The sequence below is a fragment of the Ammodytes marinus genome, assembly GCF_949987685.1.
Source record: "Ammodytes marinus genome assembly, chromosome: 18".
Taxonomy (NCBI): Eukaryota; Metazoa; Chordata; class Actinopteri; order Uranoscopiformes; family Ammodytidae; genus Ammodytes; species Ammodytes marinus.
The window spans coordinates 7,806,337-7,923,271 of record NC_137222.1 but is presented as its reverse complement, the minus strand read 5'-3'; the positions used below and the strand labels follow the sequence as shown (position 1 = coordinate 7,923,271).

The window sequence follows — 116,935 nt, the reverse complement described above, 5'->3', positions numbered from 1 at the left end:
GCAGTAATGACTTTGAACACAAAACATCCAACAGGCATGATGTCATTGCGATGATTCAGCACTGGGCCGGCCTTTCTGTAATATTAAATGCCAAGGGACTTCAAAGAATCGCCCTGTAACACCCTGGAGGTTTCCGTTGGGTAATACGATCCTTCACTTCTCAGAGCCCTTTGCTGAGAGAAGGGCCTCCCAACATCCATCACACAACTCCTCCAAGTAAAGGATATTATAACGTTTTGAAATGAAACAAAAATGCAACAAACCTACTGACATGATTTAATGTCACATTTAGCAGAATACTAATTAAATTGATAGTTTGAATCATTATTTCTCTGGGACACTTTTTGTGGAAAGCTGCAGTTCCACAGTCAACCATGTGAGGTCACTGTTTAGTCATGTATGAGAATATGGTGTTAAAATTTTACCATGATGATAGGAGACCCAAATAATTATTCAAAGTAGAGTGTTTTTAAATGTTTATATTTTTTTTGGAGGGGATATTTAATGCTCAGGTCTAGTGCTCCACCTATTTGTATGAGTCTGAAACTATCCATGCCGTGAAAAAATTCCTCATATCATGTGACGGTCTGACTTATCTTATTATGGGTCTGAATGGAAATCACATTATCCTATTTGGTGTCATGGTGTGAGGTAAAAGGTCAACATTACTAGCAATAGACGGATTTTGCCCATATTTCCAAGTTTTATATGAAGAAACTTATAACTTCAGTCATTTACTAATAGGTCAGTTAGGGGGAATTTCAGTTACCTGCAAGTAGCCTAATTACAATCAACCCTAGCCTTTGCCCAGCTCCATCTTTAAAGTAATGTAGCCTACACAAGAATGTTTCAATAATAATAATCATCCAAAAATATAATGATATAGCCTACATTATTCTGCAAATGGCATTTTTAGAAACTTTACTTTTATTAAAGTAGGCTATATTTTGATGACAAACTTACATGTATGTAGCCTATATGGGACTGATTGATGGGGGGGAACCTCACCTCGGGTCTCTAATGTTTTTATATTTGCTTCCTTTTCCTGCTGCCTGATTGGGAGCCCAGCCGTGAGAGAGAACCCCACTCAGTTTAGATTTAAGATAGATCTTTATGTCGCCCCCTCACATTTATTGGAGTCACTCGGACTTTCTTGTTGGCTTTGGAAATGAAAGGCGGTAGTGTTTTTCCTTGCTGCTCCAACGGCGGTGTCTTGATTGTAGTAACAAGGCTGTCTTTATGTGAGAGCATGGATGGAGGGAGGGAGGGGCCGGCGGTTAGCGCGCTACTGTCAAGTTCACGGTGTTATTGTAACGGTCTTCCGCTCAAAACCTTCAAAATAAGACACGTATTTGGTATTAAATTAATGTGACTATTTTACACATAATACTTTACTTTAAACTGTCTGCTGTATATCTCTGACACGTTCTAGCCTATGTTAGAATATAACCAGCAGAAAGTGAAATGTTAAGGTCTCAGCTTCAAATAAATTAGGGTTAGGGTTAGGCTATATACAATTGAATTGGTTGATTCCTGCTTACATTTAGGCCTATGCCATTCATTTGTAGCCTACCAATGTCAAAATGCTATACTAAAAATTAAGCAGCTAATAGACAGTTAGTTATTTAAATCAAACAAGAACCATACAAAGAGAACATTGAATGGAATATCTGCCATTTTTAAAACTAGAACATTTTTAATTAATTCATTATGCCAAATTAGAACATTACTAAAAATTGATTGTTTATAACCTTTCAAAGTAGTTTTTAATCTAAGATTATTCACAAATTGATATTTTGTTTGCTAAATATATGCCTATATATAGCAAAATGTATAAGCAACTTATTGTCATCACATATTTTCACATCCCATATCAGAACATAGCTGATCCCTGTGTCTATTAAAATAAAGTAACACACTTATCCATCTTGTGCGATTTTATAATAGGCTACGTTTAGTCCATGAACTTAACAGTTGTTTTAACATAATAGAAGATTGCAGATAAAGAAAGCAAACATTTTGATGTTACATTGTTGGCACAATATTACAATGCTGCAGTTCCAAAAAGAAGCAATATTTTTCGGGGGCTTTTCATAATTCCCTTCAGCATTATTTTGAAGGCAGCTGCCGCTCATGTTCCGGTGTGATTCTATAGTCTCACCGCTAGCTTGCACGCTGTTCGGCGATACAAACGCTCACAACTCGCCCCTTCACTCCGCCAAGTGCCGGCTGTGGACCAGTGTGAAGGCTGCAGGACGGGACCACGGCACAAAAGCTCCTGTCAGGATGGACTGAAGCAGACACCGCAGGAACTAGAGGTAAGTTTACCGTTTGAGAGAGTAGATGTAACCTGCCGATATGTAAAATAATAGAATCACACAATCTTTAAGCTATTGGTGCGCCTGTGGTGAGTTTATGGTGATCAATATTACCCTGCTCAGTGTTAACTTTTGAGATTGAAGTATTTTTTGCCTTTTAGGCTACTTTCAAAGGACAATTGTATGGGCTATATGTTTCTTTAAAAACATGTTGTTAACTGTAATCAAATGAGTTCATTTATTTTATTCATACAGTGTGTGGATAAACACTTTTATTCATACATTCAGTAGCCTAAATACAAATGAAGCGGTCCTTTTTGAGCCTATGATTAAATACTAGCCAGGTTATCAATCTGTTAGTCATGTTTTCGGTCACTTGGAAGCCAAATCACATGGATGAATAGAAAGAAGAAAAAAATTCTATAATCATTTCTGGTGGGTAGACCAAGTTAATGAAATTACATGCACTCAGTGAAAGTGCATGGTTCTTTTCCACAGTGTTCCTCTGCATCTTACTCACACACACACTCTCTCTCTCTCTCTCTCCCTCTCTCACTCTCTCACACAAACACACACAAACAAACACACACACACACACACACACACACACACACACACACACACACACACACACACAAATGCATACAATACTGAGCAAGCTGGAGGTTTTATCAGGAAAAATGGTTCTAATCCTACTTAGTGCAATCACTAACAGGCACCTAGCACCCGGACACATTTGGTTTGCAAGCTGGTAGGAGTTGTTTTTCTCACATTTGAAGAATGAAACCGGAGATTATGTGGGAGTGGAGGTTGTTTAGCAAACACAGAAGAGAAAGACTTTTGCAGAGTGTGCATAATATGTATACTTTACGCTCAAGGTAAATAACTGTATCCGCCTGTACTCTTTGTGTGAGTGATTAACTGCCAACATTGATGTGATACTTGATGACACATATGCGCTTCCTGTGCCTGGAAGATAGAGTTGCCCCCTTTTAGATGGCCAATACGTATTAGTATTTGTGTGTGTGTGTGTGTGTGTGTGTGTGTGTGTGTGTGTGTGTGTGTGTGTGTGTGTGTGTGTGTGTGTGTGTGTTGGTATTCTCATGTTTCACAGATCAGATGGCATGGCAGGACCTAGCAGGACTATTTCGCCAGCAACATTTTAACAGCGCTGATGTAACTTCCCTGCAGCGTATTGACAACCTCCCATGATATTACAGTTGCCTCGGCTCGTCTAGATGATGCCGGTTCATTGACACCCATTCAATTAAAGGGAGGGCACTTTTGCTTTTCCATCATGGCACTGAAGGGTAATTCTGCCTCCAGTCCAGTGTGACTGGCAGTTCAACTCACTTAAAGCTGGTTGCAATGCATTGTCAACAGCAGAGGGTGGAGCTGGACAAGTCACATTTATTGCTGTAGTGTAAACAATATGAAGACCTGTTTTGTCATTAGCTAACAGCAACAACAAGAAACGCAAAAAAAGAAAAACACAGGCAGCTTGTACACCGTTGCGTGTGGAGAGGGTACAGTTGAGAAATGCTCTGGTGTAGTAATGTCTGTGTGTGGTGGTTTATTGTCCAAGGAGAAGAGGGAAGTATTCAGCTCCCTCTCTGACTGATTTTTGCACTTGTTAAACACCTCGCCGAACTTCTGTGCCAATAATTTCCGTAGGTGAGGTTCAGTGGCTCTGTTGACACACTTGCAAAAGTGGTGGTGTGCAATGACGATGGTGTGCTGCAGCAGGTGAAAGGCTGTGATTACCAGAATGGACTAATTTGATTTATGTCTTTTGTGTCTCTTTTTCCATCTGCATTGTTAGGCATTCCTTTTTTCCCACTTGTAAGAATCACTATTAGCAACTGTGGTGCATGTGACAGACAGGGGAAGATTAATTTATATTGCCCCATAATTACGCGGAGATGAGCTGTGCACGATCAGAATTGGTTTTATGGTTTTTCATTGTGTTTTTTACTGAATGAGGGAGCGCCCCTAGCCTGGAAATCCTGACCCTGATATCTTGAACGATAGAGGGTCTGGCGACGATCAATAGTAATTTCCAACTCTAGGGGCGGCTCCTACTCGTGCATTTCAAATGCCACTGCACGCAGTTGGATAGCACTACAACCAATCAGAGCGATGCACAAGTGACGTAAGCCCCGAAACGTTTGCCGTTGTCGGTCGGCAAAACAGAACATTCCACTTACTTGCTAGTGAAAGCTATGAGTCCCGTCTTCCAATTCGTTAAGGGTCGAGGCCAAAGCAGTCTCAAACTCACACAACATATCCGCAGCCATCTTTGATGTTTACTATCACAGCTTCGACGTCGCATGCACGTCACTGTCGTCATCCGGTTACGTCCTCCCCAGAGCACCATATAAAGGGCTCTGGCGCGCCCATATTAGATAGAACCAATTGAAACGTTATACCAGATTTCTGGTAGTCTTGATAAGCTTCAACGGAGCGTCTCCAGACCAACACGCGCAGCAAATTTAATTTGCCAGCGCCTAGTGGCAGGTCTGGGAATGCCAGGCTAGGAGCGCCCCACTTATTTCCACTGGTTCAGCGCAGACATACTGTGCATAGCATATTGTAGAATTGGGTGGTGGCTGTTATTGTATCACCGGTCTACGGAAGAGATCTTTTTAATTAGTTTTTTTTCAGGCACTAAAATCAATGTTTGCGTTCCCCGCTGTTCATTTTGGATATAAATCAGAGACACTTGTTTATGATGGGCGGCCTGGCATATATTCTTTTGTCTTTAAATATCATCAATTATTTAATAGGGATCGCTTTAATGTTGGTTATAATGAACCAAGGTATATGGACCAGGCTAAACATTAGTGAGTCATGAGTTCAAATCAATCAATCAATCAATCAGTCAATCAATCAATTAATCAATCAATCAACCAGTCAGTCAGTCAGTCAGTCAGTCAGTCAGTCAGTCAGTCAGTCAGTCAGTCAGTCAGTCAGTCAGTCAGTCAGTCAGTGTGTCTGTGTGTCTATCTATCTATCCATCTTTCATTTATCTACATTCTCTGATGGTGCATTGACCCATTTTCCCCATGGGGCCCATTAAAATTTCATCTGATACAGTCTAACCTAACCGTGAAGAAATGGGACACTTTGAGGACCAGCGGAGAGAAAGTGAGGGAGGGCGAAGGAGGAGGAGGGTGGTGTGGTTGGTGGTGGTGGTGGTGTGTGTGTGTGTGTAGGTGTGTGTGTGTGTGTGTGTGCGCGCGTGTGTGTGTGTGTGTGTGGAGGGGGTGGATGTTAACACGGGCCGCTTGTAGTGAAGTAGAGGGGACGGTAATGTGGGTTGTTTCTTAAAGGGCCTTCCAGATGGCACGTCGACAGGAAGGTTCCGGGGGAAAACCGGCCCCTAATGAATGGGAGGCAGAATCACCTGAGGGGACGAGAGACATCAAAGAAACCTTTCTCCGCTCCGCTCTGCTCGCCTTCCCTTCTCTCTCCCTCCCACATGCTCACTACTGACTTCTTCTTCATTTTATCTCCTCACACCGTGCACTATCTGATCTATACATCTTAATAGTTCCCTCAAGTCATCCGTGGGCATGTTAGTTGGCACTCAGTTTTTAAATGTATCTTAATTAATCTCCTCATCTTGCGCTTCCTTTTCCTGTCGTCTTGTCTCCTCATTTCCCTCCCACCCACCCACCCCCTGGAAGACATTCCTCATTTTAACAGTGAGATAGCTGGAGGGCAGGTTGAGGCAGAGCCGTCTGAGCAGAAGCCCTGACATTCGCTGAGGCCAACATGCTCATGAACGCATTAACATCCTTGACCTGTAGCAATCACACAGCCCCCCAGAGGCTATTGGAGGACAGGATATAGACGATATAGACATAGACACACACACACACACACACGCACAGACACACACACACACACACACACACACACACACACACACACACACACACACACACACACACACACACACACACACAAATACTCTCACACGTACCCTAACCTGCACCTCAAAACCAAGTCTTAACCCTCAAACAGGCATTTGAAGAAGTGAGGACCAGGCGAAATGTCCTCACTTTTCCAAAAAATCTCCTGATTTGGATGGTTACACAGGCAGACAGACAGACAGCATGGAGCAGAGTTGAAAGATGCCTGCACAAGTACATGCACATACGCAGACATACACACAGACAGACAGACAGACAGACAGGAGAAGAGTTCAAATATGCTGTGGTTTTATCGGGTTGTTTAATGATCGCATGGGAGTGGATGCGAGAGGGTATAGGGAGGAGGGGCCGCTGTTTAAAAGATTAATGCAGCCATGCTCGCTCATGTGAACATGTGTGCGTGTAATGTGTGCTCTCTGGATGAGTATTGGATGAGAAAGGAGGAGTTTTTAAGAGCATATTTCAACAGGGGATTTGCATGTGCCAGCCCAATAAAGTATACTTTACATAACGGCTAATTATTTTTTGAAGACCACAGCGGTTAAGAATAAATGGCCGTACAATATGAAAACCTATTGCTCTCTTATTCATTTTGAGTGTGCATACACTTTTGTCAGCGTTACCCTATTGTGAAGTATTGTGCAAGCTGTTCAACTATTATCATTTTACACAAGACCAGCTCACTCATCGCCGTTGAGAGCCTCTCAGCCAGTGGAAACACTAATGTCTCCCAGTGGCTCTTGAGGAGCTTTGTTAAGTCTATGATGATGTCACCAAGTGTTATCTTAGCTTGGGTGTTAAAACAACATGAAAAGCTTGTGTTGCAGTCAGTCAGAGATGGTCTAACTAAGAAACGCTATTGGTTGAGTGTTTTTCTTTTAGAATTAGCCCCATTCATACAGTAGTAGGTGATGCAAAGGGTTAACGAGATCGCTGCCATAAATACTAACTGTGTTAATATTGATTTATAGTCCAGCATCAAGTTTCCCCCACTGGCAGGCAGCACCACAGCAACACCAGACAGACGTAGGCTACATAACATTAGGCCGTATCATGCTTTATTTGATCATATTCCCAAAAGCAATTCGATCGACATTGAGAAGTTCACCTCAGTTCATCACTGAATATACACACCACACTGTAGTTGCTTTGTTTGCCATGAACGCAAGTTAAAGATGGTTTTCAACTGAGATGAATGGCACTGAAAAAGAAAAAATAACTGAGCCTTTTTTTAAGAACTTGTATCATGTTGTATATATGGACTATTTTCTTATACTCGTTGTAGGCCAGATGTGTATAGTTTATTTTTTTTAAGAAAGCACCGGTGTAGCGATATACCCTGAATGCACAACTATAAATCCTGATTTAGCTCCAGTTGTGCGGATTTGAAGAAGATTCCTATTTTAATATATATCTCTCTCAAGTGCAACTCTCAATCAATTGGAGTACCCCCTTTTAAACTGATTAACTTTGCATTGATGATGTAGTGCTGAAACGTAATGCAGATTGGATGTTATGATGGATTACAGCACTCAGGCAAGTTTTTCAAAAGGCTGCTAATAGATTCTCACTCTGTGCAGAAACGGAAAACCATAGAGAGAAACATTTATCGAAGATCAAAAACTCAAGTGCATGAATTTTAAAATAGTCGGCAAAAAAAAACGCAAAGTGCAGAATTTGCGGGTAGGAAGCTGAAACATGCAAACAGGCCGATCCTTTGGAATAGATAAACAGTATCTTCTCTTTGATATTTGGTCTTGTGGTCAGTTTTTTTCTCTCGCTCACTATCTGCCACTGTAAGAGCCAATCAGGGGTCTGGTATAAGTAGGAACCAATCTGTGGTTCCGCAGTTTGCTACCCGGAAGACAAACGGTTTTTGACCATACACACAGTCACGTAGCACGCCATACAACTTGGCTGCAGCAAGGGAAATGTTTTGTAATCACTGCTAAGTAGAATAAACCGAACGGATGGTTTTAATTGCAAATACGACTCTGACTCTCATTCAAAACAACCGAGGAAATATGCGTCCAGAAGGTATTCTGTGGTACAGCATCTGGGGGCTTAAAGCTTAGGCTTGGCCTCTACAGCCACCCTCTCGATATATGCATGTGCAAAGAGTATCTGCCTTTGAAAAGTGCTCGTGCCGTACGGCCTCAGGGCATGCATTATTCTTTAAGAGTGGCTGCTTGGGCTCAAATGGTTTAAATATACCAGCAATAGGCCAAAGACAATCGTCTCTTTTCAATCCTACGGCGTCGGCGAGGGCAGAGATGCTACATTTGTCATGATGAGTGGGTCAGGAGGTGGCTTCACAAATGCATCCGACATTTAAAGGTTAACCTGCGTGGGCTGTAGTACAGAGAGGAGTACACACACACACACACGCACACACACACACACACACACACACACACACACACACACACACACACACGCACACACACACACACACACACAAACACACACACGCGCACACACACACACACACACACACAGATAACCTGTCACCTTTGTGTGATTTCTGCTGTACCAGTGTGACCGAACAAAATCATTCTTTTAAGTTTTTTAAAAAACTCTTTCTGACACCCTTTTTTTCTTTCTTCCGCAAAGATCAACATGGCAATTTTAGCATGTGTCAAGAGGGTGACTTTAATATTTTCGCTCCACGTATCCATATATTATCAGGCACAAATTGAAGACGCACAAACAAACCCACACACGCACACACACACACACACACACAAATGTTCCGTGGGCAGGAAGCAGCAGCAGGAGGAGAGGAAGTGATTTTGGAGGTTGAACCAGATGCTGAGCTCCACTTTTGAAACATCTCCGGCCGCCAAATACTAAATCAACCTCTTTCTTTCTGCTCTCTTTTTCTCATGACAGCCTTATCATTTATATAATCTCTCTATATCTCTCTCCCTCTCTCTCTCTCTCTCCATCTGACCCTCCCCAACTATCGGCCAAATGTATCCGTTTTTTTTTTCCAGCAGAGAAAATGAAATATGGGGTAAAACGCATTTATCAGTTTTGTCATTCTCAGCAAGTGGAGGGAAATGTATATCCTCCTCTGCCGTGTTTCTCTGTTGGTAAACAAGTCTGACAGTCTTTATGTTGCGTGGAGATTTATTAGGTCCCTTATGTAAAGAGGATTTCGGGGGAAAATGCAGCTCCATTAAATCTTTAGGTGTAGGGGCTTTGCAACTGTGGCATGAACTGTTATCACAGCTCCACACAGACACAACACAGGAACTTTTGGATTGTATGCCAGGTTCACTCTGAGGTTTTGTTTGTGTTGAAATGGTGTACTACTGAGAATTTCAACCGTAACATAGTGATAATATAAAAAGAAAAAAAATTATAAAAAGAGGAAGATGAGCGTGATATTTCATAACACTTCCTTGGTTTTTTGGTTGACTCATGAAAACAAAGTTTTTTGAAGAATTTTTGGGATAATCTTCACAAGACAGAAAAAAACAACGTGATGCCAAAGTTTCCATGCATGGCTAAGAAAAACACTCAACACTAATGAAACAATATTACAATCAAAACTGTTTTGTTTAGTAGAAATACATAATATGTATACATCAATTTCTGAATAATTTCTAATACAATGACATTTTGTTTTGTTTGAGTTTTACACATAGTGTAAAGGAAATGTAGGCCTATAGGGGAGAGTGGCCTAAGTTGTGCAACTTTTCACTCAAAGTGACTTTAAAGTAAGGCCTTGACAATAAAGTCTCCAACTCAAATATGTACATATATTTCAGGGTGTTGTGCATCCCTGGCAATAAAAACTTTGGATCTGGAATAAACTGTTGAAGAAATATAGCTTTCGGAAAAAAAGTTGTCTTGATGCACAACTTGCCCCCGGTGTGGTGTAAGTTGTGCGGTTGGAGAGAATACCATGGGGTGAATTGTGCCATTGCTATATATCTCATAAACTGTAATGCAAGACAAATCCATTAGACAATTACTTATTTAAGGTTTATTTAAAGTAAATAGTTGACAAAGATTGAAGGACAATTTTCTTAAACAAGGCCTAGCAGATCTAATGGTTTTACCTGCAAAGCTCACAATGACAAAGTCACCATCATCATCTTTCTGGCCATCTGAACTCTCATCAGTGGTGTCGTTAAGTGGAATTGAGATGTCACTCTCTTCTGAGCTACTGTAGACAATCACTTTCTTTTGGTGACCAGCGTATACAGCCATGCCACTGGCACAACTCAATGTACTTTGCACTAGTTGATCCGTGCTTGTGGAACCAACTGCCACCTGACAAATGTGATTCCCCTACATTTCTGCCTTTAAATCAAGGCTCAAAACCCATATGTACACCCTGGTGTTTCCTCCCCATTAACTATCTTACCTCTGCACTACTATCTGTGTTTATGTGGATGTATGGGGTTTACGTCTTTTATTTTGGTTATTGTTATTTTACCTTCATTGTTTACCTACTGAATGCACTATGTACAGCACTTTGGACAGTGCAAACTGTCATAAATGTGCTTTTATAAATACATTTTACTTACTTACTTACTTATAACTCACCCAGGCCCTTTGGCACAAATCACCCCATCCCCAGAATTTTGGATAATAAGCATGATGCAGCAGTTTAGGGCTGACATCGTGCTAACTGTATAGACTCAAAATGTAGCATACCAAAGCACTAAAACATGTGTCAAATATTTTCAAACTTGTCTATAATTGTTCAGACAAAATAATCAAAAAACCTTGATCATGGAAATTTTACTTTGAAAGGCAAAACACAGTTTTTTGATCTTAAATGTGCTTATATCTTATTCCTTGTGTCTCCCTTCTTTACAGGAGTCAAATGGATGGCTCTTCTTAAATATGTGGTCACATTTCCAATTTCTTCCACGGTTTTCTAGAAACAAGGGGTGGAACAACTTCCAAAATGCACAACTTAGGCCACTCTCCCCTATGTATCATGTGTTCTTTCACTATACTTTAAACATAAGCCTAATATGGGCATAAGTGCTGTAACACAAAGCAGGAAATCGCAGAAGCCTGTTTAGACATCCCAGCAGCAATGAAATCAAACGTGATCATTTAGCTGCCAGTGTTCCTGTGTTGCAGCCTTGCCCATCCCCATGGGGAGTCAAATAACCATGACTGAATCAACCCATTCATTCCCGGTCAGACTCAGGGGTTTGACTGTGAGTTGGCTCATAAATCTCAGCCACAACCGGCCTCCCTTCTTCTGATGAATCTTTCTCTTGTATCATGTCTACAGGGACTGAATGCTTTGTCACAGAGCATCTGTATTTCTGCTGTGTTTGTGAGACATTTGAAGATTGTTTCTAAAAGAGAGACAGACGTGTCAATGGGAAAATACAGTACTGGCTCTTATAGATATGCAGTGTTGTATTTTCAATAATATCCTGTATAATGTAAGCATAGGCCTACTATATTTTGTATTAGAGCTAAAACTATTTGAAAAATGTGTCGATACATACTAAAATAATCGAAAGCAACAATTAATTCAAATAGTTAATTAGTTTAATATTCTTATTCGCTTTCCATACCCCTAATATGAAGCTACAACTAGCAGTCAGTTAAATTAGCATAAGGCTAGAAACAAGGGGAAAACAACTAGCTTTTTTATTTTTCTACTTTCAAAATGATCAACAGATTAATTGATACAATAAATAAATTATTATTAATTGATTTTCCTATTTTATATCATTTTACTTGAGTAGTCCTATATATTCAGACAGAAATGCTTTGGGGTAAAAATGTGTTAAAATACTCAGGCCTAGTTGTTTTAATAGTGATATTGTGTGAAGACAAGACATGTTGCTCTGCTCCTCCTAACTGAGGCATGCTGTAGCTTAAGTTCCAAAGTGGGGAATTTGTTTACCCTTCATAATGTCAAGAACTTAGTGTGAATGGTTTGTGGTCACTTTTACACAGGCATTATAGCCAAACCAGAAAGTCTAAGTCATCAAGGGAAAAGTGATGTTGTAATTATTGTTACGGGTTCCCAGCTTGTGGTCACATGGATACCAGAATAATAAGAGGAAATGAGAGCCACTGCCACGACCACACCATTAATGTCTTGCCATATTGTCAGGATTTATGAAGTCGTATAATGATGACATCATGAGGATTTGACTGTAATTGAAAAGATGATACTCCCATCAAAGCAGCCATGTCTCCCTCTCCAGCTCTCACTCACCCACTTTTCCCAGAGCCCCCTCTCCAGAAAAAAGAAAAAAAAAAACGTTTTTCACAGTCAGCAGTGGAGGTCCTGCTGGAGAGACGCCCATGTCTCTCCCGGATCGGCCTGTAAAAGCACAGTCCAGTATTCACTCCAGCCATATACTAATCCTTTCATTAGGCTCGGCTTCAGGCTGCCCAGTCAAAGAGCTGACTGTGTGGTTGAGTCTGGAGAGACCGAGACTGATACACAGAGATACATTTACAGATACATACTGTAACTCAAACACTGAAACACCTTCCCACAAAATCATATATAAATAAATACATTCACACATCTAAATAGACTTCGATCTTACTCACTTTCTCCTGGCGTTGAATGTTAGACAGCATGTACTGATAGCAATTCAACCACAGACTGAGTTTTTCCATCTTGGATTGTTTCATTTGAAGGGTTTTTAAACGCCTGAAGAAATAAATGTAATTCACAAAAAAATCAACAACACGAAAACATAAATCCGTTTGTTACAAATAGTCTTTCCTTGAAGATGATCGACCATTTATGAATGTATGTTTATTTTCATTCTTGCAGAGAAATGACCGCTGTAGATTAATTAAGAGCTCATTCGTCTTTACACGAAATGTAGAGCAAGAGACATGAGGCGGATAGCTTAGTTTAGCACCAGGGCTTAGCAGCTATTATGGCGCTTTCCAAAGGCAAAAAAAACCAAGTTAAACTTTAAATATTTTATTTGATAATTAGAACGCTTTAAGGGTGTTTGTGGGGGGGTTCTTAAGACAGCCTTGCTAGCTGTTGATTGACATCTGTTAACAGTATTTATGCTAAGCTATGCTAACACGCAAGGCTGTAGGCTTTTATTTAAAGCAATAATTTGACATTTTAAGAAAAATACACTGATCCATTAAGAAACTTGAAACTAACATCAGGCACTTAGTTGAGCATAAGACATGGAAATATTGGGGAAACTAGCCTGGCCCTTTTCGAATGTAACAAAATCCACTTACCAGCACGTCTAAATGTTTCGTGTGCATGACGGTTTCTTGGTCAGGCATGGTGACAAGAGTCTACACCAGTTGCCAGGCAACTTGAAAGCGGCATCAAGTCTTCCAGGAAGTGTCTGCGTCCAGGCATGGAATTCTCCGACACATCACCCCTCGTTAAAAAACACAACTTGTTGTTTTTTTAACACTTCGGTTTCGGTACAGTTTAGGGCGTCTAGCTGTTTCCGCTTTGCTTCACGTCTTTATGCCAAGCTAATCGAATCATGAATAGTGACCCTGCTTTTTCTTGGCACATTTTTGAAGGGTCCCAACCCAGGGATGGGAGACACTGATCTAGCCTATATGGCTAATTATTACGTCTAATTGCCTTTTCATATTACAATTCAATTAATCCTTTTTCTATGCCCAGGTATCTGTGCAGGGTTGTTGGTGGGGCTAGATTGTATAAAAACCTGAAGTGGGTGACAGGCGAGCTGCAACAAGACAGTTCTCCAGCTTTTTACTGGCCCATTCACTTTCACAATAACACCTGCATTCACATTTCGAGTTGCCAAATTAATCTAACTTGCATAACTTTAGACTGTGGGAAGAAACTGGAGCACCCAGAGGTTTGAACCCTGGTCTTAAAATAGAAAACTTTATTAGGAAATGCTCCCTTTGTATCAGTTATTTAAATACAACATTAGAAAAATAACTCCATGATGAATGTAATGGTTTTAAATAGGCACGGATAGAATCCGGTTCGCTGGAAAAAGATACTGTATCTCAAGAATCTCAGTGGTTAAATAAAGCCTGAATAAATAAATAAACGGGGAGCAGTTTTGGGGTATGACACTACAGTTACCCTGTGTATACATAATGCAGGTATAGAAAGATAGATAGAGGCTATATGTCCAAGTTTCTTCCCTCTGTATCCACCAAACACGTACTCACAAAGACACACATACATCATAGTTTTTTACACTTTTAAGCACACACCCGTTGCCTGCCCGTCTGCCTCATATTCTCACACATCAGTGACAACATTGTTTTCCAGGAGCTGCAGTCCTGAAGGAATGCTTAGTTTGGCGAAGGCAGTTAAAACCACTTCACCCTCCTAAGCTAACATGTCCAAGTGGCCCTGGCATGTTTCTGACACAAGTAATGTTGATGTGATACAGTCTGTGGACGTCAAGATGTAAAAGATGTCTGTCCCTCTTAATGACAAACCTCTCTGTCCCTCTCATTTCTGTTTTTCTCTATCCAGGAAAAATCAAAATGAAGAAACCGCCGCTGACCAGTGAGGGTTTTTCTTTCACATGACAAGTAGCATTTTTGCCCTGTGCATCACCTTGCTACATCCGGGCTGATGTGGCCGAATATTCACCCATTCCAAGACAATCCTCCAGAGACACTTTTCCCATGCTTGGTGACAGCCAGACAGACAGGAAGAGGACATTAAAGACTGACTGAGAGAGTTGGAGCGCATGCGAACAGATGAGTCACATATGAGTGATGGATGATGTAACAAAGTCTGGGTCAGCAGAGTCTTTCAGGCAGTAGACTATGGAGCTCATTCGACACACGGAAAGGGAGAAAGTGTTTTTGACCCCTCATTCACTTTGCCAATGACAAAACATGTTACAATCTCAGGCAGCGGGGAGGCAATGACCTAATTCAGTTTCAGTGACCTCACACTGATAACAAGCCGGCCCTCCTCTCACTGCACTGGGTGATGGAACACAATCACAAATGGACTCTTATCATCGTGGCTGGAGTGTGTGAGGTTACATGATCATTTTCTGTGTGTGTGTGTTTGTGGATTGTGTGGATGGGAATCTAGCCCCAGAGGAGCAAGTTTTTTTTAATGCTACATGCGGTGATGCTGCGGCGTGGCCTGCTAGCTCGGGTCTCCCGCGTCGGAGGCGTGCTGGTGCTCATCTGCTGCTCCCTGTCGCTCCTCTATGTGATGACCTGCAGTCCGCCGCACATCGATGACCCCCCGCTGAGCCACGCCCTGCCCCGCGCCTCACCCAACCACCCCAGCCTGGGGGGCACGGGGCCGGGCATGATGGGAGCTGGAGCAGGAGGAGGAGGAGCCAGAGCTGGGGCTCCACAAAGGGACGGGCTCCCTGGTGGTGGTGGTGGTGGTGGTCAGTCTTACCAGGCGCTGCTCCAAGAGCGCGAGGAGCAGCACCGCCTCCACATCTCCTCCTTGAAGCAGCAGATAGCCCAGCTGAAGGAGGCTTTGCAGGAGCGAAGCCAGCAGCTGAAAGGAGTGCAGGAGAGCCTGAAGAGAGCCGTAGCAGGGGGCCCAGCGGAGGCACAGGAGCCCGGGGCTGGAACCAAGGGAGGTGGTGGTGGTGGACTCGGGGAGGCCCAGGGAGCCAGGAGCCAGCAGGCAGACCTCCAGGAGTTTCTGAGGAGCCAGCTGTCCAAGGCGGAGGTGGCGGCAGGGATCAGGTTGGCCAGCGAGTATGCCCTGGTGCCCTTCGAGAGCTTTACGCTGCAGAGGGTCTACCAGCTGGAGATGGGGCTGACGCGTCACCCCGAGGAGAAGCCTGTGAGGAAGGACAAGAGAGACGAGCTGGGGGAAGTGCTGGAGATGGCCCTGCACAGCCTCAACTCACCCCAGTCCTCCCAGCAAGATGGCAGGGGTGTAGTGGTCAAGAGTCAAACCAGCAAAGTGTACTCGCCGTCCGATTTCATTGAAGGTGAGAGCGCGTCAATTGTCGAACCCCTTTCTCCTAGAAATGAGTTTGGTTGCAAGATTGATGATATTTTCAGGAAGTATCTTATGTAAGTAGTGGTCTGGTTTTACTTCAGACAAAAATGACCAGTACCCTTGAGAATGAAGCACAACATGTTTACCAGGATTTACAATTCACCAGGATCTTTCCCTAGCCTTAAAGTGCTTGGTTGAACCATCACAAGATGCTTTAGCCAATCAGAGTACATGTTTGGAAAAACACAGCTGTTTATATAGGCCTATATACAGTTTGCAGTAGCTCTGAAATGTGAAAATGTTTTGTTTTTTATACATGTGTATCCTTGAAACAGGGCTGCACTTTTTTCTTCAACCCTTTGTTACTTGTTGTTATCTTTTTCTTCTTTTATTTTAGTCCCTTGAAGGTCAGAAACATGTGAGTGAGTGTGTTTGTTTACACATTCAGTGCAGCCAGGATATCCTTTTAGTTCTGCTCAGCCTTGATCAAAACCTCAGGAAAAGAACACAGCTGCTCTTTTTCACAGTGGAGCATCTTTTCAAACACTGTGTGTGTGTGTGTGTGTGTGTGTGTGTGTGTGTGTGTGTGTGTGTGTGTGTGTGTGTGTGTGTGTGTGTGTGTGTGTGTGTGTGTGTGTGTGTGTGTGTGTGTGTGTGTGTCTGTGTGTGTGTGTGTGTGTGTGTGTGTGTGTGTGTCTTTGTGTTTGTATATCAGCTGTGCGCTATCTGCTCTTTGAAGGTCACCACCTTCAGGGTGTGAGTGAGTGGGTTGGAGGTTTTTTTAAAGTGAGTAATGGGGGCACCTGGCCTGGAGGAAATAAGCCATAGGTCACTATTTGGAGCCTCTTGCATGTTTATGAGCTTCTGTGTGGTCCAGTTTAGTCCATGCGCCAGTTTGTGCAACTTGTGATTTATTTTTATTTATTTTTTTAAGATATTTTTTGGGCATTTTTATGCTTTATTGAAAGTGAGTAGAGACAGAGGTGAAATGGGGCAGAGAGGGGAGTGACATGCAGAGAACGACCGCGGGCGGGTATTGAATCCGGTTCTGCTGCTGGGCCCGGCCCGGGAGGGGGGGACGCCCTACCAACTGAGCTAAGGGCGCCCCCCAAGTCATTTTTAATAGATGTGCATACATCTGTGTGTGTGTTATCACATAAGCAGCCCCTACAAATCCTCAACAAGACAGCAGGACAGTGCAGCTTGCTTTTAATGAAACAGCGACTCTCTACTGCTCATATTTGTTGCACTTAATGCTCCCTAATGGACATCGATTTTAAGCAAATCATGAACAAGCAATGGATTTTATGCAGCTAGCCAGACGAGGGAAAGGCAGTCAGGAAGCATCTTCTGGGAGCTTTCAGGGCTTCATTTGCAAGCTAGTGGGCTGAAACTGCACACAAACAGTGGAGGTATGCAAAATGAACTTGCCAACCGCGGAGGTCTGTCTTTAGTAAACGGACAGAAAAGTGCACTTAGACAGAGAAGGACTGAGACAGGAAGTGGAGGCATTTAGTCTAAACTTCTCTGCATATTATTTACAAAATGAAAGCTTATCATTTTCCTCTGGGAAACGAGGCCTCCCATCACAGGAAGTTGGCCGACTTGACGGGAAGACCTTAATTTGTAGCTGCTATTAGACTGCAAATGTAATTCTGCAGACATCTCTCTCTCTCTCTCTCTGTTCCTCATTTCCAGACTTGGTTTTGACTTTGTCCTTTGTTTCACTCCTTCTGTCTGTCTGCTCTTCTACTTGGAGAATCTCTTTGAAGACCAGGCATCTCTCTCCAGACATGATGTGTTCTTCTCTTCCTCTTTCACCCCGCTCTCACTTCTCACAGTGTCTGTTTTCAATTTCTCCTCCTGCCCCCGTCGAACCGAAGTAGGCCTGTTTGCAAGTAATAATCCCCGTAATAGCCGATTAATTGGCAAACAACTTCTCTCTGGAGGAAAACGATGACGTAAGGCGGGCATCAAGAAAATTGGTATGAATGACAAGTACAGCCCCTCCTTCAACTTGTGTGTGTGTGTGTGTGTGTGTGTGTGTGTGTGTGTGTGTGTTTGTGTTTGTGCGTGTGTGCGTGCATGTGTTAGATGCTTTGTGCAGTTGTGAGTCCTGCTGAGTGCATGGACAGTGTCTCTCTTAGCCTCATCTGCCCTCTGTCTTTCGCCGCAGATAAACAAAGAAATAAAGACGAAGCTGATGCCAAAAATGATATTCCCTTAAGAAAATGTTTGTTTTATTTAAAGATAATTTGTTGTTTATAACCAAGAGGGAAACACATGATCCTTGGCATACAAAGACATATCAAGGGATTTGAACTAAACGCTGAGAAAACAAGAAAACAAAATCACTGCAACAAAGAAAGGCACAGAGGAACTACAAGTATAGACATTAAATCTTCCATTAAAATTCACACTCGAAATGTGTTACTGTGTTCATTCTGTATTCACATATCTGATATAAGTCAATGTTAAATGCATTGTATTATTTCCCACAAAGTTCACTTCAGAGTAGTTGCTTATTTACAGCTACAAGATAGTTTGGCATTTTGGGGAATACACTTTGCTGTTAGATGTGAATTTTTAACGAGTGAAATTTATGACATCTTTATTTCTTTTGAATAGCATCATAAATGTTACTTTAGACCAATTTCATGTCCATACTAGAAAATCAATGTGTAAGGATAAGTTACATCAAGACCCCCCCCCCCCCAAAAAAAAACAAAAATCGCTTAGCTAAGCATAAAAAAAACTTGGAAACGTCTCAACCTCTGCTGTATGGATTGCGATAGGCTGTTTGGCATGGACATTCAAGTTTGTTTTGTCTCATCCATCAGGTATCACCCGCACAGAGAAGGACAAAGGGACGCTGTACGAGCTGACCTTCAGAGGGGAATCCACCAATGAATTCAGCCGTCTGGTCCTGTTCCGTCCCTTTGGTCCGCTCATGAAGGTGAAAAACGAGAGGGTGGACACAGCCAACGTCCCCATCAACATCATCGTCCCGCTGTCCAGGCGCACAGACAAGTTCAAACACTTCATGCACAACTTCAGGTGACACTCAGCAATCCAACCGCTGCACCATTTCTCAAATGTTTGATCTGTTTCCAGGCAGTTTAGAGGGGGATTAGAGAGGACACAATTAACATCAAAAAAAATTTTTTTTTGGCAAGAGTGGCAAGAACTGAAAAGCATATAATTAGCATTTTGAAAACAGAAAAATGCTGTGTTATCAGTTAATTAATGTAGTTGCTGGTCGGCATAGTCAGCATGTAAACAAATCTGAGGCAAATTCAAATGATTCGCTCAAGAATTTTAATGAAGACGGATCTCAGCTCAGTATTCATCAGTCACCACGCAACCAAAGGAAATGGGATTTTAATACATATTTCCTAAGCATATATCTAATAAGAATATTAGATGTACCACATTATACCCCCATATTTCTCAAGGCCAGTTTGTGTATGTGATGAAACCGTGGCAAATGTTGTGATGAAAACAAACTATGAAGGGCTGCCTAGCAGTCAAACCTCATCAGCTCACGGCAAAATGTGCTTGTTTCAGCTCCACAGTCCGTCGCGGTCAGTTGACGAAACATCCTCTTTAATGCCTGTGATTTATTGTGCTGTCGCGGCTGCTTATCACAGCTCTTTTTACATGGTAAATCCTGCTTAGTAGCAGTGTTGCAGCCCATTAAAATGCCCCCCGGGGCAGGCCAGCAGTAGTTGATATACAGCGTGGCAAGAAACTTACTTGAAAGATTTGGTGAGTTGCTGAGCAAACAGTTTACCCTCATCCATATTAAAGGTGCACTGGGATGTGTTTGTTTGTGTGTGTGTGTGTGTGTGTGTGTGTGTGTGTGTGTGTGTGTGTGTGTGTGTGTGTGTGTGTGTGTGTGTGTGTGTGTGTGTGTGTGTGTGTGTGTTTGGGTTGATACTGTTGAATAAATGGTGTTTATCAAATATTCGTTATTCACATTTAGACAGGAAAACGACTGCATTCATGTCGCACTGTGATTTCCAAGGTGCTGAATGTGGAGATAAAATGTGAATTTATACACAAGCAGGACAGTCAAAAAGAAAATAGCTATTTGCTCTTATTGCGTGATGAACAGTTTTTTTCTGATCTACTATGTTCCAATGGCAAAAAAAGTCTCAACAGATCACCGCAAGAAGAAAAAAAACATCTATTTAATTCCATTAATTTCGCCATTTAAAGGGAGCCTTCAACATAACAGCATCTGCAATGACAAAAAAATATATTATTCATGGCTACTCAGTATCTTCTACACGTATTTAATCATTTTTAAGCATGTCATGTTCATTTATTTGTGTTGTATGTCCAATCTTTTACCTGTGTGCTACTGGGGAAAAGGCATATGACAAAGTTGTGTGTGTCAGAGAGAGAGTGTGTGTGTGTGTGTTTGTGTGTGTTTGTGTGTGTGTGTGTGTGTGTGTCTTTGTGTCTCTGTGTGTGTCTGTGTCTGTGTGTGTGTTTGTGTGTGTCTCGTGGGAGAGGAATTGAATTATCTTCAGCATGTGTCTGATACATTTGACACGTCTCCATCAAAGTGCCTGCAGGCATCTCCCACCTGGTCTCTCTTTTCTCCCCCCCAGCTTTATCGTATCGTCACAATGAAGAGTGCCAGGATTAAAGCTCAAAATAAGATTTTTTAATTTTTTTTTAATGAAATTCAGAGTTTCCTTTTTTTAAATTCATTAATTGATCCTTCGGTATAAATGTCAGGAAGCAAAAAAAAAAGTACATTATATTCTGCCAGAACACAGGGAACATCTTTTTGTGCAACTTACAGCCCATAACTTTTACACTTACAACTTGCAAATTTATGGTCACATAAAACTAAAAGCATTTGAGAAGCTAACACCAGCAATTGCTTACCTTTTTTACGTCATTATTTATTTATTTATTTAAAACGTATCAATCAATTATCTGAGTTGTTGCTGGACTAATCATTTCAGCACTTTTCAAAGCAACTTTTCAAAACAAATCCTTCTTTCTTCTAAGCCAGCATTTGCTCACAGGACTCCTTTCTCGTGTGCCCCCCTATAATGTCCCCTTCCTCTTTGTGTTTGTGCGTACGTACAGGGAAGTGTGTGTGCGCCAGGACGGCCGGGTCCATCTGACAGTGGTGTATTTTGGGGCCGAGCAGATAACCGAAGTCCGCAGCATTCTGGAGAACACGTCAAGGTGAGTTGGAACTTAGATCAGATCTTTCGAATCTTAGACCAAACTGTTTATGTGATAAAATGAAGTCTGCCGCAGTCTGTCAGGTCCCTGTTGAAATACATTTTTCAACACATACTACACAAAAACCTCTCTTCTTCACATTTTTTGCAATCTGTCACAACGACACAAACTAAACAAACGCACACCACCTCCCGGTCTCGGCGTCCTGCCACAGCTAGTCGCCTGTCTGATGAATAATGTAGCAGTGCGCCACCCACGCTGTGAGGAGCCCAGAGCCATCAAAGCCAAACACAGATGAATTACAGCAGGCCGTGTGATCATCTCTGACTCATGCTAACCCTCTCAAATGGACCTCCACACACCCACACACACACCTCTGGAGATGATCGCTGATGGTGAGGCATATCCACTGTGGATTGGGCCACGGATTCCTTTTGGGGGGGTTGTCATGGTGACACTTGTCGATTTCCAAAGCCCCGAAGGTTTTTTTGTGTGGCCTTGAATCAGAAGCAGGACTATCACAGCATTTCTTTGTCTCCGCGTGCTGCTGCTGCTGTCGCTGAAGTGGAACGGTGAGGATAAGATAGAAGGCAGCGTTTAATATACTTGAAGTGAAGTGTTAAAAAAAAAAGAATAAGCAAAATCACAACCCGTGAACACAAAAACCCACAATACCCCTGTGATATTATTGATTTTCTTTTGTGTGTGTGTGGATTGGAAGGATTCTTGCAGTATTGTGAAGGTTTGTATGAGAGAAACACACTGAATGGAAAACAGTTGGAGCAGAAGTAAGAGGAAGGTACAGTCAGTGCCAGCAGAGTGTCGTTGGATGGAGCACACTCTTAACATCTTTTTTTTTTCAGCGGTTCCGCCTTGAACTCTTTTAAAGCTTTCTATATTCTTCTCACAGCACAGGCGAACAATGCGACCTTCAGTTATGTAGCCGCTTATCTGGATGTGTATCAGCCTATAATCAACCCTATACTCCACTTACCTCTTTTCTTTCTTTTGTCTGGCTTTCAGACTGTAGTTGAAATGAATGGGACTCAACTAACCATTATATAGGACCCGCACAGACACACACACACAGTGTGTACGCACAGATACAATCTCAGACTGCATATTGGCTCCCAGAGGAAGTTGCATGCAATTGGGCTGCAACTGAGGGTTATTTTTTTCTCTACTGCCTAGAAATTGTTTCAGGAAAATTCATAATTTCTTTAGTTTGTTAGGTGGCAAAAATAATGGAAGCTGTGATTGACAGGGTGTCTGATTTTCCCCATTCTGTGTACCACTACTTTTTTCTCTTTGAATTCAAATTATCAATACTTTGCAGGAGAAACAGTTGAACATGTGCGCCAGTATTTTCATTGATAGACGTTATTACTAGTTAAGGCAAATGCAAGGGCACAGACATACCCTTGCATTTGTGAAGGACTGAACCAATTTTGGGTAATTTTAATGGATAAATGACTTGAAAGTAATCCACTTTTACAGTTTTCCTTTATCAACTGTCACAATAATTGACAGATTGTCAATTGTCCTCCTAACCTATCCTAATGCCAACTTTTACAAGTTTAAAAGAAGAGCTGAGGATGGTATAAAACCTCCTCACTACCAAGGTCAACAATTCCAATTTAATTACATAAAGAAACAGTTCAAGTGCAAGGGCACACACACACACATACACACACACACACACACACACACACACGCGCGCGCGCGCACACACACACACACACACACACACAAACACACACACCCCCCCCCTTCACTTACAAGCAATTCGATATCTCTTCCCAGGAATGATGGCATCATTAGTGGCAGATCTGTTTCTACACCGCCCTTCCAACAAATTAAATCTACGTCCAGAAAGTGGTTAGATTTGTGTCTTATCACAAATAACCTCCAGCCATTTGTGCTTTTTTTTAAACATCACATGCATTCACACTCCCAGCCTCTTGTGAGCACGTGTCCTTGCTAAAATTCTTCAAAAAAAGGCATTTAAATTGAGGCGTATTACCCATGAGTCCACCAGTTTCCAACCCTTATCAACTTCTCTTTGGGGATTTGATGAGGGTAAAAAAAAGTGTGTATTATTTGTGTGTTTATTAAAAGCCAAAGCAGTTATACTGAACCCAAACCCAAAAGAAGTCGGATATACGTAGTGTCGGAGATGGAAAGCAACGCTCCAGAAAATCCAAGCCTCAGTCTTCAAGCATTCCGCCAGACACCAGATATGTTGTTTAAAATAGATAGGTTTTGCTGCTAGGCTTCCAAGTATATCGCTCACACTTGAGTACTTCAAAGCTTGAACTTGGGCTCAAACCATCGGGGTGGGGGGGGGCAACGTCAAAAACGATGTAAGACAAAGAAGAAGAGATACAAGAGGGGGAGGGGGAGAGGGAGGGAGAGGGAGAGGGAAAGGGAGGGAGATTGTGTTTTCAGTATGGGGTAAGAATGAGTGATCTGTTTTAAAGAGATAGGAATAGCTATACTTTGCTTCAGGCTCAAACGGCGAGAAAGGAAGTTAGTGCGGAGAAGTGTGAAGATAAGGTGGGAGAGCCAAGCTAAGTTGGGGCAGATTTTTCCAAGGGTGGAAGACAAGGGGTTTCAAAGGAAGGAGTGGGTTGAGATGAAAGTGAAGGATCCGAAAGAAGGGCCGACAACAACCATTACCTCATGTTCCTGATGCACCATCTTATAGACAGCCTCTCCGACAATTTACTTTCATGTTATTGTGATCTTCTATGCAGTTCACTGACGGGTCAACAGCTCTCTGGTGAAGAGCCTCCGACAGCTTCCGAGGACAAGAGAGGATAATGACGACCAGTAGTTGACTGAGAGAAGATTACGAGTGTATGAAATGACAAACAAATCATATAGGGGGAGTTTTGTAAAAAAAAGACGTCCATTATTCGTTCTGAAGAGAGTGTGTCTTTACAGACCGCCCGTCAACCCGTTCTGCTAAATTACTGACAACTTGTCCTGTTGCTTCTTGCTTGAAGACGGAGCCTGAGCGAGATCATAACAAGCCTACTTTTTTATAGCTCGCACTACATGCGCATACTGCTGATTCTACCAGCTCGCTCTATAGCAGAAGCTTCTTTTTTTCTTCTTGTTATCCTCCTTCTGCACAATAGCCCAGAGAGATTACACCAGCTCTGTACACAGCAGGCAGGTTGACAGGCAAGCGGGAAAAAGGAGATTTTTAAGATTGATCGCTGGCACAAAAAAAGAGAAAAAGAATCGCAGGTAGAGGAGATCCAACAACTGGCTTTGCTGCATCAGAAAACAGAAAGATGTTGAGGAAATGTAAGCAGCTTATGGGAAAACTACCTGAATACAATGTGTGGATTTTGCCCCATTCATTGTCAATAGGACATTAGCAAATTCACTTTGCAAATTGTAAGGCATTGTGGGATTTCAGGAGAAAATAAATGCATTGGTGGGTTAGGAAGTTAGTCTTGAGCTAAATGCTATCATCTGAATGCTAACAACCTCTTCATAGCGATGCTAACATCTGAGCTAATGCTTCATGATCTTAGTTTAGTATATTAGCATGCCAACGTCTGTTGGCTAGCTTAAAATTCAATGACCAATGGGAATTAGGGCTGCTTTTGATTAGGCAATATATTAGGCCATATATTGTGATATTTATTTCCATGATATCTGTATAATTTTCCAGCCCAAAAAAAACAATTGTTTCGTATTAAATGGGTTGTGAACTGGAAGCAGCATGGCCAACATAGATGAAAAAAATTGGAGTGACCCCTTCCAAATACAAACGTAAATATTGCAATATATCGCAATACACATTGTATCGCAATGTATCGTGGCCCATTGTTTAGTGATACGTATCGTATAGTGAAGTCCTTGCCAATACCCAGACCTAATGGGAATGTTCTTAGTTTACCAGTTACAGTATTGGAACAATAGAACATGGTGCTCGAGGATAGGTTAAAGGTTAATGAAGTGAGTAAAATTCATCATGATTGGGGCATGAAAATGTTGTACAGACATTTCCCTCATAACCACAGGCCAACTCTGTGGTAAAGATGTCAGAAAAGACAGCTTCATCAGATTCATCCTCTGGGGGTGCATGAATGTTTTTACAAAATGTCTTGGCAATGCATTTAATAGCTGTTGTGATACAGAGTGGTGGGTCAACAAACCGTGCAACATTCAAACCCTTAGAGCATTGCCAGTAGCATGGCTCAAAATGCAATATTCATCATTGCATGACTGGTATATCTCAGAACCGTTTTCAAACTGGAAAGAAGCCTGGATATGGCCACATATTGGAGCTTACGGTCCAGACTTTTGCACCATATCTGCAGTCAGTCCTCGAGCTATAACAACACCCGAGCAAATAGGCAGAAATGTGTCCGCAGAGGCACAGAATCACAGAGAAAAGAAATGAGACACTGAGAAAATCTGCTCTCCCCTCCCTGTCCTGAGCAGAACTAACAGGATCAAGCCTGCTGCTGGGACGCAACATGACAGCTCTTTACGGCCTTCTAACTCTGACACAATTTCAACAGTTTAGCCCCGTAATAGGTACCAAACATCGGCACACACACAGAGTAAACAAATTGGTTATTTTGAGACCATAATAATGGGGTGATGACGTCTGTGGGTAAGAAGGAAGGAAAAGAGCAGAATACAAAAAAAAAAGTGATTTAGAAAAACAAGGGCAACGCCGGATTTAAGAAGACTTTTCCACTCTACACACAACAGAAGAGCCTGTGTTCGTATTTTGGGGCTTTTAAGGACTTAGAAAATGGGTAAACAGCTAATGTGCTCAGGCCAGCACACACACACAAAGGGTGGATTAATATTTAATCGACTTGGAAATAGAGAATCCCTGGAAACGGACTAGAGACAATTACATTTCGCTATACATAACATAGGCCTATGTAATCAGGAAAATATCACCACCATAAAACTACTAATTAATTATTTATAACTCAAAATGTGAATAGACACAGCTGAAAATTTAAAAATCCTTGCAGGGAACTCAAATGGCCAACTTATTAGAATGGAGACCGGAAACAGGCAGGGAAAACCTGAGGCGGTCCAAAGGTAACACACAATCCTCCTCCAGTAAGCAGTGCACCTTTAGTGCTGACAGATTAACACGTTATATAGTATCTTGTTGGTTTAATCTGTTTCAAAAACCAAAATGTAAAAGCAAATATAGCCGGTAGGTGGATTTATTTGCCTGTGGAAACACCCAGGCTAGCTGCTTCCCTTTAGCTTCCCGTCTATTTAAACAGCAGCAGCATCATATCAGCATATCTCATAGCCCCATATCCTCTCTATGTGTATATTAGGTGAGGAATACTGGCTCACAAAAACAGATTTCCCTCCGTTTGTATTTCCCTCCCAAGTGAAATACATTAAAATCTTCGGCGGAATCCAAACTGTTTAATGCCCAGACGTACAATATGGCTATATGAGAATGCCCCTACTGAAAGGCTTGTGATATTGGTTTTAAAGGAATAACTCTTGTTTGTTTACTTGCTAAGTCGATACCACTCTCATGATTGTAGCTAAATATGAAGCTACAGCCAGTTGCTTGTTACATTAGCTTAGCTTATAGGATAAAAGGCTAAAAATTGTGAGGAAAAGTTATCACAAATAAATGTTATATATATATATTTTTTTTGATTTTTGTGATTTGAATTTTTACATTTTGATTTTTGTAGCGATTAAACACACAAGTATTAGCCTTATGTGTTAAAAAATCTTTATTTCATCACCTTTATTTATGTTAATTTGCAAGATATAAAGGTTTATATTTGCTTTTACAGTCACTTAAACTGCCCTTAGTTTTCTCTCTGTGTCTGACAGATGAGCTTCCCGGCCCTTTAGAGCGGAGACTGAATTGACGGCTTCTGTTTTGAGACAATCAAAGCTATTGTGCTCTGCCTCATCTGCCATCTGTAGACAGTTTAGTGCCAGCGGCCGGCTGGGTCAGTCTGTTTAAACTGTGAAACAGGTCGACTCTGTTTGGATTCATGAAGTGTAGACTTAACGTGGAGCCTGGATTTCTGTCGTCAGATACGTATATCGACTGACAGTGTGCGGACAGGTGCACAAGGACATCTTAAGGAATAAGCACATAAGTTGTGTCTAGTGTTTATGCTGCTCAGACCATGGATTAAATGGTTTGATTTGGTCTTATTTATGGGATAGGCTGAAAGGATGGGGGCGAGACAGAGGCTTTTACAAAGTTATACACATGAATAAATACGCTGGAATACTCTAGTCACAGAGATCACACACATTCTCTCTCTCTCACTCTCACTCACTCACTCTCCCTCCCTCTCACACACACACACACAAACACACACAAACACACACACACACACACACACACAGTTAACAGTTTAATGGAAATGTGGGAAGCATGATGATTCAAGCTGCCTCTGGCAATAACAAACTGACCGTGTTTCCTCTGGTGATGTGGTTTCCTCTAACAAAGCTGTGTATGTATGTGTCTACCTGCTCTCTCTCTCTCTGTGTCATGTCTCTCCTTCTCTCTCTCTCTCCCTCTCCCTCCCTCTCTCTCTCTCTCTCTCTGTACTGTTTCATATGTCAGCCAGCATCACATTGATAAAGGAAGAGGTCATATAATCCTAGAGACAGTTTTTCCCTTTGTGTCTTCCATGTGAGGCCGATGTGAGCATGTCTGCGTCTGTGCACGCATGAGTAATGGATTAGTCACTAATAGCGAGAATTATTACGGTTAAGGGAACCAAAGCCGTTTACAGCTGTCTACATGTGGATCCAGCTGTATACTTTTCCTGTCATCACCTCCTTGAGAAACTTCAGGCCAGTGATGGAGGAAGCTATGTCGTCCCGTGCAATTAATGTTTGGTGTCAATTAGAGAAAAGAGGGATTACCGTTTGGAAGAAGATTGAGAAGATGTTTTGATCAATGGGTGGAAAATAATTGAGGCATGAAAGGCAGAACATTTAGGTTTACAAGGGCGAGATAGACCCACGTGTAAAGCCAGGGGAAACTTAAACTGTGGCCCTATTTGACCCTCAGGCTCCCACCACTCTGCTGTGTTTCAGTGCCAATTAGATACAGCGCATATGGCAGCTTCTCCAAACGAACCAGGAGTCCTATTAAGAAAAACTTTACGGCCCCATGTGTGCCGTGCTTACGGTAATTTGATAAAACACAAATTTACTTGGGAATAGGGCACAATTTTTGAGCGCCATATCAACTGATAAAATATAGATATTTTAACAGGATTTTGACAGTATCTAAAGTGAAAAATATCTTTATAATCCTCCGTTAAATTGCGTCTGGCTCTCTGTCACTCTGTGCCTCTGCAGGGAAGCTAATTTTAAGAACTACACTCTAATGCAGCTGGACGAGGAGTTTTCTCGGGGCCGGGGTCTAGATGTCGGGGCCCGAGCCTGGAAGGGTGGAAACGTGCTGCTCTTCTTCTGCGACGTGGACATCTACTTCAACGCAGACTTCCTCAACACCTGCAGACTCAACACGCAGCCCGGTGAGACACACACACACACACACTACGGCCTGAGCCCCTTTAACATATGAAAAAACGGACAGGGATAACATTAGAGGTGTCTTTCTTACAAGACAGATTGCAGATATCTTGGATTAATAATACATTATGCATTTGTAGGTTTTAATCAGGTCAAATCAGTTCCCCCAAACAACCCAATACTCATTTGTAGATATTTTTAAGTGAATTGTGACTTAAAGTGTCATATCTTCAATTCAAAGTATTTCCGATGTAGTTTTGACTTGTCTCCGGTTTCAGATATCTACAATTGAATTTTGATTAATATTTTAGCTTTTCAATTAAGATATCTTTAAAAAAACTTTTTCTAAATTAAAGGTATCTCCAATTGAAATGATGACTGTTCAAAACTACACTGAAGATATCTACAATTTGAGGTTTTGACTCGTCGTAGTTTTAATGCTCCAAAACACTCACATTCACTTTGAAAAGTGAAAAAAATGTAATTACAGATATCTTGTCAAAAATGCTCTGTGGATATCTGTAATGGGAATCACATCATTCAAAAGATAATCAGACAGCATGATGATTTCTGTGAGATGTCTTGAACTATTATTGCAACTGCTCAATTTATTAGTCGCCCATGACAAGTCAAAATGCCTTAAATGTATAAGAGTAGGTCATTTAAGAGGTGAAACCTATTAAAAACACTAATTCCCATCAAATCACTGCCTAGTTGTCTGACGCCATTGTCTCGTTCTTTTCTCAGGTAAAAAGGTCTTCTACCCGGTGTTATTCAGCCAGTACAACCCCGCTCTGATCTACGGAAGCGCTGAACACATCCCGCCTGTGGAGCAACAGCTGGTAACACACACCAATCCATTACATTTTCTTCCCTTTTTCCCCTTTTTCATTCACTCTGAGAGCCACTTGTGGTATACATATCAGACTCGGGTCCGCGCTGCATTGCTGTGAGGTTTTAAGAAATATTTCCCCGTCTCCAGCTGGTCTGTGTACAACTCCACAGCAGCGTGCGCCTCTTAAAGCGGCTCCCAGCATGTGTTGAGCTGATGTGTTTCTCTGCTCGTTAAACTCTATCTGAGAACTTGTGGTTCTTTCCCTTTCCCGTAGGTGATCAAGAAAGACACAGGGTTCTGGAGGGATTTCGGTTTCGGCATGACCTGCCAATACAGGTCCGACTTCATCAACATAGGTAAATATTACTGCAGCCATTCCCGTCACAACATCTTAGCAATGCAGCAATTTATAAACAGCTCCGCATGGGGGTTGGTTGATTATCTGAGTAGTTGTGTTACCTAACCCAGGGTAAACACAAGCTTCCTGGGATGGCTCCCTGGTTTATGCACACTGCTATGGTAATGGTGCCTCAGCTTAATGGATATGAAAAACATCATAATGCAAATGGTTCAATACTACATTACTTTTCCCTAACTGGGGGGAGTTTTTACGATATTACTCTGCACAAAACAGCTCTGAGCAGCAGCAGCAGAAGCATCATATTAGCATATTTCATATCCCCACGTCCTTTCCATCAGTATATTAGATGAGGAATACTGGCTCCCAAGACGGATTCACGTCAATCTAGTTTCCCCTCCAAAGTGAAATAAATTAAATGCTACGAATTTGGTTTTATTGTTTAGGGCCCAGACACACACAAAGGTATGCAGCTGCTTTCAATGAAATGCCAAATTGTTAAGCAAAGTTCAGAGAAAGGAAAATGGATTTATATTTTGGTAGAAACACTTATTCACTTTTATGCAAATACGTGTATTTGTGTATGGAAATAGGTGATGTGTAAAATGACTTTGATTCAAGCGTCTCATTAAATCGTTTTATTAAACTAATTTCCATCGACCTTAGCAAGAGTAGCTGTTGCGTTGGTAACAGCTAAATGGTATCGACATGAATGAATGAATGAATAAAAAAATAAACAATAAAAGAGTTGATCGATACCACTCTAATGTCTGTACAGTAAATATGGAGCTGCAGCCTGGTGCAGCTTAGCTTACTGTAACACAAAGACTGGAAGCAGTGGGAAACAGCTAGCTTGACTCGGCCCAAAAAATTGATTAAAAAACAAACACATACCAACACCTCTACTGCTTGCTTATTAACACTTTGTGTGAAGAAAAACAGCATTCTAACCCAACAACATCTGTTCAATGTGAGGTGACAAAGCCCCAAAGAGCTATAACAAAATTTCAAACTGAAAGTCTTAGATATACAGTATCACCTCAACACATACAGGAGATTGCTGTCCATACGCCTACTCTGTTTCTTTTTGAACATGACAACGAAGATTCACTCACATTACAAAAGTATTTACTTCTTCCACCCTAAACCACTTTCCCTACCAAATGCTGGTGTCACGTCAGATCAGAAAACGCTCTTTAGGAATATAATTGAGAAGACTTGTTTATATATCGTTTGTTTATATATGTTAAATGTACACTTTTACCGGGGTTATGTGATAACTTTATACAGAGCCAGGTGAGCTGTTCCTCCCACCTTCAGTTGTTATGCTAAGCTAAGCCAACAGGTTTTCTGTCTGCAGCTTCATATTCACCACACAGACATATCCATTTTTTCTCATCCAATTTTCTCATCCAACTCTTCAGAAACATTACAAAACAATATGTTATTCAGGCCATGCACACACACACACACACACACACACACACACACACACACACACACACACACACACACACACAAACAAATCAGCGTTTCATCTGTTGGGTTTAAATTCCTGTCTTATCTCTGTTCTGTTTAGCCCTTGGGCAGGAGGGAGGCAGACACAGACAAACTAAATAATCCAAATAAAAATGCAGAGAGACTCAATGTGTAAACAAAAAGCATACATGACATGAGTAGTTTAGACGTTTAAAGAGGCAGGTTTAAACATGCCTGGTCTGGTCATCAACTGTTTGGAAGTAGTCGGTCCAAAATGAGCGCCCCTCTCAAGAAAACTGAATATGTTTACATACTGAAGACTCTAATCAGGATTCATAGTCAGCCTTCCTTTGAGAGGTAATTGCTTCGAAATGTTTGCATATCAAAAGGTTTTAAAACATTACATAACACCACATTCTATGAAGTTTTATATAACACTGAGTTTCCCGTCCGCTGTCTTGTTTTTTTATTTTATTTTTTATTATCAATTAAAATTCTATTATTTTTTAATTTAGTTTTTTTGTTGTCTGTTTTTTGTAATTACGTATGTTTGCTACTGGATGTCTGACTTTCCTTTGGGATCAATAAAGTATCTATCTATCTATCTATCTATCTATCTATCTATCTATCTATCTATCTATCTATCTATCTATCTATCTATCTATCTATCTATCTATCTATCTATCTATCTATCTATCTATCTATCTATCTATCTATCTATCTATCTATCTATCTATCTATCTATCTATCTATCTATCTATCTATCTATCTATCTATCTATCTATCTATCTATCTATCTATCTATCCATCTATCTAATCTATCTATTTATCTTCAGGGGGTTTTGACATCGACATCAAAGGCTGGGGTGGTGAAGATGTCCACCTGTACAGAAAGTATCTCCACAGCAACCTGCTAGTGGTGCGAGCGCCTTCCCGGGGCCTGTTCCACCTGTGGCATGAGAAACAGTGCGCTGACGAGCTCCCTCCGGACCAGTACCGCATGTGCATGCAGTCCAAGGCCATGAACGAGGCCTCGCACGGCCAGCTGGGCATGCTGTTCTTCAGGCACGAGATCGAGGCTCACCTGCGCAAACAGAAGCAGCAGCAGAACTCAAACCCTAAGAAGACTTGAAGACTGGTCGGATGCTGATCAAGACAGTGACTGTAAATCAGCTGATTGAAGCAAAGATTTTTAAAGGAATAGTTCAACATTTTGGGACATTTTGTGTTTTTGAAAATAGTTCCTATTAATGTCAAACTATTCTTTGAATGACAAATGTGAAGGCATTTTAATTTGCTCAAGGACTAAGAGCACTTTGTTGAGAAGAAAACATGATGATTTAAACATGATTGAACTGCTTGAGTATTTCCTCTCGGACAGGAGTGGACTTTTTGTTGGATATCAATCAACGGATCTCCCGTCTGAAATGCCCATTTGTACTTAAACGTCCATTTGTAACTTTACAGACAAAGACACAGAACTTAAGCGTGTGCTATGACCCGTGTGCCTTCTGTGAATGAAACCCAAACACTTTCTCCTCAGCATGGCAGGAGAAAAGTGAACCGGCCTACAGGTTTTTATATGTAGGGAAATAGGGCCACCTAGTGGACTAAGAGTGAACAACTTGTATAAACAATGAAGGACTTAAAGCCTGGAAAAGCCTTGTAAAACTTATTTTTTTCTTATAAATTATTGATAAGTAATTTTCATTCCTTTATTTAAGTTTGTTATTATTATTTTTGTAAATTCCACATTTTATAAGGATTATGATTCCTGATGCAGTTGTTGCCTGGACAGTATTATGATAAGGACGTGATAAAGATGCTTACCAGTCAAAGAACACTTTACAAAGTCAGAGTGCAGTTACAAGAAGAAAAAAGAGTTAAGTTTAAATGCTGGATGGACAACTGAAAGAATTGAACCCATACAACACATGCAACAAACACATATTTCAATTGATGTGCCCTTTGTACTTAAGCTGCATAGTTACTTATGTGTCTATAGCAAAGTACACAGCCAAAGTACAAAACACTGCAATTTAGATTGTTATAGGTCCTGAATTGCATGCAACTGCACTTTGCCTTTGTATTCCTCAGTTAAATTCGTTTTTAAAAGATAAAGTAGTGATGCCCAAAATGTAACAAAAGATAAGCTTCTTTTTTCAATGTTTAATTTAAGACAAAACATTATGTTGGTTAATTTGTGTTTTCTGTCTCATAACTCATTAAAAAAAATATTGATAAATAGAGGAATGAGTTATTGACTCACAGTAATATTGTAACTGACCCGACATTGACGATGACTTAACTGAAGTCAGAATTTATCTAAATGTTTTTGTGACTCTTGTGTTATAAATATACACAGAGAAAATGTGACATTATGTGTTACTGAGCTGTCACATAAACTGTAAATGTTATAGGGTTTTTTACATTTGTTTTAATATATTCTCCCTTCTATATTGATCTCAGCACTTCTTCATTCCTTGAGGCAAAACGAGCTGTTGTTTTTTGGTGGACGACCGAAGATGTGAAAAAAGGCACTTTCTAAATCGTGTTTTTATTGTTTGCCATTGAAACATTCCTTGTAATTATATACCCAATTAAAGTTATTTTTTCACTTCATGTAAATCAGTTGAATAAAACATATTTGTGCATTGTGTATTAGTTTATTGCGATGTGTTTGCTTATGTTGTCTGCTGTATTTAGCATGTCCAATCCAGCTTTAAGCTGTAATGAAAGACAGCTATTAAAGATAATATTAAAATTATTGCTTGTTTATTACAGTCAGTATTGAATAATAAAATCAAATATTTTGAACTAAATTCTTATTCAAATAAATACATATATACCATAAGGTGTAAAATGATCCCAAATATTTGTTAAAAATGTTGTCTTACTTAATGACACTTAGTTATTTGAGCAATTGTCTGAATACTTTGGGCGTCCAATCCATACAAAAAGCCTCTTTTTGTCAATAAAACAGAATCACATGAAGTGCATAGAAGATCATGTCAGACAAATAAACTAAACATTTTAATCAGCACTGTGTTGGATTGAGCTCACTCTCCTTAAGTGTGGCTGCACCTGTTAAAGGACATGTGTACATGAACATTCAATCAGGGTTTGCTCGCTGCAATCAATCCTCTTGTCAATGCAGGTCAGTGTTTTGGACAATTATATTTTGTTTTATTTCAAATTAAGAAACACATCTTCGGATAGATCAAAAAAGAATTGGAACAATGATTTAGCTCGTCATCATGCTATTATTTTTGTTTCCAGAATAATTTTAGTATTCTGTAATTGTAACTTAACCACCAGAGCACTAGATGGAAACAGTGAGCTAATAACAATGTCAATTGTGCAACAGACAGAAGTCTTCTGAGGTCACTAAATACCTTTAAAAAAAGTTTTAAATTGTTTGTTCACTTTTTGGCTTATTTGCTGTGAGTTAGTTAGCTCAGCTTAGCACAGTGATAGGAAACAGAGAGGAACCACTGTCCCACAAAATCACTGATTAGCACATATGCCACTATAGTCTATAGTTTACAGTTACAATTGTTGATATAACATATTTAAATACATCTGTTAATACCACAAGGCACGGCAAGTTTATTTCTATAGCACAATTCAGACTCAAGGCAATTCAAAGTGCTTTAAAGGGGCATGAAATACATCAAGATTAAGAATAAAGAAAGGCGAATGTAAAATATGATAAAACATTTGAAAGCGAAATGAATAAGAAAAAAAGTGTTACAGGTTAAAAGGGATCTTACCTAGGGCTACGTTTCAGTAACACTATTCTACTGTAGGCTACAGCAGGTATTCTTTATTCTTGGTTTAGATGTTTTGTCTCTTGTATGTTGTATAGGCTATTGTTGGATGGAGTTTTTTGTATTTTAAACAAACAAGATATAATATAATATAATATAATATAATATAATATAATATAATATAATATAATATAATATAATATAATATAATATAATATAATGTAATGTAATGTAATGTAATGTAATGTAATGTAATATAATATAATATAATATAATATAATATAATATAATATAATATAATATAATATCAGTAACTTCCTGGAGTTATCCAACAGACAGGACGGTAGCCTGTTTATCCTGTAACATTTGACTTTTCTTTCGAGGTTTTGTAAAGGCACGAATCCCTAACGGAGTAACGGAGTACTGTCCGATATTTCCGCTAGCACGTGAATGCACCAGTCATCCAGGCCCAGCCAGACGCTGGGGTCACTGCTGCTGCAGCTTTCCGGGTCCGACTGACGGCTCGTGCTGCACACTGCCTGTTACCGCACCGACTCCGGGCAGGTGTCCGTGCTAATGAACGTGAAAGGGAGCATCTGATTTATACAACCTCTTTAAACCCAACATGACACAGTCAGACCCGCGAGGCTATCGGCGCTGCTGCAGTCCACCTCCACCCAAAAACAACAACAACTACACCATCAGCTGTAGAAACGGGGAGACGCGGTATTTCTCCTCTTGATGTGCGCGTTTCTTTCCCCGGTCCTGTGCGCACCTTAGCAGGGCTCTTCGTTTTGTTGTCTTTATTTATTCATTCATTTTAGCCCGTTTGCTTTAATACTAGGCTATTTCCTGACCTCACGCGCTCAATCGGAAACAGACCGCAGTAGTAGTGTGCTACAGCAGCAGCGACGTCCTAAGGAGGAGCATCCCCCCGGTGTTTATAGCAGAGGACGCACCACAAAGCCAGGGACTCGAGACACAGACACACCAGAGGAAACATGTTCGAGGCGAGAGGAATCCCCTTTGTCCTGTTGGACATAGCCTGTCTCATCCTGGGTATGTAGGCTTATATTTCAATGACTTTTTAATGAGGGCTGTTTTGCTGGGGATGTGGATGTAGACAGACATATTTGTTGATCTGATACAATCCTTCTGTTTTCGGATATTCAACAGCATGCCATGCATCACGTGAAGCCAGGGAGTGGTGAATGGCCAGTAGATGTAGCCTACTGAGACACTATTATTTTAACTTCTAACGGTAGCCTACCACCAATCAAATGATATGTGTATATTATTGCGATATCTGGATTAATTTGGTTTTTCTAATACAATTAAAATGAAGAATGGCATGTTCCTTGAAAAATATGTAATACATCTTTAGATGAACTATAGCAAGTCTAATTCATATCACAAATTGTTATTGGCCTATGTTTCCTAAGTTTGAAGTTATTTGTGTTAATTTAGGCTGTCAAATAGCCTAGTTACATTTCATTTGCCTTAACATTTCTACTAATCTAATCAATTCAAGGTTTTGCTGGGTAACTTTGTCTCATGGCAATGCTACCCTACACGCTATGTTTTAGACCCACTTCCCAGCACTGACTCAGCTCACCTCACTTTGCTGGTTCATGTGTAACCTCATGTCTAAAGATCATTTATTTGGAGGTCGGTGGTATTCAACTCTTTCCTGAAACTGTGTTCAAATCAACATATCTGTGGACCGCAGCACGTCAGAGCGCTTCTCAAGTCTTAATGTCACATCTAAAAAACCCAGTTTCAGGTCTTAAACCAATGATTTGAACGTGTGGTGAATGATGTTTCTCTCCTAGTCTACAAGTCTTCTATATATTTGAATATACATTGTGAAAGTGCACACAGAGGGCCTGCACAGTTTTCTATTGTGTAGTGTAGGCACAGTGGTTGTCTCTGAGGCTTTAGTGCTTTTATAATCTGATTATAAATGATTGATTTGTTCAAGGACTTATTCAATTATAGCTTCCCTTGCACAGTCCCCCTTTGTCCCATACAATTAGATTGTAGATTTGTTTGTGGCATAAAATGGAGTCTTTTTGTTTTAAATATCAGATCCAGACTATATTTAAAAACATCGAAAACATCGTAATAGTGGGATAATAATGATTGTTTTACAGTTTATGGTTCTGCCTATTTCTAAAATCTTTAAAATGACATTTAGACGTTCTCATTAATAGAACAATCCAGAATAGGCCTATACTAATATGGTTTGTTTTCTTGAGTGGAGAGAGGGGTTTTAAAATATTACCAAACCTCCAAATCTACAGACTTATTTTATGTTGCATCACTGTGTAAGTGCCTTGAAGCAGCAGAACACGTGTGCAGTGAGCGGCAGCGGTTATGACTGTACACGCTCAGAGTACTGTTTGAAAGCAAACTTGATTATTCTGCTAATGAGACAACGCTGTTGGACCATAACCAAGCATCCAGACCCAGGCTGTCTCCATTAGCAACGCACGGCTTTTTGTGTCTTAACATGTACTATACATACACACACACACACATACTTAATAACAGTGAGCCTTTATAAGTGATCTAAAATCTATAATGGAGAGAGAATATTTGTCCTGGCTGTCTTACACAGCTGATTTATCAAAGTTTTTAAAAGCAAACTACTTAGCAGGCTGCCTCGAGTCTAGATAAAAGATGAATTGTAAAATAACCAGCAAGTATTCATGTCTAGATATCCACAATTATTTCTTTGTGTCCCTTGATTGCACAGTTATAGACACGAGACCTAAATTTAAAGTGTGTCTGGGCTGCTTGCTGCAGTTGGAAAGTGACTTGTGTGTCCTGCAGTTGGCATTTCCAGCTGTTGTGGCCCATCAGCTTACAGTACAGCTGACTGTTTCGACAACTGCCAGACAGAAACATCCAGACAGAATGCAAACACACTTTATAGGACTTTGAGGTTCTACGTTCATGTGATGTGGCTTTTTAATGTGCCCCACAGCTCAATAATAGACCCTCATTTTCTGCTTCAGTGGACCCCCAACTGCTTCTTCTCCCCCCACTAAACAATGGGCTAAACGGGCCAAACAGCCTGGAGAAATGACAGCAGCATTGCACTCACACTGTGGACTGTCAAAACCTGTTAGCATAACCTGTTATCTTCATGGTATTTCATCTATAGGGAGGTAGCTTAGCTGTGTCCACATCTCCCTTCAAACCAATGTGAGTCGGTGCTTCCAACAAGAAGAAAAAAAAGCTTAGCAATCCTCCCGTGCTGAAAATCTGCCCAAAGATAACATCATCTGTATATGTGTCATGATGATGTCACTGCTGTCAAATGTCTTCACTGTGTGTGTAATGCGTAACGTTGAACTCACATTTTCTGAGGCTTAGTGTCTAAGGATATGACTGGCAGTATTTTGTGTTTTTCTTACTGTGAACAAATGTCACACACATCATGTCCCAGCCCTCCATTGTTGTCCAGTTCTATTCAAAACACATCACAGATCCACACTGTTGCAATGGATATCATGTTCCTCCATTACAATGAACGTGGTGGAGTCGCTTCAATTCACTCCTTTTTGTTATGTGTTCCCAGCAGTTTAAGGAAATGATTTAGCCCTTTTTTATCATAGCTTATATTTTTGTCATGTGTTTTTGAATATTTACATCTTAGGGACGAATGGGCTTGGGGCTGAGGCAGACTAATATATTGTCAATGAATTTGATGAAGATAAGGAAAATATAGAATAAAGCCAGCCTCTTCCTTTAACCAATAGAAAGAGTTGGGGTCCCTCACTTCTGACACAAAGATTTAATGATGGAATTTGTAGCTCCCTCCTATCTCTTAATTCGATGTGAAAGATGACAGATTTGAAGACCTCAAAAGCACTTTTCCTGGGATCCTTCTCTTCCTCTGCTACTATCCCTCTTTCCCCATGTGACTTCTTCTTCCTCCTGATCTCTCCGTCCACAGGAGGTCTGCCTCTGGCGGCCTTTAACCTGGGTAAGATCCGCCCCTATCAGAGGGGCTTTTTCTGTAACGACGAAAGCATCAAGTACCCTTTCCACCACGGCACCATCTCCTCCACGGTGCTCTACACTGTGGGCTTCGCTCTGCCCATTAGCTGTGTAAGTAACAGGTAGAAGTTAAGTCCCTTGACCTGTCTCCTGGAAAATCTGTTAACTGCAGGTGTAACTTATAACTTCTGGGTTTTTTGCGAGGTGTGCCAAGGTGTTCCGCTCAGGTATGCGTGCAACCCGGTTCACTGGCACACCTTGATGGAAAACAGCCGTTATAATTGTTATCAGCTACACCTGTGTATTTCCTGCGACGACATGTCAAACGACATGAGAACTGTATGGGACTGACAGAGCTGGCAAAACCAAAGTATTTCCACAGCCTCATTTATGATGTGTCCAGAATGTCCTGTTTAATTATACAGATCATAATTCAAACGGTTGGGGAGCTGCTGCAATGGCACGGCTACCTGTTATTGAAACCAGATAAGCATGTAATGTTTTATTCAGTACACTGCTGCTGTTTCTCGTCTCAGTGTGAGGTTTGTTTTGGCCAACGTCAGCTCTCTCAGTCGCTGGAGGCCCAGGAGGATGTCCACTTAAAAACAGGCAATACAAAAGCAAAGCAGCCGGAGTAAACGTGTCATCCTGTTGGGTTTACAAAAAATACACTGCCCTTGAACGTATTTCTTTCAGCTTTCTGCTTAAAAAAATGAGACCCCATTAATCATACTGTAGACAATCTCAGTTTCATGCAAAAATTCCCAAACCACAAATTATCCAAGGAAGAATGTAGAGACTCAACATGCACTTGTATAACTTGCAAGAATACTAACCCTAACACTTCAGTGCTAGACGTTCATTAGGCAAAACTGATTCTCCCTTGCATTTTCTATCTGTAGCTGCTGTTAATTAGTGCAACAGACATGCAGCCTGCGTGCTGAGTCGCTGTGCTCCCTAAAATAGCTGGAATGCTCTTCTGGAACTGAGGGGATTGTTTTTTTGGAGATCGACGGAGGCAAGAAAGGGCTGCTGCTGCCGGTGTGTGTGTGTGTTATGTTACTGCTTTGTGGTTTTGGGGGTTTATCACTTCACTTGCATCTCTGCCTATTCTCCTTAACGTCATCAATCACATCATCATCATTCAGTCCCTGCTAAAGGAAATATGTGGCAATGAAGTCCGTTTTAGGAAGGTTTTTGTATGTGTGTTGGTTTGACTTAAAGATTCGATGAAGAAGAAAAAACAATCCTTGGGTATAGATGTTATTGTTGTGCTATTCAGACTGACGTTTCTCTGTTCACATCCACTCCTTTTATCAACACTAACCATTAACGTTTGCACACCCATGTTCCTGAAAGTTGGCGAGGATGCCATCGCCGCCCCCTTCAGAGGATATGAGATGTTCTCACAGGGCTGCTTCTCCTCCTTGCATGATGGGTAGACATGCTCTTGTAACCTGTATTTTTTTTCTCTCTCTCACTGCTTTTTCCGCCAGTTGGACTCCCATTTGCAATTCTCACTCTGCGACACAGTCCTTTCCGCCGAGGTTTTTTCTGTAATGACGATTCAATCAAGTACCCCCTTAAAGAAGACACCATAACCTATCAGTTGTTAGGAGGTGTAATGATACCCGTCACAATACTCACTGTAAGTGCACCTGTTTGGTCTTCTGTTAACAGCTCTCGTCTGTGCTTTTCTCACCGTCTCTGTGTCCTGCTCACCTTAATCCACCTTTACCCTTTTAACTTCTCTCTTTACGATGCATGTTTGCTGCTGGATGTCCTGCAATAATAATAATTTGGTGTTTGTTTTTGATTGCTTTAATGAGCCACTCCTTACACTAACTGAAAGTCAAGTTGCCAACCACATGTTCGTCGCTTAAAACTATAGTGCTTAATGTTTAAATAAGACACAAAGTTGATTAAGCCACCACAATTGACCAGCTCCAAAAAGCTTTCTCTGTATTTCTCAGTATGGCAGCGTTAACAAACTGGTGTCACCCCCTGACACTGGCCCAGGAGCGCAGTAAAATCCCAAGAAGCGCCCATGAAATTGTTCTGGACGTATAGCAAAAAGTATTAAATCCACGCTTGATCACCTAGGTCTTACCTCATGTAGATGCGCCGACAGTTGTGTTGGAATTTCTAATGGGGGCAACAGAAGTTACGCACTATAGCTTTAAAGTTAGAGTAAAAAGAAGGTGACCTGAGGCCGGCATTTATTTTGAAACTCAGCCCCTAAGTAAGTCTGCAGCTGCTGCATTAGTTTGCTGAAAGACACTAAATATGGCAGATGTGAAACTCTTCACAGGCAGCTCAGCGGTGACCTCGGTCAGTTGATGCTGACTGGAATTAGGAAAAATGGGATAACAACAAGGGAGACTCAGTCATTTCAGTACATAAACAGTGCAAATGTCTAAACGTGCAAAGTTTAACAAAAACCTTTTTATCTTCAAGAAGAATTTAAACAAAGCTGACAACCGGTCTAAGTTTACACACATACCTTCTTCAGCTGCAGCAGGAGAAGGTAAAGCAGTTCTTTCAACTGGAGCCAACAGCTTTTTTAGTTTAGAGCCTCTGGGCAGGTGGCAAGAATGAACACATGCACGTGCACCTGAACCACAGCATTCCCGAAGAATTTATGAGTCATGCCTCTGACGTATCACTTACATTATGAACACACACACACAAATACCATGAGATCCTTTCAATTAGACCTTTAGATCATCCGACACATTTATATACATGTGTATTCTTTTTTGAGTGGACATCATCCTGTGGTTGTGATACTTTCAAAAATATGTACAATTTCAAAACATCCTCTATAATGTTCTGGAAAGTGTAATTAAAGGGATAATTTGAAATTTTCGGGAAACAAACTCATTTGCTTTCATGCCGAACATTTGATGAGAAGATCAATACCACTCAAATATCTGTCTGTGAAATATGAAGCCAGGAGATGCTTAGCTTAGCTTAGCATAAAGACTGGGAACAGGTGGAAACAGCTAGCAGAATGTCTACAGGTAAAAACTCAAACATGTTATGTCTTGTTGAAATCCATAGCAACAGTGGTGCTGGTGGGCCTGTTTCCCTGGTTTTAAGTCTGCATGCTAAGCTAAGCTAACTGGCTGCTGGTGCTGCTTTGTTTAGTGTAAAGACATGAGAGCAGTGTTGACTTCTCGTCGCTCTTGGCAACAATGTGCATAATATATCCCAAAAAGGTCAAAATATTGTTTTAAACACTGTTGGAGTAAATTCATTATTTTACTTGACTTGTTATTTTAGACCCAGTGTTTCAGGGAATATTGCTGGTTCTGATGTTGTAGATTTCAATCAATCTCAACTTCATCTTGTGATTTCTGCACAAACCTCTCACCCTGTATCCTTCCCCTTTCTTCCCTACAGATGATCTTTGGCGAGTGCCTGTCAGTTTATCTAACCCGCCTCAAATCCAAGTCCTCTTTCGGAAGCTACCTTGCATGTGTTTACAAAGCCGTGGGCACCTTCCTTTTTGGTGCCGCGATGAGCCAGTCTCTGACCGACATAGCCAAGTACTCTATTGGCCGGCTCAGGCCGCACTTCCTGGATGTGTGCAAACCTGATTGGACGGCCATCAACTGTTCAGCGGGGGCTTATATCGAACACTTCACCTGCACTGGAGACACCAGAATGGTTAATGAGGGCAGGTAGGCATCTGTATAGCTTACAACTTCAGAAATTAATAGATTATTGTTGTTGCAATGATTAATTGATTGACAGTATTATAAACTATTTTGATTGCTGAAGTGCCTTACTAATCAAAAATGAATATTGAACAGCTGATTTGCATTGTCATATTTGATAGTAAAATGAATAGTTTGGTTGCAAGCTGTCAACAATGATCACTTTAGTCAAAGGGTCATTCTAACAGCCTTTGTCACTGTTTTCAAATATTCTATAGACAAAATGACCAACAATAAAATATTCAGCAGATTAATTCATGATGTAATGGTCAGTAATTGCAGCCCTAGGCGGACTAATGAATTAGTTGCTTAATGATTTCAAATGTTTGCACTCCAGGCTCTGGTTTTGTTTGCTCAGCAGATTAGGGAAATCTGACAGAAAAGCCTCAAACTTCTGTGTGCTCTCCATTGTTTTGTAACGTGCTGCTCACGGTACAAAGAGCAAAGGTTAAACATGTCATCGAAAAACCCCACCGACAATCCTGTTGTTGGTGGGGGCCGCTCTGCAAAGTTGCGCAACATTAAGTTCTGTTGTCAATACCTGCAGTGCACACTGATGACGTAAAGAAAGAAACGAGATGCAAGGATTGAGTAATATCCGGAATGTAAAGCTTATTTTGATGGACGCCTGCAGGCCTTATCAGCTCAGAGCAGAAGGAAGTATAGAGGGAGGAGAGGATATCCACCAGCACGACCAGCGAGTAATTATTGAAAGAAAAAAAATAGTGACGTCAGCTGTGCCGATTGTATTAGGCAGAGTTTATGATGGCTTGTGAGGAACTTTCTACTGTATTGTATGTTCACTTAAAGGTAAAGTGGGTTTTTCTGCTGATAAGTCAGAGTTAAGGTTTTACCTCAGCTGCTGTCTTTGGGTCTGGGGGCTGAGTGGAAAGTTGCCCAACCACCCACCCTTTAGCCCTCTGAGCTAGCTACTGCACATTTAGCCGGGCGTGGTGCACGTTCATTGATATTTCCTGGAGCCACATCCCTACTCCAAAGTATGTCATGATTGTTTTTAATGTAGCATAATAAGATAAAAATTTATTAGCAAGGCAGATATCCAAGATGAATGTACGGACAGCTTCTATGTGTGGCCTTCTAGTCGTAGTCGCTCTGATGGAGCCAATAGGTGCGGCATGATCATCTTACTGTAATATGATTCCTCCCTGGCTTAGTTTAACTTCCCCTGGAGAGAAGATGCCTACTGCCAGAGCTGTGTGTGGGCGCGCTGGTTTGCATTTCGAAGTCAAAGATGCACTCTAAAAAATATATATTGCTTCTCTCAGGAGCGGGGGAATAATAGACAAACATGTCTTTCATCCCAAGGGGTGCTATTAATTGAAAGTCATATGCTCTCACAGGGTGTGACCAACTGTTTAGTGTGATGCCACAGTGGATTACAGCATTATTGTTGTATTTGCCAGTGGCGTGTTCTAACCAAGGTCTGTGGGTTATATAGGGTTATACCTTAATTTTTTTTTTAAATAGTGGCCATGCCTTTTCATCTCAGTCAGCCCAAGAGTGACCTCCACCAATGGGACTCAACAAATTAAAAAAGCAAAACAAGATATGTGGACACTACAGCGCTAGCACAGCGGAAAAAAACTCAAAACCAATGATAAAAACTTTGAATCTATGAAGTGGCTCATGGTAAAATCCATGGAACAGCTTTTTCGTCAGTCCATATTTGTGATTGAAGTCATAGTGTCAAGAGTGGAACGGCAACAAACCAAATTGAACAGGTGTACTGTCATATTAATCAGTGTGTATTCTTAGCTGTTGCTGCAGTTGTGGTCCAGACAACGATATTAAAAACACAGAACTGTTATTAGAAACGGGAAGTAACTAAGGCTGGAAGGAAAGGGGGGGGGCGGGTAGGCTGTCCACCACATCTATCAACATCCCTTTTCCAAAATGCAACAAAAGCCCCCTTTTCCACCTCAGGAAACTTCATAGGAACTAGGAACCTTTGGAGGAACCTTCGACCGCAGGAACCAGGGTCTACATTTAGTTCCTGGGTAATTGATTTACCCTCGAAAAAGACCCTACTAGTCCTAGCCTACTTTAAAAAGGTTCAGGAACTTTGGCGCTGGGACTGCCCTGCTGAAGATGTCTCATAGTCTCCTATGTTGTTTGTTTTGCTACAAATAAATTAGGGACATAGCAAACTGATGAGCTATGCTTTTGTCTTTCCTTTGCAGGCTGTCGTTCTACTCTGGTCACTCCTCTTTCTCCATGTACTGCATGCTATTCTTGGCTGTAAGTATCCGAACCAGTTACACATTGATCTGCAATCATATCATTCAGTATTTACCGTTAAGTCTGTGTTCAAAGGGAGGCTGTCCAAGGAATAGTTTGACATATGGGGAAATATGCTTCTTGGCTTGTGAATCTGTACACAAATGTAAAGATTGGGGTGTTACGGGGAGTGATGTTCTGGACTGCTTCTTGGCAGTGCAGTGACTTCCCCATAGCCTAATGCCAAGTTCATGGATGTCTGTCTGGTATAATGTATATAGTTACAGCCAGTTAAAATAAGCAGGAAGACTGGAAACAGGCCAACTTTATAGAAGATAGGCCTTGAGCATCTTTATGAGTGAAGTTTGCAGAGAAGTAGATGTTGCAAGTGTTGGGCAGAACCAGGCTAGCTCTTTACCCATGTTTCCAGACTTTGTTCTAAGCTAAGCTAAGCTAACATTCTCTTGGCTGTAGCCTTTCATTTAAAAGGCAGATATCAGAGTGGGATCGATCTTCTCATCTTGTCACTCTCAAAAAGCACATTTAACTATAGGCTATATTGGAAAATGTCAAACTTTTGCTCCAAATGGAATAACCTTGTAGGCCTATTTGATAGACATATCAGGCTACACAAATTTGGTATCAATCTTTTCGTCTAACTTTTGCCAGGACAGCGAATAAGTGCATTTCCAAAATATAGAAATGCTTCTTGGAACTGCAGTGCTTTGGTAGCCTATTTCTTTTTATACCCTTAAAACATTTCTAGATGAAAGTTGTTATGAGGCTTGAGTCCTTGAGCCCCCCTCCCTCTGTTGTGTTTGTTCAGAGCTGATTTTACTGTCCAGCCCTGATAAACTTTATGGGGCTGCTGATTCCATCACCACCAGCAGACCTATATATAGACACAGGGACAAAGTCCTAGCACCAACATGAAGTGAAAATTCAAATATGCGAAACAGCAGTCGACATTGAGACGTTTACCTTCAAACCCTGGAGGGGTTTTCTTTTTTTTTCAATGGCATAATGTGTCAACGAGGGAAACATGGATCCAGCTGAAGCGGATAAGCTTGTTTGTCCTTAATGGAGACAGAAGGACGAGACAACACCTTGTTATCAATACAAACAAAATGAAGTGTATGCCACAAAGGAACTTTAAGTCGACCATAGATCCCAGTATGACAGATCAAACTGCGTCATTTTCATGTCATGATCAGATTATGGATTTTGTTCCTGACAACAAACAGTTTAATCATAGGCTATCAGTGAAACTGATTATTTAAAAGTCAGTTTGACGGAGTGGAATGTGGCCTGCAGAATACTCTTGTGCACTTTTTAATTTTTTTTTAACTCAAGGGTGTAGCCTACAGAGGGCTGATAACTGTGACCATCAAAAGGGGATGTTTATTTAATTCAGGGAATTTTTTTATAACTGTTTCCTGCACGATAACATCTCTGTGGTGCTGTGTTAAAGGAAGTGGAAATAAGTCATGTGCAGCCAAGGAAAACTGCCTGCGACAAAGACCCACAAGGCCACAACACTTCAAAAAACATAATATGTCCCTGTTTTTGTTCAAAATCATCCACAGTGTCATTTATTTTTTGTGAATCTAAAGAAATCTGCTCTACATTTTAATAAGCATGCTCCTCTTCTCTCCCAGCTCTACCTGCAGGCTCGACTCCAAGCTAAATGGGCGAGGTTGCTGAGACCCACCCTTCAGTTCTTCCTGATCGCTGCCACGATGTTCACAGGTTTGTCAAGGGTGTCGGATTATAAACATCACTGGAGCGATGTGCTGACGGGACTCCTGCAGGGTGCCCTCGTGGCGCTTCTAGTGGTAAGGGATGGCTCTCAATCATGTTACATTTTAAGGAATAAAGAGTTTTCTGCTGGCACCTAAAATATCCAATAAGAATTTTAGGCCTTAAAATATCTGAAAATTACTTAAATATGACAGGTCCTAAAAAGTGTTATGAGTATCAAGTAATTGTTACTTTTATAAAGTGTTTTGGGGGAAAATGTGTTCTTCATGCTGTAAAAAACTACAAAACCAACATAAAACCACAAAATTTGTGTTGAATGTGAATTCATTCATTTACAATTTTTGCAAGTGGTTCAGGAATTTCATTTCCTTGCACATCTTTATTGCCAGTATCGATGCTAAATAGATCTTAAATTGCATTCACAACGGTATTAAAAAGTGTTAAATATCGGGAATGTATATTTAAACAAACATTAAAAGGTTGTATGGATATTTGTCTCCCTCTGCAAGAAAGTGGAAAGCATCACCCTCGAGAGAAAAATAATTAAGTCCCATTCCCTGTATCTTTCAGGTATTCTTCGTGTCTGACTTTTTCAAGCCACCCGTGGAAACCCATAAAGAGGAAGACATCCCTCACACAACCCTACAAGAGACCCCCACCAACGGAAACCACTTTGAGAGTCCCAACTAAGCTACTGGAGAGGAGGCAGAGGACAACCCCGGGCCTCTGCTCCGTCTCCCAAAATGAACACCCAGGATTCCCAGCTGTCTAGCCTTTTAACTCACGCAAAATTCTCACCTGATGCCCTGCATGGATTTACAGTGTACTTGAGTCTTACTCCAAGGAAGCTAGTGGATCAGTTCCTGAAGCTACACCTCAGGCCTATTCAGTTTTTAAGACTTTATTTTTAAAAGGGGCAATTTGCTGTCGTTGTCCACCGATTCTCCAACTGGAAGGACTAGTGGGGAGACTACCTGTCCATGCCTTGTTCAATTATGCTTAAGTGACTGACACAAATGTGCGTTAGGGGCTAGAGATTCTGTAAATACAGGAAACAAATTTATTCATGTATTTATCTACTGAGCTGGCGGAAATGCAACCACTAAAGGGTCTCACCACTGCTGGGAGAGAGAGGGTTGGAAACCTTTGAATGTAATCTTGCTTTGTACTTTTCCTGACCTGGAGTCAGTCAGCTCACGGATCTGATCTTAAAGGTCAGTTTTAGGTAGACCCCCAGCTCCCAGAGAGTCTCATAACTTTGCTGCCTTAAGTCCAGTGTTTATTCAAAAGGGCTAATTTATACAAGGAATGTTTGCTTCTCAAGGCTTGCACTCGCTGGAGGGCTAAATGACCCTAGACCAGAGGGCAACACTGCTTCACATGCAGAGCTGCTGACTCCAGGCCGCCGCCACTGCAGTCTCATTCTCAAACTATCTGAACTCCATATAGTCAAGGTGGAGGAGGCTTGACTTGTATCACGTTTGGTTAGAGTTGAAGAGTAGACTCCAGTTCAAGTGCCGTGTTGCCTTTGCTGGACTGCTAGTGCTGCTATCACAGCTCCCTGTGTATCAAAGAACTAATATAAAAAAAAATCAAGTGAACAGACAACTATGTACTTTTGCATAATCTGTATGTTCAAATAAATGATCATACAGACTTTTATTGAAAAAAAAAAAGTTACAAATATGTACACATTTTTAAAATAAGAAAAAAGAGGAAACATGAAGCCATTTCACTTATCAACATGGACACAAATGAAACATAAGTGTTGTATGTATTATGTCATGAACCGTCATGTAGAGTGAAAGCATGACTTCTATCGTGTACTCTCTGCCGGATTTATCAAAAGTATTTGTCATATTTTACGCGCCACTATGCTCATGTAAGCAGAAACAATAAAAGCATGACTGTCCAATGTGTTCTGGCAACATAGATGCTTTCGCCTAAAAAGGAAAGCGTTTGCATCCTCAGACAAATTTCACTCATTTGTATAATGCAAATCTCAACGTGGATAACACGACTCCACAGGACAAAACAAGGTTCAGGTAAGTTGTCCAGAAGTGAAAAAACATATCAGAAAAAAAACAGGTGTGGGAGACTAATATATAATTTTATCAACTGAAAGCCAATTTAAGAAACGTTTTGGGATTAAATGGGACAGACTAGAAGAAGGGCGTTAATCATAACTAAAAGGTCAAAAACAGCGTTGCTCCTCATGTTGTAAATCTGTGATGTCATTATAGGTAGAGACTGGCAGCAAATACAATGTCCCTCTTGATCTTCGTTATTCCTGCAAATAAACAGAAATTAAGAGTTAATTAATTTAGCTTAACAAATATATATATTATATAACTGTCACAAATCAGAAATTTAAGTTACAAACAGACATTTGATTCAGTATTCTTTCATCTAGTAAGTGAAGAAGATTTTTCCCAAAATAGTGGTGTCAAAGTCAACAAAAAACCTTAAAACCCAAATATATTCATTGATGTATCGCAGAAGACTTGGAGAATTTCCATTTGAGAGGCTGAAAGCAGTGAATTTCCTATGGAATGATTCATTGTTTCAGCTCTGACAACACTCTGGTATGTCTTACCTTCAGCAAACTTGTTCTCCAGTTCAGTGTTGCCGATGGCCTTGGATGCAGAACACATTTGTCTCAGAACCTCTTCCAGCCGACGCAGGCAGCGGATGATGCTTCCTACACGAGACAGGCACAAATACAGACAGTCAGTGAACAGTGTGTGAATCTATTTAAACTAAGGTTTTGACCTTTTATTAAACCTAGTATCCCTATCCTCACTTCTTAAACTTGACAAACACTCCTTACAGCTGCTTAATTTCCTAATAATTTTCAAAAATAACTTTGTATTGTAGTACTTATTACGTAAAAATAGTGTTTAAAAGGCTCTTATAGAATTAATATATTCCAATCTAACTGATTCTAGTGTTAGTATTTATTTAGACAGTGCAGTCTGTCAACGGGCAAGGATACATATTCAGTTCTCTCTGTCCTTCACCAAGACATACAAGAACATGAACATCTAACACTCCCTCAAGTTTCTCAACTGTGGACGTCATCGTAATCAGGAAGCAATGCAATGTTCCACAGCTGAGGTCAGTGTTGGGAGTCATTTATAGAAACTTTAAACTGTGTTCAAATCAACGCCACATAATAAATCAATTAGGGAGTTATATTTTGCCCCATATCTATTGTTTTTTATAAAAAAATCTCTTCACAATAATATCATCGGGATGTCTAATTACTCGCGTTTTGACGGCCTTTCTGCCAACCGTGCACCCCCCTTCAGTCTGCACTACATGGACTATTCCATTACACATTACGCTGCACGTTCACGCGTAAATCCAAAAAAGTAAATAGCGGGAGAAGAGAGAGACGAGATAAACCTAACCTACCTATACCAAAATGAAGCGAACATACGAGAGCGGGTCACAAAACAAACAGAAGAAGGACCAAAGGCAGGACTTAATATCAAAGCTGCCGAAGCTATTAAGCTTTTTTACAGCACCCAGCGCGGTGGCAGCGGGACCTTAGACGGAAGAACAGCTGTCTACATCATTAACCGGTAACGTTCCAGCTCCTACTGTCAATCCAGGTGGCTCTGGCTCAGCCAGCAGCTATGCTAATGACGTGAATGTGTGTCAACAAACTGATGGAGAAAATTAATGGTGCAACAGATCACGGTTGATCCGTGGTCCATTCGGACCAACCCTCACGGTTTGGGACCCACGTGAACCGCGGATTGGATGCATATATGCTAAAAAAAAAAAGACGCCTGTGTGTTCACGTGATCGGCGATCGTGTATTTCAGAACAGTTAGTGGCGATCGGGGCCAGCCTCTAGGTCTACTGTAGGCTACTGACAAAAATCACACAACACATTGCCTGTATTTTTGTAACAATATTTAGGCCTATTAGTTTAGGCTATATTTGGCTGCTCCACTTTAAGTCAGCCCAGCCAGGCGATAGTTAAGTTTCAATTTCGTTTTCACCTCCGTGTGTAACAGCTGTTCAGAACAACAGCTGATAGGCTTGCGACAGCAGGAGTCAGTCTAAAGCCATCAATGATCAATTTAAGTAAAAAAGCAAAATAAAGCTATCTCTTCCTCCCTCTATCTGTGTATATTTCTCTCTCCCCTGCACACTTAGTCACTACTATCCATGCTTAAAGAAGGCAGGGTTATTATAACCTAATTTTTTTTTTAATATTTGAAGATTTTATTTCAAATAGGCCTACACTCTGTGGACACAGGCTATTTTGTAATTCACTGTGTATTTAAAAAATAAAACAACACATTTAATTGAAAGCAAAGTCATATTGGTCTCTAGAATTTTATCCAGGTTAGTGGCAATCATCAACTTCCTGTCAGAGAGAAAGCTTCCTCTGCATGGCCCCTCTGACACACTTAATGAACTAGCACTAGGCAATGGACATGTCATGGGTCAGGTTCAGTTAATGGCTCAGTTTGACCCTGTGATGTGGGATCCTCTTAGACCAATCCAAGCTAAGAAAGCCTCTGACACGACGTACCTGAGTAGTCTCATCCAAAATGAAAAAAAGCTAGTGACTTTTGTTCATCCCTGGTATGGAGTATCTCAGTGTGCGCGATATAAGGTACATTAGATGCAAGGGTCCCCAAATGACTGTTCGCCTGGAGCCCCAAAATGGCTAAATCCGCCACTGTTCACAATCTAGGGGTTGAGCCCCTCCAAAGGTTCACAAGATAAATCTTATGGGTCATGAGAATATTAATGAGGCAGGAAAGGATTTATTTATATGTTTAGGGTCAAATAATGGAAAAATTAGTTTAGTTTTTATTGTGAAATATTGAATATTTATTTTCATTTTGGGCCTTGAAGTTATTGAAATAAGATCCGAGACGTTTTCCAGGGAAACCTGACTTGTGGAAAGGTGACAATGGGCCACCACTACACTCTGCACGGGATTGAGAAACACTGGTTTAATATTTAACAATCCTCAGAGAATGATATTGCTTTAGTAGGTGATCTTTAAGTTAAACATTAACATGACAAGTAACTTAAAATGATATCTTCCAGATAAATGTCAATTTTTGCACACAGAGCACGGACAGGTAGCGCATTGTGAGGTTCACTGATTTTGTCAAAAAGTGATTTCGACAACAAGCATTTAATCTGAATTGCTGAGTGTACAACGTTTCTGTCCAACATTGGAGTAACTCGATGAATGAGCAAAAGAATCGAGTAAAAGGTGATAATGGTTAAAAAAAAAAAAAAAAAAATCAAGATTGGGTTTGAAATGAAAAGGAAAGGAAAGGATCAACATCTGTATTCTACCTTCCTGTCACTGATGTTATAATGAACGGCTCACCTTCAAAGACGTCCGTCATCTTGCAGATTTGAGCAAACGTGGCTCCGTTGCACCAGGCGAACACCACATCCATCAAGTGAGGCTTAAACTGGTTCAGATACGTCTCCTCGTCCACCTCCAGCTTGGCGTCTGCAGAAACCTTGGCTATACGCTTTGCACACTCCTGAACACAAGCAGTCACACAGCAGCGTTCACATTTTAACACAATTTAAAACTTTGAAAAATCAGCAACTCATTTGGCTTAGTTAGTTTGACGTCGTCTCACCTGCATTTGTCTCAAGGGAGCAGCGAGTTGTTCAGTCAGTTTTGGCATCTCGCTGGCCTGGAGGGAGGGATGATATCATTATTGTAGGGATATTAAGAATTTGTTTTTAATTTTGTGTTAAAAAACATAACATTTAAATTAAATACTCAACTCTTCAATAATAAGAAGAGACAAACTAGGCTCCTGACATTCAGACATTTGATCCTGCTAGTCTTTGGTTAAAAAAATAAAATAAAAAATGTCATAGAAATTGTTTGCCACTACATGTTACCTACTTAAACTTTGTAATTTGTCGGATTGTTCTATTTAAACTGACTTTTCTAGAAAAATCCCATCCAACTTCTCCAAAAGTTTGATGGGATCATGGGAAGATCAAAGTAACTATCATTTATATAATGTGAAGCTACAGCCAACAGCAGCATAGTTCAGCTGAAAATAAAGACTGGAAAAGGGCAGACACAGCCTGTCTAGCACTGTCCAAGGACAATGCAATCAGTATCAACTTCTGGATTTACATTTTGGGTTGGGGGAATCATTCAAATGTATGTTAGGTGAGAAAATGACTCCTTCCTGCACTGGTTAATATTGTGGAAGTGACTGAACCTGGGTTACTTTGCATAAAACTCTCACTGGACTGCCTTCATATCAGAATACATCAAGGGTTTAGAAAACACATCCATGGTTTACTTTGCTGACATCCTGAGCTGAAGTGGCAGCAGGTGCTCTTTTATGACCGTCGACAGCTGAACAAAGGTCTTTTATAGTGACACTCAAAACATGACAGCTGTTCCCTCCCTGACAGAGCACTTAGGTAAGACAGTAAAGAGAGACAGTCAGTGCGTTTCCATAGGACAACTAGATTGAAATAAGCCGTATACCAATTTTGCCACTAGAACCCTACTATTTATTACATTGTCTCCTTCCACTTCCTTGTGAAATCCCCGGCAGGGATTCCGCGCAAGCGCAAAACGCAAACTCCGGTGTGCGATATGCGATCTCTGTATACATGCAAATAGAATGCAGACTATGAACGAGTTATCTAGGTGTTCGTATCCGACTTCCCTTGTCCATTGATGTGCCGATTTGTGTGAGAAATAGATTGGATAAAGGTGTTTACATCCATTCAGGGTTCGACATAACGTATAGCCCGATGGCCCGGGGCCAGTAAAATCATATGCAGGGCAAGTTGATTGGCCAGTCACTGTCCCGCCCGGGCCAGTGACTGGCCAATCACAGTTCAGTATCTTTTTGTAGACTACATCATGGTTCATTGAAATGCGCGTTGAGAGTCGGAATGAAAGCAGTGTTTATTTAAGACTCAATATAATAAACCTAATATAAAATATATTTTTTAATAAAAGGCCAGTGGACGAACGATGCGTGGGCGTTTTGACAGGCGGAGCAACAAGCGGGTGCACTCTCGCTCCGTTGGCAGAGCTGCCTACCGTCAGCCTGCGAGTCGACAAATCAATCGACTTAATCTGCCCCCTTTCTTTCTTCCCACAGCAGAGGTTGAGGTGCAGAAAATGATAACTGCGCTTTTCCTTTAGCTGCCGCCGTAATGTTACAGTATTTGCATCCAAGCCCCAATGGTAAAACAAATGAGAGGCGTTATTTAAACGCTGTGAATGCGTCTCCGGTGATTGTGTCGGTTGTAGACAGAAACGAACGGAGGGACTCGGCTCACTGTACAGTTCCTATAGTCGCGCAGTTTGGCACTGTGTTTTCAGGCTCGAGACATTCAATCAGATCGCGGAAGTCTTTCCCATTGAAATCGCTAACGGGGAGAATATCCCCGGTTATTATTTTAGCCACAAACCACAGTTCATCTGCGCGGCGGCTCACTCGCTGGCGAGATCACACGGTGAAACGCTGCTGTGATCGGACGAAGGCATTGTGTGTTTCTAAGGTGATTTAACCTCATAGTCTTAGACGAGCGTTTAACGTAGCCTATGCTGCATATTTTGCACTGCATTGTTTTTTATCAATAGTTTGAAAAAATGGTCCCGACCCACACCGGACTCTTATGTGAAGCTGACACTTCATGGAGAAGTGACACTCCTGCAGCGCGCTCACGACCAGACGTGAACCGTACACGGTGAAATCTCCCATAAAAAAACTGCATAACCCACTGATTTTCGGATTTCTATTCTATTTTTAAAGTCAACTTGAGCCCAAGTGGAAAACCGGTCATTCGGTCGACACATTCACATCCCTAATGCATATAGAGAAAGTAATAAAAACAGCCTACCACACCACAAAGAATGATCAGACCTTCATCTCTTATTTTTTTTTATGTTTGAACATGACTTCTGCAGGTGAACTATTCATTAAACTGCCCAAATTCAAGAATAAAAACAACCATCAAACTACTGGACTTTAAAATACTGGCCGACTCTTTTAACATACTTTCAGTTGTAGGCTTCTAATTCAATATGTTTGCCTGGTTTTATATTATGTGTATGAGCAATATAAACATTTCATATAGGCTAATTAACTAAAAGAAAATAGATATTCCCTTTAGATCTGGTTATCTTTCTTTATTTTTCTAATACAGGTATTATAATTATTGACACTAAATTATGAAGAAAAAAAAAGTGTGTGCAGGGCCAGTGAAAATATACAAGGGGCCAGTAAAACTCGGATCCACTGGCCCGGCGGGCCAGTAGGAAAAAAAAGTTATGTTGAACCCTGTCCATTGTACAAGTCCTGTTGAAGTCTTATTAGTTTATTTACCCGATTATGAGTCTGCATGTAAACGCACTGAGTGAGGGTGGCAGCCATGTTCAGAGAGAAAGCGGTTCTGTTGTTCTGAAGGGCTGAGCTGATGTGAGATAGGGCTGAACGATTCTTGCTAAAATGTGAATCCCGATTTTTCTCCTCAAGAATTAATATCACGGTTCTATTATACAATCTTGTTTTTACAACAAAAACATCTACTGACAAAACATTTAAGTTCTGGACTTCAACTTAAAAGTCTCCTCATAACACATAACTTAAGTCTATCTTCCTTCTGTTATTCAAAAAGATAGGACGCAAAGTTAAAGCTTTAGAATAAATAATGGAAATAAATAGAACCTAGCTAGCACCCATCCAACCATTATATTTACAGATTCCTGGTAAAGAACACAAGCCGACAGCATTTTGGGGCTTCAAGGAGGAACACTGGCAAGTTACAACATGTATGGAGTTGTTTGTGTGAATGATATATTAATAGCTTGTGTTGTTATGCATTATGTAGCTATTCGTCATTGATACAGCAGCTGGGACTGTGCCGAAGCAAAGAAATGAACAGTCAGCGTGACTAAGGGAATATGAGCGAGATAATTCTCATCATTTGGAAATAAGACCGCATAAGTACAGCAGTGTTTCCCCTAGAATTTTTTTTAGGCCCGGTGGTAAAAGCTGATAAAGAGTATGCGCCTATTGTCAAGAGGCAGATGAGAAACACAAGACCCAACGACACAGAGGAGCTGAAGGCCACTATCAAAGCAACCTGGGCTTCCATAACGCCTCAGCAGTGCCACAGGCTGATAGCATCCATGCCACGCCGCGTTTAGGCAATAATTCATGCAAAAGGGGCCCAAACCAAGTACTTAGTACATATGCATGATTATACTTTCTAGAGGGCTGACATTTCTGTATTTAAAATCATTTTTTTATTGATTTTATGTAATATTCTAATTTTCTGAGATTTTGAATTTGGGGTTTTCATAAGCTGTAAGCCATAATAATCACAATTATAACAAATAAAGGCTTGAAATATCTCACTTTGCATGCTATGAGTCTATATAATATATTTAACCTTTTAGGTTGAATTACTGAAATAAATGAACTTTTGCACGATATTCTAATTTTTCGAGTTTCACCTGTATATGAAAAAAGATCCAGATTATTTTATGATAAATTGTGCATCCCTAATGCCAGGCCAAAGAAAAGGTTTGTTAGACCATCTGACTCGAGCTAGCCTCAATGAGAGAACAGGCTCTCACTAGTCAAGACAAACACACATCAACCTCAGGTTTCTGTTTAGGTCGCAGCGCTGGGGAGGAGGCCAAGAATGTGACTGGAGGCCGAGTGTGTGGGAATGGAAATCAGTGCTTTATCTCATTGTTCTGGGGAGGGGAACAGGCTCAAGTGTCTGTTTGTGTGTGTTTGTGTGCGCTCGCTCCTACGTACGTTCTCCTGGAAGACGAAGCAGGACAGCAGGGCGGTGGCCTGTTCCGACGTCAGATCGTTGAAGAGACCGTTGAAGATCATCTCCGTCAGCAGGAGCTCGTCGCCACTGGAACGATTCACACACAGTCAATTATCTATACTTTAGACTTACTGTTACTTCATCAAAAGGGATCCGATACATTTTATGTTGGTTCTTTCTAAGTAATTCTACTCCTCCTGCATATATTTTTTATTTCTACTGGTAAATCCCATTGAGACCGGAGACTCTGAGGAGACCTCAAACCAGTTCTACTTTAAAATCACTCATCATCATTAAATCTTCATGTTTCGTTTGAACTTATCTACACATTTAAAGTTTGTTAATGTTAAGGATAAATATTCAGAAGCAATTTCAGACTAGCGTTTTGATGGTGAATAACCTTCATCTTTCGAAAAGACATGCCACCGCAGTAACGGCGCTGTACAAATAAATCAGCTTAGGAAACCGTTTTCTTTTGTGTGGCTTTTTTTTTAAAGATAATTTTTTGGCACTTTTACGGTTTTGATTAGACAGGTTGGAGAGAGAGATGAAATGGGGTATAGAGGGGAATGGCATGCAGAGAACGACCACGGGTTAGATTCCTAAGCCATGGTCTGCTGAGATGAGGACTGAGTCTCTATAGGGGGGACGCTCTAACCACTACAGGACGAGCGCCCCCTTGAGCCAACTGTCTTCACAAAGTGAACTTATCATGTCAGAAACTACACTTGGCAGAACATAAGCAAACAAAAACAGCTCTGTCGTCCCTACCTGCTAATTTCACAGGCGACGCGCCCTTTCATCTCGATAACGTCGGACGGACTGGCGAAGCCGAGGCGTCGCAGGACTCTCTTCCTGCACTTCAGCTTGTCCATCTGCAGCACGGTGCGAGCTTTCTTCAGCTCGCGCTTGGCCGTTCGGACGTCTGCCGCGATCTAAAAACACACAAACATGTAACTTGTATATCAAGCTCTCCCGAGGTTGTACAAAATACCTCATAATTGTTTAGTGCAATGTGATAACAAGCAGCTGTTTTGAGCAGTAGATCATTTCAAACACAACATTGTGTCATAGTGATGGATTGGCATATTTCAGTTATCTGCCAACAGATGTTCATCCTCCTGCTTATCATTCCTCAAAGATATCCACTATTCACTTTAACCTTTACCCGTCATCGTTACAACACACCTCAGAGCCAAACAAGCAAGACATTTCACCAGCATGGCTTGGCTTATAGCTCAGAGAAATATATTTAGATATTTCAGAGAAATTAAAGCCGAATTTCTGAGAACTGAAGTGTGAGTGAAGAAATCTATCACATGTGCACACTAATGCTGGCAAGTTTAGACTTTCTGGAGCCTGTGTGACGGTAGAAAAAGGCCGGAGAAGCCACAATAAACAAGTATTAAACCAAGGTAACAACTATGGTGTGTGTGGGATCAGTAAAGGGCAAAGTAGAGGATTAGCTGATGAGGACAAGCAGGGATTGGAGAGATGCTAACAGAGAAGCAGGTTAATCCAGTTGACACTGTACTGTAAGCAGTATCATTTCTCAACACACACACACACACACACACACACACACACGTAAATGTTTATGCACATTGTCAAACACATGGTGTGGTTTCTTTTTTTCTTTTTTTTGTACATCCACTTGTGGAAGCTTGGCTGGGTTCTTTCAATCTGCTAAACTGTGCCCTTTAAACCTCAGCATTATAAACCTGTCCGGAATTGAACTGAATGTAAACTACTAAATCATGAACATCTTGTAAAATCTTATGTGGATCAGAATTTTGAATTATACTGTTTGTTCTGTGTTTTGAGTCAAATGTTTCATCAACTATTGGATGGATTGCCTGGAAATCTGAATTGTAATATCTTTGGTAATCAATTTCCATCTAGCGCCATCACAGTCAAATGTTTTAGTTACTTAAAATTACAATAATTTGTTTTTGTGACATAATACCAGAAAAACGTTGCTTCCGGTGCTAATTTGCAAGATACCACAGTAAACTAAGATTGTGAACATGTGAAACATTGTACCTTGTAGCTAACTATCATCTTTGCATTCTCAGCATTGTCATTGTGTACAACTCCATGGCTGTAGTCTTGTCATCTTGTTGCTATCTCTGTATTTTTGTATTCATGTTTTTTTTTTATTATAATCTTTTTATAGTACTCGTGTGCATTATGGCAACTTTTATTTCTGGATCTTTCCCTGGGAAGGCACAGAGAGACCCTGTAAATGCTTTGTTTCACTACAGTTGCGAGCAAGTTTTGCTGCTGCCTCTATATCAAGGGCTGAAAGAAAGTTTATCTGACCTATAATATGTGGGTGAGGCCCAGAAGAAAAATGGCCTTGCCTTTCTTCCTGTATTTGTCTTTACCAGTACTAAATGGCCAAACCAACTTGTCTGGCAGGAAAAGACAATGGAAGGTCACGGATTGTTATCTAGCAACAAAAAAAGGTAGCCGATGCAAAAAGAAAAGATAAAAGTATTTCATTTTTCAATAGCAACATTAATACTTGGTTCTCAGCTAGGTTTGACATTCAAGTTTTCCATGGCTGACATATAAATCTACGTCAAACTGAAAGAAAGAAAGAAAGAAAGAGTTCCTCACCAGAGCTTTCTTCTCACAGAGAGAATAGACAGATTCCAGGTTGGGGTCACTGTGCATGGGGTGGGAGTACATGCGGTGCTCGAAGGCCTCCACTTTCTGAATAACTTTCTTCAGTGCTGGGTCTTTGATGCCCATGTCATCTACGGGGTCCAGCAACGGAACGCCATCTGGGAAACGTTTCTGCACCTCCTGCGGACACAATGTTTGGAGGGAGAGAAAAAGACAAAAAGAGAAACACTTGAGTCAATCATTTCTGTGGAGTTCTACTTGTTCCATAGCTTTGTTTCAAGATGGTTGCTTTATGTACCTGTATAGACTTGAGCATGAGCTGTCTGTTGTCATAGGGCCTCAGGTCTTTGGGGATGTAAAGGCGAACTGAGCTGATGGAGGTCAGGAGATGGAGCATCGCTGGCACCACCTGGACAAAAGGTTGAATATCGTTACCATGACTGCAGAGACATGTAGTCTTCATTTATGAGCATGTAGAAGTTTATTTTTTCTGCGTCTCTTGCACCCACCTGCATCTCTCCAGTCTCTCCGGGGGCAGCAGGTTTAGCTGCCTCAGTCGCAGCGTCTTTCACACTGTCCTTACTGCAGTGGACCAAAACCTCCACCACATACAGCGGATCTGAGTCTGTACTGGTCTGAATGGGGAAATGCACATTAGTCCAGAGTCACATGGAAATGTGTTAACAGATGTGTGACACCGTGTAAACTGACTCACCTTCACGTTGGTCTTCTTGCAAAAGTTTACAACAACTCCCCAGCCGAAGTCGGCCTCTTCATTTTTTACCTGTGGGAATCAAAAAAGCCATTAAATTAAAATAAATTGTGAAAACCCATAATTGTTGTCATTAAAATGTAAGTGTGTAAGTCTCTTACTTTGACAAGTCGCCCAGGCTGCAGGAAGGGCAAACAGTACTTTGGTTTGTGGGTGAACTCCTGTATCTCTTTACCCAGTTTGGCCAGCTGTTGTCGGATTTTAAAGTAAGTGACCACGCCCTCCTCATTGGGAATCTCAATGGAGTGGTACTGCTCCTCACACTTCTTTATTTCTGCACAGAAGAATAAAAAAAAATGATCAACCCAGAACTAGGCCGCAATAGAACAGTCAGTTACATTTTATTTCAACATTTCTTAAAAAGGCTTTTTGAGCAACAACCTCTTGATGCGGTATAAAATACATTTCATAGTTTCACTTATCTTAGTTCTATAATCAGTGTCAACTTGCAGTCATAACAGTCTAAACTTGTTTAGTCTAAAAGCATGTGTCATTAAACAGGACTGTTATTATATATATATATATTTCTAAATGATTTCAAAATACAGAAAGATGTCTAGTAAGATGAAGCTTTGCCATCATTTTGAACAGCTGAGAGAGATTTGAAATACATGCTAATCAAGTATGCAGATATTCCTGTGTTAGTAGAATCTAGAGTAGAGTTTGTCAATAGGTTACGTGCTCATCTAGCCCTTAGTGTGCTGCAGTAAATTTGGGAAAATGCTCACTCTCCACAACACCAGGCAAAGCCCTGTAGTGCTGGAACTGGTAGAAAGATTTCTCCAGCATGTATTCTGGGTTGATCTCCTCCACGCGCAGAAGGTTGAGCACCATGTTGTAGGTCAAGTGGAAGGCACTGTTCAAAGGGTCTGCTGAGCCCTGCACAGCAAAAGGACAGAATAAAATAAAACATTTAAGTAAATGCTTAAATTGTTACAACATACAGATATGGATAATTATGCGTTTTTCATAATGTTGTCGACATTTTAATAAAATAAAAAAGAAATGTATGAGGTCTAAATAAATACAGGCTTCCCCCTTAAATTAAACGCAGAGGAGGATTTTGCAATCACAACTGCAGAACTACAGATATGGGTTCAACAGCTTTCTCCAAGACACCATGGGAGTTCAGCACCAAACAGGTTTACATTAGAAGGGCCTTGTTAAGAGCAATGCAGATTGCACGTTTCTATTTATAGCGGATATAAACGTGTCAAATCAAAAAGACAAGAGACCAAGAGCTTCTGGCTTCCATGTGTCTGCGGGTTGTCAAGTTTTTGATGAAGCACCAAGTGGCCTGTTAGTTCAATCACATTGGTTTGTAAAGATGTGATCGATGACTAGCAGTTGCATTCACACACATCATGTCACATACGTAGTCTTGGTACCTTGAGCAGTGTTTTGCCTATAGCTGGACTCATCTTCTCGTCCACCATGAAAATAACAATGCCCCTGTCGTCCATTCCTCTCCTCCCAGCTCGCCCGGACATCTGTATGTACTCGCCTGATGTAAGCTGTAACACATGAGAACACACAAGACATTGATCAAGTATTTTGTTAGTCGAAACTTCTTTGTACCTATAATACAATGAATTAGGGATGTCCATGGTTAACTGGTTAACCGTTAAGAAGAAATTTAACCGGTTAATACTAAAGGTTAAACGGTTAAAAAAAATTAAATAATCTTAATTTCTCTGAAATCCGGACTCTTATTTTGATATCGCTAAACCGGATGTAAGAATGCCAACTGTCGGTAAAGAATGAAACGAGTAGTATAGGCTACTCTCAATTTTATAATAGGTCCATGGTACGCTCCCAGTCACAATTTATGGTCACAACACTCCCGTGTCATATGTTTGTATAATTTAATTAACAGCGTGGGCTCCCGCTAGCTTAACATAGCGCTAGTGTGTGAGGGAATGACAGACAGCCAGGCAGTGAGTGCCCGCCCCCTGCACAGACACAGAGAGGTCTGCTATGCTTGTGTGCCAGGATCAATAGCGAAAATCCGTCATAAAGAAAAGCGTAAGTATCGTTATGCAGTACTGATAACATCGGAGCTTATCAATATTACGGTCTTTCAAAATGTTGCCCCATGCTCAGCACTACTTAGCACCGGGTTTCGGTAGACTACCCATCCCCTAAGCCTGTGTGTAGGGCTGTGTCAAAAAATCGAAATATCGATATATCGCGATACTTAGTTTCCCGATATCAGTATCGATTTTTATATCAAAATATCGATTTTTTTTAATAATTTCTTTTATGATTTTTTTATGATTTTTTTTTTTTTTTTTTTGCTTTTCAAGGCTTTATTGACAGTGCAGAGATACAGATATGAAATGGGGCAGAGAGGGAATAGAATGCAGAGAACAATCAGGTCAGATTCAAACCCATGTCTGCTGTCAGGCCTGAGCCTCTAGGATACTGACTATTGAAGTTAGATCAGTTTTGTTTATAAAAATACTCAAGATTCACTGTGTCACAAAAGCACACTGATGTGTTTTCATTTTCATTGTGTCCTGTACAGTTAGTACAAGAGTGAATTGGATTTGTTATTTTGATGTTATGGCAGCTGCAGCAGTGTTTGATAATTTGCCAAAACAAAAAAAGGAAGTTGTGAATGAAATAGTCTTGACTTCATTTGTCTGTACAATTATCACTATATTGTGCTGTTATGTTTGACAAGGCAACTTGTTTATGGAATATCGCAATATATCGTGATATATCAAGATACGCAATACATCGTGATATATCGTGATATATCGTATCGTGACCAGTGTATCGTGATACGTATCGTATCGCGAAGTCCTTGACGATACCCAGCCCTACCTGTGTGTGTGTGTAAATGTCCCTTTTCAGTCACTTATTGCACTTTCTGCTCCTACATTCGCATACTAGACCTCTTTTCACAACAGACAAAGGTGCTGTGTGAATGTCCCTGGTCCCTGAATTGTTTTTAAAATAATATGCCGGTCCTTGGAACAAAAAAAGGTTGAGAGCCCTGCTATAATGCTTCATGTATTTCACTATAAATAGGCTACATTAAATCTTAACGGTTAACCGGTTAATAACCGTTAATTCTGGTGGTTAACCGGTTAAAGAAAAAATTCTAAATGGCCATCCCTACAATGAATATTTGATATTTATAGTTGATCTGGTTATCGAAACTACAAGAACCTAGACAAATGAGAGAAAAGTTTAAACCCCTAGAAAAAGCCAAGGAGAAGTAATGTGATGATGTATTGCTAAGTGAGAATATTACCAAATGTTTTGGATAATAAATGAGGTATTTCTCCAAGCTGTGCCAAGTATCTGCATTAAGTAACATACAAATCTAGATGATGAAACAGTCTCTTGAGACAGATGATCTGAACCACTTTTCCACAAGCCCCTCTGGACCGCTGTCTGTGTTTGCACATGGCTCTGATTTACCGCCACATATCTACTGGTCTTTGAGCAATAAAAAAAATGCTATAAAAAAAAGGCAGATAAGATTATTTTAGTGTTGAAATGAGTTGATCTTGGTTTGCAGGCGTGCGATGAGATCAGCAGCAATTGATTTGAAAGACCATGTGTTCTCAGGAATGAGGGTTGTGTGTATTGAAATGCGTGAGTGCCTGCGTGGAGCTTTGGCATCATTGGAGGCTCCAGATGTTCCTGATGAGCCTCTTGGAGGGCAGTTTCCTTCTCTCTCACATTCTCTTAAAGCCTTTTTTGTGCGCGCGTGTGTGTTGTGCGTGTGTGTGTTGTGTGTGTGCGTGTGTTGTGTGCGTGTGTGTGTTGTGCGTGTGTGTAAGTAAGTTGTAAATCCATGTGTATGAAGCGAGGATGAAGGGTGCCTTCTAAGTGACGGCAGCTCCACACACACACACAGCCCCCAGATCTTTATAAACAATACGTGGCTATGCAAACTGCAGGACTCAAAGACCTTATAAAGGCCTAGCAGCATCACACAGGCTAGAGATGTTGTTTAAAAAAGACAGTAGAGTTTACAGGAGTTTTACTATTCAACTGGCTACACACTGAAGGCCCAGTTACCGTGGGATTAACCTCGATTAACTCTATTATTGTATGTTTAAAGGGCTGGATAGCAGCTCCACTGAAAAAGGAAGATCCTTTCCAAAAATGAATGCCTTGTAGTTTAAATAAACAACACTTTTGGGCTCATTTTTCTGCTTATGTGTGCCCACAGCCACAGCTATGGAAATTGCCATACCACAACTTAATGTACTTGTTAGAATTCTGCATGTCATGTACAAAAAAAATATGAAAAATGGAGTTAGAAAAAGTCCAACCAATTTTCTGAAAGAATTTCCTTCGACTTATACTTAAATAACTGTGTGTGTGTGTGTGTACTTACAAAGCGGTGATTCTTGCCATCAAATTTGCGTGCGCTGGTGAAGAGTACAGTGCGAGCCGGCATGTTGATGCCCATGGCAAATGTCTCTGTAGCAAACAGCGCCTGCGCCAACAATAAAAAAGTCAACATTAAGATGTTTCATTACAATATTCTGACCAAGTCATTTTTGATGCAACAACAAAAAGGTACGTGGAGTTTTTTTCCTTTTGAAAACCAACCAATGTATATTTGCTTGGTGATTTGTGTGTATCCTAGAGGCTTAATAAAAATGTTGCATTTGAACAGCCAGTTTTTAAAGTTCAAATAAAGCAGAGTTGTGCCCATTGGGTAAATACTGGCATACACATAAAAAACGCAAAGGAATATTTCAAAGAGCAAACTTCAGGCAGTTGTGCAAAATGACATGTCTCTGAAGACTTACAAGTCATGAAACAAATCCAAAGTCTAAATTATTAACATTTATGTTTGCTGGCTTGCAGTCTTCTGTACCGCTTTTTTTTGGCACATTGCTGTTACTTGGTGTGTTGATCAATGGAATAGTCAGAAATTGACAGCAGGACACAGGTCACTAAAATGCTACTCCACAGTGTTAAGTCCCCATTACTGTTTTGCATACCAATTTTCAACATTACTAGTCACAGACTCTGGTACATTTTGTATTTCCATGTATAACATTGTTTAAAACACGTACCTTAATTAGGCCTTCAGAGAAAAGGATCTCTATGGTTTCTTTCAGGATGGGCAGGAGGCCTCCATGATGGATGCCTATCCCCCTCTTCAAAAGTGGAAGCACATGTTCCACCTGAATAATAACAGGAATAAGAGCATTGATAGGGAGATCAGTCATTGTAGTGTTTGCTGATAAAAGCTTTGGCAACAGTGCTAATTCACATGTTAGCTTATACGCTCACAGCCATCAGCACCAGAGACACAGAGTAAGGAAAAAGCATCCAACCCTCAGAGTGGAAAAGTCTGATGTATGGTTGGGCCTTGCCATTGCACGTACAGCTATGACCTCAACATGGCTGCTTTTCATACTGTGACTCAGCACAGATTGGAAGAATAACAGGTTTGAGCCAATGTTGACATTTTATTCACAGCTATTTACATTAAGGTAGGTTAAGTGTCTTCTGTTAGCAGAAAATGGCTTTGAAGAAACACTGAGGACATTGACTCGACGTCATTGAAAATGAGGGTCACCCCTCAATTGGTCTCTCGAGGATAAATAAAAGTTAAATGAAAATGAAAATGAAAAATTGTTGAGTTTTAAAAGGCGCTGTAGTGAGAACAATGTGAATGGTTATGAAAATGTCACAGGGGTTGTGGTGGAAAAGACCAGCCCTCCTCACCTGGGGAAGTTTCTTGTCTTCGTCTGACAGACAGTCTATTGCGTTGTTGAACACTTCCTCCACCAGACGTTTCTCGTCCTCTGCAACAGACAAATGGTACACTTCTTACAGCTTGTCTGCTCATAGCTGTTCAGAAAAGGTTCTAAATATATTAGCACAAAGCCATTTCTTACATCGTACTACAACTTCTCTTCAAACACACACACAAACACACAGTCTGTGTCATTTTAAACTGTTGTTTCAAGTATAATTTCCCTTGGCATATGTGGTAATGTGGAACAACGGAGAGGTTTTTTTGGGGGGGGGGATTGCTTCATGGGGAAGTTTAACCACCCAGGGTTTGAACCAGAAAAAGGATGCTGCTGTTTCTGTTAAATCTAGTTTTTATTTCAGAGGCTTGTTTCAAATGAACGGTTTCTCTCATTTATGTCATTTTGGAGAATTTATTATTTCTAACATTCACATATTAGATCATTTTACAATTCTTAAAGCCATGACTGAAGCTGAGATTTTACTAAAAAAACAAACAGTTTGGAAAACATGCAGTTGAATGCTGTCCGATTGTAACTGTGTTATAGTTGTAATGGTGTTATAGTTGTAATGAAATGTGTATGAACTATGAATGCACTTGAGTGTCTCTGCGCCACCACCAATGTCTTATTATCACGCTAATCACATTACGTTTGTTGACTCTGGCTTGTAGGTCTGCCCATGTGGAAACTTAGTCACCGGTCTTTCTTTATTCATGAAAGCTTCCTCCCCATGTGCCTGTGTTAGTCAGAAACTTGGACTTCCACAAAAGCCTGTTTGCCCGGTGTTTATTTTCAATGTCAGATGACATCATTGCCCATTATTTTAATGGTTAACAACAAAGCAACAGCACAGACAAACACACACACAAAGGCTAATGTAAAAGGTGAGGTCAGCCCCAAGTTAAGTCCCCCGCCAGGGCATCCACTGTGTATCACACTAAGAGCCCAGAGTGTAATAAAGCTCCACTCACTGCTCCTAGAGGCGGCAAACTTCATTACACCCAACTGTATGATAAGTTAGAACACACATTTAAAGGCCAGGACACACCAGCCCGAAAATCGCCGTCGTTGAGTCGATAGGGGGTCGGGAGACGAATCTGTTCGGTGTGTGCCGTGACGTCGGCCGACGTAGAGGTCGTCGGGCTTGTTTTGAGCCTGTCGGCGCCGATTGAACATGTTCAATCGGCGGGCGACCGTCTTTCATTTGGAGCAATTTGATTGGTGGAGGGCTAGCGAATCAGTGAAGCCCGGAAGTGAGGCGGGTAGCACAAACAGCTAACAACAGCTAGCCATCGTTTTAATGTGTTTGTTCGTTTCGTTTTGAGAGTACTCACATGCATCAACTCTTGTTGACTGCTCGACACCATGCTCGACACTCTCTGCTAAAAATTGTGCTCTTATGGTCCATAAATATAAATACGTATTTCTATCTATGTTTATGCTCTAGAGAGCTGTCCCATCATTTCCGGCTTTCGTATTTTTTCGGGCCACAATACAGATTAGCGCCGCCTGCTGTTATGGAGACATTACGTCCCGCGCAAGCAACAGAGCGTACGGAAAGTCAGCAGTCAGTTTGGTGTGTTCTCTGGCCGCGACGGGAAGCCTGGAGCTTCCTGAAACGGCCGACCCCATTTTTTGCGTAGTCGGAACAAGTAGAAACAAGTCGGACTGGTGTGTCCTGGCCTTAAGAAGTGAACCAGAAGTCATCGATTTTTTCTGAGGATGGGACACTATTAAAACTCCAAAAAGGAAACTGTTCAATCTACGAGGAGCGTGGTTGTACAGAATAGTAAATGCCATGGCAAACATTCTCTGAACATTTGTTGTTTTTCATGTACAACTAGGGGGAAACAACATAACAATACTTCTTCTTTGGCATGTTAATATCCAAAGCAAACAATTTTCAGGGTAACTTGTGACTGCGAGGGACTTCAATTTCACACCCCAAAATAAGTTTACCAGTCACGGGGCATATTACTCCCCCCTCTGAAAACAGTCTGAGAAAATGACTCTAGTCTGTGTCCTAGCTTGGGTAAAAACCCTGCATTGCAAACGGGAGATTTAAAGTGTGAAAGACTTCAGGCTTCGAATATTCATTGGTTTTTCCGAGCGAATATTCGTTCCAGAAAAACACACCATCAAAAACAACATTAAAAAAAAATATATATATATTATTATTATTTTTTTTTTTAAACGTTAATAATCCCTATATACTCCCTGGAACTGATTTTGACAGAATCTGCATATTTTGTTGAAGATTTACGCGCTCGGAGGTGAAGTAATGGATGCGCTATGACACTTAGTGATGTAATATCCTCCTAAATGAGCAATACTACTACAATATTACTAACTTTTATATCCAAATATAAAATTATTTGATGACATTATATTGCAGTACTAGCTTCTTGCAAAAAAAAATGTTGGGGAAAAAAAAAAAAAAAAAAAAAAAAACGAAGCTCTGAATACTAATTTAAGCTCCGAATACTAATTTTCCGAACGAGTATTCGAATATTCGAATAATTCGGGCCAGCCCTAATCATAATGTGTCCGTTTGACGCTGCAGTTCTGCACTGGGGTCAGTCAGTTTTGTTTCGGCACTAGTCGCTCCCCTGACTCCAACGCTGCTCTGTCATTCCAAAAACACAGCCCAGAAACTATGTGTCACAGCTCCCAGCGGAAAGGGAAAGGAAGAGAGAGAAAAGGGGGACGGAATCTTGTCTTTAGTGTCGTAAATAAATGGTGAAAATAGTTTTGAAGGGAAGGAAGAAAGAAAGACAGCGGAGTAGATAATGTAGCAAAGAAGGGATGGTGGGTGTTTTTGTAGATGTTTGTTTTTTAATTTGATTATTTGGCTTTAATGTGCAAGAGCTGCTGGATACAGGATAAAAAAGTATTTCTATCTATCCATCGGTTGGTTGGTTGAGAGAAACCAGGAGAGTTAAGTGGCTCCCTCTACTCATTATAACCCACCTACACACACAAACAGAAGAACTCCATAGCAATTAGCAAACAACAACCTTACATACACACTAGTTAAACAGTCTGGCTTGAGAGAATTGGTCTCTATGAGTTTCTAAACGACGGATAAAAAGAAGGAAAACAACTTTCTTGATTGAAATTATTTTAAACTGCAAATGATTGGGTTTGTACAAGCGGTCACTCCACAACGGGTCAGTCCAAGTAAAGCTTTCAGCTAAATTTGCGAACCAATTTCTTCGAAGGCATAACAAAACCATCAATCATATTTAGTCATGAAAGCTTCATGCTTCAAAGGTTTTCAAACTATATTTTAATGGAATACTTTTACTCCATCTGATTATTTTATTTCAACATTTTCATCAATCATGGGGGCATTTTTCTTCAGTTTAATAAATGATCTGACTGTTATAACTGGACACGATCCACTCCTATTTTCTAAGAAAGTCTGTTCAAGAAAATGTTGAAAACACTGTTGGAAATGTTATGTTTGGCATCTTTATTATTATTTTTTTTTTGGCAATATTGATGGTAATAATTTGCCGCGTTGACAGAAGAGAGGCCTCACCATTGAAAAACCCTGCATTAAAACAAACATGCTGATTTATAAATTAATACAAATATGTCACAATGCAGGAAAAACAAACCAAAGATGAGGGAGGTTTCCCAAATAACAATTCATAAGGAAGTTTTATTTTGCCGAGAAAAAGCCTGAGGCAGGTGGTCATGATCCAAAGCTCAATCTACTGCTGGATTATTTGCCATCCAGCAGAGAATTGTCCTCGTGAAGCAACAACTTCACTCATCCACTGGACAGCAGGGCCAGCTGTGCAGGCACAATAAGCCATAGTCATGGCACTCACTCAGTGGGGAGGATTTATTCAGCTCGGCTTGCCAACAATTTCAGCATTTTGGTGAGCGGTTTTCGCTTGCCCAACTCTCCTCCCTCCCCCACTCTCAGAGCAATTTGTCACAGAAATGTATTTGCTTTGGCATTTCTAGTGTGTGAAGACAATCCTGAATTCAACCACTAACATGCTCATTGTTCAATGTGCTGATAGTGCCACTTTAAATCTGAACTGACGATTGCTTAAACTAAGCCAACAATGACATAGTTTGATTTGAACACGTTTTACTGTCAAAGTAAACAGCAAAGATGTGTTCATGCTGACAGAAGAGATGTGCGAGAATGGAAAATATTAGGGCTGCAACTGATGATTATTTATTTATTTGATGATTATTTTTTTTCCATTCATAATTTTGTCTATAAAGTGTCAGACTGATATTTGTTTTACCAACAGTCCAAAGCCCGCCATATTGAGTTAACTATCACATCATATGTCAAAGGGAACCATCAAACTGTCATTTGAGAAGCTAAAACTCGCAAATGTTTGGTGATCTAAATTAAAAACGCCCATAACAGTTACACAATTATTCTAATACCATTTTCTGATGATCCACAAATAAATTAATTGACTTAACACTGCAGCTCTAAAAAGTTAGCATTAGATTATGAAATGAATATGTGGGTTATGACTCAATTTTGTCAACACAACTCTTTGTTGTCAAATCTAGAAAATATTCCAACCCCTATATAAATGAATAGAATGTATTATTTCTAAACATTAAAATAATTGAACATCATGCTGCATCACCTGCTATGAATTTATTGGTTTGTGGGTCTGAAAACTACCAAGACTATTATTTGCCCCAATACAACCAGATAAAGCGCTTGCAGAAGTATCAGAAATGCACATACCTCTGTTAAAGTCCAGTTTGGCTACCTGCAGAGCGTAGGCCTCACACTCTTTCTTGCTGAAGCTGAAAATGATGACGGGCTGGAAGTTCCTCTCCATGATCATCTTCACTATCTTAAACACACTGGACGGACCTATGGAAACAATACGTTTGATGTAAATCATTGAATTTAAGACATTCATACATTTTAAGATTGAAAAACACACACACACACACCTCTAGTGCCTCCTTTCCGTCCCCTAGGGTCCCACTTGCCCCCTCCGCTGCTGCCCCCAGAATCACTAGTGTCTCTCAGCACCTGCATAGCAGTGTTGAAATTGTCCTCTCTGAAATCTCCCTGAAGAGAAGCAAAACACACACACAGAGGTCAACCAGGTATCATGTCGTGTGAAGACTGAACAAAATGGACTAATATATGACCAGACAAATCTATTCTTCTATAGGATGAATAAGCCAGGGGCCTATTGCATAAAAGTGGAATTAAGATATCCAGGATGATTGATAAAGCCAGCCTTGACAAAGTCTAGCCTGGGCACTTTGGATTAGTCAGTTGCATAAACGCCAATCCAGGATGAAAAGGGGCCGCTTTGTCAAGCCAGGTGTAAGTAATTCTGTTAAGTGCCAGCCCACAGCTTTCCAAAGTAGACCCAGAGATCGAACACAGATTTTTTTACTGATGTAAAAATGGAAAAGACGGCCCATTTTCCCACAATGCCTTGGTAGTTTAAACCGTAAGTGAGGGGGCAGTTGATTTCATACAGAAGATGTATTCTCTGCCAACTGATCTTGGTGTCCCTGCATTGTTTCATGATAAAATTGTTGACAGTGAGCAGTCTGAAGGTGCGTCTAAAAAACAGAATATCATGGAAAGTCCATTCAAAAAGTGAAACTTCCATAGATTCATTACACAAAGTGAAATATGTGAGGCCTTTTTTTTTGGATGATTGATTGATCATGGAATAAAAAATCCAGTATCTCAAAATATTAGAATATTACATACAACCAATCAGAAAAAGGAATACAGAAATGTTGACCTTCTGAAAAGTATGTTTATTCTAGATTAATTTCACTTCATGTGTAATGAATCTAGAATATATTTAAATTTCACTTTTTGAATTAAATTACAGAAAAAAGGAAATTTTCATTGATATTTGAATTTTGTTTTAGATAAACCTCGATATAGTTATAAGTACAAAGTGAATTTATTTGACCCACATATGCAACGTCATCTGCCATCGATAATCAATTGTATATATATATAGCCTGCAATATGAACAGACTATCACATAAATTATTATAATTTATATAATTTCATCTTAATCTAATTATAATTAAGTTAATTATAAATGGTTCAGGTTAAATAAATTAAAAATAAGAACTACTTAACTAAATGACAATGCAGTCTTTTATGTGGTAGGCCTACTTTACAGGCTAATGAAAATGAAGCAGTACACAGAAGATCATGGAATAACTGTTAAATACCTTGATTTCAGATCGGAGTGACAGCTGACTGGGCCAATCAGGCAACAGAATAAGTTTATCCTTTACGTTTAACCTGGTCGGGACCAGGCTAAACGTAAAAGATAAATCTCCATGGTAACTTATGTCCCTCCGCTTTTATGCAACCGGATCATGGCTAACGCAAGCCAGGATAACCGAAATATCCTAGGTTAATCCCTTATCTCAGTTTTATGCAACAGGCCCCAGGTCTCTTTCATAGCCTGACACTTTGTGTGTCCTTACATTCTCATCGACAACCAGGTGGAGTCCATCGCCCCCTGCTGGGAAGATGTAGTGTTGAAGCGGAGTGGGACGGTACTCTGTGTAGACTACATGGCACGGCTACAGTAGAAATGGGAAAAAGTACAAATAAATCTTATAGTCATTTAATATAGACAGATACTTATCACATTTGCATATTGCACACACGAGGAGGCACAATGTAACTAAACCCTTAGTATAATATCTTATAGAACAACATCCCACCTGCTTGTGTAGGTGGCAAATCCACTCAGCAAACTGTTTGGCGTTGGGTATGGTGGCGGACAGAAAGACATAATGCACGTTGTCAGGAAGGAGGATGATGGTCTCCTCCCACACCACACCACGCTCTGAAATAAAACAGAAAGCAAAGGGATTTGTTGCCGGGAAAAATGTAAGCATGCTCCAAACCAAACTGAACATCAGTCACCGGTGTGTCTGTGCCGTTTGTATTCCGTACACACCTGCATCTCGCATGTAATGGATCTCGTCAAACACGACCCACGCCACCTCCCTCATGATCTCAGAGCCTCGGTACAACATGCTCCTCAGGATCTGGGTGAAGAGTAATTAATCACGTCAGAACAACAAACTCACATTGTCCACAGATTGAAAAGGTGATATTTGATCAATCCAATAATGACTGCACCGTTTCATTGCATCTCACCTCTGTTGTCATGACGAGGCAGGAGGCAGTGGGGTTGATGGTGACGTCACCAGTCATCAGTCCCACATCCTGAAACTCTTCGTACATCTCTCTGTACTTCTGATTGGACAGAGCCTTGATGGGGCTGGTGAAGATCACTCTCTGCTTCTCTCTGAGGGCCAGTGCGATGGCATATCTACAAGGAGGAGGATAGAAAACCGGGTTAGCTTTTCTAATCCAACGTCACCTTAAAGATCATTATGATTGCTGTGTCAACATGGGCCTTTTTCCTGCCAAGACAACTGTTACTGTAGAGATCAGGGGTGGAAGTAAGAATTTCAATTAAAGATTTTTTGTATTGGTATTTTTGTGTACCTGTCATTTTTTTTCTCTGTTTAAAAAAAAAGTGATAATAATGTATAAGTTGACCTTTTAATGCACTCAATATTGTGGCTTTTGGGTTTCCTGTTTATATAACATTATCACCCCTTACGCCTTTTTAAAAATGTTTCTCTCTCTCTGCTTTGAACTGTATGCTTTACTCTCTTATACGTGCAAAGTTCAAAACGACAGTGAGTGATAAGTCTTGATCACAAAAATGTTTAACATATCAACAAAAAAATAATAAATTATGCTTATTGATGTTGTGTTAAAAGATACTCACTCAGCACAGACGGTCTTTCCAGCGGAGGTGTGTGCAGACACCAGCACAGACTCATTGTTGTCCATACATAAAATGGCCTCTCGCTGGAACGGGTCAAGAACAAAAGGGTACTCCTGCAAGACAGGAAAGATGTGTCAATAGCTAAATAATCCAGATGTTACACTTTTTATTTCTTGTAAATCAACTAGGACCACCATACCATGTACTGTAAATGAAGTCCTGGTTTTATTAATAAAGTACTTTGTGTTAAAGGTGTGAAGTAGGGTTGCTGGACGGGTCCCGGGATTTCCGTGAAATGAGTCAGTCCGGGAGTACCGGAAATTGGCCGCGGGACCCGTCCTCCCGGTTTTTTTTTTTCTCGTTTTTTTTGAGGGGGGATATATTTTTAAATATTATTTAGACAGGCAGGCATACGAAATACCAGCGCCTCTACAATACTGAAAGTGCTGTGTCCGAGGAAGAGTCTGATGATACCCAAGAATATGCGTATCAGCCAGAGCCAAGCGAGCAGACGATGACCCAGAGCCTAACTGCACATCTGCAGCAGGCAGTCATTAGCCTCGTTAGAGATGTCGCCGTCTTGCTCAGACCTGCGCAATTATGACGCTCGGCTTGCTGAGCGCACAGCATTTTTGTTGTGCGCTCAGCAAGACGGGCTTCATAGTTGCGCAGGTCTGAGCAAGACGGCTCCAAGTCGAACGAGGCTAATGACTGCATGCAATGTCCCGAGCCAGACCAGAAGTATGGGAATGACCTCCACAAAATAATTTCAAAAGAGTTTGCGCTCTTCGAGGCAACCAAAGAGCGACCCAAACACCTGCAGCAGCTCTACTCTGCACTTTCCACCATACAGCCGACGTCCGTGGAAGCTGAAAGAGCGTTCTCGGTGTGCGGTCAGTTCGTGACAAAGCTCAGAAACATGTTTCTTGAAGTCACACTTCATGAAAATAAAAGAAAGGAAAGCTGGAAAGTAATCTTGCTTAGCGTGTCAGTTTGAATAGGCTGTTAGTTCTGTCATGTCTTATTTCACACGTTAAGAGCAATCGGTAGTGCATTTTTTGTTATTTGCCTATCCTTTGGAAAATATTCAATTTAAACTGATTTCGTTCATAGAAATAAAAATAGATTGTTTGAAATACATTTGTTCGCCAAACACCGTTTTTTGGCCATGTTTTGATATTGAACCTCTGTGAAACATTTTTCGTATTTTCTTCATAAAAACACCGTTTTCAATAGGCCTATTTAACTTCTGGAAAATATTTTGCCTAATTTGAATGGCTTTTCTTCATGTTATTTAAGTAGAAATAAAACGTGATGTAATATAGCGTTGTTCTGCTGCATTTATTGATCTATTGGCATTGATTTAGTCCCATTAAAGTAGTATTAAAGGGCAATAATGGTTTCAACGGGAAATCCCGTGAGGAGCTCTGAAATCCCGGGATTTGAAAAGGGGCCATTTCGGGAAATTTCAGCAACCCTAGTGTGAAGTATTTGCCTTTAAAAAGTATGCTGCTGGGTTTTATTTATTTACCCATGAAAAATGAAACAGATAATATCCTCTAATAATAAATTTCAACGTAATTATGTAACATCCTAAATTGAAAAAATAAATATCCAGAAGTAGTAGTTGATTTAAAGGCGCATTTTACCTTAGCTGCTTTCCCCACTCGCGGTTTCAATGGTTTATATTCATCATTAGCAGGCAGAGCGACCTGTTGGGGAGAGACAGACATTTTTAAAATCAGGGAAAGGATTTACATATACAGTATAAAGTCAAAGAAATCTGACATGCAAGTTCAACAAAATAAATAAAATGCCTAATGCATCTTGTGTCTTTTCAGTAGGCAAATCTGAAGCCAATTTGGTGTGACATGTTATAAGACAAGCTATCCACATCAATAATTTAAACACAAAATGAGGGAATCTCTTTTGGAAAAATGGTGTTCGCCCCTCCATTACATTTCCAGAAACGTGAGGCCTTTCTAGCAGCGTGCGGTGCCCAACACCTTTATAAGAAATCTTGTTTTGTTTTATTTCTTACCTCGTGTTGGCATCCTTCAACAGTCTCAACTTGCTCCGTCTTCACTTGGGGCATAAATTCAAGACTGAAACAAACAAAACACTGTTATCAACCAAGCAACTTTAAAACAAATTGTGCAGAATCTGTCGCCAGTAATTCCCCCGAAAACTCTCAAGATTCATGGACTGACATAAAGATGAATCAACAACTCTGATATAAAAAATAATGTTATACCCTCTATGAGTTTTCTTATTGTAATTTGTGTGTATTATTGTTATTATAAAAGGTGCAAAACTGCAATATCCCTTTGGCAATAAAGTAGTGTATGTATGTTTGTAAGTATGTATGTATACTGCCCTCGTTCAGACTGTTAGGGTAGTCGATTTTAATAAAAAAAGGAATTCATGTGTAAGCAGCATTTAGATGTAGCTGGTCGAGGTAGAGCTAATTACTAATATTATTACTACTAATGGATGAGTAAGTATTATATCTGTAGGTAACTAATAACTACTAGCTCTTAAAGGTAGAGACGTTACCTATATAGTGTTTCCCTTGCACCTCAAATGTCAACCCAGATAGAGATTATAACAGCAAGCATTAAAGCCCCCTGTAACGTACAGACAGTGTTAAGATTCAACTTGTCTTACTTTAGCTCGTTAGCAGAGGCTGTCTCATGTCGAGGCTTCTTCCCAAACACCGACTCCTCTCCCCCGTCACTGTCTGCCTCCCTCTTGCCCCGTGGAGATGGACCAGCATCTTTCTCCACGCCATTTTTACTTATATCTTTCCTGGAATTAAAGGAAAACACAAAACTGCAGTTAGCTTAGCCTGTCCTGATACATTAAAATACACAAAGGTGTCAGATATTCCAAACCTCCCGGTCTCAAATAAATTGTGTTGAACGATATAAATATATACCACAAGTTACACAACAAAGCATATTAGTTCAAGTTTAACAGCACAACGAGGCACGTTATCAGATGTTTTAGTAACGTGTTCAGTAGCTAACTAGCAGGTTGCCGTGGGACTGGCTCGCGCACACATCATGCTACGTTCAAGGTCCCTAGATAATCCAAACTCCTGATTTTCAACCCGCCAGAAGGCTATTTTACCCTATATCTGGTGCCAAAGAAGCCGGTATATTTTTGCTCGTGGTGGTTTGCTGTTCATCGTCAAACACGCTGAACAAGCCGTCTCCAAAAGCGTCTGCCATGATTGTTGAGGTGCACACTTTTTCCCACAATACAACACGAGGTTGTTACGCGTTACTGCTTCCGGTACGGCAGCTGGTGTTGCCCAAAAAAGTTCCCCAGCGCCGACATGAATACGGAGAGAGATACATGTTAGCGCTATTTTTTCTTGGCAACACATACACTGTAAAGCAGGAGAAGAGGTCGTGTTTTTGGTGACATAATGGGTGGAAAGAAGAAGAAAGCGGCGGGGCAAGTGGCTGCTCCGGTAGCCCAGGCGACAGCAGCTATACCGGGGAGCGGCGTGGCGGAGGAGGCGAAGAAACAGCCAGCCAACAACAAGCCGGCTAAAGCAGCCAAAGAGAGCAAATCTAAAGGTGTAATTATTATCACCTATGGCTAGATGCAAAGATGCCTGCAAATATGATGGTATATTAAGGCTGTAGTCTGAGGTGTTCAAATGACATGGTTTTATTTTGTAGGTGTGTGTAGGCTACTGTTGTGTTTGTATGTAACCCTGCGTGTAGCCTACTGACTTCATCATGCATGTATTTGTGATAAATAGCCTATTATTGTTTACTTTTTACACCGTTTTCATATAAACCTCATTATAGCCTTCATGTTAGTGATATTGACAAGTAAAAATACCAAAAGCTTGAAGGTGTCAGCTTAATTTCATATCAGGACACATTGCTGCTGTGTGTCAAATACATGAGGGTCTGATACATACATGTGATGGTCAATAATACCCTGTATGTTGGACACTTGTCACGTTAAAACAAATTATGATTGATATTTTTGATGATGTATATGAAAAATATGTCTCTGCATCAACATTGACACAACCCCCTCTCTTTTTCTTCTTGAAGCACCGAAGACATACAGTCTCGCCAACACTGCCCAGGTCGACACAGGTGGAGTCTCAGACAAGTCAATTCTTAAAGTGAGTTAGTGTACTAACTATATCTTTAATGTGCCGCTTGACAGAATCTCTATATCTATGCCAAGTTAATGTTGCAGCTCTAACCTGTTGTCAACGAGTTGTAACCATAGATATACATGCTGATGTGCTTTACATGCTGAAACAGTCAAAAATGCATTCAATCCCAAATCTCATCCTAATTGTCAGAAAAAACATGATTTGTTTTGCATATGATGAATGGTATTCAACCCTTTAACACAGGTTGCTATCCAAGCTGACCTGGAGAAGAAGATCATCAAGCTGATCAATGACTTCAGAGACGAGAGCGGGGACAAAGGGCCCATCTCAGGCCGACTCACAAACAAGAAGTTGCTGGTAATGAGAAAAATGATCCCTATGCATCTTCACGGTGTGGTGGATACACATTATGGATCCGTGTCCATCGCCGTAAAATGTATTAAGGTTGGCTTTGTCTTGTTGGTACGTGCAGGACTTGTACACAGCTCTGGAGAAGTTCCACTTTAAGCGAGAACACATCGAGGAGGCGATGAAGAGTAGTGTCCTGTACGGAGGGGATCTCCACTCCGCCCTGGACTGGCTCTGCCTCAACCTTAAAGACGGTAACAGAGCCCCAGCAGTCATTAGTGATGTCATCCATGTATAGCTCTTGAGCAAAAACGGTGACTTTCTTCACCGTTTCTTCTCCATGTATTGTCTGTACACCAGAGGAGCTGCCGGATGGTTTTAGCCAGCAGATGCAGGAGGAGAGTCAGAAGAGCTCCAGGCCCAAGTTCCAGCCTCTCGCTCAGCAGAAACCTGTAACCCCAAGCCCCAAAGCACCTGACAACCCCCCCAAAGAGACCACCAAGGTTAGTGTGTCTACTTGCATGTTTGGTGTTGACCTTAAAGATAGGTACTGTCGCACTAAGTTGGACCTTATAAGTGTTGTGTTTGTTTAGGCCACAGAAAAGGATGAAGCCGCGAGCATGAAAGACTGGATCTTAAGGTACGCAGAGCAGAGCAGTGAGGAAGAGGAGGAGGAAGAGGAAGTCGGGAAGAAGTCTTCACACAATCCTGAACTGGACCAAAAGTTCGATCCAGTAAGTAAAATGAAAGCAAGTAAAAGATGAGATCTCGTTCTAAAAATGAAAGGGATTATTCAATTATTATTTTCAAATTTAACACCAGTTCTGTCAGCTTTTATCAAAAGTTAGGACGTTTATAATTGGTAAATAGTGGTTGGTTTGAGTAAGTGGTATGGTGTAAACAAAAAAACTTGTGTTTCTGTCTTATTTTCTTACCGTGTAGAATGACAGGTATTTGATCCTAACCGCTCAACTGTATGACGCAAAAGATATGGCAACGACTGCCAAAACGAAAGCAGACAAGGTGGGCCAGAGGATGGCAGGGGACAGGATACGCATCATACAGCAAGGTTAGCAAGCTTTAACTCTCAGATGCAGAGATTACAACAAACAAACACAAATCTGACTCAATAAATACATTTTCTGTTTCTAGAAATGAAGCAACTGGAGTCCCACCCGGTATTCAATCCTGCTCTAAAAGTGTCAGACGTGCCTCAGAAGGAAAAGAAAACAGTTCCTCCCAGTGGGGACAAAGAGGTCGTCGGCTTCAGCTTATTCGAAAAAGCTGAAAAGGAGGCTTCGGCTGCCCCTGCAGAGAAAGGTTTGTCTTAAAAAATGTACATAAGCTGTGCCATATTAAAATACTTCATCAACTGACTTTACTTAAACACGTTCTAGTGTGTTTTAAACATTAAGTGTTTTAAAGGTCATAGTAAATATAAAACGCAATATACTGCAATGCTACGATTCACTCAACTTGGAGATTCACAGACTGCTTGCTGTTAATTATCTTCAATTTTCCTTTAGCAGTTGTGAAAAAGAACGAGCCAAAGGACATTCGCAATTTTGACTACACAGCTCGCAGCTGGACAGGAAAGTCCCCCAAACAGTTCCTCATCGACTGGGTCCGAAAGAACCTGCCCAAGAGTCCGGCGCCGGCCTTTCACAAGGTCCCTGCTGGGAAATACTGGAAGTGCAAGTAAGTGTGTGTTCCCATATACAGGTCCTTCTCATATAATTAGCATATTGTGATAAAGTTGATTATTTTCCATAATGTAATGATAATAATTGAACTTTCATATATTTTAGATTCATTGCACACCAACTGAAATATTTCAGGTCTTTTGTTGTTTTAATACTGATGATTTTGGCATACAGCTCATGAAAACCCCAAATTCCTATCTCAAAAAATTAGCATATCATGAAAAGGTACTCTAAACGAGCTCTTAACCTAATCATCTGAATCAACTAATTAACTCTAAACACCTGCAAAAGATTCCTGAGGCTTTTAAAAACTCCCAGCCTGGTTCATTACTCAAAACCGCAATCATGGGTAAGACTGCCGACCTGACTGCTGTCCAGAAGGCCATCATTGACACCCTCAAGCAAGAGGGTAAGACACAGAAAGAAATTTCTGAGCGAATAGGCTGTTCCCAGAGTGCTGTATCAAGGCACCTCAGTGGGAAGTCTGTGGGAAGGAAAAAGTGTGGCAGAAAACGCTGCACAACCAGAAGAGGTGACCGGACCCTGAGGAGGATTGTGGAGAAGGGCCGATTCCAGACCTTGGGGGACCTGCGGAAGCAGTGGACTGAGTCTGGTAGAAACATCCAGAGCCACCGTGCACAGGCGTGTGCAGGAAATGGGCTACAGGTGCCGCATTCCCCAGGTCAAGCCACTTTTGAACCAGAAACAGCGGCAGAAGCGCCTGACCTGGGCTACAGAGAAGCAGCACTGGACTGTTGCTCAGTGGTCCAAAGTACTTTTTTCGGATGAAAGCAAATGTTGCATGTCATTCGGAAATCAAGGTGCCAGAGTCTGGAGGAAGACTGGGGAGAAGGAAATGCCAAAATGCCTGAAGTTCAGTGTCAAGTACCCACAGTCAGTGATGGTCTGGGGTGCCATGTCAGCTGCTGGTGTTGGTCCACTGTGTTTTATCAAAGGCAGGGTCAATGCAGCTAGCTATCAGGAGATTTTGGAGCACTTCATGCTTCCATCTGCTGAAAAGCTTTATGGAGATGAAGATTTAATTTTTCAACAAGACCTGGCACCTGCTCACAGTGCCAAAACCACTGGTAAATGGTTTACTGACCATGGTATTACTGTGCTCAATTGGCCTGCCAACTCTCCTGACCTGAACCCCATAGAGAATCTATGGGATATTGTGAAGAGGAAGTTGAGAGACACCAGACCCAACACTGTGGATGAGCTTAAGGCCGCTATCGAAGCATCCTGGGCCTCCATAACACCTCAGCAGTGCCACAGGCTGATTGCCTCCATGCCACGCCGCATTGAAGCAGTCATTTCTGCGAAAGGATTCCCGACCAAGTATTGAGTGCATAACTGAACATAATTATTTGAAGGTTGACTTTTTTGTATTAAAAACACTTTTCTTTTATTGGTCGGATGAAATATGCTATTTTTTTGAGATAGGGATTTTTGGTTTTTCTTGACTTTTTTGCCAAAATCATCAATATTAAAACAATAAAAGGCTTGAACTACTTCAGTTGTGTGTAATGAATCTAAAATATATGAAAGTCTAATGTTTATCAGTACATTACAGAAAATATTGAACTTTATCACAATATGCTAATTATATGAGAAGGATCTGCTGTACAGTATGCTGACTGTCATATACCGAGACTGTCATACAAAACATAATTAATTCTCTTTTATATACTGTATCTCTGGAAAGGTACACTTGTATTTAAAAAAAAAATCTAAATTTGCATTTAGTTAGTCATTTGTGCGATATCAATTAGAGAATAAAATAACCTGCAGTTGTAAACCTTTGTCCTTGATAGACTATTTAAACCTGTTTGTTTATAGTGAGCTTATAACTACAATTACATATTATTTTTTTTGCCTCCATCAGGGTGCGCGTCCAGAGGTTGGACAGTGTTCTTGAAGTGTGTCCGACCATCCTGACTGAGGACGGCATGCAGGCTCAACATCTGGGAGCCACACTGGCGCTCTACACTATGGTTAAAGGACAGGTAATGCATGTGATCAGGACATTTGTCTGTGCTCCTTTTATTAATGTAACTTCTAAAGCAATGAATATTCATACACTCCCGTGCCCCCCTTAGGCAGTGCACCAGCTGCTCCCTCCGACCTACAGGGACGTGTGGCTGGAGTGGAGAGACAGCGACCAGCAGCAACAGGAGGAGAACCGCACCGCTGCCAACAAGCCCAGAGACCAGTTCATCTCCCGTCTGCTGACCAAGCTCAAACAGCAGCAGAACCAGGAGCAGCAGTCTGGATGCCTTCAGGGCCAGCAGCACGGTGTGGGAGAGACTGCAGATGACGAAGAGCCTGAAGAGTCCTGGGAGAACATGGCTGATCTGGATATCGGGGAGGAAGCAGAAGAACCGGAAGACAAGAGTGAGATAAGAGGAGGAGGAGGGAGGAGGGAAGGAGCACTGGAGGCATCCAGAGAGCTCTTACTAAAGCTGAAGAAGTCCTCACTGGCCCACAAACTCAAGGTAAATCTGCTGAAGCATTGTACAATTTAACCCAATAAAGGTGGAGTCAGCGATTCTGGAGCATGCTTGTTGCCAAAATCACCTCTTTGTCAAAATCAGTCAATATCTCCTCACGATCCGCTACCTGTGCATACTGTTTGAGCACAGATTTTTTTCTTTATTATTAATACACAGCCTAGACTCTGTAAACGGGCTTGTTGCTAGCTATGTTGTTGAGCCCCTTTGTTACATACCTTTTGTTTACATACCAGTTCGCAGAGCCTTGGCTGTGTTTTAACACATACACACACACAGTACTGACAGGTAGTGGATACATGAGGAGATATTCATTGATTTTGAAAAAAGTTATTTTGACAACAAGTGTTCTCCAGAATCACTGATTCCACCTTTTTAAAGACGCTTTAATCTTAAAGAAGCATAAACCGAACTCGAGTCATTCAACAATAATCTTTCCTTCAAGGCAGAGCGAGAGCAGCTTCCCGTCTTCCAGCACCGGCACCGTGTCATGGAGGCTCTGCAGCGCCACCCAGTGGTGGTGGTTGCCGGGGAGACGGGCAGCGGGAAGAGCACCCAGATCCCTCAGTTCCTATTGGAGGAGCTGCTAACAGGAGGCAAAGTGGCGCAGCAATGCAACATCGTGGTGACCCAGCCCCGCAGGATCTCTGCCATGAGCCTGGCCTGCAGAGTCAGCCAGGAGATGGGCTGTGAGGACGGACCGGCATCCAGGGTGAGAGGAAGTTACTTTTTACAGAAACAACCTTAAAACAACTTCCTTGAAGAGAAGAAAATGGAGAAATGCAGTGAATAACATTTAAAAGCTTAAACCCTTAGCTTTAACTGTGAAGCATTGCCTTTGCCCATGCTCTAACATTTTTCAAACATCAATAAACAACAAAAAATCAAACAACGAAAAAATTTAAATCAATGCCTTTGCCCATTAATATTTGAAACAATAATAATTCACAGCAAAAAAAGAAGAATGATGAAAACTGCCTTCCACACGTGTATTTAAGGGAATAACGATGCATTTCATCGGCCATGTGTCTTAAAACGATTATACCATCTAAAACGATTATACCATCTAAAACGATTATACCATCTAAAACGATTATACCATCTAAAACGTGCAGACGTCTCATTTGGTCCTCGAGTTATAAACACGCAACAGTTGCATCTGGTAAAAATGGGTTAATATGAAACCTTGTCCTCAACTCTAATACAAACCATTATGTAGGCTGCTGATAGTATGCTTTAATGACCACGTTTTATTGTTTAAATCATGTTGCAGTCTTCCCTGTGCGGATACCAAATCCGCATGGAGAATCAGTCCGGGGAGTGGACCCGCCTGCTGTACTGCACCACCGGAGTTCTGCTCAGGAAGCTCCAGCACGACAAACACCTCAGCTCCCTGACACACATCATTGTAGATGAGGTACTGACGGCATTTAATCAAATATCGATTTCCATTGTGTAAATGTAAGAGATAATATATTTGAAAGAGACATTTTTGTCTAGTTCTAATGTGCTTTACACCATCCCACTCTCTTGAGGTCCACGAGCGCAGTGTCCAGTCTGACTTCCTGTTAACCATCCTGAAAGACGTTGTCATGAAGAGATCGGACCTGAAGCTGATCCTCATGAGCGCCACCGTGGACTGTCACAAGTTCTCCAACTACTTCAACCGCTGCCCAGTGATCAACATCCCTGGCAGGGCTTTCCCAGTGGAGGTAAGAGGAGCTTTACTTTGTGTTGACTCGTAAACAGAATGCTATTTAACTGTCCCCTCTATTTTGTCTAGTCTAGTCTAGTCTATTTTGAAACTTCTAGAAATGGAAACCAGGGAAAATGAACCTATGGATATGGCCGACAAAACAGGATATATTTCAAGCTCCTGTGGTTTTGTTTTCTAGGTGTCCCATTTGGAAGACATCGTGGAGGAGACGGGTTACCTCCTTGAAAAGGACTCGGAGTACAGCCAGAGAATCCTTGAAGAAGAAGAGGAAGTCAGCATCTCAGTCACACAAAAAGGTGGCAAGACAGTACAGCACCAGGTAACATTGCCTCACTGCAGCATGAAATACAGTTTGTGTTGTCTGTGTGTGATCTCTGAATGTATGTAACCCACTTCTGTCTGTTTCCAGGAGGTGATACTGAGGGACTCTTCCGGCTGGGACCTGGGTCCAGATCTGGACCACTTCAGCAGCAGGACTCGGCACGTGCTGCAGTATATGAACCCCAATAAGATCAACATGGACTTACTGGTCGACCTCATAGACTACCTAAGTACGACTCATGATCGGGCTGCTTTTGGGCAGCAAAAAGTACATGTTTCTAATTGTGTAAGTCTTGTAACGTGTGTGTTAAATTTCAGTTTTTTTTATTGCTCCGCCAGACAAATCCCCACAGTTTGCGGAGGTGAATGGCGCTGTTCTGGTGTTCCTCCCGGGTCTGGCTCACATCCAGCAGCTCCACGACCTGCTCTCCTCAGACAAGAGGTTCAGGGACAAACACAGGTGACCTAATACAACTGATCTCATGCAACCCTGTATACACTCATAACAGCTGTGCATTTTGACTTTAAAAAAAAATAAAAAATTCATGGGAGTTTTGTCTGCCTCTTTCAGGTTCAGGCTTGTTGCTCTCCATTCCACCCTCTCATCAAAGGACCAGGCTGCTGCTTTTACAGTGCCCCCTGCTGGAGTTAGAAAGGTACTACTGAATGTTGTATAATAATTAGAGCTGTCAAATTAACGTGTTAATTTCGATTAATTAATCACAGAAAAATTAACGCGATAAAAAAAATTTAACGCAGATTAATCGCACTTCTATAATGCCCTTTGACCCGTTGCAAAAGTGGTGCGCAGCTGCACCGAGCTGAACCTGTAGCTTGCATACACGGCCCGCACGGGTGAAAGGGATAAAAGTAAAGAGAGAAGCTGGGGGAAAGGGCGGGGCCGAGGGCTCTATGGACGGTTTATGGGATGCTTCGGGCAAATAAGCATGACGGTAGGAAGACATCTTACTTTATTCTCCGCAGTGTCTGTGCATTATTGATTTAGTGGGTGCAACAATGTAGGTTCAAAAGTATCTCTCAATCTTCCTCCGTGTGTACAATTTTGTTTGCTAGCTGTCTCGTCTCCCGCGTAAACGGACACCCGCCCCGTGTGTGTGTGTGTGTGTGTGTGTGTGTGTGTCAATATTTTTGCCTATGAGTACGACGATGGGGAATGAATCGGCATAGGCATCTGTGGCAGTGCAGCGCTGTCTGTTGTGGAGACAGAAGTTACGAGAGACGGAGAGCCAGAGAGAGAGCCAGAGAGAGGGAGAGAGAGAGAGAAACAAACTGTAGTAGGCTATACAGCTGTTTATAAACAGGTATAAAAGTGTCATAAAAGTATGCGATTAATTTAGATTAATTAATCACAGAGCCTGTAATTAATTAGATAACATTTTTTAATCGCTTGACAGCCCTAATAATAATGTCTTTTGAAATAAGAAAATAGAACGGTCAGGATAAAGTAATATTATTCAAGAAAGACCTTTTTAATATAGCGACATTTCTGTCAAAACAATCTCACATTACACTTAATTGTTTGGGTTTTAAGATACAATTTTGGATAGTCCATAAAAATTATTTTGCTGATGGACTTAACAAATAATAATAACAATATTCATAAGTCCTAACCCTACCGCTACGCTCTGTTTTGCGTCTCTTTCAGATCGTCTTGTCGACTAACATTGCTGAGACAGGTGTGACTATTCCTGACGTCGTGTTTGTCATCGACACTGGAAAGACTAAAGAAAATAAGTAAGGGCTCATGAACCAGAACAGCTTTGCATATTATAGTATTGTTATGATACTATAAAGTTGTGGACTGACATCTCCATCCATACAATCAGTAGTATCACTCGCATGGTTAGAATGAAAGTAAATACATACGTGAACTTGATTGTAGCGATACTTAAATCCAGTTTGCTGTGTCATTCAGGTACCACGAGAGCAGCCAGATGAGTTCTCTGGTGGAAACGTTTGTATCCAAAGCCAGCGCCCTCCAGAGGCAGGGCAGAGCAGGACGTGTCCGAAGTGGCTTCTGCTTCAGGCTCTACCCAAAGTTCAGGTATGGAGATCATTGTTTGTTATGCAGAGACAAGAATGGGAACACAAGGCAGTAGAGTGAGATATTTTCCATTTGATTTTTTATAATTTTTTTATTATTATTATTCCGGACAATTACACACAATACACAATTTTCTCTTTGCATATTCACACATATTACTTTGTGTTATCGTCCGAAGGGTGGCAGGAGAAGCCAAAGGCTTATCAGGTCCCGCCCCCACTGCCATAAAATTCAGAAAAGTGATAATCCTGTTTATGACCTAAACTGCTCTTTGCTCTCGTTTTACACCGTTTGACCTCAGGTTTGACGGCTTCATGGATTACTCCATTCCAGAGATACTACGGGTCCCACTGGAGGAGCTCTGCCTTCATATTATGGTATATCAACTGTTCTCAGCTGGACAGACACAGAAGTAAAAATAGAAAAATAATAATAATGTAAAAAGAAGAATTGTACCTCCTAACCACATGTTTAATAGAAGCTTATATTTATGGTGTTTCCTTCACTCCCCCTCTGGTAGAAATGTCAGTATGGCTCCCCGGAGGACTTCCTGAGCAGAGCCCTGGATCCTCCTCAGCCCCAGTCGGTCAGTAACGCCGTCAACCTGCTGAGAAAGATTGGCGCGTGTCACCCAAACAATCACCTCCTGACCCCTCTAGGACACCACCTGGCCAGTCTGCCCGTCAACGTGAAGATTGGCAAGATGCTCATCTATGGAGCCATCCTCGGCTGCCTTGAGCCCATAGTATGTCCCACTTATCTCACTTATTTTAATAACTACTACTGTTACTATAGTTTGTCAACTTTCCACAAATATTAATAAGAGATGTGTTTCCAGGCAACCATCGCGGCAGCCATCGCAGAGAAGTCTCCCTTCTCCACTCCGATGAACAGGAAGGATGAAGCCAACCTGGCCAAAGCCGCACTGGCTGTAGCCAACTCTGATCACCTGACCATATACAATGCATATCTGGGGTATGGATCTTAAACATTACAAACTGTAGAAAAGAACATGTGAGACAGCAATGAAGTTCATCAAATCCGTATATTTAAATTTGAGAATAATGTGATAAACAAAAATGTATTTACTTAATAAATAAATATAGACCTTTTGTCTATATACTGTGTATATATATATATATATACACAGTATTTATATTATCTATATATATATATATATATATATAGATAATATTTTAATATAAATAACCTAATATTTTAATTTGTAAATATATATATATATAAGACTTTATGGTAGTATTATTTATATATATATATATATATATATAAACTAATATTTTTATTTGTAATTAATTATCAATCTATAGCTGGACTTCTCTCTCTGCTTTCTGATAACCCATTTCTCCTTTACCGTGTCCCTGTCAGGTGGAAGAACTCACAGACTGAGGGACAGAGAACAGAAATGTCCTACTGTAGGAAACACTTCCTCAATCGTACAGCTCTGGTTACAATAGAGGTAACACTCATCATGTACAACATAACATTTTGCACCCACATTCTCAGCTGGGACTTTTATACTCAGCTGTGACATATTTAACTCCTCCCCTCTCCTCTCCAGAGTGTGAAGCATGAGCTAATCAGGATGATGGAGCAGGCTGGTTTCTGGTCGTCTCGCTCCTCCTCCCGCTCCAGGCCTCCTCAGACGGCCGCTCTGTCCAAGCAGCAGATCTCCATCCTGAACGCTGTGCTGACAGCAGGGCTCTATGACAGCGTGGCCCGGGTCTTATGCACCGTCTCTGTGGATGTGCTGGATCAGAAAGCCTGCACGGTGGAGACGCCGCAAGGCAGGGCTCAGGTCCACCCCTCATCCGTCAACCGCAACCTGCAGACACACGGCTGGCTGCTCTACCAGGAGAAGGTACGGGTGAAGAGTGTGTGTGGGGGTGTGTGTGTGTGTGTATTATCCGCTTATCTCTCAATCCCGTCTCTGCTAATCAAAAAAACAAAACACTTTTCAAAGTCCTTCATTCCGTCCGCTATCAGGCTTTTAAACCTCGGCAGTAGTCTCTGGAAATCAACATTTACCAATTGCTTATCTGAGTTGTTTTTATTGCTTGTGTATCATTTGTCTCCAACCTTATTTATTTATTATTGTCCTGATACTTGAACTGAATACTCCTTGCCCGGCCCCTATCTGTCTGCATGTAAATGGGTGTATGGTCTGTGAACTGTTGAAATTGAATTGCCCTTAATATAGTTGTTTGAACTTGAATCAATGTATATCCACAGGTGAAGTACACTAAGATCTACCTGCGAGACACTACCCTGATACCTCCTTTCCCCATGCTGCTGTTTGGAGGAGAAATCGATATCCAGCACAGAGAGAGGCTCATCACACTAGACGGCTGGATCCACTTCCAGGTCAGAGGTCACGGGGGGGGGTTTCTCTCCAGTTTATTCACTACTCCTGCATTTCCAAATTTCGTACTCTGTCTTTTTACTAGTCTTTCTACATACTACAACTGACCATGACAAGTACGCAGTTTGCATGCAGTAAGCATACAATTATATTTTGTCATAGCATTGCACCTTGAAGTTGCCTCTTGCTCATATACAGTATCCGTCGCACCCCCGGTTGTTTTCACTCGGTGGATCAGTTGATGTGACGTAACTTATGCTACGCAGTGGATTGTGGGTCAGAATTGCCGCAAAAAAAAGCATACTGGTTTCCACAATAAAAATTACATCCGGGTATTTTTCAGCATGCTGCATTTGACCACCTACTAAATAACAGCATCCTTGCAGCAAAATTGGATTTTGTTGGCTAACAAAACAAATCTCCCTCCAGGTTTATTTAATTGAATCCATGTTGTTCACTCTTTTAGGCTCCAGTGCGGATTGGCGTGATCTTCAAACACCTGAGGAAGCTAATGGACTCTCTTCTTGAAAAGAAGCTGGCAAACCCTAGGATGGATCTGGAAGGTAAACTCGCATAGCATTTCTTTAACAAATTAAGCAGCATAACATTTAAACAAACACTTTTATTTAGTGTGTCCATGGCTCTAAAGGAAAACCTGCAAAACATGTGTAGTGTATATATACAGTATATTAATCTGATCCTCTCTCTATGTGCTGTAGGTGAAAGGACCATTCTTTTGATTCTGGATCTGATTAAATCAGAGCACGGTGTGTAATAGTGGACAACTGAAGGATCTTATTCCCACTTAAGAACCTGCGTACTACCAGTACTTTGTATCACACTCATCAACAGATCTCTGCATCCAGTAGTCCTGGGGACAAAGTTTGCTCTGGTATTCAGACAAACTGCACACAGCCATCGGATGTTGGCATCCAAAAGATGAACTGACAAATAACAGGAACTCTACGTCTCATTGCGGAGGACTGTATCATATGAAATGCAAAAATACATGTTGAAATTCGAGAGTAAAATGACCAGAATTAAGAGAAAATCATGTTGCCAAATGTGGGTGGAAATAAAGCTCTATACATTTTTATTTGTGTCATGTTTGTCATGCTGGATTAAATATAATATGAAAAAGGAAAAAGTAGAATCTAGTCAGTAAACAGATATGACTAAAGATAATAGATAGCTGGCTATCTTGGGGGCAGAATTGAGAATTGGAGTACCAGAAAGCGTTAATGGAGCAGATGAAGTTGGCTTAGAATGATCATGTATAAACATAATAAATAGAGAAAACTTTCATTATATAAAGTGCGTAAAAGAAGAAAATAATTATATTAATACAAAAACCAACACCAGGTCAGTCGCACAGTGAAAAGCCATGTCATCCTTCTTTACCCCTACAGTTACAAACTTAAAATTAAAATGTAGGAATTGCTACAAAATGCTATGTTTTGTATGGTGATTGACAAAAACAGGACTTTTTCACTGGAACAATGAAGAAAAACAAGGTCCTTAGTTAATCACAGGCTCAGTTTTCAGTTTCCTATCACAAGGTCCCCGTCAGCTGATACACAACTCTCACAACTTAGAGTAGAGCGAATGAAGTCAAGCAGATGACACCATTTTATTTTGAGAATCTCTATTTCCAATTTTAGAAAAAAGTATAGATCTACAAAATAGAAAACTGAGATTCATTCACATGCTGTCATGTTGAAAGTTGAGACTTACACAGCATGAATAAAGGGTAATAAATAGGATCTATTTCCAGACTTCTTAAGATGATACAGTAATGAGCTGGATGTCTCTGTTTTCTGATATTACTGAATGTTATTTTCATCTAAATCTGTTTATTTTATTTCATTATTCACACAAAACCCTGAGACTGAAATATCAATTTTCTGTTTATAACACTGTGGTATTTTCAAAATACCGCACAACCTCAACTTAAAATATGCATTCACACAGTTTTAACACTCATTTTCCATCTGGTCAATGCTGTCTCATTACAGGAAATCACTAAAGAGGAAGTGATGCCAACTGTAACCTTCAGCTTCAAGTCTATTAAAAAGGCTCCGGCGCTGCACACAAGATTTACATTAAGTCCATCTGCTTCTCAGTGTGTTAGTATTGGATAACGCTGTACCCTGCGTCTTGCACTGTTGAATAGACTGTATCATCTGCAAACAAAGCACAGATCGAAGTGATGTGGTTAAGTATGAAAGCTCCACTCCCACCACTGAAAATAACTTTCAACAAATCATACTCGCATGCTGCCAGAGCCACCAGACCAACAAAACCATTCTCTCCATCTAATTTACTTCACCAATTCACAAAGCACACAACTCTGTCTGTGAAGTTAAAGGTGGAGTCAACAATTCTGGAGAATGCTTAGTGACTAACTATTCACGATCCGCTTCCTGTCAGAGTGTGTGCTAAAAAAATATGTTCTTAATTAATACACATCCTAGGCTATGTAAACTGGTATGTTAACAAAGCATATGTAAACAAAGCAGCCCACCGTAGCTAGTAACATGCCTGTTTACTGAGCACACACAGGGTTGTTTGGACAGCTAGCATATCTTGAGGAGATATTCAATTTTTTTTCACAAAAAGCGAAAACAAGCGTTCTCCAGAATCACTGACTCCACCTTTACTAACCATGTTGCCATGAGGGTGCTAATTAAACCACCAAGCAAATGTAAGCACCTCATCCAAGCAAGCATCACACTATACACTTTATTTGGGTACAAAAAGAAATTACCGCTACTGTTCTTTGCTGGATCAGGTAATGGCCCCCTTCTGCAAATTCACGAAACAATTATTCAGGAAAACAATAGTGCAGTAAGTGAAGTGGTTGAAATATCAAAATGGAACGGTAGATGGATAAACAGGCAGGTGGCAGCAGTCATGCTCTTGTTTTACCTGGTGATTGGTGGAGGCAGTCTAGAGGGCGGAGCTACAGTCGTGGACCTCTGACCACTGTAGAAGTTCTCGTACACAACTGGAGCTGTCATAGAGGGTTATACTGTTTGTACTGATAACGCCCTTCCTACGTACATGCACTTAGCATTCCAGCGCTGGTTAATTGTTAATGACACAGTACTGTATGTGAGTAGTCCCTGGATTTGTACCTGGTGGTTTTTCACCGCTCTGTCTAAGGTTCACAAAGTGTCCGATATCTTCGTGGACGTCACACTGTTCCAGTGACTTCCTCACTTCTTCATACAGCTATGTACACACACACATAATATACAAAGAAAGTGCATTCACTTTTCTTTTCTTTTGCCACTTGGAGGGGGCAGAAAAATATGTTATGCACATACTGAGCAACATTAGCATACGTTTGCAATGTTAAGTCAAATCATTTCTCTCCTTTTAGCTCTTTATGTGTGTCTTCAGCTGCTGAATGCTTCTCGCTGGTTGTTATATCTGTTTGTTGTGTGTCTTGTCTTAGGCAAGTAAAGTACAATAGCTCAATATAAAAAATATCAAATGATTATTGCAGCAGCTTTGATGTTACTGTAGTCTAACCGTTGGCCATACCTCGTCACCGGTCACACACTGCTGGGATAGCTGGTTGAGGTGAGTCCAGACTGTGTTTCTCAGGAAGTTAATACGCTCCATCGACTGTTTTTCAAACATCTGTGAAGTAAAAAAATAAATTAAGAAAAGTACAGAAAAATTCGGATTAATTTACATAATGTGCGTTAAATTCAAACTCTTGAGTCATTCAAAGTCTTACCTCACAGGCCTTGATGTGTTCATTCAGCCATTCATCTCTAACCTTTGCCGTGTTGGTCACATTCTGATGGTATAACCTGTCTACCGGTCAAACATATGCATCGATATAAATATGGTATAAATACTAAGAATTAAGCAGCTTGGATAAAAGGTATTTTCTTTTCTTTTCTTTTTTTTGTGTTACAAACTTACCAGCTTCCTCTGCATTCTGTTTTGCTTGCTGTGCTTTTGAGTAGAGCTGAAAGATGATAACAATTTTTCAGTCATACATTTTAATTGCAGGAGCTTGTATGCAAATTTTGCCAAGATCCAGGAATACATAAGGTCTTTTAAACATAAATTTTCAGTAATAGCGCTGTCAGAAACATGGCTTGATGAAGATCGAGGTGTAGATTTCTGTATGGAAGGTTATGAACTGCATCATTGCAGTAGAAGAGATAAGAGGGGAGGCGGTGTTGCCTTATTTGTGACCACTGATTTGAAATGCAGAATTGTAGAATGTATGACAACAGCCATTACTGATTTATTTGAATGTGTTACAGTGGAGATTGATATGGAAAATAAGAGGAATGCTGTTGTTACATGTATTTACAGAACACCTGGGTCAAAAATAGAAACATTTAATGAACATCTAGAAAAAGTGTTGTGTCAGCTTAACGAAAAGAAAATGTATATTTTGTGTGGGGACATAAACATTGATTTGTTGAGTCTGCAGAGACAAGTACCAGCTAGTGACTATTTGGAGCTGCTATACAGTAGAGGGTTGTACCCATTGATCACCAAGCCAACTCGGATAACATCAACATGTTCGACATTGATCGACCATATCTTTACAAATATTTTAGAGAGTAAAACCAAGAGTGGGGTGTTGATCAATGACATAAGTGACCATCTGCCAGTATTTCTTGTGTACAACAACAACTACAAGAGGGAAAAAAGGGAAAAACGGGAGAGTACATTCAAGTACAGAAGAGTACGGACAGAAGAGGCAATAAACACTTTAAAAAATGAATTATTAAATCAAAATTGGGAACCATTATATAAAGAAGAAAATATTGATAAAGGTTATGAAATATTCTTGGGGATATTTAAATTGTTGTATGATAAATATTGTCCAATAAAAGAAATTAAAATTAAATTAAAATATTCAGATAGTCCATGGATAACTAAGGGATTACAAAATGCCTGCAAAAAGAAAAATACACTATATAAAGAGTTTATAAAGCTTAGAACCAAAGATGCTGAACATAAATATAAGAAATATAAAAATAAACTAACTAACATTATGAGAATTAGTAAGAAAGAATATTATAGAAAATTAATAGATAATAATAAAAACAATATTAAAGGTCTATGGAAGATACTGAATAATGTTATTGGAAATGGTTCTAGACAAGTTAATTATCCGCATGAGTTTATTGAAAATGATATGACTATTGATAATATGGATGATGCAGTAAATGGCTTCAACCAATATTTTGTAAATGTTGGACCAATACTGGCTGAAAAAATACCTGTTCCTGTGAGATCTGATGACAGGATTAATGATTTCATAGACATTAATCCAAAATCAATGTTTCTAACAGCAGTGGAAGAGAGTGAAATTATAGAGATTGTCAATAAATGCAAAAATAAAACTTCTACTGACTATAGTGACATTGATATGAGAATAGTCAAAGAGGTAATTCACGGAATTTCGAAGCCATTAACGCACATCTGTAATTTATCATTTAAAACTGGTGAATTCCCAAGAAAAATGAAAATTGCAAAAGTCATACCGCTGTACAAAACTGGAGACAAACACCACTTCACAAACTACAGGCCTATTTCACTGCTTCCTCAATTCTCAAAAATCTTAGAAAAAGTATTTGCTGCTAGACTTAATAAATTCATCAATAAACACAATTTACTAACTGACAGCCAATACGGATTCAGACCCAACCGATCCACTTCATTAGCAGTCATTGAGCTAATTGAAAAGATTACAAATTCCCTGGACCAAAAGAAATATGCAGCTGGTGTTTTTATTGATCTCAAAAAAGCATTTGATACCATAAATCATGATATATTAATTAATAAATTAGAACGGTATGGTATCAGGGGGGTTGTATTAAACTGGCTGAGGAGCTATCTACAGAACAGGCAACAGTTTGTGAAGATGGGTGAATACGTGTCAGCTTGTTTGGACATTGCTTGTGGGGTCCCCCAGGGGTCAGTGTTAGGGCCAATTCTTTTTATTCTCTACATAAATGACATATGTAAAACATCAAATATTTTACAATTTGTGTTATTTGCAGATGACACAAATATTTTTTGTACGGGAGAGGACTTGCAGCAGCTTCTGGAGTCAATTACTTCTGAAATGAGCAAATTAAAAAGGTGGTTTGACAATAATAAATTATCATTGAATTTAAGCAAAACAAAAATCATGTTGTTTGGAAATTGTAATTTAAATAGTGATATAAATGTCAAGATAGATGGTGTTAATATTGAAAGAGTGTATGTAAATAAATTCTTGGGTGTGACAATAGACCACAAGCTATGCTGGAAACCTCACATAAATCATGTTAAATCTAAACTGTCACGAAGCATCTCAGTCCTGGGTAAAGCAAAGCATATATTGGATCACAAATCATTGCATATTCTTTACTGCTCAATGATCTTACCTTATTTAATTTACTGTGTGGAGGTCTGGGGGACCACTTACAAAAGCTCACTGCTACCACTAGTCACACTTCAAAAACGAGCCATAAGAATAATCAATAAAGCTGGATATTATGATCACACCAACCTCCTCTTTTTACATTCCCGTATCATAAAGTTCAATGACCTGGTTGAATATCAAGTTGCACAAATCATGTTCAAAGCTAGAAACAAACTGCTACCAGGTAACATTCAAAAACTTTTTTTTGACAGAGAGGGTGGTTATAATTTGAGGGAACAGTTAAACTTTAAGACACTGGCTGCACGCATGACTTTAAAATGTCATTGCATTTCAATTGGTGGTGTGAAACTGTGGAATGGTATGAGCACGGAGTTAAAGCAATGTCCAAACATGATTCAGTTCAAAAAAAAATTCAAAGCAATGATTTTTAACAGGTACAGGGATGAGGGAGAGATTTAAGACGGAAAGTATATGTATGTGTGGATATGGATATGTGAGTTGTACAAATATGGAGATATGGACGTATGAATTGTGTTGATGCATACGGTGGATGTATTTTTGTATGGATGTATGTAGTGGATATTTCATTTCATTTTTCGTTTGACTTTTGTTTATCCTCGGGAGACCAATTCAGGGGTGTCCCTCATTTGCAATGGCGTCGAGTATATATGGATATATGGATTGTATAAATATAAAAAAATATATATATATATAAAAAATTATTATAAAGTTATTGAGCTGTGGAAAAGGGGTAGGATTAAATAAGTTTATACTTCTTCCTACTCCTTTTCAGGCATATCAATTCAATGTTATGTTTATTTTTTGTTTATTTTGTTTATTTTTATTTGTGAAATCATTTGAACATATTCTTTGTGTTGTGTTTTCATGCTTTTAGTTTTTCTTTTTTTTTTGATATGTCTGAAATAAAGTTTAATCAATCAAAAAAAAAATGATGAATAAAGCGCGTATTAGTAATATGTCTTCAACAGTTGATCTAAAACATATCAAGTAACAAATACAGAAATGACGACAAAAATGATACATCTATTGTTCAAACACTTATGTTTTACCAGTATTTGTGTCTGCATCTGTCAATAGATATCAGCATTAATATTCTATGTGGTGTATCAAAGTTTGCTGTCTTATAATAATGTTTGCCATCACATAGCCAATCAGCACTATGGGCTCAATTGGGTATCTGGAAAAGTCCAAGATTTTTGATGCTTCTACAGTATGTTCTTTTATGTGCCAATAATATAGGGTTTGCATCCTCTTTAGGACTGCAATTAACACATTTAATCATTATTGATTAATTTTTCTACCATTTAGTCCCTACAATGTCAGAAAACAACACCCACATTAAGTTTCCAGAGCTTTAAGTTGCCTGTTTACAGATAATATACAATAAGCACATCTTACACATAAGAAGCTGGAACCAGGGGATACTTGACAATTTACTTTGATAACTGGATTGAATGATTCATAGAATATCAGAATATTTTAACAAACTAATAGGAAATATCTTCTTTATGTTTCCAGACTGAAGTTCTACTATCTATCACAGTCAAAACTGACACAAATACAGACTTAAAACAGATTTAAAACATATCTTTGTACAAGTTTTTTCTGTCATTCTTTGTTGTAACACATTCATCTTTCATCCAAACTTCCAGCTCCCCTTTTTTTCTCCGTACCTTCTCTATGTGCTTGGTGTTGCTTGTGTTGGTGTTTCGGTTAACGTTCTGATCCGCTTCTTCTTTGTCTCTGCACTTCTGGTCGTACGTCTTCTTTGTCTGTGGATGGCAGCACAGTAGGCAATAAGGAGATCTTAATGCATTGCCAACAGAAACATCACCACATATGTTAGAGGTGGATTCAAGATGTTCAACGTGCTGAAATCTTGCTCTTTTTGTTTTTTTATTTTCATTTGAATGTTGCATGACAGTATACTTCTTCTTTTTGGCAATGATATCCACGGTGTTAATGAATGCCTTGTGGTTCACTTCCCAGACTGGTTAACACAACTTCCCCCCACCAAAGAGGAAGCCCAGATATACTAGGAATAGCTTCTTTTTGTTCACAGAAACTGAAACCCATTTGACATTATTAACAATGTTCTATCTGCCTTTGTTACTTTGTTTAAATACTTACTTCTGGTTTTCTTTTACCTTAAAGGTTGCATAGTGGTACTACCACTTTTAGACCTTTGAAAATAGATAACAGACTATTTTTGACTTTGGTTTGGCAGGTCAATCACAGTTCATCATGCTAATCAGCATAGCATATCAAAAACACATCACAAGGAAAGGTCTTGAGGGAAAGTCTGCACGTGGCCTTGTAGTTATTAATTTATTCAAATGTTCTGGAACAGGATGTAAAATCCCCTATTCCAAACTCATACACTGAATAAGAATAAAATAAAATGACTAAATAACAACAATTGAATAGTTCACATAAATGTAATCTGTAAAAATAAATGACATACATTTCATGAATATATAAATAAACTACAAAGCAGCTTTAAAGTTGTACATCACGTTCCTTGATAAAATATTATCAAAATGTATCCAACCTATTCTTGAAAGCGTTAACTGAAGGGTACCTCGGTCCATGTGTTTACCGCAGGAATTCTAAAAGAAATTTTTTTCTCTTCTCAGACAAATATGTTTTGGGGTACAACTTTAAAGAATTTCCTTCTATATCGTGCCTATTATTCCAAAAGTGGAAGTAAGGCTCAATACGTAGCAGCAAGACTTATTTTGACTCACATCCATCGTCTTCTTAAACTGTGAAGACTTCTGTTTGTGGAGGGCATCCATCTGTTGTTCCATCTGAAACGAGAAGCTCCTATCTATCTAGTCACCAATTTAAAAATGTGTCGCAAGGATGATTTTGCATCCGGATGCTGTTAAACCACTGACCTTTTTCCTCGCTTCTTTCTGTTTTTCTCTGAACTCTTCCACTTTCTTGGCCTCCTCCCTCATGCTCTGCGCCAGCTGTAAGTGTGACAGACTCACGTGTTCCGTCTCTGCAGGGTGAAGACACACAGTTTATGTCCTTAGCTACATAGACAGACCTACACTGAATCAAACAGTAAATGATGGTGGCTGAAAGGCAGCACTATCAAGACACAAAAATATTAAGAACTTACGTAATTTGAACACGTCCAAAGATCGTTTTAATGTGCTTAAAAAAAGCAAAAAAGCAAATACAATTACAGAGGGGTTTACACGTTTCACAATTGGCATACAATTAGAAACTTAGAAACAAATAAGACCCTTAAATATCCACTACAAAGCAAGTTTATTTGCTGATTACATGGCGAACGGGTGACTGAGAGACCTGTGTTATGAAGGGCGCAGGCTTTAAGTGATCACTGTATGAATATAGAGCGATTTAAAACGTATATTAACATAAATATATCGCTCACTTCACCTTTAAGTAAATAATTGCCCCCATCTCATCCCCCTCCATTCTCTTCCAATAACACCCCAAACAGAAACAGCAAAATCTAAGTTGTACTTGTCATGTGACAGGATCGGGAACTTGACTTGCTGATACAGAAACAATATGTCAACACACTGAGGCATAAAATCACCCTCATTAAGCAACTGCAGGCCGCATAAATAACGCAACCTTTATTTCCGCTGTTTAAGAGTTAAAGTTATCCCACGCTTGGTAACCAGTCAGGCTCTAACTTTTTAGCTTTGCTTTTGCGATACAGAAAAAAAAAAAACGTTTCCAGACTGGTTGTCCTTCAAGATTCTGTAAATATATCTAGTCACAAACACAAGTACAATTATTATTATATGACCATTATTAGTATTATTACTAGAGGATTTTTTTTGCTTGTATTTGTTTTTTTTTACTGTGTTGTATATGTGCATGGATGTATTATGCAAATAAATAAAAAGATGATGAAAAAAAACATCAGCATCATTAACACTGAGGGTTATCTTACTTCATCTCATTGTGTCCACACACTTTCTTGGACAAACCGAGGAGATCTTTGGCGTACTTCTCTTCAATTGACGCCCTGGAAGAAACAAGAAAGTCTAACATGCAAACATATGTAACACGGCCAACCCTTTAGCTGATGAACTGCAGATGAATTAACATGACATCTAAACCTTTTTTTTTCTATTTCACATATGTACACACAGTGGTCATCACTATCAGCCAGTGGACATTTTTATAAAATGGACGTCATACATTAACACGTCAAATTGTCATTTAACTATTGGTGGGTTAGGGATATCAATAAACAATAAAATAAAAGTGGAATGAACATAAAAATGGTTATCTGGATAACTTCAAACAAGGCCAACACTTTAGTGTAGGTTCCCAATTTTGGAATTTATGTATAACTTGTGTTTATCAATGTATATTTGTTGACTCATCCTGCGGGAACCCATAAGTGGAGACTGGTGTAAACACACAATAAATGACAATATAGTAAAACACAGTTATTTATATAAATGTATAAAATAATTATAGGACTTAAGTTATAATTGCTGATAGATACTCTCCATTAATGCACCAATAACTATTAAAATGTTATATGAAGCACATTGTTCATGTTATGTAGGCTACGTTACACATTCCAAAACATTCATATATTCATATGTATACATATTATTCCATATACACTGTATACTTAAATTGTCCAAAGTCTGTTTATGTATCTTGCGGTTTTAACAAGGCTTTCTATTCTTGCACAAGGACACTTTTAGTTTTGTTATTATGTAATATCCTCTTGTGCTATACCCCAATAGTTGTGTGTTTAAATATGCTGTCATGATGCCTCTGTTTAATTCACTGAATTCATGGTACATTATTTGAATAACTGCACTGCATTCAAAGCAGCTGATATATATGATATATATATTTATATAATTTGGCTGCCAACTGGGCTGTGTGTGTGTGTGTGTGTGTGTGTGTGTGTGTGTGTGTGTGTGTGTGTGTGTTGGAGAGGACAGATTACTTATCGCACGAGGAAGGAGGAAATTAAAATTAAAATGTCAACCTTTGCACGGCTTCTTGTCATAAACCATCTACCATACACTACACGATTCTTTACAAAAGGGTTCCAGAGTTCCAGTATTGTGAGTAAACCCTGACTGACTTTCTCTGTTCCTCCTCCGAGAAGAAGCCACTTCTGCTCGTCTGCCATGATGCAGCAGTGTGCAGTAATAAATGCTGGTTTACAAGCAGTCAGATAACATTCAAAAGTAGGCTCGGTCTTCCAGATAAGAATATTGCTTTACCATTCAAATCGAAATGCAATACTTATTAAGGTGTGTGTATAAATGTGCATTTGATGCATTGGGGACGATCTTTTTGGTATTGAACAAGGTCTTCAGGAGTTTACAGCAGCATTTTATATACAACAGTGGCTTATTGTAGGCTGTTGCTTTTGGCACAAGGCTGCTACACAGAAACAAATGTTTTGTGATGAGGAACTCAAGACTTCATGGCCTTCATGTGATGTCCATGCTGTCAGGCAAATTCATTTAGTTTTTTTTTACTTTACTGCCATTAAAGTCTACTTTATAATTCTGTGTGCACTCTTGAGCAACATCTGCCATGAAAATACATTTTATGTTCCCATAACTAAAATCATGACCCAGCAAAGACTAAATGTCATATTCCTTCACTGTTCCACAAAGGTATTCTTGAATCTGACTAGGATAAATCCATCAAGAGAACTCCCTGCTTTTTTTACACTGTGTGTGTCTTTGCAGCTCTAGCTGCCCATCAATCGCATGATAACAACTAGTACAGCCGTTACCCAAACTAGCATATCTAGAGCTAGTGTATTCTTGCTGACCTGAGCTAGAGCAGAACTAACATACAATCATTTTTGCATTGTTAAAAACATAGATCAGGGTGTTACCTGGCTTTCATGAAGTCTTCTACCTCCTTGCATGTCCTCTTGCCATCATTGAGATACTGGATGATTGCATCGTAGCCACCAGTGCATGTCAGGTCAGCGTTCTATCAATAAGGTGGGCATTTATCATAGATAGTATATAAAATACATACAAGGCATTTATATACATATTTATTAAGGGTTATTTGGTAATACTCTAGGTCCAGTCTAAGGATGGATATTAAATTGATATAATACGATTTCTTAAAAACAGACACCCAGCAGAAAGAGAGATTTCATCGAGCTGCTTCTTCATCAAGTGTATACTGTCGACAGGCAGTCTCTGTCTAAACTTGTTTGACTCTAAATGCACATGATGTAGTTTCCAAGACAACACAAGCTACACACAGACATACATAAACACTTAAACATTAAGATGTTGTTAATTGTTGTTTTGACCCCGTACTTCTCTATAATTTAGGTAAGCAGAGGGCAACAGCCTGTAATCAACCTGCACCATGCACTTTCTATCTTCAAAAAGCATATGAAGACATTTAATTGTAAAAAGTCTATATGAAAAAGTGTTGGACTGTTTAAAAAAAATGCTTTTCTTAAAGTACCATATTTATGTACGACATTTGAGATACTTTACTTGAGTATGTCCATGTTTATGTTACTTTATTCTACCCAACATCATAGTATGATTTTTCTTACCTTCATTTATTTATTTTAAACAGCTGGTTATTAGAAACTAAACTACTAGGCCTACTATATTTGGAAGTGAGTTATATTCCTTTACCTCAGTCATATTTTAAATACAGGATTTTTAACAGAGTAGGCTATTCTTTACAGTGTGCTATTGGAAAGAGGAACCTATCCTAAGTTTTTCACATCACAACTCGACTTAAATAGAAAGAGCTGAAAGTATAATTATTTTTCTTTGCAAAAACAAATCCTCTTCATAATTTAAATTACAATTATAGCCTAAACCTACAGTCTTTGGCTACGTTTTGTCGACCAAACATTGTGTAGGCTACTTAGCCTACTTCAAAATTACAATCAAATAATTAAACTCAAAACTCAGCACAATAAACTCACCCAGAAGAAATCCTTAAAATGAAGATTTTTCATGACTGTGAAAAGGAGAGGAGGCAGTTTGAACAGGTCTGTTGTCAGAGTGGTAGCATATATAGACTGTAAAAAAATAGAGTGGAAGTCACTGCTTTTCTTCTCTTCGCCACAGGGACATTGAGCAACTTGACGCATGCGCAGTTCTGATCAACAAACCTCAACGTCTAATGGTCCCTCCAGTCCTGACGCTCCTGACGTTCAGATTGGCTGCACGTGCACCACCTTGTTTCCTTCGAATAGTTTCGGAGATTTGACTGGAAAAGGTATGAAGGTTTAAAAAAAAAATTAAGTTACTATAAATTGAAATTTACATCGCTGTTAATTAAATTTTTATTAGAATATATCCTCTGAAAAGCATCCTCATGCCATCATGTGCTCTATGTTCACCACGTGGAGCCTACAGTACCCTATCTTTGTACGTTATTTTCGTTCTTCAGTTTGTATACTCTGTTCACTTACTGCAGATACTTATTTTAATTGTGTGTCAGTTATATTTATTTACACTTATTTAAATATGCCTTTTACTACTTCAACATCCCTTTTGCTGCTGAGACGTTTACATTTTCCACATAATTTGTATAATTATTTAGATAGATAGATAGATAGATAGATAGATAGATAGATAGATAGATAGATAGATAGATAGATAGATAGATAGATAGATAGATAGATAGATAGATAGATAGATAGATAGATATATAGATATCAGGTTCTAATTGAGTTTGAGTCTGCTGCCATCTGGTGATCGATGATTGATTTTGGTATATAGTTTGAATGTGGAGGAATTATTTAGCCTGGCATTTCCAGATCTGCCACTAGGCGCTGGCAAATTCAAGATATCAGGGTCTGGAATTCCAGGCTAGGAATTATTCCGATTTAAAATAAAAGTATTAAAACCACCTAGAAATACTTAGAAATAACCTTTATCATATAGTTCTTATTTTTCTAGACTTTATTTATTTATTTTTATATTTGCACAATTAAAAACATGATGGTATCTATATGAGTTCAAAAGTATAACAGAATTTCAAAGAATGCAATGGCAAATTAGGAACTCCTTGATTACGTTTTTAAAGTGAATATCTAGCAGCACCCAAAACCAATTTTGGATTGGATCGGTCCCATATCTAGTTCTTGTTGTTATAACTTTCATTGACCGTGGTGGCGTTTGAGTCTGCTAGCTTAAATGAAAAGTCAGACGCACTGTTTTCCTCCATTCATTAAATATTCATACGCTTAAATGAGCCACATCCCTCATGCCATGTACATGACACTTGCTTACATCCGCAGTATGACACAGTGTGACGGGCACAGTTGACAATAACTCGTTTTATAATTTGTTTGTCTCTTACACCCTAAGGGCACACACACACGCACAAATACACGCACGCACACACACACACCCACACACACACACACACACACACACACACACGCACAAATACACGCACACACGCACACACACCCACACACACACACACACACACACACACACACACACACACACACACACACACACACACACACACCTTCTTGTTGCTTGCCCCACTTACAGAGAAACATGAGCTTCTTTATTTCCTGACACATCATACAAAATATGACAAAACAACAACACCACACAAAGTCAATTTTCAGACATAACAGCAGCACATGACTAAATATTTCCACAGTGACTCTGATAAGCCTGTTCACAGTACATTTACACTGACAACACAACACCCTCTCTCTCTCTTTCTCTCTGTTCGCACTACCTTCAGGATGTTGCAATAACAGACAACCCAAAAGGACAAAACATTTTACAACTCTGTTATCAACCGTGAGGCCGGCAACCGTGTGACAATTCTGCAATGGACTGAAATGAGCAGGGAAATACATTTATGTGCAATTTGAGTTGCTAGCACTTTAATGGAGTATTTCAATCATACCCCTTGTCCATACTGTACTTTCTACTCCATTACACTTACCTGACTGACTGCTAATAGTTATTATTCGCTTTTCAAGATATATTTTACACAACAATCATATTTTAAGTTTAATCAATTCAAGCATTCAAGCTTCTCATTTATTCATCATAGACATGCACACATTGCCCCACTGGCTGACATGCTAACACTTGAATTGCTGTATTTCCTTACCTTTATATCATATTGTAAATATGGAACAAGTGTAATAATAACGATATGGAAAATTAGGAAAGATAAAAATGTGTCCATCACAACATTAATACACATAAATTCCCATAAGTGTGTGCCATATTTAACAGATGTCCCCTGAAACATTAAGTTATAACTGTATTTCTTTACATTATCATTAATATTATAATTATTATCCTTTGTTTTGTTATTTTTGTTCCTATATTTCTGTATTAGGTAAAGTTATGTATTTCACCTTGTTTTTTCTTGTTTATTCTACTCTATTTTATTTAGTTTGTCTTTGACATAAATGTAATTTCAATGCTGTTAAGGTTTTGCACCACAACATTTTTTTAGAAGAAGTTTATAAAACTATTTTAAAGACAGTTTGAGACCCAAATTGTTAATACTATACAGTACTTCCTCAGAGTCCCCAAAAAATGAAAAGTGTATCATAACTCTTTCCAGACTCATGGATGATCTCATGCCCCTTCAGTATTATCTTGTGACCATTAGGTGGTATCTGGACCCTCACGGTTGGGAACTTTATACTTTATACTCCTGTACTTTGGTATAATAATGGAGTAAATGTACACTAATGACCTGGTTGTACTGCTTTAGTGTTTGTTTCATTTTCCCCTTGTCTTCTTTACATCACTGTGTTCTTGTCACGAGGTCCCTTTGCTCTGTCATTCTGTCTCACCTCAAATACTGTCCCATAACAGATCTATCACCTTCCACTGAATGAACCTGTGTTACTGTAAATCAGCCGGCCGGCTGTGGTCTGATCACCTGACTGCAGCAGACTGTTGTCATTTCCTGGGTACTTCCGTGTTTCTAGAAAGGGGAATGATAGACGGAGCAAGCCCTAACATGTTCCTGTTGCCCGTATTTGGCAGAATATTGAGACTATATCATATGAGCAATTTCCTATTTTTAGGGGGAGAGAATCACAGCTGAATGAAATGCAATGCAACAATATATCACATCAGTTTGTGGTGTATATAGGTCACCGGCCTAGTCTGTGTAATTTGATTAGAGGTGGTGTTGGTTGAACAAAATGCAGGTTGCACGAATGCAGTTGACTAAAAGTCTGGTGTTGTTCTTCAAGGTTGATTTATTTGTACCCGCGGGTAAATTTGATTTGCAGGTCAAGAAAAAGCTGTTCAGCTTAGCATACTCAAAAAACACACAACAAAAAAACTGCTTTCTTTAATTGTCTTAAGTCGCCTAAACAGCACTGATGTTAAAGTGGTGCATTAATCAAGCATGTTTTTATGTAAAATATGCCCCTGTTCTATCGATCACATGATGTTGTTATTTTGTCTATTCAGTGTATGTTTTGACTAATGTAATGATATAAGTGTGACGTACGTTCCCCTGTAAAACAGCCACTGAGTCTAAATATCTTATCAAAATCAGCCACTGATGGTCCTGTGTTATCCTGTTGTGTTGTACATTCAAACCTTACTCTGAGAAAAGAGCCATAAACCTTTATGGTGCAAGTGTACGACTTTTCAGTGTTTATCTATACAGCGTTTTTCTTAATATTAGATACTGCTTTACTAGGACACACTGCAGCTGGAAGAGCCCTTTTCTTTTCTAAACAGCCCTTTTCTTTCTGTTTATTTAAAGTTTGAACACACATTCAGAAATGAGCAGACATTCAGCGAGTTCATATTGATGTGGTGTTAATGAAATACAATATCCATTAAACAAAATAAACAGATACATTCACTTAAATATAAAAATTGAGTTTCTAAAATAATAAATAAATCATAACAGAATTGAATTATATGTCTTAAGCAGGGGCTACAGAAAACATAACTTTATAATATGACAGTGTGTGTTCACTTTTGTTTTTGTTAACATAACAGTTAAACTGTGCATTTACATTTTCCCCATTCAAATTTAGTAAAAACAGTCTTTCCAAGTTACTTGTGACATCATTTGTTTTTAATGTATGCATGTGTTTAATACATTTTCTAATATTGTCAAATCACTTCAGCGTGATTGATTGATTGTATATTTGTAATTCAATTTTGTTACTGAAACCCTGGTCACTTGAACTTGACACCATGAACTTGACACACATCGGCATGTTTATGTTATTTAGGACTCAAAAGAAGGTCTTGCACAAACCATACAGGTATGTGTTATGGTCAACTTTTTATGTAACTTTACTGAGTAATGGACGTCATTACCATATTGTAAACAGAGAAGTCTACCTCAGAATGGGTGGAACTTGGCTCCAACTGAAGGGGATTCCTCAGCCGTAAAGTTGCGTCACGGGAGTATTTAAGCCGGCGCTGCTATCATTAGTTCAAACCTGTTCCTTCTTGTCGAGCCACAGCCACAGAGCTTCATAAGCACAGCGCAAGGAAGAAAAACTGAACCCTCAAAGCTCTCTTCTCTTTTCCAAAAGCGTCATCGTTATAAAAAGAAAATGGCTAGCCATGGTGAGTATCTTAAGAAAATAAGTCTAAACTTAACCTTGTTGTATTGAAGTATCATCAATATATAAGTGTATAAGAACATGAATGCTCAACCTATCGTTTCTGTCTTTTGCCCTCAGATGCCTCTGTTGATCACTGCGCACGTGAGTTGCGACAGATTGGTGACAGATTTTACTGGAGATTCAAGTTGCTGGAAATACTGATCAAGAACTACAAGATTGTTACAAAAATCAGATGAGACATGGCATCAAGAATGTGTCAATTAAATTACATGGAAAAACTGGACTTTGTCCAGACCCAAAAAAGAAGAGTCTCGAATACTTGGACTCATCACTGGTGGCAAAATGGCCACTCTCCAGCTTGAGGAAACACCCTAAAGGGACATCTTGGATGAGGACTGTCAGTGGACTGCTGTGATATTCAAGCCTGGACCTCTGTAGAAAGGTGAATGTCTGGGATGCTGATGATCCAATGATTCCGACCCATGGGTGACTGGAACCGAAGTGGGACCCCAGAATAGAAGTTGTCTTCTGGAAGATGCTGATGTTGTCTATACGTACCTCTTTACGTGGACATTTATGCATGTTATGCTGTATAAGCCAGTCATATGTATGTCATCTGGAGACTGATGACTATTCTAATACTCCCTATCTTTTGTAATGGGAAGTTTCAAGAGTTGTTAATAAATGATGCATAGTTAATACGTTGAGTATCTGGTCTGTTGTGTACGACAGTGGTTGTGAAAGTAATATGATGAATGTAAGGCTTACTAACAAGAAGTGTCATACTAGTTAAAAACAATTGTTACTTATTTAGGAAATATGCTTATTCCCTTTCTCGTTTGAGTTATATATTTCCAGCAACTGGTTAGCTTAGCTTAGCACAAAGACTAAAATAAATGGGAAACAGGTTTTATTTAACACTTCTTAAATAAATTAGTTATAACACGTTCATTTCTGAGCTTCACAGGTGGTGGTCGCAGGTTCTATTTTCATTGAAGCCCACTGAGGCAAATGTATATTTGTGATATTGGGCTATACAAAATAAAACTGATTTGATTAAACAGGGCTGGGCCAGCTGTTTCCCAATAATCCAGTCTGTGTGTCAAGCTACGCTAGCAGCTACTGGCTGTGTGCTTAATACAGTATTAAGCATACATGGGACTGGTATCAATCTTGTTATCTACAGTAACTCTAAGCAAATAAGTGTATTTTCCAAAATGTCAAACTATTCCTTTAGCCATAACATAAACCGTACATTTTTTCTCCAACTAATCCTTTAGTGATAAAAATAGAGAAATAATTTCCAGGAGCCCTAAGTAGTCTTCAATTGAATTATTTTGTCCGTCTTAAAGTCCAAAACCTAGACAAATTCAGTTTAGTTATTTGATCAGTACAGTATATAAAACCTATTTTTTAATCAATTATCAAAACTACTAACTATTCCACTAACCATATCAGCACCACATGCAGCTGCTAAAACTACATCAGACTTAGCACCTGACATATTTTATATGATAAATATATAGGAGTCAAGGATTGAAGAAATAAATCCATTAATTTATATTAGGAATAAAAACAACAGCAAAACAGTGCTAAATTCAGGCACTTAAAGGATCCTTACTTTATTTTGTGTGGTAATACAAAAAGCATACAGAATTATAGAGGATAGGAGAGAAGATCCCTTTGATTGAATTCCATTAGATCGTACACATAAAATGAGTAATAATTACATACAAGCCTTTTTCTCTGTAGCTACATCCGCAAGTACCCCGGCCCCTCCACCAATAGCATGCATCGTCTCTTTGCTGTAAACTGATCTCAACACTTCTTCATTACCTATTGGTATTTTGTAGGTAGAAAAAAATAACTAAACAGAACTATAAGTATGTCATAAAAACAATAGGTGATGAAATTACATACATAGATCACACTCATGAGACCAGAATGATGTTAACAATCATGATATTATTTTAAAAAAAAAATAATTCTCTCAGACCTGGTACTGAAATCAGGTTCGGAGACTGGATTTTTTGTTCCAGGGGTTTGCATGTTGTTGAACAGTTTTAGTCTTTAACAAAAGGATTCATCTGGGGCCAAAGTCACCCTCCCACCATCTGCATGTATGAAACAATACAACGTGCCCGCGTGGGCATATTAGATAGAAAATAACAAATTATGACATGACATACAAACTGAGATACATTATATTGCAAGAGGGAAACTTTAAAGGGTCGATTCACCCAAATTACTTTGTCTCACTTACTTATTGAGGGGTCTTGTAAATCCAGACATGCTTTTATTAGGGCGATCTCTTTGAGAAGTATGTTCCAAAGAAAAAAGGATTTTACATTTAAGTTTGGGGACTAGTCACTGGAAATTCTGGAAGAAGATCTTGCTTCTGAATGTATTTACTGCTTAAGACTGAGGCAGATGTATTGGTGACACATTTAAAAAATCTAAATAAAATCAAAGCTACCTGCATGGCTAAATATGACAGGTGTTTAGTTTGAAAATAACTTTTTTTGGGGGGGGAAGGGGTTAACCCTTGTCTGAACTGAGGCTAGCCTGTTTGGCTAACTCTTTCTCAGTCCATTTGTTTGAGCAAATGCCAGTGATCATATTGTTAATCAAAACAGATTTTATAGCTGTAACAACTCATCTTGCAGTTAAAAATATAAGCGGAAGCTTTCTTTTAAACATACGCCAAAAGGAATGGTTTTTAAATATTCATGTAGGTCAATAGCTGTAGACAAAATATGTTAGATCTTTTTTTTATATATACTTTAACCATGGTCACCTAGGTTCATAATTCTTAATTTCATCTTTCCAAGGGTGTCACTCAACCCAAGACAATTCCTTATAAATATGACCTAAGAGCAATACCTACAGGGCTACTGACTGTGCAAAATAGTTGATAAATGGCGGGCTACTCCAAGCATCGATTAGCAACATAAATAGAAATGGAAGACTAGTCTCATTCTAAAAACACAGAATGGACCCATTGCAGCAAACTAATGAGATAGACTCAAGGTTTTAATTCTTCATTTAGGTCAGAGAACATAAAAAGGGCCAAATTACCCGGCTCACTTTTAATGATTCAGCAATTGAACTTAAAGCGTTTTCTTTCTTTACCCCTTAAAATAGCAGTGATGGAAAGGAAAAGTTTGAGAAGACAGAATTAATCTCTAAAGACATTCAGGTAGTCTATTCTAACAGTAACCCTAAGCATGAGCTCCCAATACAGGTGGGAATGAATTGGTGGAATCAGGAGACCTGCGCAAGTGCCAAGAGCATCTTAGCCGTGTGATTTTATTATCCTTTCATAAGCATGTCTGGAGAGAATAGAGCCGAGAACCAGGCCTTGATTCTGGCCAATTCTTGCAGTAATGGAGAGATGATGTTTTCCTTATTGTAGAAGGGAAACTTGGCCCCAGTCAAAATCTTCATATCCACCTTGACTACTGCTGCCAGCTGCTTTTTTTCTTTGATGTCATATAACAATAAACAGAAGCCCGTCTGTCTGTAGTGTCGATGTTTTACAAGTATATCCAACCTAGCAGTGGCAAGATCATTTACCTCACTGATAAAAGCAGGTGGTAATTTTTTTTTGTTTTCATTTAGAGACTGTCCAACCAACCAAATGTTACTTGGTGAAGCCCACCACCAATCAGATTTGCACTGGGTTAATATGGACTACCACCAAAATGTCATCCGGAATAGATGTACAAACAGGCTCCCCAACCAAAAAATAGATTGTCTCATTAAAGTGAAGTCCGTCTCATTAAAGTGAAGTCCTTCAACCAATTAAATAACACAGACCATAGCCAGATCTTCCAGTCCCAACAATTCTGGTGTGTTTTTTTTCATTTAGTGAATGCAGCCACCACGGCCCACATGAGTTCATTGGCGTTGGGCTTGGCGCTCTCTTTCTCCGGCTCCAGCTCTAGCAGGGTGTGGACTCTCTTCATGCCCAGGTCGTACTGGTCGTCTTGGAGGGGGGCGAAGGCATTCTCAAGAACGTCGGATGAGTGGGCCAGAAGGATCAGGGACAGGATGCGCTTGTCCATGCGGTTGGGATCGTTGACCCACTTCTCCAAAACAGACTCCTGGACTTTCTTGACGAGGCGCTGCAGACAATGACATGACGGTATGTGTTTTTAACAACCATTAAATGCATCACACACACAGACACAATGTTTGTAGTTCATAGAAGCAATGAGGTGAAAGAACTAGAATAAAAAGGTTTAACGAGAAGTTCATCATTTTGAGAAATACAGTAATTCGCATGATCTGTCGATTGAAATTAAGCTACAGCCAACACAGTTTTTTATAGATTTTTTAAAAATGAGGATACCATTGCTTAATTCTAATCCAGGACCATTTTTGGCTGTAGTCAAAAATAATGCCAAAGTAATTTTTAAATTGTACTTCCAACAATATTTATTATTAAAAAAGGGAAGAAAAAGTTTTAGAAAATATCAGAAGTATTATTTTGTAAATAAGAATGTGTTCTTAAAGAGCTGCTTGGTTAAATATAAAGGTAAAATAAAAGATATGAGGGGTATGTCCATATTTGATTGACAGTTGCTTGTAGACTGAGCTCCAGAAGGGGAACAAAAGACAATCTAAACAAACCTGCACAGTAGCTTTAGTCATGGACAAACCCTGTTTTGTTAACAGTGGTATTTGAGAGCAAGGGACACACCAGTAACTAAACCCACCAAAGTTGTACCGGCAGGTAGGATATATGAAGTTTAAAGTGCTGCAGCAGACTACATCTCTAAAGTGATAGCAGTGCAGTGATTGTTAGTTTGTTACGCTCATTGCAGGACAAGATGTGTACTGTGCATATTTGTGAGCTAGATAAGAAGAAGAGAAGATTTGCAGTTAAGCCAATGTGGGTTGATGTTTATAGTCTATAGCTCTTGTGTGTAAGGCTGTAAGTCAGTCTGCCTATTGTATGATAGAGCAGTGAGAGACCGCTTAACATTAAATATTTTGAATGTATGTTTAAAAGTGTATGAAAAACATGCTCTATACAGATGGATAACTAATGGCTTTCTGACTGGTTAATGCAATAATATATAGTTCTAGCGTGAAATCAAAATATAGAAAATAAATGTCTTCCATTTGACTAAGTTCTTTTTTTCTCAATAGTAGAGCAGGATGTGTGGTTGGAAGGGTAAGTATGTATGCAGGAGATAGAAACATGAACTTTTCTGGATCCAATGTACCTGCTACTGTGAATGTGCAGGTCAAACTTACAGATAGTTAAGCGGACACCGTGACTGTAACCCTCAGTCTCATAAACGCTGATTGCCCATGTTTACAGACTGAGCATAAAAATGATTGCTTGTACCGTTAATTTTCAACCCTGCAGTCAAGAGTCTCAAACAACACACTAGTTTGAGCCATCCCAATGCCTTTACTTTGTGAGGCTTTATCAAATAGATACCCTTACCTGCTTAATGTTATTGTTGGTGAGCGGATGTGTGGTCATATCGAAAAGCAAGAAGTTCTGTTTCTCCGTGGTGAGGACACCTTTCTCTACCAGGTTCTTTGCCAGACGCTCCCTGACATTCCTCAGCTGGTAGTGCAGCTTCAGGGGATTCCAGGTCTCTCCTAAAGCACAACACAACATCCATTTTAGGCCAACAAACACACAGACCTATACACAGGCAATGTCATTGTATCACTTTAAATACATAGGGTGATTTGAAAAACGGTTTATGTTGCTGCTTCAACGTTATAATAACCAGGGGCCTCATTTATCAACAGTGCGTAGAAAAGGTTCTAAATTCACTCTTACGAATGAAATTTAGTATGTGCTTAAGTACAAAAAAATCGGTATTTATCAAACGTGCGCTGGCCTATCGTACGCACACCCGTAAGTCATCAATCTTGATAAATCCCACATGTTCTTAAGTGTCATGCTCGTTCACGCTCAGCCCATTTGCATTCAGAAACGCCTCCAATTAACCATATATGGTCACAACACATCCCTTTATCAACCATCTGAATGTTTTACCCCTCTCCGCCACAATGGTAAAGAGCCGAGGGTAACGAAAAGAAACTTCTCCAACACAGAAATGGAAACCCTTGTAAACGAGGTTGAATCGAAGCAAAACATATTTTGTTGGCGCACTTAGTGCAGGCATTAAAACAAAAGAAAGCTTGCTGCATGGGAAAATGTGATATTTTCGAGCAAGTTGTAAGGCAACGGCATTGTTTGCCGCGATCTGACAACTTTACGTGCAGTCATTCATAAACTCTTTCAATAAAAAAGAGATGAAGATAAGCTCCTAACAACAATAGAGTTAGCCTACTAAGTGAAATGAGTGATTGGCGAGTCTGGCGAGTCACCGCGGCTCGTCCAGCTCACAGCTGAGTGCTGAGACGCACAGAGAGCATCGGAGGGATCCTCCGCTTCAAAACATGTAAACGTGACACATTTAATGAATAATCAATTAGAGCTTACATAAAAATAAGTGTGCCATATAACTATTTATTGCATTTAGGATGTTAGCTCATTTGGACGCTGTTTTGACCATCTGTTTTCATTGATGTATTGGCGATATTATATCTACTTCAGTTTCATTACTGAGTCGTGATCAGTGTTCTTTAAGAAACTTAGATTATAAAACAAGAGGTCCAAAACACAGATGATGAAAACAAATGTATGACTTTATATTACCCTAGAAATGCACGGGTGGATTTGACGCGTGGCGATTATAGATATAAAGAGAACGCTGGCGGTTCTAGTGTTAATGCAGACGTTGAAACTCTTAAATGCTTTGCTTTGTGCTTGTAATATCGCTATTCTACCACTAGATTATGTTCGTAAGCATGGTCAGAGTTGTGCTTACATTTACACACATTCATAAGTCTAAGTACATTTTGGTAAATGCCATACTTTGCGTGGCAATGTTCTTACGCCCTACTTACGCACAGATTTGTGCGTAAGTACGGTTGATAAATGAGGCCCCAGGGCTTTCCCGAATACTATTCAATGGGCTATGAAGCCTCAGTCCAAATTACCTGTGATTAAACGTGGACTCAGCCATTCTCATTCAAAACACTTTGTCTAAATCAGCGAATATCTCCTCACCATCTGCTACCTGTCTGTACTGTGTGTGCACTGAAAAACATACACTCACCGGCCACTTTATTAGGTACACCGGTTCAATTTCTTTTTAACATAATAATTAATCGGCCAATCACATGGCAGCAACTCAATGCATTTAGACATGTAGACCTGGACAGGACAACTTGTTGAAGTTCAAACTGAGCAACAGAATGGGGAAGAAAGGGGATTTAATTGATTTTGAACGTGGCATGGCTGATGGTGTCAGACGGACTGGTGATTTAATGGGATTTTCACACACAACCATCTCTAGGGTTTACAGAGAATGGTCCAAAAAAGAAAGAATATCCAGTGAGCGGCAGTTGTGTGGACGAAAATGCTTTGTTGAAGTCAGAGGTCAGAGGAGAATGGGCAGACGATGATGGAAAGGCAACAACTCAAAATAATCACTTGTCACAACCAAGGTATGCATAATACCATCTCTGAACGCACAACACGTCTAACCTTAAAGCAGATTGGCTAAAGCAGCAGAAGACCCCACCGAGTGCCACTCCTGTCAGCTAAGAACAGGAAACTGATGCTACAATTCACACATGCTCACCAAAATTGGACTATAGAAGATTGGAAAAATGTATGTGTACACGGGTAACCGTTTGGTAAATCATAACCGTTTAGGAAAAATCAATAAACGAAAACTGTTTTTTTAAAGTTTGGAAAATTATTATTATTTCCAGGAGTGGTGGGCAATTTGAGCTACTGTAGGCTACTAAAGCATATTATCACTAGGCTAGTTATGATTACTTCGAAGTAAAAAAGCAAAATTATGAAATAAAGGCCTCTTTCTGTCTATCTGTCTGCCTGACTTTCTCACTGCACACTGTCACTCCTCCAACAGCATTCAACAACAACGTTCACACCCCTAGCTCACTCCACCTTTAATTGAATCTTTGAAGCCCCCCTGTCGTAGCCCAAGCAAATCCTCCGGCCACTGCGCAGATAATCGCGGATAACCCAATTAAAAGGTAGATCCCATTAAGGGGTTGAACGCAGGGAAAACGCCTGTATGAGTAATGTATTGCAAAAATCTAACCAAAAACCAACAAACACAAGATTGAATACTGATTTCGGATGATTGCCATCACATTGATCAAAGCTTTAGAAGAACCCTTAATGGGAGCTTCCCTTTAAGCAATAAAATAATCTATCTATCTATCTATCTATCTATCTATCTATCTATCTATCTATCTATCTATCTATCTATCTATCTATCTATCTATCTATCTATCTATCTATCTATCTATCTATCTATCATTTGAAGCATACGTTTTTTGTAAGATTTTTTTATCAAGGTATTCTGAAAACTCAGATATTATGGAAGAGCAAAACGGCTCAAGCTGTCAAACTTTAGACTGCCACTCACATGTTCAAAAGGAATAGATCAGTGCGAGGCATGTAAGCTAACTGTGAAGAGCATATCTCACCGCTCAGCAGCTCTATCCAGCTCTGGACACTCTCTGGAGGCTGGGTTTCCTTTACGTGCCTCAAGGCCTCATCCAGTAGCACATCTCCAGTAGGGGCATCTGACTTGCAGATTACCTGGGCAAACATAAGAAATACATATTTGAACTATGACGGCTGTTGACACATGGCTCAAATACACCTAAAATCACATCCTGTGTGAACAGGAATATATACATCAGACAGCTTAAGGCAAGTTAGATTGGAGACTTTTTTTTGTTTTAATGGCACTTTAGAAATTAAATGTGAGACCAATTAACAAAAAAAACAGTAGAGAGAAACCACAAAAACCACGACTTCTTTGGTCTAGTGAAATAAGAGGAAATCTGTTTTTTTAATATGGTGTTATTATAACATTTCAGGTAATTAATAATACACAACTAACAGGCCAATGTAGCAACATGACCTTATCGGATTGTGCCATGCGGATATGCTTGATGTTAATGTGACAGCCATTTGTTAATTATTTAAAATAGATGCTACCAGTTATTTTGAGACTTTAAATTGCAAAGTCAGAAACCAATAATTTGTTTTACTTTTGGAAGACTGATTTAAGACAATGTTAATACCAATTCAGGTCTTCATTTTAAGAATAACAAATCTCCCTTTTAAAACTTTAAGGATCTGTAGGAACCCTGGGAACCATTACGCATGCTACAATTACAGTAGAGCAAAATATTTTAATGATAGGGGTGAATTTAGTGTCTAAAGAATGTGACTCAGAAGAAATACAAGAAACAGGATCGTTGGGTGTCAGGTGTATTGTACTCGATAAGAACCTGTTGGTATGACAGTGAACAATACCTGCCTACGCTCACCTTTCTTGAGAGTAGGCTTTTCCGCCTCACGCCGCAGGCCTCCAGCTGTAGCCTCCCCCTGAGGGCCAGCTCCACCAGCATACAGCCGCGCAGACCGGAAGAAATACAGTCGTTCCAGAAAGACGTGTAGCCCTAGGAGGAGGGGGGGGAAGAAAAAAAGTAGAGCGATTGTTAGCTTAGCTGACGTGTTGGTATGAGTATCTGCTCTGTTGAGTTACTTTCAGGTTCAAAAAGCGAAGGCAGTTTGCTGCTGGCTGGCAAGTTGTTAAGAAAACTATACACATATCTCGAAGCTACGACGTGGAAAGTGAATTAGTTCCATTAACGTCGGATAATGGCGTCCATTCACAAGACAGTTTGTTTGCTCACGAGCTACACACAGAATAAAAAAAAATACAGATTAAATTATTGGCAAACTATAACCTTCTTGACACACGAACGCT

General features: G+C 40.0%; 6 protein-coding genes across 8 annotated transcripts in view; 3 read left to right on the top strand and 3 right to left on the bottom strand.

Annotated features, from left to right (window-relative positions):
* Positions 1-2,208: 2,208 nt before the first annotated feature.
* csgalnact1a (chondroitin sulfate N-acetylgalactosaminyltransferase 1a) lies at positions 2,209-34,332 on the top strand. The gene is made up of 8 exons (XM_080046159.1): positions 2,209-2,318; positions 14,718-16,164; positions 19,016-19,232; positions 21,285-21,386; positions 28,740-28,918; positions 29,664-29,758; positions 30,026-30,107; positions 32,425-34,332. Exons 2-8 carry the CDS (start codon positions 15,318-15,320, stop codon positions 32,718-32,720), a joined length of 1,818 nt encoding a protein of 605 aa, XP_079902285.1. The 5' UTR covers positions 2,209-2,318; positions 14,718-15,317; the 3' UTR covers positions 32,721-34,332.
* Positions 34,333-35,881: 1,549 nt separating this feature from the next.
* On the top strand, positions 35,882-47,798 carry plpp1a (phospholipid phosphatase 1a). Of its 2 annotated transcripts, none has more exons than XM_080046853.1 (6): positions 35,882-36,417; positions 40,863-41,014; positions 42,772-43,052; positions 45,290-45,347; positions 46,985-47,161; positions 47,658-47,798. In XM_080046853.1, exons 1-6 carry the CDS (start codon positions 36,360-36,362, stop codon positions 47,775-47,777), a joined length of 846 nt encoding a protein of 281 aa, XP_079902979.1. In that variant the 5' UTR covers positions 35,882-36,359; the 3' UTR covers positions 47,778-47,798. The 2 variants fall into 2 exon arrangements, with proteins under 2 accessions (XP_079902979.1, XP_079902978.1); XM_080046852.1 differs by lacking the exon at positions 40,863-41,014 and adding an exon at positions 39,323-39,477.
* Positions 47,799-49,240: 1,442 nt separating this feature from the next.
* Positions 49,241-77,126, bottom strand: mtrex (Mtr4 exosome RNA helicase). Its single transcript, XM_080046851.1, has 27 exons — positions 77,003-77,126; positions 76,538-76,678; positions 75,912-75,975; positions 75,520-75,582; positions 73,871-73,983; positions 73,228-73,402; positions 73,025-73,115; positions 72,786-72,910; positions 72,543-72,641; positions 71,016-71,136; positions 70,801-70,932; positions 66,034-66,113; positions 65,376-65,486; positions 64,685-64,786; positions 61,713-61,838; positions 61,053-61,203; positions 60,426-60,598; positions 60,268-60,336; positions 60,062-60,187; positions 59,851-59,961; positions 59,544-59,732; positions 57,693-57,856; positions 56,903-57,008; positions 52,724-52,780; positions 52,459-52,621; positions 49,684-49,788; positions 49,241-49,377 (listed from the first exon to the last, which is right to left on the bottom strand). The coding sequence occupies exons 1-27, from the start codon at positions 77,101-77,103 to the stop codon at positions 49,325-49,327; spliced, it is 3,111 nt and encodes a 1,036-aa protein (XP_079902977.1). The 5' UTR covers positions 77,104-77,126; the 3' UTR covers positions 49,241-49,324.
* Positions 77,127-77,211: 85 nt separating this feature from the next.
* dhx29 (DEAH (Asp-Glu-Ala-His) box polypeptide 29) lies at positions 77,212-90,123 on the top strand. 2 transcript variants are annotated; one of them, XM_080046265.1, is made up of 28 exons: positions 77,212-77,457; positions 77,950-78,023; positions 78,264-78,377; positions 78,493-78,622; positions 78,729-78,871; positions 78,962-79,102; positions 79,311-79,437; positions 79,521-79,688; positions 79,898-80,066; positions 81,960-82,080; positions 82,174-82,569; positions 83,030-83,296; positions 83,858-84,001; positions 84,120-84,296; positions 84,480-84,620; positions 84,711-84,852; positions 84,962-85,082; positions 85,194-85,278; positions 86,289-86,377; positions 86,559-86,687; positions 86,989-87,064; positions 87,208-87,432; positions 87,526-87,662; positions 88,074-88,164; positions 88,267-88,566; positions 88,938-89,069; positions 89,534-89,630; positions 89,787-90,123. In XM_080046265.1, exons 1-28 carry the CDS (start codon positions 77,304-77,306, stop codon positions 89,840-89,842), a joined length of 4,146 nt encoding a protein of 1,381 aa, XP_079902391.1. In that variant the 5' UTR covers positions 77,212-77,303; the 3' UTR covers positions 89,843-90,123. The 2 variants fall into 2 exon arrangements, with proteins under 2 accessions (XP_079902391.1, XP_079902390.1); XM_080046264.1 differs by having other exon boundaries at positions 79,895-80,066.
* Positions 90,124-90,288: 165 nt separating this feature from the next.
* Positions 90,289-102,575, bottom strand: pstpip2 (proline-serine-threonine phosphatase interacting protein 2). The gene is made up of 14 exons (XM_080046507.1): positions 102,450-102,575; positions 101,376-101,476; positions 99,441-99,515; positions 98,631-98,665; positions 98,401-98,507; positions 98,248-98,310; positions 97,174-97,272; positions 93,007-93,052; positions 92,816-92,895; positions 92,617-92,715; positions 92,205-92,301; positions 91,996-92,080; positions 91,835-91,872; positions 90,289-91,250 (listed from the first exon to the last, which is right to left on the bottom strand). Exons 1-14 carry the CDS (start codon positions 102,480-102,482, stop codon positions 91,195-91,197), a joined length of 1,014 nt encoding a protein of 337 aa, XP_079902633.1. The 5' UTR covers positions 102,483-102,575; the 3' UTR covers positions 90,289-91,194.
* A 6,090-nt stretch (positions 102,576-108,665) lies between these two features.
* Positions 108,666-116,935, bottom strand: part of LOC307264784 (Golgi phosphoprotein 3-like) — an 8,882-nt gene continuing 612 nt past the window's right edge. Inside the window, exons 2-5 of the mRNA XM_080046289.1 lie at positions 116,493-116,624; positions 115,638-115,752; positions 112,534-112,694; positions 108,666-111,199 (exon numbers count right to left, since the gene is read on the bottom strand). Coding sequence (XP_079902415.1) covers positions 110,936-111,199; positions 112,534-112,694; positions 115,638-115,752; positions 116,493-116,624 — 672 coding nt within the window. The 3' untranslated portion in view covers positions 108,666-110,935. The remainder of the gene's footprint in view (positions 111,200-112,533; positions 112,695-115,637; positions 115,753-116,492; positions 116,625-116,935) is intronic.

Coding starts and splice junctions, on each gene's coding strand:
- csgalnact1a (XM_080046159.1), top strand. CDS start 15,318: ATGCTACATGCGGTGATGCTGCGGCGTGGCCTGCTAGCTCGGGTCTCC. Junction 21,387..28,739: donor ATTCTGGAGAACACGTCAAG/GTGAGTTGGAAC, acceptor GTGCCTCTGCAG/GGAAGCTAATTTTAAGAACT. Junction 29,759..30,025: donor CGCCTGTGGAGCAACAGCTG/GTAACACACACC, acceptor CCTTTCCCGTAG/GTGATCAAGAAAGACACAGG.
- plpp1a (XM_080046852.1), top strand. CDS start 36,360: ATGTTCGAGGCGAGAGGAATCCCCTTTGTCCTGTTGGACATAGCCTGT. Junction 36,418..39,322: donor CATAGCCTGTCTCATCCTGG/GTATGTAGGCTT, acceptor CTCCGTCCACAG/GAGGTCTGCCTCTGGCGGCC. Junction 39,478..42,771: donor TCGCTCTGCCCATTAGCTGT/GTAAGTAACAGG, acceptor TCTTCCCTACAG/ATGATCTTTGGCGAGTGCCT.
- mtrex (XM_080046851.1), bottom strand. CDS start 77,103: ATGGCAGACGCTTTTGGAGACGGCTTGTTCAGCGTGTTTGACGATGAA. Junction 73,403..73,870: donor GGAAAGACCGTCTGTGCTGA/GTGAGTATCTTT, acceptor TCCTCCTTGTAG/ATATGCCATCGCACTGGCCC. Junction 52,622..52,723: donor CTCCCTTGAGACAAATGCAG/GTGAGACGACGT, acceptor GCTTGTGTTCAG/GAGTGTGCAAAGCGTATAGC.
- dhx29 (XM_080046264.1), top strand. CDS start 77,304: ATGGGTGGAAAGAAGAAGAAAGCGGCGGGGCAAGTGGCTGCTCCGGTA. Junction 80,067..81,959: donor GGGAAATACTGGAAGTGCAA/GTAAGTGTGTGT, acceptor TGCCTCCATCAG/GGTGCGCGTCCAGAGGTTGG. Junction 84,297..84,479: donor GCAGGGCTTTCCCAGTGGAG/GTAAGAGGAGCT, acceptor TTTGTTTTCTAG/GTGTCCCATTTGGAAGACAT.
- pstpip2 (XM_080046507.1), bottom strand. CDS start 102,482: ATGAAAAATCTTCATTTTAAGGATTTCTTCTGG. Junction 98,666..99,440: donor TGTGGACACAATGAGATGAA/GTAAGATAACCC, acceptor GCTTTTTTTAAG/CACATTAAAACGATCTTTGG. Junction 91,251..91,834: donor TCCAGCAAAGAACAGTAGCG/GTAATTTCTTTT, acceptor CTTTGTTTGCAG/ATGATACAGTCTATTCAACA.